This window comes from Salmo salar, chromosome ssa13 (assembly GCF_905237065.1).
Source record: "Salmo salar chromosome ssa13, Ssal_v3.1, whole genome shotgun sequence".
NCBI classification, from domain to species: domain Eukaryota; kingdom Metazoa; phylum Chordata; class Actinopteri; order Salmoniformes; family Salmonidae; genus Salmo; species Salmo salar.
The window spans coordinates 50276087-50396760 of record NC_059454.1 but is presented as its reverse complement, the minus strand read 5'-3'; the positions used below and the strand labels follow the sequence as shown (position 1 = coordinate 50396760).

The following is a 120674-nucleotide window of genomic DNA, read 5'->3' as shown; positions in this document are numbered from 1 at the left end:
TTACACCAGGAAATAAGTTATGTACTTAATCAGATTGTGATTTTAGATTCAGCTAATGGTGAGTTTTCCCCAATATACGTACAAATACATTTGACTAAAAGGAGTGCCCATTAGTTCTATAGAGAACTCTAAAACACTACTGTTTTAATAGATTTATCTTGTGGTTTCACTAAATGGTTTAGGTTAACATACAGGCATTGTTGACAGAGTAGCCTCCACAGTAAATGCAGTTAGAACACTATGTGACTTTAACACATGCGGTCATGGTGGTCCAAATAGTTGACGAAAGTGCAAACATGCTCTAGCTTTGCACACTAGCGACATCTGTTGGAGGAAAAAGCAGCATGTGTGTAAAATGTAGGAAATAAATAATCAAATCAAATGTTATTTGTCACATGCAGCGAATACAACAGGTGTAGACATTAGTGAAATGCATACTTACAAGCCTTTAACTCTTATTTTTCTGCATTGTTAGTTAAGAAAATATTTACTAAATAAACTAAAGTAAATAAAAGAGCAACAATAACATAACGGCACTATATACAGAGGGTACAGGTACCGAGTCAATATGCGGGGGGTACAGGTTAATCGAGGTAATATGTACACTACCGGTCCAAAGTTTTAGAACACCTACTCATTCAAGGGTTTTTCTTTATTTTTACTATTTTCTACATTGTAGATTAATAGTGAAGACATCAAAACTATGAAATAACACATGTGGAATCATGAGGACTGCCACAGGAATGGAAGACCCAGAGTTACCTCTGCTGCAGAGTATAAGTTATTTAGACTTACCAGACTCAAATAAATGCTTCAGAGTTCAAGTAACAGACACATCTCAACATCAACTGTTCAGAGGAGACTGCGAATCAGGCCTTCATGGCCAAATTCCTGCAAAGAAACCACTACTAAAGGACACCAATAAGAAGAGACTTGCTTGGGCCAAGAAACACGAGCAATGGACATTAGACCAGTGGAAGTGTGTCCTTTGATCTGGAGTCCAAACTTGAGATTTTTGGTTCCAACTTCCGTGTCTTTGTGAGACGCGGTATGGGTGAACGGATGATCTCCGCATGGGTATTTCCCACCGTAAAGCATGGAAGAGGAGGTGTGGGGGTGCTTTGCTGGTGACACTGTCTGTGATTTATTTAGAATTCAAGGCACACTTAACCAGCATGGCGACCAAAGCATTCTGCAGCGAAACGTCATCCCATCTGGACTGCGCTTAGTGGGACTATCAGTTGTTTTTCAACAGGACAATGACCCAACACACCTCCAGGCTGTGTGAGGGCTATTTTACCAAGAAGGAGAGTGATGGAGTGCTGCATCAGATGACCTGGCCTCCACAATCACCCGACCGCAACTAAATTGAGATGTTTGGGATGAGTCGGACCGCAGAGTGAAGAAAAAGCAGCCAACAAGTGCTCAGCATGTGGGAAATCCTTCAAGACTGTTGGAAAAGCATTCTAGGTGAAGCTGGTTGAGAGAATGCCAAGAGTGTGCAAAGCTGTCAGCAAGGCAAAGGGTGCTAAGACATACAGTACCAGTCAAAAGTTGACACACCTACTCATTCCAGAGTTTCTTTATTTTTATTATATTCTACATTGTAGAATAATGGTGAAGATATCAAAACTATGAAATAACACATATGGAATCATGCAGTAACCAAAAAAGGGTTAAATCAAAATATATTTTATGAGGTTCTTCAAAGTAGCCACCCTTTGCCTTTGCACATTCAGGCCAAAGAGTTCAAGCTTGGTTTCATCAGACCAGAGAATCTTGTTTATCATGGTCTGAGTTTTTATGTGCCTTTTGGCAAACTCCAAGCGGGCGGTCATGTGCCTTTTACTGAGGAGTGGCTTCCGTCTGGCCACTAACATAAAGGCCTGATTGGTGGAGTGCTGCAGAGATGGTTGTCCTTCTGGAAGGTTCTCCCATCGCCACAGAAGAACTCTGGAGCTCTGTCAGAGTGACCATCGGGATCTTGGTCACCTTCCTGACCAAGGCCCTTCTCCCCCGATTGCTCAGTTTGGCCAGGCAGCCAACTGTTGGAGGAGTCTTGGTGGTTCCAAACTTCTTCCATTTAAGGATGGAGACCACTGTGTTCTTGGGGACCTTCAATCCTGCAGGTACCCTTCCCCAGATCTGTGCCTCGACACAATCCTGTCTTGGAGCTCTACAGGCAATTCCTTCAACATCATGGCTTGAGTTTTGCTCTGACATGAACTGTCAACTGTGGGACCTTATATAGACAGGTGTGTGCTTTTCCAAATCATGTCCAATCAATTGAATTTACCACAGGTGGACAAGTTGTAGAGTTGTAAATAAGTTGCTTTCTTTAAAAATATTATAAAAACAGTTTTTGCTTTGTCATTATGGGTAATTGTGTGTAGATTGATTAAATACAATTGTAGAATAAAGGCTGTAATGTAACAAAATGTGGAAAAAGTCAAAAGGGTCTGAATACTTTCCCGAATGGACTGTATTGGAGAATTTCTTGTGAGCAAGAATCATTCCTATGCCTCCTGAGTGGCGCAAGGCACTGCATCGCAGTGCTAGCTGTGCCACTAGAGATCCTGGTTCGAGTCCAGGCTCTGTCGCAGCCGGCTGTGACCGGGAGACCCATGGGGCAGCGCACAATTGGCCCAGCGTTGTCCAGGTTAGGGGAGGGTTTGGCTGGCAGGGATGTTCTTTTCCCATCGCGCACTAGCGACTGTGGCGCAGTGCACACTGACACGGTCGCCAGGTGTACGGTGTTTCCTCCGGCACATTGGTGCGGCTGGCTTCCGGGTTAAGCAGGCGTTGTGTCAAGACGCACGGCTCTCGATCTCCGCTTCTCCCGAGTCCATACGGGAGTTGCAGCGATGGGACAAAACTAACTACCAACTGGATACCACGGAATTGGGGAGAAAAAGGGGTAAAAAAGAATTGGCCCAAAAAGACAACAAAATGAAGTAAAATTTATCAATACCATTTTAATAAACATTGAAACATTTGTAACTATAAGACTCCAGTACAAGGAAGAGTGTCACACAAAAAGCCAATGCATTTGATCACATTTATATATATATATATATATATATACACACACACACGGTTTCTCTCTTGAAAGAGCAAGAACAAAATACTACCCCTCCCTCCATTTGTTTAATTCATGAGTCCCTTCACTGATGATTGAAATGACATAGTTAGCACAATAACACACTGACATACAATATATTGTTTCTGCTTGTCATCAAAAACCAGCACGTGACAGAAATCAGAAATCTTGACCATAGATGCGGTAAAGAGGTCAATGGAACTTGACCAAAATCAACGGAAATGCCATGGGAACATTCCCGAATCTCATCATTACCCCCCCCCAACAAAATGACCCTACACTTAGGCTATTGTTTACATGTGTATTTCACACTGTTGAGGTAAAAATTGGAGTACAATGCTTGTATGGATGTCAAGCCCAATACATGTTCATTCATCGTCACCAATCAACTGCACTATGCATTACAGTTAAAACGACTAACACCACCGATTTCGCTCATACAAACGTGAGCTAGCATTTATCAGTCACTTCTAAACCAGAAAAGGGACTACTTCTAAATGTTATGTACCAAAAACATCCAAATATACTGCTCAAAAAAATAAAGGGAACACTTAAACAACACATCCTAGATCTGAATGAAAGAAATAATCTTATTAAATACTTTTTTCTTCATATAGTTGAATGTGCTGACAACAAAATCACACAAAAATAATCAATGGAAATCCAATTTATCAACCCATGGAGGTCTGGATTTGGAGTCACACTCAAAATTAAAGTGGAAAACTACACTACAGGCTGATCCAACTTTGATGTAATGTCCTTAAAACAAGTCAAAATGAGGCTCAGTAGTGTGTGTGGCCTCCACGTGCCTGTATGACCTCCCTACAACTCCTGGGCATGCTCCTGATGAGGTGGCGGATGGTCTCCTGAGGGATCTCCTCCCAGACCTGGACTAAAGCATCCGCCAACTCCTGGACAGTCTGTGGTGCAACGTGGCGTTGGTGGATGGAGCGAGACATGATGTCCCAGATGTGCTCAATTGGATTCAGGTCTGGGGAACGGGCGGGCCAGTCCATAGCATCAATGCCTTCCTCTTGCAGGAACTGCTGACACACTCCAGCCACAAGAGGTCTAGCATTGTCTTGCATTAGGAGGAACCCAGGGCCAACCGCACCAGCATATGTTCTCACAAGGGGTCTGAGGATCTCATCTCGGTACCTAATGGCAGTCAGGCTACCTCTGGCGAGCACATGGAGGGCTGTGCGGCCCCCCAAAGAAATGCCACCCCACACCATGACTGACCCACCGCCAAACCGGTCATGCTGGAGGATGTTGCAGGCAGCAGAACGTTCTCCACGGTGTCTCCAGACTCTGTCACGTGCTCAGTGTGAACCTGCTTTCATCTGTGAAGAGCACAGGGCGCCAGTGGCGAATTTGCCAATCTTGGTGTTCTCTGGCAAATGCCAAACGTCCTGCACGGTGATGGGCTGTAAGCACAACCCCCACCTGTGGACGTCGGGCCCTCATACCACCCTCATGGAGTCTGTTTCTGACCGTTTGAGCAGACACATGCACATTTGTGGCCTGTTGGAGGTCATTTTGCAGGGCTCTGGCAGTGCTCCTCCTGCTCCTCCTTGCACAAAGGCGGAGGTAGCGGTCATGCTGCTGGGTTGTTGCCCTCCTACAGCCTCCTCCACGTCTCCTGATGTACTGGCCTGTCTCCTGGTAGCGCCTCCATGCTCTGGACACTACGCTGACAGACACAGCAAACCTTCTTGCCACAGGTCGCATTGATGTGCCATCCTGGATGAGCTGCACTACCTGAGCCACTTGTGTGGGTTGTAGACTCCGTCTCATGCTACCACTAGAGTGAAAGCACTGCCAGCATTCAAAAGTGACCAAAACATCAGTCAGGAAGCATAGGAACTGAGAAGTGGTCTGTGGTCCCCACCTGCAGAACCACTCCTTTATTGGGGGTGTCTTGCCAATTGCCTATAATTTCCACCTGTTGTCTATTCCATTTGCACAACAGCATGTGAAATTTATTGTCAATCAGTGTTGCTTCCTAAGTGGACAGTTTGATTTCACAGAAGTGTGATTGACTTGGAGTTACATTGTTGTTTAAGTGTTCCCTTTATTTTTTTGAGCAGTGTATATCTAAATCTGACTTTAGTAACCACATTGTGGGCTTGTTACAATAAATCCATCATTACGGATTTGACGAATATCCACTTTGTTAGAACAGATTTGTTGAACATGAGGCAATCTGGCATCTGTTCCATTGATCTCTTTACCGCATTTATAACTCTTGAGTTCTTTAAAAGACATGAGCACTTTGGGTCCCGTTTTAATAATCATTCCTGTATATATTCAGTTAAATACTGATTTACATCATTCAATGGATATGATTTCAATTATGGAACTGTAGGTATACTAAAGGGATACCGAGAGAACGAGACACTGAAAAATATAAGTAGCACAGTTCAAATGCAGCTCATTTGATAATTTTGTCTGTTTATTTATTGTTTCTACTGCATTGTCCACCACACTCTTTCCCTCACTGAGCTCTTATGATTTTTTTCCCCAGAAGATAGGGGAGAGGTTAGGCCTATCAGTCCAACCATTTTCTCTACTTGATGCTACCGTATCCAGCATTGTGCAAAAACAGCTTACCCTCTCCCATCCTATGACTAGGCACCTTGGAATCATCGGTGTCCCCGTCCATTCCGATTCTTTACCCTTCTCCAAAAGTGTACACTCATTCACCCCCCATCCCCTACACATTTCAAATAACTGGATTGGTGCAAGTTAATTCCTTTTAAATCTATGAGGGGCAATGCAAGGATACGATTGCACACTTTGGGAGAATTGGAATGTAGCCAATCTGTAACCATGTGATCATTTTGAACAAGAGGACTTCATGTTATTTAGTGTCAGGCCAAATTAATATAATCCTTGACTAAAGTCACGTTATAGTAGTCTCGTTCACCAGACACACGAGTCTACTATATACTGTAAGTCCTAAATCCACATTTCACTTAATTAACTTATAACGTAGTACATTGGGTGTACCAAAGTGGTCGAAACACCTGCCAACAGGTACATTAAACTACACACATACCCATTTGACCTTTTGGTAATGCTAAAAAAGGAAATAGGGGTTATGCATTATTCTGAAATAAAAGAGGAAACAGGGACCCTGAGGGCTTCGTACCATGGAGTTACTAACGGGACAGTCCTGATGAACGCTAACACATACTTGCACACTCTCACACAGGCACAGAAGAGATAGATAAAACTGTAGACACCATAACACCACCAGTAAGGGATTGACAGGCGATACGTACATAGCATTGGCCCAGCGTCACCATTTCTTTTATGAGCACAGCGTTAAGTGGTGACATACAAAGCACAAAATAACTGCTACACCGGAAGATTTTTGTTCTTCAAACCATTGAAAGTTAAAGCAAGTAATTTTTTTTATTTAAAATCCTTAATGTCTATGTAAGGGTGCAATTCAGACCTGGGTTCAAATTCTATATAAAACTTCAGCTGTGCTTCATTGAGCATGCCTTTTGCAATGGAACCGTGCTTAAAGTGCAAGCCCCGCCCATCTGGCACTCAAGGTGGACTGAAACAAATGCTCAAAGAATTTGAATGATTTCAAAAAGCATTTGAACCGAGGTCTGGTGTAATGCGATTTCTCCTCTGACCAAATAGTCAATTCCCTCTGCAATATAAGCCTGCAACCACAAGATGGTGCTCAATTCCATACAGTTGGCATTGTTTGAGTCAGTCAAAGAGATCAGACACTTGTTAGAATGAGCATCCTTATCTGGTCTTCCCTCAAATTTCGAACTAACTTTATTTCTTGGAAGTGGCGAAAGTATCCGTCCATGGATCACTGCTGTCAGATAGGTGAGGGGTGCTACATTGAGGGACAAGGAGTTGCAATACTGTCCGGACTAACTGGCAAGATGCCAGATGTTTTTGTAGTGATGGAACAAAAATGTATCACTTTGAGTCTTGTTCATATGTATAAATAGCACTATCTTTTTCATCCACGCCCATTCCTTTCAGCTTAGTGGCAGGCGGACGTCCACTTTCAGTCTTCAGTTGAAAGAAACGAGAATAGAAGCATGAATAAAAAAATATATACTTCACCGACACTTGTAAAACTGTTGGCACTCAGAACACAGACGAGACAATGCAAACCATTCCAAAAGTGTTTTTTTTTTCTCCTCAAATGTGACCATCCAACTTGTCTACTGGCAAACGTTGACTAGTCTCTCCCTCTGTGTATGATTGTCTTCAAAGTCACTCTCGTATAAAAAGACCAAGATCATGGGATTGATATTCCTCTTCTGGAATGTCTCTTTTTTCAGGGCAGGTGGTCGTTTCCACTCTTCTCACACCCTCTCTCTATCCCTCCTTTTCTTCCTCTCTTCAGGGTGATTCTAAACGATGGCGTCCCAGTCAAAGTCGTCCTGGATGTCGTTGGTGGGCAGCCTCCTCATCTGGTAGTGCCCGGGCGGCATCATGTGCTGCTGGTTCATCTGGTCATGGTGCCCTGAGAATGGAGGTAGACGTGTAAGGCAGCTGGACGCACACACACACGCACACACAAGAGGGTCTGAGTAGTTAGCAGTAGTACCTGTCACCGTGGAGCCTGCATTGCTCATGGGGGACATGTGGGGGTAACCCGGGGGTCCCATCATTGAAGACATGTTCTGTCTGGAGTCCATGTACAGATTACCTACAGGAGATGAAGACATCCAACAGGAAGCAACAGTCATTCAGTTCTTACCTCAACTCCACTGATCTATGGACTGTGATAAGATCAGTAAAAGGAGACTTCGTTTTAAGCAATCCAACCCTTTCAGATCTATGGGACGCACGTTAGAGGTTGCCCTTAGGCATAGACCTAGGATCAGCTACTGTCCTCAACCCTAACAGTTACCATAGGGGAAAACGCAAAACTGAACTTAGATCAGTGTCTAGTGAGGCAACGCCATCCTAATGGCCACTGACCCGTGTTGATGTGCTGGCTGGGCTTGCTGGTGTCCATGGGGCTGTGGCAGGTGGGCAGGGGTGGCCCCTGTGGTGGGATGATCCCGGTGTGTGTGAAGAACTGGTTGATGGAGGAGCATAGGTCTGCCATCTGGGCCAGGTCCAGGGACCAGTTGTTCAGCTCCGCCTGCCTCATGCTCTCCTTCAGTCCTGTCATAGATACACACAGACAGGGGGTCGTTCTCATTTCACTAGTCCTTAGTGGTTTCCTCTTCTAGTCTCCTTTACCTCACCTGCACATGACAATCATGCCCATAGCATGATGCTGCCACCACAATACTTGAAAATACAAGTGTTTCATTCTGTGTTGTATTTGATCCAAACCTGTAGTTTCTAATTTAGCCCATTCACATCCTTGTACTTTGTTTAGTACAATATCAAAATGCACTTAGACAATTCACATTGAAGTTTTAAGACTGTCATTATCTATCATACTTTCAGTGTCAAAGTTGCGAAAAAACATTAACTGAACAAAAACAAACATGTAAAGTAATGTCTCATGAGCTGAAATAAAAGACCCCAGACATTTTTTTATATGCACAAAAAGCTTATTCCTCAACTTTTGTACATCCCTGTTTCTCCTTTGCCAAGATAATCCATCCACCTGATAGGTGTGGCATATCAAGAAGCTGGTCAAAAAGCATGATCATTACACAGCTGTACCTTGTGCTGGGGCAATAAAAGGGCACTCAAATGTGCAGTTTTGTCACAACATGATGCCACAGATGTCAAGTTGAGGGAGCGTGCAATTGGCATGCTGACTATAGGAATCTCCAGCTCCACCAGAGCTGTTGCCAGAAAATGTCATGTTAATTTCTCTACAATAAGCCACCTCCAACGTAGTTTTAGAGAATTTGAATGTACGTCCAACCGGCCTCACAACCGCAGACCATGTGTAACCATGCCAGCCCAGGACCTCCACATCCGGCTTGAGACCAGCCACCCAGACAGCTGATGAAACTGTTTGTTCGCACAAGCGAAGAATTTCTGCACAAACAAACCATCTAAGGGAAGCTCATCTGAGTGCTTGTCATCCTCACCAGGGTCTTGACCTGACTGCAGTTCGGCATCGTAATAGACTTCAGTGGGCAAATGCTCACCTTTGATGGCCACTGGCACGCTCGTGAAGTGTGCTCTTCATAGATGAATCCCGGTTTCAACTGTACCGGGCAGATGGCAGACAGCATGTATGGTGTTGTGTGGGCGAGCGGTTTGCTGATGTCAACATTGTGAACCTCTCCAGGGTGTTGGAAAAAGTGGTTGCCGTACAGCTCCAGGATCATCCCAATCGAAACAACCTGTTTGAGAAATTCCAGTCTGAATGAAGCGTTCAATACCACTATCCTCCTCGGACGCCTCTGGGACGATGGTCCAGCCCTGAGTTGGTTCTGCTCATACCTCTCCGTCAGAACGGAATATGCCTCGCTAGGTGGGTCCAGGTCCCAGACCCACCCTGTCAACTGCGGTGTCCCACAAGGATCCATTTTTGGACCCATCCTGTTCATTCTGTATATGCTACCCCTTGGCCGTGTCATCAGCCGGCATGGAATTTCATTCCACTGCTATGCCGATGACACTCAGCTGTATGTAAAAACTGCCCCAAGTCCATCTGCTGCGTGTGCCTGTCTGAACACCTGCCTTGAATAGGGATAGCAATTTGAAATAATTTCACTATTCAAATCATTTTCGGATACCCGGTTACTCAAATCAATGTAAAGAAGCTAGGCTAGTTGAGGCTATTTGGCTGCACTCCCCATCCTTGTCTACAGCAACTCCATTCAGATTAAACAGCCTACCTGTCGGTTGCTCATTGTAGCATACTCCTTCCATTTAGCTAACTTAATGCCATAATTTTAACTCCGTTGCATTGATTAGAGATCTCCCACTTCACGTTGCTACACATGGAACCTCTGACCAGTGCCAACAATAAGCTACTGTACATGCGGTCCAGCACTCACCCATAACCTACCTCACCATTGCAGGCCAGAACATTGATCTCATCCTCAGTCTAAAATCTGGGTGTTAAGCTCGACTCCTCTCTGACCTTCGACGAGCACATAAAACATCTGTGCAAAGCATAATTCTTTCACCTTAATAACATTGCCAAACACCGTCGCACCCTTACTCCGTCTGATGCTGAGAAGATTATCCATGTCTTTAGATGCCAGGATGGGGGCGAAGTGTTAGTGTTCATGCACTCATCAGGATCCTGGCAGCACTGTTCTGAATATACTGGAGCTTTTGGAGACTCCTGGCAGTGATCCCGATGAAGAGTGTGTTACAGTAGTCCAGCCTTTAGGAGACAAAGCATCTCTGGACTGGCTCCCCGTCTCAATTAGAATCAAGTTCAAAACCCTTCTGCTGACATTGCATAATTTATTTATTTTTTTAACCTTTATTTAACTAGGCAAGTCAGTTAAGAACTAATTCTTATTTACAATGACGTCCTATCCATGGCAATGCCCCTCCATAGCTCAAAGAATTGCTCGTATCCCATAACCCCACCTGTAATCTCAGAGCGATAGCCTGCTCCTCTATGTTCAAGCTTTGCTCCATGGGATTTTTTTTTATTTATAATAATAATAATAAAAAAATAAAAATAAAATACAAAAATAAAAATAAAAAAAATATCAAAAAAAAAAAAATCGGCTTTCTGCTCGACCGCCCCCGCCTCTGGAATGCACTCTCGGACCACCTGAAGGCATCACAGACTCCTTTAAAAACCCTCCTCGTTAGGAAGGCCTTCCATTAGATATTGCTGTGTTCCTTGTTGTCCTTGCCCCTTGTACCGTCAGCTATGTTCTTTGTGTAAGATGCCCTGCCTAGTTGTGTCCTTTGTCTATGTCTTGTTTTTATGTATTGTAATGCATTCACTGTAGGACTTTGATAGTTTTTCAATGAAAAGTGAGTTAGAAATTCAGTGCATTATTATTATTACTATGCGTGTGACAGAAGACGTTATAAGAGCATTATACACATGGTGGTCCAAAGAAAGTGTTACCACCGTTTCTTCACTTTAGGATAATGCAAGTCTGTTACCTTGGAATGGAGAGAGGTCCACGTCAGCCCAATTGTAGCTGCTGGCAATGCGACAGCTCTCCTTCAGCCAGTCCAGGTTGGGGTACCAGTTGGCGGACAGACCTGCGCAGGCAGGCAGACACACACACACCCTACAGTGATTCCTCCCGATTTCTTCTAAGACAAATTATTTCAGGTAGGGGGAGTGGGTAATAGAGCTAAACGGGCCAGGCAGGAAGACCCAACTAAGTAACGGTAGGGGAAATGTTAGTCTTGTCCACCAGCTAGCTCTCTATAACATTGTTGCAATTACCCTGGGGACAAGGTTAGGGAAATGTTGACAAGAGCACAGTGCTGTAATCAACAGAGTGACAGTCAAGGACCAACAGAAGTAATGTCATGTTTGAGTCAGATGCAGTGATGCTTTTGACCACAAGATGTTGTTTTTTCACATCACAGACATTAGTGAAGAGGAATGATTTTCTGCCTTTCATCACAAACCCAAATGGCAACACATTTGAAGCTGTGGATCAAAGACGGGGATTGCTTTTATTCATCCCAGCCACTGTGGAGGGAGAACTAACCCAGATAATGGAGCGTATATTTGTATAGGGCTTTTCTCTGAGCCGAAAGCACAGTGCAGAGGCACAGGAAAAACAAAGTCTAGGCAAATGAAAGACGTCGGCGAGGTTCAGAAACGCCTGTCTCTGAGTTTGTCAGCTTCACACAGCGTAATGCGCTTTGAGGAGTAGCAGAAAAACAAACGACATAGCTACAGTGCCTTGCAAAAGTATTCATCCCTCTTGGCGTTTTTCCTATTTTTGTTGCATTACAACCTGTAATTTAAATAGATTTTTATTTGAATTTCATGTAATGGACATACACAAAATAGTCAAAATTGGTGAAGTGAAATGGAAAAAATAACTTGTTTCATAAAATGTAAACTGAAAAGTGGTGCATGCATATGTATTCACCCCCTTTGCTATAAAGCACCTAAATAAGATCTGGTGCAACCAATTACCTTCAGAAGTCACAATTAGTTAAATAAAGTCCACCTGTGTGCAATCTAAGTGTCACATGATCTGTCACGTGGTCTCAGTATACGCATGTACGCGCACACACACCTGTTCTGAAAGGCCCCAGAGTCTGCAACACCACTACGCAAGGGGCACCACCATGAAGACCAAGGAGCTCTCTAAACAGGTATGGGACAAAGTTGTGGAGAAGTACAGATCAGGGTTGGGTTATAAAAAAATATCAGAAACTTTGAACATCCCACGGAGCACCATTAAACACATTATTAAAAAAAAAATGGAAAGAATATGGCACTACAACAAACCTGCCAAGAGAGGGTCGCCCACAAACTCATGGACCAGGCAAGGAGGGTATTAATCAGCGGCGCAACAAAGAGACCAAAGATAACCCTGAAGGAGCTGCAAAGCTTCACAGCGGGGATTGGAGTATCTGTCCATAGGACCACTTTAAGCCGTACACTCCACAGAGCTGGGCTTTATGGAAGAGTGGCCAGAAAAAAGCCATTGCTTAAAGAAAAAAATAAGCAAACACGTTTGGTGTTCGCCAAAAGGCATGTGGGAGACACCCCAAACATATGGAAGAAGGTACTCTGGTCAGATGAGACTAAAATTGAGCTTTTTGACCATCAAGGAAAACACTATGTCTGGCGCAAACCCAACACCTCTCATCACCCGAGAACACCATCCCCACAGTGAAGCATGGTGGTGACAGCATCATGCTGTGGGGATGTTTTTCCATTGGCAGGGACTGGGAAACTGGTCAGAATTGAAGCAATGATGGATGGCGCTAAATACAGGGAAATTCTTGAGGGAAACCTGTTTCAGTCTTCCAGAGATTTGAGACTAGGATGGAGGTTCACCTTCGAGCAGGACAATGGCCCTAGGCTTTCTGCTAAAGCAACACTCAAGCGGTTTAAGGGGAAACATTTAAATGTCTTGGAAAGGCATAGTCAAAGACCTCAATCCAATTGAGAATCTGTGGTATGACTTAAAATTGCTGTACACCAGCAGAACCCATCCAACGTGAAGGAGCTGGAGCAGATTTTCCTTGAAGAATGGGCAAAAATCCCAGTGGCTAGTTGTGCCAAGCTTATAGAGACATACCCCAAGAGACTTGCAGCTGTAATTGCTGCGAAAGGTGGCTCTACAAAGTATTGACTTTGAGGGGGGGGGGGGTTAATAGTTATGCACGCTCAAGTTTCCTGTTTTGTCTTATTTCTTGTCTGTTTCACAATAAAAAGGCATGTTGTGTAAATCAAATGATACAAACCCCTCCCCAAAAGCAATTTTCATTCTAGGTTGTAAGGCAACAGAATAGGAAAAATGCCAAGGGGGGTGAATACTTTCACAAGCTACTGTAATATAATCAGTGTTGGATAGTATGGAACTACATTTCGTTCAACTTATAATTAAACTACATTGTGCAGTAGCTTGATGGTAGTTCAACTAAATTCAAATCTAGGTCCTGTTTTGAGTAGTTAATTACTTTTTTTTTGACCATGTAGCGGTGTAGCTAACTACTGGAACTACACACTGCTGTTTTACCATGTAGCAGTGTAGATAACTACTAGAGCTACACTACTGTTTTTGCACAAAAAAAATGAAAATTTGGGCAATGTAGAATTTCCTTTTTCTGTATCAGACCTGCTTAATTCTCACTTTAAACAGTTTTTGTGTTTAATAGGCTAAATTACACATTCTGTTAACATATGATCCCAAAGTGATCTGTTCTTGCAATTTATAGTCTGACATTTCAGATTTTGATATGACCATTTTTCACAAAGTAGTTTGGATTTAAGTATGCTCTCTCTAATTCTCTTTCTCTCTCTGAGGACCTGAGCCCTAGGACCATGCCTCAGGACTACCTGGCATGACGACTCCTTGCTGTGCTGCTGCTCCAGTTTCAACTGTTCTGCCTGCGGCTATGGAACCCTGACCTGTTCACCGGAAGTGCTACCTGTCCCAGACCTACCGTTTTCAACTCTCTAGAGACAGCAGGAGCGGTAGAGATACTCTCCATGATCGGCTATGAAAAGCCAACTGACATTTACTCTTGAGGTGCTGACTTGTTGCACCCTCGACAACTACTGTGATTATTATTATTTGACCATGCTGGTCATTAATGAACATTTGAACATCTTGGCAATGTTCTGTTATAATCTCCACCCGGCACAGCCAGAAGAGGACTGGCCACCCCTCATAGCCTGGTTCCTCTCTAGGTTTCTTCCTAGGTTCTGGCCTTTCTAGTGAGTTTTTCCTAGCCACCGTGCTTCTACACCTGCATTGCTTGCTGTTTGGGGTTTTAGGCTGGGTTTCTGCACAGCACTGAGATATCAGCTGATGTAAGAAGGGCTATATAAATACATTTGATGTAGTGAACTACTTTTTAAAAGTAAACAATATTTTTCTTATGGGTAGCTTCAGTGTAGTTTAACTTTTTCCAGTGTGAAGTAATTGGTAGCTTGATAAACTATATTTTCAGAGTAGCTTCCCCAACACTGAATATAATGGAATCCATGCAGAGCATGTAGATATCAATGCTATATATAGTTAGGGACTATCATTTAAGGATAGTCACTGTTCCTGAGCCCTGCCTGTAACTCCAGACACACAGCAACGATGAACAGCTAAAAGTAGAGCGTGAGCGTACTATCGCTTGCTGTCGCTACGGTATGTTATAGCGACCACCTGCTGGGTGACGACAAGTGGTGGTTGTTTGTGCTGATGATTCAACATATAGAATAGGCTGGAAATTAACGGAAAACTATGGCCAATAGTCTAGTCAGAGGCACTCTGCTGTCCATCGTTTGGGCTTGTTTGCTCTCTGACAGTACAGTAGTGTGTAGTGTGCACTGTACTGTCGTGTCTTACAAGTGTTAGTGCAGGTCATCTCTGATCGCTGGCCAGTATGGTGCTGGGACTGCTGCCCACTGTTGGGGTGCTGGCTGTGTTGAGGGTGCTGCCCATGTTGAGTGTTCGGATGAGGTTGATGTTGGTCGTGCGTCACGTGGGGAGAGAGGTGCTGCGAGAGAGGCGGGTGGTGGTGGGGGTGGTTATGAACGTGACCATGGTTGTGTTGGTGGCTGTGGGCACTGCCACTGCTGCCCACACAGGGGGAGTGCTGATAGGAGCACGATGTCCGTGGCTGCTGGCTCAATTCACTGGGCATACCCGTGATACCTGCAGGGCCAACCACACACACACAGACAATTAACTAACCATTCTGCCTACCTGTAAATCATTTTGCTTATGCATTTTCCTTGACTCTCCTTTTTTTTCTTCAGTGTTTGTTGTTTGCAGTAACGTCTTTGTTGTAAAATCGCAAACAGACATGGCAGTTTCACCATTAAGGATTCCAGCTTTAAAACTATGTTCATATTTATATATATATTTTCTTGTTTGCCACAACAAAATAAATGCTACTATGCTACTACAGTGCAGCATGTGACTGACAGCTGCAGAGATGTTGTCTCTAATAAATAATACTGAAGCAAACCAGAGGGATTTCATTCGGGTGGTTTAATGGAATTTAATCTTATAATAGAATGGAACACAGAGAGACATTTTCTTCACACAAAAGTGCACAGATCGGTGCAAAAAATACCATAAACCAAATTTTAATCTGGCAGCGTGATTTAATTTGTAACATTTAAATGTATATAACATTAAGGAGGCGATTTATTTAACTCGACTAAATTTCACCAAACCGAGCAATGCATAAATAGTTGTCTCCTTAAATGAATACACATTAACGCTAGGGGTGTAACGGTACACGTATTTGTACCGTACCGGGGACCTCGGTTTGGTCAGCACTGTGAAACCCAATAAGCACATAAAAAATATATTAACAAAATTAAAACACTAGGCCTATAGGCTATGCTTACGCTGTGTTGTAGACCTATGCCGCTGGAGTAAATCTAAGCTGAAAAAAACAAACATTTCAGGCGCACTTCAAACTGCCCTTTGAGGCGCAGCCGGGAACTAGTTCTGTGCGATGGCGAGTGGTGGGGTCAATAAACCAGAATTGGAGGATCCTCCATCATTCAGATTACAACGCTGGTGGACAGAGAGTTGTGGATAAAACTTTAACAGTATGTCGCCACGCTCAATGAGAAATAGCCAATGCAGCTGTTAACACATTTACGCCGGAGCAAGACAAACGTAAAGCAACACAGCATCGTCTCCCATCTTCATTCAAGCAGCCCTTGGCAGCTGATTCTGACCGAGCCAAATAAATCACAAGAGCGATAGGTAGGCTATGTTTATATCTTTTACAGTCTTTGGTTTATAGCCACGGATATGCGCCCATTCTCGGTGGTTGAGAATAGGGTATTTCAGCATCTCGTGAAAGTGCTCAAGCCACGTTACGAACTTCCCTCGTGCACTCACTTCAGAAAACAGGTAGTATCGCTCTATATAAGCAAGCCAAAGCTGAAGTTTTCAATGAATTGACCAATGCACCCTGTGAAACACAACCAAAACAAACTGCAAATGCATCCAACAAGTGTGTAGTCACCAGCTTGATGTATAGTCATTGCGTGCTAGGAATATTGGACCAAATACTAAAAACGTTGACTACTTTAATACACATACGTGGATTTGTCCAAATACTTTGTTCCCTAAAATGGGGGGGGACTATGTACAAAAAAAGTGCTGTAATTTATAAACGAGTCACCTGATATGGATAAATATACCCTCAAATTAAGGCTGAAAGTCTGCACTTTAAAAGGTCCAATGCAGATGTTTCTATCTCAATATCAAATAATTTCTGGGTAACTATTAAGTACCTTACTGTGATTTGTTTCAAATTAAAAATGGTCAAAAAACTAAAATAGCTTCTTAGCGAAGATAAATTTCTCAAGCAAAGTTATTGCTAGTACTCTCTGGGAGTGGGTTTGAGTGGGGATGGAAAACTAGCTGTCATTGGCAGAGAGGTTTGAAACTCTCTTATTGGTCTTTTAACTAATTTAACACCAGGTGATGTCACCAGGCAGGCCAAAACTCCATCCCACCACAACAGGCTGAAATTGCAGGTGGTCTTTTCAAACAGCTCTTAGACTAAAAAAGGGCATTTTCAAAATTTCACAGTATTATTCCAACCTCAGTGTGGAAGTATATAAGACATTTTTTGACTGCACTGGGCTTTTAACCTCAGTCATTGTATCATCTAAAATCCAAAGTGCTGGAGTACTTACCTGACAACTCAAACTGAATTTATCCTCTGCTCTATCATTCGCTACATACTTCAGTCTGAGACTGCCATAATTTAAGTTATTTGTGGTTGCGTCAAAATAAGGGGTGTTGTACAAAAAAAAAGTAATCAGCGATTGGATGATCTCTAACCAATCAGAGTATCAAAGCCAATGATAAACATTCAAAATGCTGCTTTAGCCACGTGTGTTATGGCTCTGGCCCAACCCATCAGTTTCTGGGACCAATCAGATCTCGAAAGGATTTCCATTCTAGAAATCCCCTGGGAGGCATACTCATTGCGGAGAAGAAACTTATGTCCGTGTAGCGTTTGGCCCGGGCAAGGAGTTTGGGTAGCCAAGCAACTGGAGTACAGAGCCAAAACAACCTCAAAATGTGTCAACTACTTTCGGACCTCACTGTGTGTTCTTTGCATGATAAATTTGCCCATATTGTATGGTGGGATTACAGCAAACTGCCAATTCATAAAAAAAGGGGCTTGGACCTTATACACTGCAGGATGGAGCGCTATCGTTGCAGTGCCATTCCAGCCATTGGGTTTCAATGCTCCCCAGAATGTGTCAGTGTTATATATTCTCGGAGTGATGTATATTTGTTAAGTTTTGATATTTCATAATTGTATAGCTGTACACAATTCAGCTCGTTCCTGCGACTTGTACAAAACATTATTTTCAAAGGTTGATTTCAGGCAACAGTGAGAGGATCGACAGCGTGTCCATGTCTGGGGTTAAAAAGGTGGATCGTAATACAAGCAGGAGGAAGGCTGTTGACCCAATAGGAAGCAATTACAGAGAAGCTTCACAATCTAATTAGCAAGTTTCAAAGCTACTCCCACAGCCACTGCACTTCTCCACTCAAGTGTCAATACAATGTTTTGTTTTTCTCCAAATTCGCCTTGCTCGTTTGACCGAGAAACGCAACGATTGTAGCTATGTGGCACAATTTATTATTTGTATATGCAAGTACAAAAGAGGAATACACACAAATGCTTTTATTACTGTTTAACATACGTGTCCAATCTGCGGTGTAGGAGATTATTTTCTAGGTTAGCTAAAAGCACAAGGTAATCATTCCCACTAGTGTTTGCCATACTGTTTTCTCATCAACCGGGTATGACGTTAGCTGTGCACGTGCTTGTTTTCTTTCAAATGCTTTGAAGACGTTTTGATAGAGCTTGCCTTGTTGCAAAATGCACCCATCTGTCACACCAAGCAGGCTCATCTAAAACACTATTTCAACCCCTGGTCTGCTTCAGAGTACTGACCCACCTTGCTGGTTGAAGGACTGCTGAAAGACAGACTTATAGAGGTTTTGGAACGAGACACTGAGGTCCTCGAAATCAGAGAAGAGGAGCTGCTTGTCTTGCTCGGCCACACTGTACTGGGGTTGGGGAGGAGGAGAGGGAGGGGGAGGAGGCTGCTGTAGACTCAGAGACTGGGAGGGCTCCAAGTGACTACTGACCTACAGAGAGAAAGAGAGAAAGTCACTTATTTTCATTACTATAGGTTCAATCACTAAAAAGGCTGAATTCTAACTTGAGATATTCTAACTTGTCTGTTTTGGGCATGGCAATGGTAAACACGTGTTCAGTATCCCTGTCTCCTGCTGGTCATTCACCCTTCTAACCTGAGGGCCCAGGCCGATTGTACCTACAGTATAGTCATGGGCACCTGACTGTCTTAAAGTGGTGGTACAAATATATATTTTTTATTTTTAGGTTTTGCCACAAATTATATTAAACTCGAGTACCCCAAAAAAATCTAGGCCAGAAAAACAATTGCGCATTTATCTATATGACAACACTGTTGTTATCATAACCATTACAGATAACAAATCCTAATTACCGTAATTTCCGGACTACTAAGTGCACCTGAATATAAGCCGCACCCACTGAATTAAAACAAAATATTATTTTGAACATAAATAAGCCGCACATGTCTATAAGCCGCAGGTGCCTACCGGTACATTGAAACAAATGAACTTTACACAGGCTTTAACGAAAAACGGCTTGTAACAAAAATAAATAGGCTTTAACGAAACACGGCTTGTAACAAAAAATAAAAAATTTGCAGTAAGCTTTAGTTGTCTTTTGCACTGAGTCAATTCCTCACGCTGCTGTTTCCAACGTCTTATCATCGACTCATTAAGACCAAGCTCCCGTGCAGCAGCTCCATTTCCTTTTCCAACAGCCAGATCAATCGCCTTCAACTTGAAAGCTGCATCATATGCATTTCTCCGTGTCTTTGCCATGATGAGGGTGACAAAATGACTACCGTAATCAGAATGATGGGAAGTTTGAGAGCGCTCGATTTAATCTAAACAGTAAACAAAAAAAAGTTGTTTGACCTTAACCCGTTCGGCAATTTCATTGGTCTTATGAAAGCTTCATGCCGCCCAAAAACTGAGCATGGCACAGAATGTGTTTTTTGGGAAAAAAACATTTGAAAGCGTGAAAAATCCATATATTAGCCGCGTCATTGTTTAAGCCACGATGTTCAAAGCGTGGGAAAAAAGTTGCAGCTTATAGTCCGGAATTTACGGTACTAAAATGCCCCATATATAGATATATATAGATATATATAGATATACATACATACATACATACATATCTATATATATACACATACGATTGATTTATTGAAACCTTAATATCAATTGGTTATATTATATCGTGAAACACAATATAAAAAAAAGCAGTAACCTCCGCAATGGCGCATGCTTGTAGAAGCCTATGGCCGTGCAATGACATAGCCCTTTTTTGTTCATTTAGCAGACAATCTTATTTCCAGAGCCCTTATCAGTCAAGCCACACCTAATTTATAAAAAACATTATGTAATATAACAGAAAAAAATCAAATAATACTTTTCCAAATGAAAGAGTTATTCTCAAAGTTTGATCATTTGAAACGGTGCTCAATTTTGCGAGTTGAACAAATATATATCTGATTTAAAAACCTAAAATCTGTCTTTTCGATATACAGACCCTCAATTGAGTTTATTCTGCCTGTTTGGAATTTTCTAAAATGGACAATTCCACATTGAACACTGCATGGTGATTAATTACGGCCACAACATCTGTTTGATTAGTAGGCCTAATGATTCTGATGAAAATACGCTCTGTATTTATCAAACAAATGTTTTTTGCATATTTTCAGTGTGGAACCTGTCTATATTTAGGGTGGTTACATTTTACATTTACATTTTAGTCAATTAGCAGACGCTCTTATCCAGAGCGACTTACAGCAGTGAATACATACATTTCATGCATTTTTTTTTGTACTGGCCCCCCGTGGGAATCGAACCCACAACCCTGGCGTTGCACACACCATGCTCTACCAACTGAGCCACAGGGAAGACGTGGAGACATGGTTATAGCCTATCCCTAGGCTAACCAATTCTAAAATTGCACTAGCAGTTCTCAAAGTAGCCTAAGAGGAAAATAGACGGGACACAATTATTCCAAAACTGCAGCTCGTTGTTGGAACACATATTTCCCTACTTTAATCAACCAGTTAATTTTGAATTTATGATAAAACTGTCATTGGCAAGGAATGTAGCTTGTGTATCCCATCAGATACGTTTTTATAGGCATGTATTTATGTAGGCCTAATGGGAGCTTGTGTGTGCGCACTCAGGACCCATGTGTAGAGGGAGTGGTCAGAACGCAATTGAGTGAGTGAGATAAAGGGAATTCAGGGAGAACTGCATGTTTATTTTTGTTTTTTCTCCACTTTGGGAGAACAATTATTTCACAGATCATATAATATTAAGCCTAGTGATTATTTTTCACCATCTACTTGCGAGCTACTCATTGACAGCTGTGAGCTAACACAGTTTTCTGCAAAGGTGCAACCTTTTGTAGGCTGATGGAAGGCTACTCAGAGTCAGTGGGAGAATCTGAATTGCATACCACTTGCGTCCCCTCCTTCTCAAAACCCATTGGATGAGAAAGCCAGAGGTCCCTTCCCTCTGACCTTCTCCTCCAATGGGTTTTGAGAAAGAGCTGAGGAGAGAGGAAGCGAGCAATTGAGGTTCTCTCAGAGGCTTCGATACAGCGAAGCCTAATTAGACATGCTCATCATGGTTCTTACAGGCAAAGTGAAATTACAAAATTTCCTCGTGCTGCTCTCAAATGATAGGTAACAACACCCTGAGTGCATCAGGTATGAAACAATGATACAAATGTAACAGCCCAACAAAAACAGATAAAATGATTTATTTTGCAGGTGACTTCATTTTAAAACACAAGTGGTGCAACTAGTGCTTTCTAACTGCCCTGAACCAACACAGTGGAGCAACTAGTGCTTTCTAACTGCCCTGAACCAACACAGTGGAGCAACTAGTGCTTTCTAACTGCCCTGAACCAACACAGTGGAGCAACTAGTGCTTTCTAACTGCCCTGAACCAACACAGTGGAGCAACTAGTGCTTTCTAACTGCCCTGAACCAACACAGTGGAGCAACTAGTGCTTTCTAACTGCACTGAGCCAACACAGTGGAGCAACTAGTGCTTTCTAACTGCACTGAACCAAGACAGTTCCGCGCAAGAGGATAGAAAATAACTTTCCAGTGGGCAAAACCATTCATCTTGAGGCGACAGGTTTGCAAAATGCAATGTGTTAATTATTATTTATACAACGGTGGGTCTAATCCTGAATGCTGATTGGCCTTCCCTGTAGCTCAGTTGGTAGAGCATGGTGTTTGCAACACCAGGGTTGTGGGTTCGATTCCCACGGGGGGCCAGCACAAAAAAAATAAAAAATAAATAAACATGTATAAAATGTATGTATTCACTACTGTAAGTCGCTCTGGATAAGAGCGTCTGCTAAATGACTCAAATGTAAATGCAAATGTTAAAACGGCATTCCAGCCAGTGTCTATTCCACAAATTGCCACCAGCTAAATCTATGACGTTAACCTCTATGGGCTAGGTGGGACGCTTGCTACTCAACAGCCAGTGTAATCCCGTGGCGCGTTATTCAAATACCTCAAAAATGCAAAAACTTCAATTTTTCAAACATATGACTATTTTACACCATTTTAAAGACAAGACTCTCGTTAATCTAACCACACTGTCCGATTTCAAAAAGGCTTTACAACGAAAGCAAAACATTAGATTATGTCAGCAGGGTACCCAGCCAGAAATAATCAGACACCCATTTTTCAAGCTAGCATATAATGTCACATAAACCCAAACCACAGCTAAATGTAGCACTAACCTTTGATGATCTTCATCAGATGACAACCATAGGACATTATGTTATACAATACATGCATGTTTTGTTCAATCAAGTTCATATTTATATCAAAAAACTGCTTTTTACATTAGCATGTGACTAGCATTCCCACCGAACACTGCCGGTGAATTTACTAAATTACTCACGATAAACGTTCACAAAAAGCATAACAATTATTTTAAGAATTATAGATACAGAACTCCTCTATGCACTCGATATGTCCGATTTTAAAATAGCTTTTCGGTGAAAGCACATTTTGCAATATTCTCAGTAGATAGCCCGGCATCACAGGGCTAGCTATTTAGACACCCAGCAAGTTTAGCACTCACCAAAGTCAGATTTACTATAAGAAAAATGTTATTACCTTTGCTGTCTTCGTCAGAATGCACTCCCAGGACTTCTACTTCAATAACAAATGTTGGTTTGGTCCCAAATAATCCATTGTTATATCCAAATAGCGGCGTTTTGTTCGTGCGTTCAAGACACTATCCGAAAGGGTAAATAAGGGTGACGAGCATGGCGCAATTCGTGACAAAAAAATTCTAAATATTCCATTACCGTACTTCGAAGCATGTCAACCGCTGTTTAAAATCTATTTTTATGCCATTATGCCCAGATTAAATCTAGGGGGCAGTATTGACACGGCCGGATAAAAAACGTACCCGATTTAATCTTGTTACTACTCCTGCCCAGTAACTAGAATATGCATATAATTATTGGCTTTGGATAGAAAACACCCTAAAGTTTCTAAAACTGTTTGAATGGTGTCTGTGAGTATAACAGAACTCATATGGCAGGCCAAAAACTGAGAAGATTCCATGCAGGAAGTGGCCTGTCTGACAAGTTGTGTTTCATCTTGGCTCTTTTTATTGAAGACTGAGGATCTTTGCTATAACGTGACACTTCCTACGGCTCCCATAGGCTCTCAGAGCCCGGGAAAAAGCTGAACGATATCGAGGCAGCCTCTGGCTGAAACACATTATCGCGTTTGGCAAGTGGCTGATCAGAGTACTATGGGCTTAGGCGCGTGCCCGAGTCGACCCCATGCTTTATTTTCTTTCGTCTGTTTACCTAAACGCAGATTCCCGGTCGGAATATTATCGCTTTTTTATGAGAAAAATGGCATAAAAATAGATTTTAAACAGCGGTTGACATGCTTCGAAGTACGGTAATGGAATATTTAGAATTTTTTTGTCACGAATTGCGCCATGCTCGTCACCCTTATTTACCCTTTCGGATAGTGTCTTGAACGCACGAACAAAACGCCGCTATTTGGATATAACAATGGATTATTTGGGACCAAACCAACATTTGTTATTGAAGTAGAAGTCCTGGGAGTGCATTCTGACGAAGACAGCAAAGGTAATAACATTTTTCTTATAGTAAATCTGACTTTGGTGAGTGCTAAACTTGCTGGGTGTCTAAATAGCTAGCCCTGTGACGCCGGGCTATCTACTGAGAATATTGCAAAATGTGCTTTCACCGAAAAGCTATTTTAAAATCGGACATATCGAGTGCATAGAGGAGTTCTGTATCTATAATTCTTAAAATAATTGTTATGCTTTTTATGAACGTTTATCGTGAGTAATTTAGTAAATTCACCGGCAGTGTTCGGTGGGAATGCTAGTCACATGCTAATGTAAAAAGCTGTTTTTGATATAAATATGAACTTGATTGAACAAAACATGCATGTATTGTATAACATAATGTCCTAGGGTTGTCATCTGATGAAGATCATCAAAGGTTAGTGCTGCATTTAGCTGTGGTTTGGGTTTACGTGACATTATATGCTAGCTTGAAAAATGGGTGTCTGATTATTTCTGGCTGGGTACTCTGCTGACATAATCTAATGTTTTGCTTTCGTTGTAAAGCCTTTTTGAAATTGGACAGTGTGGTTAGATTAACGAGAGTCTTGTCTTTAAAATGGTGTAAAATAGTCATATGTTTGAAAAATTGAAGTTTTTGCATTTGAGGTTTTTGAATAACGCGCCACGGGATTACACTGGCTGTTACGTAGGTGGGACGATTTGGTGCCACCTACCCTAGAGAGGTTAACTAGTAGAATCAGACAAGCTAAATTAGGGTTGGACTGAAAACCTACAGGACAGTAGATCTCTCCAGGAAGAGGGTTGGGCAGCCCTGATCTAGATATTCTTACATTTCTTTTAGCCAGAGATTTGTATAAACCTTTGTCTGTCTCTCTAATATTTGCAAGATTGTTTCAATATTCAAATTCGATCTCCAGCTGTCCGATAGTAATGAACATGTCGGGAGTCAGGATGACAGGCAGGCAGCTTTTCTCAGCCCTTCGAAATCATGAATCAGCTGGCTTCATTTTTAATGGGTATACACACAAAAAAAATATATTAAAAAAAGGCAAAACAAAACGCAGCTAATTTGCAGTCTTTCCAGCTTCAGTTTGAAGTTATTGTGTTACTGTAGCTGTGTTGTTGGCTAGCTCCTCTAAACAGTGACCTGACAAGCTAGCACATTTTCTATGCCAGGCGAAATCGCGCCTCAATAGCTAGAAAACAGCTTAACTTTTTAGGGTATAGGGGGCAGTATTTTCGATTTCGGATGAAAAGCGTGCCCAGAGTAAACTGCCTAATACTCGGGCCCAGAGTCAAATATTTGCATATTATTAGTAGATTTGGATAGAAAACACTGAAGTTTCTAAAACTGTTTGAATGATGTCTGTGAGTATAACAGAACTCATATGGCAGGCGAAAACCTGAGATAAATCCAACCAGGAATGGTGGAAATCTGAGGGAGTTCTTCTTTTGAATCCCTATCGAAACTACAGTGTCTGTGGGGTCACGTTGCACTTCCTAAGGCTTCCATTGGCTGTCAACAGCATTCTGACGAAGATCAGCAAAGGTAAGAGAATATTTATAATACTCTAATTCAGAGTTTTGTTGGTGCCAGAACTTGGCGGGTAGCTGTATAGCTTGCTTCGATGGCTGAGCTATGTACTCAGAATATTGAACAATGTGCTTTCTCCGTAAAGTTATTTTGAAATCTGACAAAGCGGTTGCGTCAAGGAGTAGTGTATCTATAATTCTTTCAATAACTGTTGTAAATTTTATCAACGTTTATGATGAGTATTTTTGTAAATTGATGTGCACATTCACTGGACGTTTTGGTGGGAATACATTTTCTCAACATCACGCGCCAATGTAAAATGCTGTTTTGGATATAAATATGAACTTTATCGAACAAAACATACATGTATTGTATAACATGAAGTCCTATGAGTGCCATCTGATGAAGATCAAAGGTTAGTGAATATTTTAGCTGTACTTTTGGTTTTTGTGATGCATGTCCTTGCTTGGAAAATGGCTGTGTGGATTTTCTTGTGAAGTTTATGTCCTAACATAATCTAATTTTATGCTTTCGCCGTAAAGCCTTTTTGAAATCGGACAATGTGGTTAGATTAACGAGAGTCTTATCTTTAAAATAGTGTAAAATAGTTAATTGTTTGAGAAAATGAAATTGAGATTTTTGCTGTTTTGCATTTCGCGCCATGCTATTTCACTGGCTGTTGAATAGTGTGGTACGGTCACGTCCCACCAAGCCCAGACAAGTTAAACAAATGCAAATGCAGCTACTTTGCTGTTATTCTGGCTGCACTTTTTGACTTGACTGTAAGTTAGCCATAGTTGGCTAGCTAGCAAGCAAGTATGGCAATGGAACATTAGAATGAACGACTGGGTCGCGTCCATAGATACAGAACAAAAAGGCTGAATGACTTGGTCGTGTCTCTAGCTGGATACCGCCCAACCGTAGCTGGCAACTCCAATGGCCTCTCTTTTCCATCGTCTCCCTATTCCTCATAACTCTTGAAATCAGTAGCCTAGCACAAAGCACGTCCCAGTAGTAGCAATATAGTTTGGCCACTGATTTTGAGCAAATATAAATATATATATATATATATATATATATATATAAAAATATATATTCAAGGAAAGAAACACCTTGCTCTTGCTTGCTGGATATAAAATAGGCTACAGTGTTCACAATGAACTGACAGTGAAGTTTGAATGGCGAGAGCTTCTCTGGTGTGCTGTGATCACATTGCGTTGTCGTAAAAATGCAACAAACAGGAATCCTCTGTTCTCCCCACAACCAGTGTTAAAATGTTTCCAATCAAATGTATGAATTAAGTTAGAACGTATTCTTAGTCTAATTTGCATAAACATTGATTGGATGATGTGAGGGTTATCGAATCAGGATCAAATCCTTTGATCTCCTCGAGCTCATTAATGATAGCATTTTCAGACTAAGATTGCCAAAAGGCCAGTGTCATTGGCAAATGGCAAGACTGGCAAGGAGCGGAATATAATAGCTGAACAGAAAAGGCAACCAGGCTAAGGAGGGTGGGGGGCGCAGTGATTGGTAAACAAAAAAGGTGCACAGCTACCTCGCCCACTCAAAACAGGTCAATTTGAACAGTTTCTTCCAATGATCCTAAGCAAAGAATTCAGTCAGGTCCACATTGTGTACTCAGTCACACAGACCCAATGACCTTTTCTAAAAACAAAAAAACAGATTGGTTTCCACACTGTGGCAAAATTTGTCCCTTATGTTTTAAGTCTTTGGGGTTATTTTCTTTGGCTGACACGACAGGCAACGAGACAGTCACAGTAGACAAACACCACAATGCCACAGGAGTGCCTTAGTATAAATAAACTGCCTGTGGCAATCCTGATGGCACCACAAGAGTAGAGGTGCTGGAAGGTATACATCTGTAGAGTGGGAGGGGAAAGAGGAGACGAGCAACGGCATAAAGTTGTGTCTTAAGAAACACGTTCAAGAACAAAATACTGGGGCAGGTATTAGGGGATGGTTTCCCGGAAACCGGCCTTACTGTAAGTGCTCCGTGCCGGTAAGGCAGAAGAACATTAGGCCTACTGGGGATTCAAGTTTCCACCGGGAACACACCAGGTGCCCGGTGTAGAATAAAACACAGGCTCTCAAGAGCATTTTTTCTGTTTATTTTCTACCCCTTAATTCCCTAAATAAACGGTCTTTGCCTCAGTAGGTATTACCACACGGTGTGTGCGACCTGGAATAGATCAGGGGTTGTGTGTAGTGACTGTGTCACAATGCAGTGGCCTCAGACACAAACAATAACACAGCCTCAGACAAGCAGCATTGCCGCAATTACCACTGAGGTAGTGAGTCAGCAAACACTGATCCAAGACAAAGGTCAAGTACAGCAGTAAAGGTCTACCAATATAGTAGCACATTATGAATCATAATACCGATAAAACCTAGCGTTCAAACAAGGAAAAGGTTCCAATCGTTTTTCCATCATTCATTTTTCCCATAGGGGATTTAAGAAACACTTAAAATAAGAGCTGTGTTTCGTGACGTTTTGATAAGTGTAAATCTATCTAGGACAAGGTGACTTATCAATATATTATCCTGCATTTACCCCCCAAAATGAAATGCTAATTAGCTGCTAATGTGGCATCATAAAGAACTACAAATGCCATGATGATCTGGACGAGATTGCCGAATCGAGGCAAAGGTAAGAATCTCTGGATTAACTAACTAATATTAGCTACATTTTGTAATTAACCTCTAGGGTAGGGGGAAGTATTTTCACGGCCGGATAAAAAACGTACCCGATTTAAACTGGTTACTACTCTTTTCCAGAAACGAGAATATGCATATAATTGGTAGATTTGGATAGAAAACACTAAAGTTTATAAAACTGTTTGAATGGTGTCTGTGAGTATAACAGAACTCATATGGCAGGCCAAAACCTGAGAAGATTCCATACAGGAAGTGCCCTCTCTGACCATTTCTTGTGCTTCTGTGGCATCTCTGTCGAAAATACAGGATCTCTGCTGTAACGTGACAATTTCTAAGGCTCCCATAGGCTCTCTGAAGGCGCCAGAAAGTGGAATGAGATCTCTGCTGTCTCTGGGATATGTACAGGAGCGCTGTTTGTGAGTGGTCAGGCTGGTGGCTCAGAGACAGGAGATGCGCGGCCCCGAGAAGTGACCATGTTTTTCTTTCAGCCTTTGAACGAAAACAACGTCGCCCGGTTGGAATATTATCGCTATTTTACGAGAAAAGTAGCGATTTTAAACAGCGTTTGACATGCTTCTAAGTACGGTAATGGAATATTTTGAATTTTTTTTGTCACGACATGCGTCCGCGCATCACCCTTCGGATAGGGACCTGAACGCACAAACAAAACGGAGGATATTTGAACATAACTATGGATTATTTTGAACCAAAACAACATTTGTGGTTGAAGTAGAAGTCCTGGGAGTGCATTCTGACGAAGAACAGCAAAGGTAATCCAATTTTTCTAATAGTAATTCTGAGTTTACTGAGCCTCGATGTTGGCGAGTGTCTGTTTAGCTAGCCTTGATGGCCGTGATCTACTCAGAATATTGCAAAATGTGCTTTTGCCGAAAAGCTATTTTAAAATCTGACACCGCGATTGCATAAAGGAGTTCTGTATTTATAATTCTTTAAATAATTGTTATGTATTTTGTAAACGTTTATCAAGAGTAATTTAGTAAATTCACCGGAAGTTTTCGGTGTGTATGCTAGTTCTGAACGTCACATGCTAATGTAAAAAGATGGTTTTTGATATAAATATGAACTTGATTGAACAAAACATGCATGTATTGTATAACATAATGTCCTAGGAGTGTCATCTGATGAAGATCAAAGGTTAGTGCTGCATTTAGCTGTGTTTTGGGTATTTGTGATGCATGCTAGTTGCTTGAAAAATGGCTGTGTGATTATTTCTGGCTGGGTACTCTAACATAATCTAATGTTTTGCTTTCGCTGTAAAGCCTTTTTGAAATCGGACAATGTGGTTAGATTAACGAGAGTCTTGTCTTTAAAATGGTGTAAAATAGTCATATGTTTGAGAAATTGAAGTTATAGCATTAAGGTTTTTGTATTTCGCGCCACTTGATTCCACTGGCTGTTGACTAGGTGGGACGATTTCGTCCCACATACCCGAGAGAGGTTAATAAACTGGCAAAATGTATTTAAATTGACAATTCTGTGAACCGTCTTGTGCAAGCTAGAGATGACATGCAGGAGCTTGTAGGGATTTGTAGTCTTGCTTTGATACTAATTAGCATTTTTGAATCAGAGAGTAAATAGAGACGACTATATTGATTAAAGTTTCCTTGTCCGAGAGAGATCTACATGGTTATCAAAACATCATGCCATGGTAAGACTACATGAAACACAGCCCATATTTTTAGTGTTTCTAAAATTCCCTATGGGAAAAATGAATGGTGGAAAAAACGATTGGAAACATTTCCCTGTTTGACCGCTAGATTTTATGGGACACAACTACTGTGGATAAATAATGGATAAATAAAATAAATGAGCAGGGGGCTCTCAAAGATACAATGAACAAAAATATAAACACAACATGTAAAGTGTTGGTCCCATGTTTCATGAGCTGAAATAAAAGATCACAAAAATGTTCCATACGCACAAAAAGCTTAATTTAAAAAAAGTACACAAATTTGTTTACATCCATGCTAGTGAGCATTTCTCCTTGGCCAAGATAACTCTCAGGTGGATGGATTGTGGCATATCAAGATGCTAATCAAACAGCATGATCATTACACAGGTGCACCTTGTGCTGGGGAAAATAAAAGGCCACTCTGAAATGTGCAGTTTTGTCACACAACACCATGCCACATATGTCTCAAGTTTTGAGGGAGCATGCTGACTGCAGGAATGTCCACCAGAGCTGTTTCCAGAGAAATGAATTTTCATTTGGCAGTGCGTCCAACCGGCCTCAACCACAGACCACGTGCATGGCGTAGTGTGGTCGAGCGGTTTGCAGATGTGAACAGAGTGCCCCATGGTGACGGTGGGATTATGGTATGGGCAGGCATAAACTACAGACAATGAACACAATTGCATTTTATTGATGGCAATTTGAATGCATAGATAGCGTGACGAAATCCTGAGGCCCTTTATCGTACAATTCATCTGCCGCGATCACCTCATTTTTCAGCCCCATGTCGCAAGGACCTTCTACACAATTCCTAGAAGTGGAAAATGTCCCAGTTCTTCCATGGCCTGCACTCACCAGAAGTGTCAACCATTGAGCATGTTTGGGATGCTCTGGACCGACAGAGTGTTCCAGTTCCCGACAATATCCAGCAACTTCCCACAGCCATTGAAGAGTGGGGCAACATTCCATAAGCCACATTCCACAGCCTGATCAACTCTATGCGAAGGATGAGGCAAATGGTGGTCACACCAGATACTGACTGGTTCTCTCATACACACGCCTACTTTTTTTTTTTTAAGGTGTCTGTGACCAACAGATGTATATCTGTATTCCCAGTCATGTGATATGAATAGATTAGGGCCTAACGGATTTAATTCAATTGACTGATTTCCTTATATGAACTGTAACTCCTTAAAATCTTTGAAATTGCTGCATTTTGCATTTATACTTTTATTCAGTGTGTATATATAGGCAGTTTGGGTTACATGTTCCCTGCCTCTACAAGTTGACACAACACTTATTTTGTGTCCCAAATGGTACTCTATTCCTTAGATGGGTCCTGGTCAAAAGTAGTGCACTATGAAAGGAAGAGAGTGCCATTTGGGAGTGCCATCTTAGCATATGACGTACCGGTGTGTAGCGGTGCACGCTGTTGAGGTTGACGGAGGCAAGGCTCTGGTTTGAGAGGCTGTTGTTGAGGCTGCTCCGGGGGCTATCGCTGCCCTTATTCTCTGTCTTGTACAACGCTACCTGGAACAAAGATGGTCAACGTTAATATATCACTTGCTGGTACAAAGATGGCCAGCGTTAACATATTGACAAAGAGGGCATAGGGTTTGCATGTCATTATGACAGACAATTACCTTGTTAGTTACTGTGTTGATTGCCAGAGTGGGAGAGGCATCTCCGTACATTATACAGTCCATTCGCAGGGTCTCCGATTCTAGGCTGTACGCCTGGAGAGAAGAGGAGAGAGAGAAATGAGAGCGCGCGAGAGAGAGAGCTCTGCAGAACATTGATGGAATGGGATAGCATCTAATCTGGAGCAGGTACCAACCTCAGAGTCTGAGGCTGTGTTATACAGTAAACCATTACATATTAATATACAGTACATTTAGATACATTTGTGCATAAGGGAAAAAAAATCTGACGGACCGACAGTCAGTTGGTCTCCCAAAACTGCTAACTGAAAGAAGATTGCATTGTTGCAAACCAATCTTTATGATAAACTCTAAAAGAGAGGAGCGGGTTGCAGGTTTCCTGACAGGTGCTTATATAGAATTAAGGGAACGGCTTGATTCAAGAGTTGTATGAACATAGGAGCAATGCAGAGGGAAGGAGGAAGGAGACAGTGAGAATTAGTGCTACTGTACATTTACAAAAGAGGATGGCAGTTGGTGTTAACTCAAAATGGCAACGACAAGGTTCCAGTTTAACAACGTTTACTCCACCGTATTAGCACAATACATGGTTGCCATTGCACTCATCTACGAGACTCCTGCGCAGGCGCACAAATAACAGAAATATAGGGATACTTAAAACATGAACTTAATCTCCCACTTTTCTTTAAAGACAAATAAAACAAAAACGTAATTAAAATGTCCCAAGTATTATTTAAGTTACCCATTACAAATAGGTTGTGTGACAAAGTTTTTATTTGTATTACTCAAGCTGCTACTTTCCATTACTGAATGCCTTTAGGAGCACAAGACCGGGTGCTGTTTTTAGTCAGACAGTCAGCAAGCTGTTCCTTTGTGGCCGACCACAGAACCCGCTGGATTCTCTGTGCTTGAATAAATTCCTTGATGCTGCTAATCTCAAGACACAGTCTTTTCTCTGTGACAGACTTGGTTGACTTCACAGCATCAACTAAGGAGTAGTTGTCAGTGACAGAATGTGCCGTTTTGTCTCACCGGTGCTAAGCTCAGAACAGAGTTGCAAGACAGACAGCAATGTCAATTCCATCCGCAAGAGCAGGGGTTTCTCCAGCAAGTGTGCTTCGGACAACTCTTCTGATCCTTTTGACTGAAAACTGATAGGTGAGAATCTATTAACCTCTCTAGGATAGGTGGCACCAAATCGTCCCACCTACGTAACAGCCAGTGTAATCCCGTGGCGCGTTATTCAAAAACCTTAGAAATGCAAAAAATTCAATTTTTCAAACATATAACTATTTTACACCATTTTAAAGACAAGACTCTCGTTAATCTAACCACACTGTCCGATTTCAAAAAGGCTTTACAACGAAAGCAAAACATTAGATTATGTCAGCAGAGTACCCAGCCAGAAATAATCCGACACCCATTTTTCAAGCTAGCATATAATGTCACATAAACCCAAACCACAGCTAAATGCAGCACTAACCTTTGATGATCTTCATCAGATGACAACCCTAGGACATTATGTTATACAATACATGCATGTTTTGTTCAATCAAGTTCATATTTATATCAAAAACCAGCTTTTTACATTAGCATGTGACTAGCATGTGATTAGCATTCCCACCGAACACTGCCGGTGAATTTACTAAATTACTCACGATAAACGTTCACAAAAAGCATAACAATTATTTTAAGAATTATAGATACAGAACTCCTCTATGCACTCGATATGTCTGATTTTAAAATAGCTTTTCGGTGAAAGCACATTTTGCAATATTCTCAGTAGATAGCCCGGCATCACAGGGCTAGCTATTTAGACACCCAGCAAGTTTAGCACTCACCAAAGTCAGATTTACTATAAGAAAAATGTTATTACCTTTGCTGTCTTCGTCAGAATGCACTCCCAGGACTTCTACTTCAATAACAAATGTTGGTTTGGTCCCAAATAATCCATAGTTATATCCAAACAGCGGTGTTTTGTTTCTTGCGTTCAAGACACTATCCGAAAGGGTAAATAAGGGTGACGAGCATGGCGCAATTCGTGACAAAAAAATTCTAAATATTCCATTACCGTACTTCGAAGCATGTCAACCGCTGTTTAAAATCAATTTTTATGCCATTTTTCTCGTAAAAAAGCGATAATATTCCGACCGGGAATCTGCATTTAGGTAAACAGAGGAGAGAAAATAAAGCATTCGGTCGACTCGGGCACGCGCCTAAGCCCACAGTACTCCGAGCGGCCACTTGCCAAACGCGATAATGTGTTTCAGCCAGAGCCTGCCTCGATATCCTTCAGCTTTTTCCCGGGCTCTGAGAGCCTATGGGAACCGTAGGAAGTGTCACGTTATTGCAAAGATCCTAAATCTTCAATGAAAAGAGCCCAGATTAAACACAACTTGTCAGACAGGCCACTTCCTGCATGGAATCTTCTCAGTTTTTGGCCTGCCATATGAGTTCTGTTATACACAGACACCATTCAAACAGTTTTAGAAACTTTAGGGTGTTTTCTATCCAAAGCCAATAATTATATGCATATTCTAGTTACTGGGCAGGAGTAGTAACCAGATTAAATCGGGTACGTTTCTTATCCAGCCGTGTCAATACTGCCCCCTAGCCCTAACAGGTTAACACGATTAGATGTCCACCTCGTGTGCCTCCATCTGTAAGGTTCCCTAGGGAAGCATCACTGAAGGCAACTAATTTCAGAGAGTCACCTTTTCCAACATGCTGAAACTTTAGTCACTTGTGATTTCAGTTGACGAACAACTTTGTTTTCCTCATGAATGGTTTGTACAGTGGCGTGTTTTGTGTTGGATGCCAAGTTGCAGACATCAAACATTCTTATTTATTTTTGGTACTTTTACCCCTTTTTCTCCACAATTTCGTGGTATCCAATTGGTAGTTAGTCTTGTCTCGTCGCTGCGACTCCCGTAAGGACTCGGGAGAGGTCGAGAGCCGTGCGTCCTCCGAAACACAACCCAACCAAGCCGCGCTGCTTCTTGACAATGCCCACGGAAGCCAGCCGCACCTACACGTCCGAGGAAACACTGTGCACCTGGCGATCATGTCAGCATGCACAGCGCCCGGCCCACCACAGGAGTCGCTAGTGCGCGATGGGACAAGGACATCCCTGCTGGCCAAAACCTCGCCTAACTCGGATGACGCTGGGCCAATTGTGCGCTGCTCCATGGGTCTCCCGGTCGTGACAGAGCCTGGACTCGAAACAACAATCTCTAGTGGCACAACTAGCACTGCTCCACTCGGGAGAGCCATCAAACATTACATCAGGTCTACTCTAACAACCCATAGAATTTGACCTCCATTGATCAGCTTCAATTCCACATAGAGGGGAATTCCTTTGTATGGGTCTTGAAGAATCCATATGGATAGGTTGAAGATTATTGATATAACTCTCCTGTTGCATCAGTATTGTTCCATCAACTGTAATAAATTCTATGCCAACATAACAAAAATAATCATGCTCCTCACGGCTGACCTGGAAAACAGCTTTGAGGTGTGGAATCACAGTTGTAGCAAAGGTCTGTGAGCCACCCCAGATGAAGTCATCAACATGACAGGCAAGTACTCCAGTCCCATTGCAGTCTTGATCAAGCCAATAGAAGACTGCAGGATCCACTTGTGACATTTTTCCAACTGTACTCAGCATTGTTGCCTTGGCTTTGTTTTACCAGTAGAGTGATGCATCTCCCAGGCCATACACACACTTTTTTTAGTTTCCACAGTGTTCCTTCGCTCTTTGCTTCAGGCAGAGGTCTGATGTAAATGTCCCTTGGCAGCTCTGTTCCCTGCAAAAATGCAGATTTGATGTCTATGGAATGAAGGTTAATTTTTTTCTGGTAGATCACTGTGAGCGGCAATCTGAGTGACTGAGGCGCATGTCGGTGAATCTTTTGGGAGTTCTTTAGCAGCCAGCTCCTCAAAACCTCTAGATGTGCTTTTGGCACTATTCCAGTTAAGGATTCTTTAAGGGTGCAAATCCACCCTGTTGAGACACATTTTTGGCCAATGTCTTTGACTTCCTCAAACACTAAATTTTTCCTCCAATTACTGAGCTCATCTAGCTTAGCTGAGTCAAATGACAGGTCCTTTACTTCAAGTACATCATAATTTTGAATGTCATTCTGTTTTTCTTGATTTTCCATTGGTTCAATTCTGAAATTATCTACAAGTGACAGGTCAGCTGACCCTGTTGTACCAGAAAGTGTAGCTGGTTCAGAGTACTGCAAGTAGTACCAGTTCTGGTGTTTTCCTTTGGCTTTTCCCTGCTCGTCTAATGACGGTTGCTGTACAGTCGTGGCCAAAAGTTTTGAAAATGACACAGACATGTATGATGGCAATTTGCATACACTCCAGAATGTTATTAAGAGTGATCAGATGAATTGCAATTAATTGCAAAGTCCCTCTTTGCCATGCAAATGAACTGAATGCCAAAACATTTCCACTGCATTTCAGCACTGCCACAAAAGGACCAGCTGACATCATGTCAGTGATTCTCTCGTTAACACAGGTGTGAGTGTTGACGAGGACAAGGCTGGAGATCACTCTGTCGTGCTGATTGAGTTCGAATAACAGACTGGAAGCTTCAAAAAGGAGGGTGGTGCTTGGAATCATTGTTCTTCCTCTGTCAACCATGGTTACCTGCAAGGAAACATGTGCCGTCATCATTGCTTTGCACAAAAAGGGCTTCACAGGCAAGGATATTGCTGCCAGTAAGATTGCACCTAAATCAACCATTTATCGGATCATCAAGAACTTCACGGAGAGCGGTTTAATTGTTGTGAAGAAGGCTTCAGGGCACCCAAGAAAGTCCAGCAAGCGCCAGGACGTCTCCTAAAGTCGCTTCAGCTGCAGGATCGGGGCACCCCAGTACAGAGCTTGCTCAGGAATGGCAGCAAGCAGGTGTGAGTGCATCTGCATGCACAGTGAGGCGAAGACTTTTGGAGGATGGCCTGGTGTCAAGGGCAGCAAAGAAGCCACTTCTCTCCAGGAAAAACATCAGGGATTGGACTGCTGAGGACTGGGGTAAAGTCATTTTCTCTGATGAATCCCATTTCCGATTGTTGGGGCATCCGGAAAAAAAAAAACTTGTCCGGAGAAGACAAGGTGAGCGCTACCATCAGTCCTGTGTGATGGCAACAGCAAAGCATCCTGAGACCATTCATGTGTGGTGTTGCTTCTCAGCCAAGGGAGTGGGCTCACTCACAATTGTGCCTAAGAACACAGCCATGAATAAAGAATGGTACCAACACATCCCCTGAGAGCAACTTCTCCCAACCATCCAGGAACAGTGTGGTGATGAACAATGCCTTTTCCAGCATGATGGAGCACCTTGCCATAAGGCAAAAGTGATAACTAAGTGGCTCGGGGAACAAAACATCGATATTTTGGGTCCATGGCCAGGAAACTCCCCAGACCTTAACCCCATTGAGAACTTGTGGTCAATCCTCAAGAGGTGGGTGGACAAACAAAAACCCACAAATAATCGTTATGTATTTTGTCAATGTTTATCATGAGTAATTTAGTAAATTCACCGGAAGTTTTCGCTGGGTATGCTAGTTCTGAACATCACATGCTAATGTAAAAAGCTGGTTTTTGATATAAATATGAACTTGATTGAACAAAACATGCATGTATTGTATAACATAATGTCCTAGGAGTGTCATCTGATGAAGATCAAAGGTAGATGCTGCATTTAGCTGTGGTTTGGGTTTTTGTGACATATATGCTTGCTTTGAAAATGGGTGTGTGATTATTTTTGGCTGGGTACTCTCCTGACAATCTAATGTTTTGCTTTCGCTGTAAAGCCTTTTTGAAATCGGACAATGTGGTTAGATTAACGAGTCTTATCTTTAAAATGTTGTAAAATAGTTGATTGTTTGAGAAAATTGAATTGTGGTATTTTAGTTGGTTTTGTATTTCGCGCCGTGCGATGCCATTGGCTAGGGGTTCCGCTAGCGGAACGTCTGTCCTCAACAGGTTAACAAAGTTGACTCCATCGTATTAGCACAATACACGGAAATATAGGGATACTTAAAACATGAACTTAACAGTTGGTGCCTCACCCCCAACAACTTTTGACTTGCTGTCGGTTTTAACACTTTGAATACACCAGAAGAACAGTTAGACTTGTAACCTTATATTAAAACAATGACTAGGACATGTTACTATAGACTTGTCACCTTATATTAAAACGATGGTTAGGACATGCATGTTGTGGATATATACACTACCAGTCTCAACGTCAACAGTGAAGAGGTGACTCCGGGATGCTGGCCTTCTAGGCAGAGTTCCTTTGTCCAGTGTCTGTGTTCTTTTGCCCATCTTAATCTTTTCTTTTTATTGGCCAGTCTGACATATGGCTTTTTCTTTGCAACTCTGCCTATAAAGGCCAGCATCCCAGAGTCGTCTCTTCACTGTTGACATTGAGACTGGTGTTTTGCGGGTACCATTTAATGAAGCTGCCAGTTGAGGGCTTGTGAGGCGTCGGTTTCTCAAACTAAACACTAATGTACTTGTCCTCTAGCTCAGTTGTGCACCAGGGCCTCCCACTCCTCTTTCTATTCTGGTTAGAGCCAGTTTGCGCTGTTCTGTGAAGGGAGTAGTACACAGCGTTGTACAAGATCTTCAGTTTCTTGGCAATTTCTCGCATGGAATAGCCTTCATTTCTCAGAACAAAAATAGACTGATGAGTTTCAGAAGAAAGTTATTTGTTTCTGGCTATTTTGAGCCTGGAATCGTACCCACAAATGCTGACGCTCCAGGTACTCAACTAGTCTAAAGAAGGCCAGTTTTATTGATTATTTAAATAAGCACAACAGTTTATCTGTGCTAACATAATTGCAAAAGGGTTTTCGAATGATCAATTAGCCTTTTAAGGCTTGGATTAGCTAACACAATGTGCCATTGGAACACAGGGGTGATGGCTGCTGATAATGGGCCTCTGTACGCCTATGTAGATATTCCATTTTATTTTTTTTAAATCAGCCATTTCCAGCTACAATAGTCATTAACCTGTTGGGTCTAGGGGGCAGCATTTGCACGTCTGGATAAAAAAAATGTACCCGATTTAATCTGGTTACTAATCCTACCCAGTAACTAGAATATGCATATACTTATTATATATGGATAGAAAACACTCTAAAGTTTCCAAAACTGTTTGAATGGTGTCTGTGAGTATAACAGAACTCATTTGGCAGGCAAAACCCTGAGACATTTTCTGACAGGAAGTGGATACCTGATGTGTTGTATTGACTTTAAACCTATCCCATTGAAAAACACAGGGGTTTAGGAATATTTTGGCACTTCCTATTGCTTCCACTAGATGTCACCAGCCTTTACAAAGTGTTTTGAGTCTTCTGGAGGGAGATCTGACCGAACAAGAGCCATGGAACGGTGATGTCCCATTAGACACCTGGCGCGCTACTTCATGTTGGGTACCCTCGTTCCAATACGTTATAAAAGGCTATGCATTCGTCCACCTTGAATATTATTCATGTTCTGGTTAAAAAAGGCCCTAATGATTTATGCTATACAACGTTTGACATGTTTGAACGAACGGAAATATATTTTTTCCCCTCGTTCATGACGAGAAGTCCGGCTGGCTTACATCATGTGCTAACGAGACGGAGATTTTTGGACATAAATGATGAGCTTTTTTGAACAAAACTACATTCGTTATGGACCTGTGATACCTGGAAGTGACATCTGATGAAGAGAATCAAAGGTAATGGATTATTTACATAGTATTTTCGATTTTAGATCTCCCCAACATGACGTCTAGTCTGTATCGCAACGCGTATTTTTCTGGGCACAGTGCTCAGATTATTGCAAAGTGTGATTTCCCAGTAAGGTTATTTTTAAATCTGGCAAGTTGATTGCGTTCAAAAGATGTAAATCTATAATTCTTTAAATGACAATATAATATTTTACCAATGTTTTCTAATTTTAATTATTTAATTTGTGACGCTGACTTGACTGCCGGTTATTGGAGGGAAACGATTTCCTCAACATCAATGCCATAGTAAAACGCTGTTTTTGTATATAAATATGAACTTGATAGAACTAAAAATGCATGCATTGTCTAACATAATGTCCTAGGAGTGTCATCTGATGGAGATTGTAAAAGGTTAGTGTATCATTTTAGCTGGTTTTATGGTTTTGGTGACCCTGTCTTTGACTTGACAAAACATTACACACAACTCTTGTAAATGTACTGTCCTAACATACTCTAAATTTATGCTTTCGCCGTAAAACCTTTTTGAAATCGTAAAACGTGGTTAGATTAAGGAGATGTTTATCTTTCAAATGGTGTAACATAGTTGTATTTTTGAAAAATTTGAATTTTGACATTTATTTGGATTCAAATTTGCCGCTCTTGAAATGCACCTGCTGTTGATGGAGTGCACCACAGGTGGCACGCTAGCGTCCCACCTAGCCCCAAGAGGTTAACAATGTCTACACTGTACTTCTGATCAATTTGATGTTATCTTAATGGACAAAAACGTGTTTTTCTTTAAAAAACAAGGACATTTCTAAGTGACCTCAAACTTTTGAACGGTAGTGTACATGTATTAAATTGGAAACCAGACTAAAGGCTTTGTCTGTGGCTATTAGGTCTAGAGAAAACCAATAAGAATACACATTCTCTTGACAGTGAAAGAAAGCTATATTTCTGAGTAAAGCAAAGTACTCTTCCTGTGAGACAATGTAACAAGCAAGTCTGCCCAGAAATGCAACCAAAGCATAATAAAAGCATTGAAGGTCTTGCATGTAAAAAATAAATAAATGACAAGGCTCTGAATTAATGAATGTTTGTGATAAAAAAAATAATTCCAGAAGAAAATACTGTATGTCTAAATGGCAGCCTAGGGCCTTCTGTGGGGTAATTAACTAGAACAGAAGCCTCGGATACTCTCTCCCCCCCTTTCCTTTCGCCCTCTTCTGCTCGCTCTCCCTTCCCTTCCCTTTTCTCTCTCTCTTCCCCCCTTCTCTATACCTGCCCACCCCTCTTCCTCTTTTCGTTGGGCTGTGATGATTGTGGACTTTGCCGCTCCATGCATCCTTTGTTTCCGTGGTGATGGGTAGGGCAGAGGTAGATGCGTAAGGGGAGAATGGGTCTGCTGCTACTCAGTGCTCAGTGAGCTGCAGCACGGTGTTCAGTCAGGCGCTCAGATCACTGAACACCAGTGGTGTAGTGCTAATTCTTTAGGGGCAGGAGAGACGAGATTTTTCATGGCATGACATCATCATCTCAAAGAAGATAGGGGATGACAGTAGGCCGAATTGAGACGGCATCATGAATTGTTTAAAATTAAGCCAATAATGCAACGCTCAATGACATAGTTCAGAGCAGTCTGGCCGTGATGTGATGCTTTATTTTAGCTGACTCCCCCGGTCAATCTGGGATATTTTGTTGCCAAACCTGCTATCCCGCTACATTTGTGCACGCCGTGGGTGACCATTAATCGGAACAGTGTAAATTGTGTCGGCCCATGCTGGGAAAGTTCGGCGGTGTCGAAAGCAAGGTTTGACACCAGTCCAGTACTCACCCTTTCTCCAGAGTGTGGCCTCTTCTTTGGCCTGGTGGGAAGTGTGTCCTCTTTACGGTTGGTGTCTATAGCCCAGTAGGAACCCTGGAGACGACAACAAACCAGATATTAACACTAGGGCCATACAAATGCTATTAGTGGTTTAACAGATTCCCTGCTTGACAATCCACCCACTTGATGTTAAATAGTAAGCAGTAATAAAAATAATGTTGAAATGAAGTCATCCCACAAAAATCACTCTACTACATATAGCAAATAATACATCACTGATTTTCTACACCAGCCCAACACAGCAACAAGACATAAGTGGAGTAAATCAATTACTGTCTGCATCCCAAATGGCACTTTATTCCCCATATAGTGCACTACATTTGACCATCTTCTATAGGGCCCAAAAGTAATGCACTATGTATAGAGCATAGCGTGCCCCTATATCTTTCCCTCTGTTCTCCCTTGTTCTCTCCCAAGGAGGCCCACTGCGCCTGACAGAATGAAGTTCATATAGGAACACAAACATGGATTATCTGCTCTCGTCTCTGCAAATCTCCTCTCTCTTTCTAACTCTTTTTTTCCCCTCAGTATCACAACCCAGGGAGGTGGGCTACAGAACAAGTTGATAACGTGAGTACATGATGCATCTATCGTTATATCTCGGAGGTTCTCCACAGTGTATAACAGGATAAATGTATGGCTACCCTCATGTTGCACATTGGGTTGCACATTGGGTCTCCCCTGCAGTTTTATTGATTGGTTCGACCTGTTGTACGAGTTAAGGCTCTGGTCAGGTCCACGTAGAGCTAATCAGGCGAGAACCTCCGTGTCAAACTACAGGCCTCGGCTGCGGATTCCAGCTGAATTATTGAGTTGATTTCCTCTTAATTCATTTTTCAACGGTTCACATCCCTATGGCCATGAGAAACACTCTGGTGAAAACAAAATTGGTAAAATCTATAAAGAATGGTAGCCTGGAATTCAAACTCAAAGCGCAGCACTCGGCAGATCACGGTAATTACGAGTACAGATACAGTAAGATGTCACAGTAAAAAAATAAGAAATATGTTAACTAAAAAAAATGGGGCTTCACTAATTGTTTGTGTTTATACATTTACTCAGATCAGCAATTTCTTAAACAGCACAAACAAGGACTATAGAAACCTCTGCTACCAAACACTTTTCCTGGCACAGCAATTTCACTTTACCTTTCCAACCACTTCATAATTCATGGTGAAAAGAAGTGCCGGTTTAAACTAGAGACAATGACGAGGCAGAAGACATACTCAAGTCACACATTTATTTAACACACACAGCATTGAATCATAGAAGTACAAGTGGTAGTAGTTGAAGAACTATTTTTTTGCATTGACCCACTAGCACCATACCATGTTAGGAAAAGTGTCCAGTAAGTTTGCAGTCCAGTATGCACTACTCAGCTAAAATTGGAATCCACGTCTCTGTTGGAAGAACTCTGCACTAAAGACAGGTTAGGGTGGAACAATGTTTTTATAGTTGTCCCTGCCCATTGGCCTGGGGCCAGGTCAAAGGTGGTGATAGACAGGTCAAGAGGTCCAATGAAATATCACTGGGGAGACATGCCCTAACATGTTATTAGAGCAGAGTGCAGCTTATCCCCCCTCTAGCAGGCCTTGCACCTCAAAATAATAAACAAGTCCTGAATAGGACCATTTTCTACAGCCACCCCAAATTTTTACTTTGTCGGATTTACTGCGTTAGTCAAGTGACATGGTCAAATTCTCTCTGGAAGCGCTGCGCCGCCCCGTGAGATCGGGGTTACCACAGGCTGGTGTCCATTGCCTGGATAGCTGCCCTGTGAAAGGGAAGCAGGGTGTGTTTCATTTTCTGTTGGTCATCCATGTCTGGTGGATGCGGTCATCCGTCTTCGAGTCAGGATGCTGGTGAGCAGACAATGGAGGTGCTGGCCATCAGATGTCACAGTCTCCTTAGCATCCACCGAGCATCAGGGTGCACCCGGCCGCACCGCCAACAGTGTCTCTTGTCCTTCAGCCACTTGAGCTTCAGCTCGACAGTCATTGAGGTGAATCTCTCACACTTGCTGAGGTAGCGGTCCCTGCTTTCGCACAGGGAGCAGTAAGCCTTTGACTGTGGGCTGTGCAGGTGGTAGTTCCTGTGGAAGAGGCTCTGTTGCCCCATAGAACATGGTGGCACCAGAGCGTTTCTGCTGAAAGGCTGCAGGCTTCTCCTGTTGGGTATGGGCACTGGCTGCTCTGCAGCCACTCTGGCACGCTGCTTCCATCTTCAGCCATTGTGCTAGGTACAGAACGGTGTGGTGAGCTTGTGGTTATGTGGTGTAAATATGGCTTTTGAATTTGGCATTGATTTCTGAGGGGAGCTGAGACACTCAACGTGGGAGCCGCAGAAAAGCTTGGTTACGGCGGGAACACTGGCTGTTGAAGTGAGTATGTGTAGGCTGCGGCACTGGATAAAGCTGCTGGCCTCGGGTGCTGCCAGTCTCTGCTGGGGCTGCTGCTGGCTCAGGGGCTGTACTGGCTGCTTAGGTGGATTTGTGAAGGCCACCGCAGCTGCATCCGGCTGGTAAGAGTACACCCCTGGGTCCGGCCTTGAGTAGTACATTGAGGGCTGGTACACTGGTTACTCCTGAGCCGGATATGCCAGGGCAGGGTAACCTGTAGCTGAGTAAGCTGGAGATGAGTAGCCAGTAGCCGGGCCCAGGTAGATTGCCGACAGGGGACAAGCTGGGTAGCCAGGGCAGGGTGGCGGGGAGAAGCTTCCCCGGGAAGGGGAACCGTGTCCAGGTGTGGGTATAGAGGTCTATGGCATCTGGAGGGGTTGCTCGTACAGGTAGCTAGGCAGAGCTTTCCGTCCTGTATCCTGGGCCCTTGTGAGCTGCAAGCAATTGCCTATTGTCCATGTTGCTCAGCATATCTAGAAGATCTGGACGTTCGACTGAAGCCTGAGACTTGGGCTGTGAGCCTTCTGAGGATTGGGGGCTGAACACCTTCCATCCACCTCTTCTCACCAGTGTGTGCTTGCCTAACTCTGATCAGGACTACCCTGGTCCAAGATCAGGAGTTGATTTAGTTGACGCACATGCAGCAGCTACTCTCCCTGGGGTCTACATAAAATGTACAAATACAAGACAAAGTACAGAACAGTTATAGACAAGAACATTAGACATACATTAAAAAAAAGAAGTTATACATTGGAAAGATAACACGAGAGAACAAAAATATTAGTCATATACTATTCCTACAGTATATACAGGACAGTTAAATCAAATCTTTAGAAAGAGGAGAGGTGCTGAGATAAAATATGATTTTATCCGCTTTTGCTTTTTACCTGAGTAACCTCTGGTGGCAGAGCATTCACGATGACGTGGAAAGGGTATACCTAGCCAGTTGCACAACTGAATACTTTCAACCAAAATATATCTTCCGCATTTAACCCAACCCCTCAATCAGAGAGGTGCGGGGGCTGCCTTAATCGACGTCCACGTAGTCGGCGCCTGGAGCCCAGAGAGCAGTTGTTGGGGGGTTAACTGCCTTGCTCAAGGGCAGAATGGCAGATTTTTTACACCATGACGGCTCAGGGATTCGAACGAGCGACCTTTTGGTTACTGGCCAACGTTTTTCTACACATAACTGATAGCGAAGCAATAAATCTATTTTTGGTTTGGGTACTGTGAAGAAACTCATAGTGGCATGTCTGTTGGGGTATGGACAGTGCCTTCAGAAAGTATTCATACACTGACTTATTTCATATTTTGCTGTTACCGCCTGAATTCAAAATTGATAAAATGAATGACAAAGTGAAAACATATTTTTTTAATTTTTGCAAATGAAATACAGAAATACACTACATATACAAAAGTATGTGGACACCCCTTCAATTTAGTGGATTTGGCTAGTTCAACCACACCCGTTGCTGACAGGTGTATAACATCGAGAACACAGCCATGAAATCTCCATAGATAAACATTTGCAGTAGAGCTCAGTGACATTCAACGTGGTACCGTCATAGGATGCCACTTTTCCAAACAAGTCAGTTTGTCAAATTTATGCCCTGCTAGAGTTGCCCCAGTCAACTGTAAGTGCTGTTATTGTGAAGTGGAAACGTCTAGGAGCAACAACGGCTCAGCCGTGAAGTAGTAGGCCACACTAGCTCACAGAACAAGAGCACGTAGAGTGTCCTCGGTTGCAACACTCACTACCGAGTTCCAAACTACCTCTGGAAGCAATGTCAGCACAAAAACTGTTCGTCAGGAGCTTCATGAAATGGGTTTCCATGGCGGAGCAGCCGCATACAAGCCTAAGATCACCATGCGCAGTGACAAGCGTTGGCTGGAGTGGTGTGAAGCTCAACGCCATTGGACTCTGGAGCAGTGGAAACACGTTCTCTGGAGTGATGAATCGTACTTCACCATCTGGCAGACAGACGAATCTGGGTTTGGCGGATGCCAGGAGAACGCTACCTGGCCGAACGTGGAGGAGGAATAACGGTCTGGGACTGTTTTTCATGGTTCAGGCTAGTCCCCTTAGTTCCATTGAAGGGAATTCTTAACGCTACAGCATACAATGACATTATAGAGGATTCTTTGCTTCCAACTTTGTGGCGACAGTTTGGGGATGGCCCTTTCCTGTTTCAGCATGACAATGGCCCCATGCACAAAGCATGGTCCATTCCGAAATGGTTTGTCAAGATTGGTGTGGAAGAACTTGACTGACCCCTCAACCCCATCGAATGCCTTTGGGATGAAATGGAACGCGACTGCGTGCCAGGCCTAATCGCTCAACATCAGTGCCTGACCTCACTAATGCTCGTGGCTAAAAGGAAGCAAGTGCCCGCAGCAATGTTCCAACATCTAGTGGAAAGCCTTCCCAGAAGAGTGGAGGCTGTTATAGCAGCAAAGGTGGGACCAACTCCATATTAATGCCCATGATTTTGGAATGAGATGTTAGAGAAGTAGGTGTTCACATAAACTACATGACAAAAGGTAATCTCATTTACATAAGTATTCACACCCCTGAGTCAATACATGTTAAAAATCACCTTTGGCACCGAATACAGCTGTGAGTCTTTCTGGCTAAGTCTAAGAGCTTTGCACACCGTAATCGCTCCTCTTTCACCCCAGCTGCCAAACTAACCCTGATTCAGATGACCACCCTACCCATGCTAGATTACAGAGACATTTATAGATCGGCAGGTAAGGGTGCTCTTGAGATGTTCTTTACCATTCGGCAATCAGATTTGCCACCAATGCGCTTTGCTGAAATTATATATTATTATGTTTTAAATAATGTTCTGTTATAATATCCCCCGGATCTAGGAGAGCAAGCTTAAAGGTAAAATGATATTTGATTGATTTGATTTATCCTGTTGGGGGTAGGGGGCAGTATTTGCACGGCCGGATAAAAAACGTACCCGATCTAATCTGGTTATTACTACTGCCCAGAAACTAGAATATGCATATAATTATTGGCTTTGGGTAGAAAACACCCTAAAGTTTCTAAAACTGTTTGAATGGTGTCTGTGAGTATAACAGAACTCATATGGCAGGCAAAAACCTGAGAAGATTCCTTACAGGAAGTGGCCTGTCTGACAACTTCTTGGGCTTCTTGACTCTCTTTATTGAAAACTGAGGATCTCTGCTGTAACGTGACACTTCCTACGGCTCTTTGAACTAAAACAGGGTTTCCCGGTCGGAATATTATCGCTTTTTTACGAGAAAAATTGCATAAAAATTGATTTTAAACAGCGGTTGACATGCTTCGAAGTACGATAATGGAATATTTAGAATTTTTTTGTCACGAAACGCGTTGGGCGCGTCACCCTTCTTTACCTTTCGGATAGTGTCTTGAACGCACGAACAAAACAGAGGATATTTGAACATAACTATGGATTAATTTGAACCAAACCAACATTTGTTATTGAAGTAGAAGTCCTGGGAGTGCATTCTGACGAAGAACAGCAAAGGTAATCAAACTTTTCTAATAGTAAATCTGACTTTGGTGAGGGCTAAACTTGGTGGGTGTCTAAATAGCTAGCCCGTGATGGCTGGGCTATCTACTCAGAATATTGCAAAATGTGCTTTCACCGAAAAGCTATTTTAAAATCGGACATAGCGATTGCATAAAGGAGTTCTGTATCTATAATTCTTTAAATTATTGTTATGTTTTTTGTGAACGTTTATCATGAGTAATTTAGTAAATTCACCGGAAGTTTGCGGTGGGTATGCTAGTTCTGAACATCACATGCTAATGTAAAAAGCTGGTTTTTGATATAAATATGAACTTGATTGAACAAAACATTAATGTATTGTATAACATAATGTCCTAGGATTGTCATCTGATGAAGATCATCAAAGGTTAGTGCTGCATTTAGCTGTGGTTTTGGTTTATGTGACATTATATGCTAGCTTGAAAAATGGGTGTCTGATTATTTCTGGCTGGGTACTCTGCTGACATAATCTAATGTTTTGCTTTCGTTGTAAAGCCTTTTTGAAATCGGACAGTGTGGTTAGATAAAGGAGAGTCTTGTCTTTAAAATGGTGTAAGAGGTTTAAAGAGGTTTACAATCATAGATGGATTACCAGGGCGCGTTCTCAAAGCATGCGCAGACCAGCTGGCAGGTTTCTTCAAAGATATTTTCAATCTCTCCTTGTCCCAGTCTGTAATCCCAACATGTTTTAAGTGGACCACCATTGTCCCTGTTCCCAAGAGCTCTAAGGTAACCTGCCTAAATGGCCATCACCCTGTATAACTCACATTTGTAATTATGAAGTACTTTGAAAGGCTGGTCATGACACACATTAACACCATCATCCCAGACACCCTAGACCCACTCCAATTTGCATACCGCCCCAACAGTTCCACAGACGATGTGATCTCAATTGCACTTCACACTGCACCCTCCCACTTGGACAACAGGGGAAATAACTGTGTGAGAATACTGTTCATAGACTACAGCTCAGCATTCAACACCATTGTCCCCTCCAAGCTCATCACCAAGCTAGGGACAATGGGATTGAACCCCTCCCTCTGCAACTGGATCCTGGACTTCCTGATGGGTTGGCCCCAGGTGGTGAGGAAAGGCAACAGCTCCGCCACACTGACCCTCAACACGGGGGCCCCTCAGGGGTGTGTGCTTAGTTCCCTCCTGTATTCCCTGTTCACCCACGACTGCGTGACCGCAAACAACTCTATCATGACTCTCTCTCTTGGGTGAGGATCATAGGCGTCAGATCAGCTCGGCAAAAGGCTGACAGATAACCAGACCCCCCCCCCCGCCACAGTTTTATGACTTAACGGGATTTCATCCATAAGAAGTTAACGGGATAGATTTGACAACATCCGCCGGAAATTTCAGAGCGACAAACTAAAAATACAACATCGTAACATTAAACATTCTTGAAAATACAAGTGTCTTACACCCTTCAAAAGATTAGAATCTTGGTAATCAAACTGCGTTGTCCGATTTAAAATAGCTATTACAGAGAAAAAATGCCATGCTTTTGTTTGAGAAGAGCGATCAACAACAAACTTGACAGGTTTGACACATTCATTTGACACATTCACATCTGAAGGTAAAATTCTGATTTACATTCTGATATCTTGCTCTTATTTCTCCTCCTGAGAGTCCCAGTGATCAAATGAAGTGCCATTTTCTTTGATAAAATCCATTTTTATAGCCTAACACGAAACATTTTGTAAACCGCTTGTGTCGTGAATTCCGTCTATCAACTTTTGACGAAGCATTCGATGTAATTGAGAAGGGATCAAGCCATAAGAAGTTAACTTCACTAGGGTAGGGGGCAGCGTTTGGAATTTTGGATGAAAAGTGTGCCAAAATTAAACTGCCTGCTACTCAGGCCCAGAAGCTACATATAATTGGTAGATTTGGATAGAAAACACTCTACAGTTTCCAAAACTGTTAAAATAATGTCTGAGTATAACAGAATTGATATGGCAGGCGAAAACCGGAGGAAAATCCATCCAGGAAGTGCTATTATTTTGAAAGGCTGTTTTTCCATTGAAAGCCTATCCCCCATACAAAGACTATAGGACCCAGTTCACGATCTCTATGGCTTCTTCTACATGTGGCCAGCATTTAGGTATTGTTTCAGGCTTTTACTCTGAACAATGAGGGAGATACAGCACTTTCAATGAGTGGACAGTGGAAATTTCCAGATATGAGTCCAGCGCGTGATCGGGAGCAGCCTTTCTTGTTTCTCCTTTTCTATTGACAAAGCTTTTGTCCGGTTGAAATATTGATTATTTATGACAAAAACAACCTGAGGATTGATTTTAAACATCGTTTGATATGTTTCCACGAACTTTTATTGTACTCTTTTGACTTTTCGTCTGGATGTTGAGAGCGTGCCTTTGGATTACTGAACTAAACGCACCAACAAAATTGAGGTTTTTGGACATAAAGAGGGACATTATTGAACAAAACGAACATTTGTGTAACATGGAGTCCTGGGAGTGCCACCAGATGAAGATCAAAGGTAAGTGATTAATTTAATCGCTATTTCTGACTTTTGTCAGTCCTCTCCTTGGCTGGAAAATGTCTGTATGGTGTTTTGTGGCTAGGCGCTGTCCTAACATAATTGCATGGTGTGCTTTCGCCGTAAAGCCTTTTTGAAATCTAACACAGCGGCTGGATTAACAAGAGGTTTATCTTTAATCCTAAGTATAACACTTGTATCTTTCAGCAATGTTTATGATGAGTATTTCTGTCATTTGATTTGGCTCTCTAATTTCACCAGTTGATATTTGCGACAATGCAGTGGCTAGGCGCTGTCCTAACATAATCTCATGGTGTGCTTCCTCCGTAAAGCCTTTTTGAAATCGGACACTGTGGTTGAATTAACAAGAAGTTTATCTTTAAAATGGTGTATAATACTTGTATGTTTCAGGATTTTTAATTATGGGATTTCTGTTTGAATTTGGCGCCCTGCAATTTCACTGGCTGTTGTCGAGGTGGGACGCTAGCGTCCCAATGATACCAGATCGTAAATACCCGTCAGAAACTCTCCCTTCCGCTCTGCATTATTGAGTTAACCTGTTAGGGCTAGGGGGCAGTATTTGCACGGCTGGATAAAAAAAATGTACCCGATTTAATCTGGTTACTAATCCTACCCAGTAACTAGAATATGCATATACTTATTATATATGGATAGAAAACACTCTAAAGTTTCCAAAACTGTTTGAATGGTGTCTGTGAGTATAACAGAACTCATTTGGCAGGCAAAACCCTGAGACATTTTCTGACAGGAAGTGGATACCTGATGTGTTGTATTACCTTTAAACCTATGCCATTGAAAAACACAGGGGCTGAGGAATATTTTGGCACTTCCTATTGCTTCCACTAGATGTCACCAGCCTTTACAAAGTGTTTTGAGTCTTCTGGAGGGAGATCTGACCGAACAAGAGCCATGGAACGATGATGACCCATTAGACACCTGGCGCGCGAGTTCATGTTGGGTACCCTCGTTCCAATACGTTATAAAAGAGAATGCATTCGTCCACCTTGAATATTATTCATGTTCTGGTTAAAAAAGGCTCTAATGATTTATGCTATACAACGTTTGACATGTTTGAACGAACGTAAATATATTTTTCCCCCTCGTTCATGACGAGAAGTCCGACTGGCTTAGATCATGTGCTAACAAGACGGAGATTTTTAGACATAAATGATGAGCTTTTTTGAACAAAACTACATTCGTTATGGACCTGTGATACCTGGAAGTGACATCTGATGAAGAGAATCAAAGGTAATGGATTATTTACATAGTATTTTCGATTTTAGATCTCCCCAACATGACGTCTAGTCTGTATCGCAACGCGTATTTTTCTGGGCGCAGTGCTCAGATTATTGCAAAGTGTGATTTCCCAGTAAGGTTATTTTTAAATCTGGCAAGTTGATTGCGTTCAAGAGATGTAAATCTATAATTCTTTAAATGACAATATAATATTTTACCAATGTTTTCTAATTTTAATTATTTAATTTGTGGTACTGACTTGACTGCCGGTTATTGGAGGGAAACGATTTCCTCAACATCAATGCCATAGTAAAACGCTGTTTTTGGATATAAATATGAACTTGATAGAACAAAAATGCATGCATTGTCTAACATAATGTCCTAGGAGTGTCATCTGATGGAGATTGTAAAAGGTTAGTGCATCATTTTAGCTGGTTTTATGGTTTTGGTGACCCTGTCTTTGAATTGACAAAACATTACACACAACTCTTGTAAATGTACTGTCCTAACATACTCTAAATTTATGCTTTCGCCGTAAAACCTTTTTGAAATCGTAAAACGTGGTTAGATTAAGGAGATGTTTATCTTTCAAAGGGTGTAAAATAGTTGTATGTTTGAAAAATTTGAATTTTGACATTTATTTGGATTCAAATTTGCCGCTCTTGAAATGCACCTGCTGTTGATGGAGTGCACCACGGGTGGGACGCTTGCGTCCCACCTAGCCCATAGAGGTTAAAAACCCTTTGTATGTAGAGAGACTCTGGCCTAAAAACTAACACAAAAAGATTGGACATTGGAACATTCGTTTTGGAATCCAAACGTTGGGAAATGGTTGGTGGGGATCCAAACAATAATCATGTCATTTGTGGTTTTGTGATGTCATTAAGAATGGTATAACAAGATAACTAACTCTGCAAGTGTACACGTCCTAGTTATCAGATTTACATCTAAATGTTGGAAAGCTTATGATTAAATATGAAACAATGTGAAAAGATAGGAATGTGATTTTAGCCTTCAGTAACCGTGCTCACGTGAGCATAGACATTATGCCGATGTGATGGAACAACTCCTTTGACCAGAGTGCTTAAAAAGGACTCGTATCAAAATTTACATTAGGCCGAGCAGACGGACGATGTAAGCCGGACGTTGCGAATGGTTAGACTCTACCAGACCAGTGTGACAGATAGCGTGAGCTGAACATGACAAATGGTTTAAAACTACAATACCAGAAAATGGTAAGACCGACAAGTGAAGGTGAAGACCAGACATTCACAATCTGCAGCTGTATATGTAAACAGTCTAGGAAACTCGACCGAAGACGGACAGCAAAGTATGGTTTCCTCTCACCACCATAGGTACCTTTGAGGTATCAATTCTAACAAACAGGAGGAAGAACAGACCCCTCTCAGCACCGTGTTTTACGTCTGAAGGATCCAGGCTAAGAAACAAAAGAAGCCTTCTACCACTACAAAGGACATTGTGACCTCTGGTGGACAAACCAGACTTACATCGAACCACTTCACATAGACGGATCGGTTTCAACAGAGAAACAACAAAGACATACAAGCGTAAATACGTGTTGCATTTCTTATCTGAATGAGCGGTCGTTCATGTGCAAAGTATTCATGTCTCCATGAGCATAGCTTCCACATGTATGTAGATATGGGTCCACCCTCTGTCTCACCCGCTCTTTATCTGTCTCCACCCCATTTCCATTGTGTAACAAGCCGTCATTTCAGGTTAGTCTACAAGGGACTTTTCATTGCATTATGTTAGTAATCAATTAAACCGATACTGTGTGTTTACGTATTTCTCTGTGATTATTTAGGTAGTAAATAAATAAGCCAACTTGTGTATTCATCATTTAGGTTAGGGTTCGTGCAGATTCACAAAGTCAATGACGTTCAGAATGAGACTGATGAGGTAATAATTAATAATTGACTTATTGATGTAAGAGATGTTTATATCTTTAGAGTTTAACCTGTTAGGGCTAGGGGGCAGTATTGACACGGCCGGATAAAAAAACGTACCCGATTTAATCTGGTTACTTCTCCTGCCCAGTAACTAGAATATGCATATAATTATTGGCTTTGGATAGAAAACACTCTAAAGTTTCTAAAACTGTTTGAATGGTGTCTGAGTATAACAGAACTCATATGGCAGGCAAAAACCTGAGAAGATTCCAAACAGGAAGCGCCCTCTCTGACAAGTTGTTGTTCATCTTGGCTCTTTTTATTGAAGACTGAGGATCTTTGCCGTAACGTGACACTTCCTACGGCTCCCATAGGCTCTCAGAACCCGGGAAAAAGCTGAATGATATCGAGGCAGGCTCTGGCTGAAACACATTATCGCGTTTGGATAGTGGCTGGTCAGAGTACTCTGAGACTCACGCTCGTGCACGAGGGCACGAGATGTATTTATTTTCTCTCTCTTTGTACGTATACAGGCTTTCCCGGTCGGAATATTATTGCTTTTTTATGAGAAAAATGTCAAAAATTGATTTTAAACAGCGGTTGACATGCTTCGAAGTACGGTAATGGAATATTTAGAATTTTTTTGTCACGAATTGCGCCATGCTCGTCACCCTTATTTACCCTTTCGGATAGTGTCTTGAACGCACGAACAAAACGCCGCTGTTTGGATATAACTATGGATTATTTGGGACCAAACCAACATTTGTTATTGAAGTAGAAGTCCTGGGAGTGCATTCTGACGAAGACAGCAAAGGTAATAACATTTTTCTTATAGTAAATCTGACTTTGGTGAGTGCTAAACTTGCTGGGTGTCTAACCTGTTAGGGCTAGGGGGCAGCATTGACACGGCTGGATAAAAAACATACCCGATTTAATCTGGTTACCACTCCTACTCAGTAACTAGAATATGCATATACTTATTACATATGGATAGAAAACACCCTACATTTTCTAAAACTGTTTGAATGGTGTCTGTGAGTATAACAGAACTCAAATGGCAGGTCAAAACCTGAGAGATTCCTTTACAGGAAGTGGCCTGTCTGACCATTTCTGGAACTTCTTTGCCATCTCTATCATTTACTAAGGATCTCTGCTCTAACGTGACACTTCCCACGTCGTCCATAGGCTCTCAGAGCCCGGGAAAAAAGAGAATGTCGTCATTCCAGCCCCAGGCTGAAACACATTATCGCCTTTCTCAAGTGGCCCATCAAGAGACACTAGCTTATGCGCGTGACCCCGACCGCCCCCGCCTTTGGGATTTTTTCCTCTGTTTGCCGAAAAGGAGATTCCCTGTCGGAATTTTATCGCTTTTCTACGAGAAAAATGACGTAAAAATTGATTTTAAACAGCGGTTGACATGCTTCGACGTACGGCAATGGAATACTTTGAATTTTATTGTCAGGAATTGCGCCAGCGCGCGACACTTCTTTACTATTTCGGATAGTGTCTGGAACGCATACGAACAAAACGCCGCTATTCGGATATAACGATGGATTATTTTGGACCAAACCAACATTTGTTATTGAAGTAGACGTCCTGGGTGTGCATTCTGACGAAGACAACAAAAGGTAATGACATTTTTATAATAGTAAATATGATTATGGTGAGTGCTAAACTTGCCGGGTGTCTAAATAGCGAGCCCGTGATGCCTGGGCTATGTACTTAGAATATTGCAAAATGTGCTTTCACCAAAAAGCTATTTTAAAATCGGACATATCGAGTGCATAGAGGAGGTCTGTATCTATAATTCTTAAAATAATTGTTATGCTTTTTGTGAACGTTTATCGTGAGTAATTTAGTAAAATGTTAGCGAATTCCCCGTAAGTTTGCGGGGGTATGCTAGTTCTGAACGTCACATGCTAATGTAAAAAGCTGGTTTTTGATATAAATATGAACTTGATTGAACAAAACATGCATGTATTGTATAACATAATGTCCTAGGGTTGTCATCTGATGAAGATCATCAAAGGTGAGTGCTGCATTTAGCTGTCTTCTGGGTTTTGGTGACATTATATGCTGGCTTGAAAAATGGGTGTCTGATTATTTCTGGCTTGGTACTCTGCTGACATAATCTAATGTTTTGCTTTCGTTGTAAAGCCTTTTTGAAATCGGACAGTGTGGTTAGATTAACGAGAGTCTTATCTTTAAATGGCTGTAAAATAGTCATATGTTTGAGAAATTGAAGTAATAGGATTTTGAAGATTTTGAAAATCGCGCCACAGGCTGGCAGTGGCTGTTACGTAGGTGGGACGAATTCGTCCCGCCGGTCCCATAGAGGCTAAATAGCTAGCCCTGTGATGCCGGGCTATCTACTGAGAATATTGCAAAATGTGCTTTCACCGAAAAGCTATTTTAAAATCAGACATATCGAGTGCATAGAGGAGTTCTGTATCTATAATTCTTAAAATAATTGTTATGCTTTTTGTGAACGTTTATCGTGAGTAATTTAGTAAATTCACCGGCAGTGTTCGGTGGGAATGCTAGTCACATGCTAATGTAAAAAGCAGTTTTTTTATATAAATATGAACTTGATTGAACAAAACATGCATGTATTGTATAACATAATGTCCTAGGGTTGTCATCTGATGAAGATCATCAAAGGTTAGTGCTACATTTAGCTGTGGTTTGGGTTTATGTGACATTATATGCTAGCTTGAAAAATGGGTGTCTGATTATTTCTGGCTGGTACTCTGCTGACAATCTAATGTTTTGCTTTCCTTGTAAAGCCTTTTTGAAATCGGACAGTGTGGTTAGATTACCGAGAGTCTTGTATTTAAAATGGTGTAAAATAGTCATATGTTTGAGAAATTGAAGTAATAGCATTTCTAAGGTATTTGAATAATGCGCCACGGGATTACACTGGCTGTTGAGTAGCGTCCCACCTAGCCCATAGAAGTTAAGTCGGGAGATAGCAATCTTGGGGCACCACGGGAAAACTAATGAGTTAATTGTTACATGAGTAATTTAATCGCGGAATACTTAACTTCTTATGGGCAGGTGGGACGGTAGTGTAAAACTGTTAAAATACATCTGTGAGTATAACAGAACTGATATGGCAGGCGAAACCCCGAGGACAAACCATTCCCCCCCCAAAAAAACTCAGCCTACCACCATTTTCAATGGCTGTCACTTTTATTATAAGGCGAAGTCCTCCCAGATTGCAGTTCCTAGGGCTTCCACTAGATATCAACAGTCTTTCGAAAGAGTATCAGGCTGGTTTTTGGAAAAAATGAGCCAGAAATTGTAGTTTTTCTAGGTGGCTCCCATTTTGGCTGTAGTGTTTCCAAGCGCGTGAATGAGAGCGCGTTCTTTGGTATTTTTCTCCGGTAAAGACAATAACGGTTCTCCGTCTTAAATTTGATCATTTAAGGTTTGATTATAAACGTTGTTCGACTTGTTTGGAAAAGTTTATTAGTAACGTTTGGGATTCATTTTGTATGCGTTTTGATGGAGGGAAACTTGGTGGATTATTGACTGAAGTGCGGCAGCTAACTGAGTTTTTATGGCTATAAAGAAGGATATTATCGAACAAAAGGACCATTTGTGATGTAACTGGGACCTTTTTGAGTGCCAACAGAAGAAAAGCAAAGGTAAGGCAGTTATTATATCGCTATTTCTGACTTTCGTGTCGCACCTGCCGTGTTGAAATATGTTTTTCATGGTTTTGTATGCGGGCGCTGTCCTCAGATAATCGCATGGTGTGCTTTCGCCGTAAAGCCTTTTTGAAATCTGACACAGCGGCTGGATTAACAAGAAGTTAAGCTTTATTCTGATGTATTACACTTGTGATTTTATGAAAGTTAAATATTTATAATTCTGTAGTTTGAATTTCGCGCTCTGCAATTTCACCGGATGTTGGCCAGGTGGGACGCAACCGTCCCACCTGCCCATAAGAATTAAGATGTCTCACACATTGTGTCCACATTTCTTTGTTTGACACAGGCTTAACCTGTTGGGGGTAGGGGGCAGTATTTACACGGCCGGATAAAAAAACATACCCGATTTAATCTGGTTATTACTACTGCCCAGAAACTAGAATATGCATATAATTATTGGCTTTGGATAGAAAACACCCTAACGTTTCTAAAACTGTTTGAATTGTGTCTGTGAGTATAACATAACTCATATGGCAGGCAAAAACCTGAGAAGATTCCTTACAGGAATTGGCTGTCTGACCATTCCTTGAGCTTCTTGACTCTGTTTATTGAAGACTGAGGATCTTTGCTGTAACGTGACACTTCCTACAGCTCCCATAGGCTCTCAGAAGGCGGGAAAAAGCTGAATGATGTATTTCCAGCCACTGGCTGAAAAACATTAGCGCTTTTGGCAAGTGCTCTATCAGAGGACAATGGGCTGAGGCGCGTGCACGAGTCGACCCCATGTTTTTATTTTCTTTCGTCTTTGAACCTAAACACAGATTCCCGGTCGGAATATTATCGCTTTTTTACGAGAAAAATGGCATAAAAATTGATTTTAAACAGCGGTTGACATGCTTCGAAGTACGGTAATGGAATATTTAGATTTTTTTTTGTCACGAAACACTGATTTTGGTGAGTGCTAAACTTGGTGGGTGTCTAAATAGCTAGCCCTGTGATGCCGGGCTATCTACTGAGAATATTGCAAAATGTGCTTTCACCGAAAAGCTATTTTAAAATCGGACATAGCGAGTGCATAGAGGAGTTCTGTATCTATAATTCTTAAAATAATTGTTATGTTTTTTGTGAATGTTTATCGTGAGTAATTTAGTAAATTCACCGGAAGTTTGCGGGGGGTATGCTAGTTCTGAACGTCACATGCTAATGTAAAAAGCTGTTTTTTGATATAAATATGAACTTGATTGAACAAAACATGCATGTATTGTATAACATAATGTCCTAGGGTTGTCATCTGATGAAGATCATCAAAGGTGAGTGCTGCATTTAGCTGTGGTTTGGGTTTATGTGACATTATATGCTAGCTTGAAAAATGGGTGTCTGATTATTTCTGGCTGGGTACTCTGCTGACATAATCTAATGTTTTGCTTTCGTTGTAAAGCCTTTTTGAAATCGGACAGTGTGGTTAGATTAACAAGAGTCTTGTCTTTAAAATGGTGTAAAATAGTCATATGTTTGAGAAATTGAAGTAATAGCATTTCTAAGGTATTTGAATAACGCAACACGGGATTCAACTGGCTGTTGAGTAGGTGGGACGATTTCGTCCCGCCGACCCTTGAGGTTAAGAGTGTCTCAATTAGCAAATTACTAATCTCATGAACTTGGTTTCTGAGGCTACATATAATTACATGAGCTAACTTTAACCCTTTCCAGGGTAACTTATCTAAAACTGAACTCAATGATAATAGGCTGAATTAATTCTAGTTCTGATACTTACAAGGAATTCATGGATTTGTAGCAGATTATGTTCTACAGATTCCTTCTCTGCTTTAGGTAAGCTGCAGTAGGGTGCTCTATTCTTCGTGCCACATTCTGCATAGCTGTCTTGTGGACTGTTGGTTTTCTGATTGGGGTGTTGTCCTGTTAGCATGGGGGGTAGCGAGGTGCTGGCCACTCTGGATGGGGCCCGACGGTGTAGTGTCGAGCTGGCCTCTCTGGAAGGGGCCCGGTGGTACAAGGTGGAGCTGGCCTCTCTGGAAAGGGCCCGGTGGTACAAGGTGGAGCCGGCCTCTCTGGAAGGGGCACGGTGGTACAAGGTGGAGCCGATCTGTCTGGAAGGGGCACGGTGGTACAAGGTGGAGCTGATCTGTCTGGAAGGGGCACGGTGGTACAAGGTGGAGCTGGTCTGTCTGGAAGGGGCACGGTGGTGCAGGTCTCTCTGGAAGGGGCCCGGTGGTGCAGTTTGGAGCTGGTCTCTCTGGAAGGGGCCCGATGGTGCAGGGTGGAGCTGGCCTCTCTGGATGTGGCCCGGTGGTATAGGGTGGTCTTTCTGGGTGGGGGCTGATGGTCACGATCTTGGAGGATGTCTGGCAGAGTTCCTCTTATTTGGGTTTTGCTTTGTCCCAGAGCAGTTTCTTTCAGTTTCCTAGCAAACACCTTGACACCCGGTTTGTTGAAAGTGTACTAGGTCGTACATCAGCTGGGGGTGAATGTCATGGTGGTTTGCTAGGTAAACAGCTTGTACGCACTTCGTCAGTGTCTCATTCACAATTTGAGAAGCTCTTGATAATGCCTTGAATTTCGTGGCTGTAATTCACCCTAAAAAAATTTTTTTTTAAAAAAAATCCATGCCTTCTGCAGCACTTCTCCCTGCACGTCTCACTCACAGGCTACAAGTGAAGAGGGTCTCTCACTCACTCACTCTCACCTGCTGGAACCCTGACCTATTCACCGGACGTGCTACCTGTCCCAGACCTGCTGTTTTCAACTCTCTAGAGACAGCAGGAGCGGTAGAGATAGTCTCAAAGATCGGCTATGAAAAAGCCAACTGACACTTACTCTTGTGTTACTGACTTGTTGCACCCTCGACAACTACTATGATTATTATTATTTGACAATGCTGGTCATTTATGAACATTTGAACATCTAGGCCATGTGCTGTTATAATCTCCACCCGGCACAGCCAGAAGAGGACTGGCCACCCCTCAGCCTGGTTCCTCTCTAGGTTTCTTCCTAGGTTTTGGCCTTTCTAGGGAGTTTTTCCTAGCCACCGTGCTTCTACACCTGCATTGCTTGCTGTTTGGGGTTTTAGGCTGGGTTTCTGTACAGCACTTTGTGATATCAGCTGATGTAAGAAGGGCTATATAAATAAATTTGATTTGATCCTTATCCAATTACGAGGTGCATATTGAAGATATTGGAAGAACTGTCCACATTTACTTTTCGTCAGCCAAAAAGATGAGTAGGCCTAACGAACTGGGAAAGCACTAGCCTATGTCAATCTACTATCCCCCATAGTATGAAAGTTGACCTATTCTATTCTTTGCGAGAAATAAATATTTCAAACAGTCTGGAACAGTTGTTGGATGCGATAGATCCCAAATTAATACAACCACTAGCATAAAAAAAAAAATATCTTACGCAATGAGGCTGACGCAACAGTTCAGTACGCATAACTTAAAACATTAATAAACTATTAGGCTATTTCTTCATATTATACAGTGGCAAGAAAAAGTATGTGATCCTTTGGAATTATCTGGATTTCTACATAAATTGGTCATAAAATTAGATCGGATCTTCATCTAAGTCACAACAGACAAACACAGGTTCCCTGTTATTTAGACTGGTTTATGGAATGAGTTTGGCTGTGGATGTGTTCCGTGTGATGCATGGATGATGAAGTTTGCATTTATCTTTTACAATAAACTGTAAAATTGAGGAACAAAGTTTAAGACCTTTATTTTCCATCAGTACCAAAAAATATTTAGATGCTGTTCAGACAACAATAGTGTGTAGGCGCATTTGTTGCATCATACGTTATGTTACTACTGTTCCAATCACATATGAGATCGTACGCTGCAGGGACCACTCAACAATGATCACAAATATGTGATCGTACACATCAAAGGGTTAATGGTGAAGAGTTGATTATCAGGCTCCTTTTCATCAAATACCAAGATCTGTCGACCATTAGTGATTCCTCCCTTTCTGGCATGGCCAAAGTGCCTAAATGCGGCAGAATACCAAGCAGCAGTATGCATTGTATAGAAGAGCAGGTCAGAGATAGTATTCTTGTCTCCAATTAGGGTATAATCAGCAATTGTCTCTGGGTTTTCCCTTAGAATCAAAAACAAACGCTGCTGTTTAGAATGTTCAGCGTTCTTTTCAGCTGGTAAATCAAATGGGCCAAGCTCCTACTACTGTTGACAATATTCTTTTTACAATTTGTTTTCATTAGAGTTGATTGATTATCATTAATGCGTGCACTTATTCAAATAATGCACCAACTGTGTACACTGATTTTAAACAATGCACTTTTTAGCTATTAAATATGTATTTTAGTGTAATTAACACTGTCCACATCAGTAACAATGTCCCGAATGATTCTACCTCACCTTTATGTGCTTTTGATTTTTTTCTTTCTTATCAAGGCCTGTACTGTCTTTCCTCCAGAAATCCTCCTAAACAATTCCTCTTTCTATTGGTTTATTCTCAGTTTCTCCTCATTCTTCTCGTTGTGCAGGGAAGAGTGAGCATGTCGAAATGACGCATCATATGCAACCTCATTTGTGGGCGATTTGATAGAAAACACACTTGACTCTTGTTTTCTCCTACCAAAACATGTGGTCATTCAAGGTGAAATATGTACTCAGACTATAGTGGTCAGGGAATACTTACTTTTCCAGGGTCATCTTTAGAGCGAGGCACTTTGAGAAAACACTTGTTCAGGGACAGATTATGCCGTATTGAGTTCTAGGAGGGATGAGAGAGAAGAGAACAGGGAGGGCTGTTAGACATGTCTTCACAGCAACATTTTATTTTACCTTTATTTAACCAGGTAAGCTAGTTGAGAACAAGTTCTCATTTACAACTGCGACCTGGCCAAGATAAAGAAAAGCAGTGCGACACAAACAGAGTTACACATGGAATAAACAAGCGTACAGTCACATTATAAAAAAAAGAAAGTCTATATACAGTGTGTGCAAATGGCGTGAGGTTGTAAGGCAATAAATAGGCCATAGTAGCGAAGTAATTACAGTTTAGAAAATTAACACTGGAGTGATAGATGTGCAAGTAGATAGCTGATGATGATGTGCAAGTAGAAATAATGGTGTACAAAAGAGCTGAAAAATAAATCAAAACAATATGGGGATGAGGTAGGTAGATTGGGTGGGCTATTTACAGATGGGCTGTGTACAGCTGCAGCGATCGGTTAGCTGCTCAGATAGATGATGTTTAAAGTTAGTGAGGGAAATATAAGTCTCCAGCATCAGCGATTTTTGCAATTCGTTCCAGTCATTGGCAGCAGAGAACTGGACGAAAAGGCGGCCAAAGGAGGTGTTGGCTTTGGGGATGACCAGTGAGATATACCTGCTGGAGCGCGTGCTACGGGTGGGTGTTGTTATCGTGACCAGTGAGCTGAGATAAGGCGGAGCTTTACCTAGCATAGACTTATAGATGACCTGGAGCCAGTGGGTCTGGCAACAAATATGTAGCAAGGGCCAGCCGACTAGAGCATACAGGTCGCAGTGGTGGGTAGTATATGGGGCTTTGGCGACAAAACGGATGGCACTGTGATAGACTGCATCCAGTTTGCTGAGTAGAGTATTGGAAGCAATTTTGTAAATGACATCACCAAAGTCGAGGATCGGTAGGATAGTCAGTTTTACAAGGGTATGTTTGGCGGCGTGAGCGAAATAGGACAGCATATCATTTTTCACTCTGTATGACTAAAAGAAGTAAATACTTCCAGGGCACATTACCTGCCACACACCCTCCCAGGCACCTGTTAGTTAGGCCAACTAGATCTATTTCGCTGTGCTCTATTGTTTTCCAGGTCAAGAAAACTCAAACAGTATTAGATGGTTGATTATGCAATGGAGACAGTGCATTTGTGATGCAGTACTAAACAAAGCATGCCATGGCTAGCATCACTGAATTTAATTGGATTTTGGGTATAAAAAACAAATATAAAAAAAATACATACACAGTGTACAAAACATTAGGTACTGCTCTTTCCATGACAGACTGACCTGGTGAAATCCACTTCACCTGTTAAATCCACTTCAATCAGTTTAGAATTTTTTTATTTATTTCTCCTTTATTTAACCTCTTACATCTAGACGTTCCGCTAGCGGAACACCTGCTCCAATATCCAATGATAGGGCGTGGCGCGAATTACAAATTCCTCAAAAATACAAAAACTTCAATTTTTCAAACATATGACTATTTCACAGCATTTTAAAGATAAGACTCTCCTTTATCTAACCACACTGTCCGATTTCAAAAAGGCTTTACAACGAAAGCAAAACATTAGATTATGTCAGCAGAGTACCAAGCCAGAAATAATCAGACACCCATTTTTCAAGCTAGCATATGTCACAAAAACCCAGAAGACAGCTAAATGCAGCACTAACCTTTGATGATCTTCATCAGATGACAACCCTAGGACATTATGTTATACAATACATGCATGTTTTGTTCAATCAAGTTCATATTTATATCAAAAAACAGCTTTTTACATTAGCATGTGACGTTCAGAACTAGCATACCCCCCCCGCAAACTTCCGGCGAATTCACTAAGCATTTACTAAATTACTCACGATAAACGTTCACAAAAAGCATAACAATTATTTTAAGAATTATAGATACAGAACTCCTCTATGCACTCGATATGCTTTTTGGTGAAAGCACATTTTGCAATATTCTAAGTACATAGCCCAGCCATCACGGGCTAGCTATTTAGACACCCGGCAAGTTTAGCCTTCACCAAAATCAGATTTACTATTATAAAAGTTTGATTACCTTTTGTTGTCTTCGTCAGAATGCACTCCCAGGACTGCTACTTCAATAACAAATGTTGGTTTGGTCCAAAATAATCCATCGTTATATCCGAATAGCGGCGTTTTGTTCGTGCGTCCCAGACACTATCCGAAATGGTAAATCAGGGTCGCGCGCATGGCGCAATTCGTGACAAAAAATTCGAAATATTCCATTACCGTACTTCGAAGCATGTCAACCGCTGTTTAAAATCAATTTTTATGCAATTTATCTCGTAAAAAAGCGATAATATTCCGACCGGGAATCTTCTTTTCGGCAAACGGAGGAAAAATCACAAAGACGGGGGCGGCCAGGGCACGCGCCTAAGCCCACAGTCCCTTGATCGGCCACTTGAGAAAGGCGACATTCAGGTTTTTCCCGGGCTCTGAGCGCCCATGGAAGACGTAGGAAGTGTCACGTTAGAGCAGAGATCCTTTGTAAAAGATAGAGATGGCAAAGAAGTTCAAGAAATGGTCAGACAGGCCACTTCCTGTAAAGGAATCTCTCAGGTTTTGACCTGCCATTTGAGTTCTGTTATACTCACAGACACCATTCAAACAGTTTTAGAAACTTTGGAGTGTTTTCTATCCAAAGCCAATAATTATATGCATATTCTAGTTACTGGGCAGGAGTAGTAACCAGATTAAATCGGGTACGTTTTTTATCCAGCCGTGAAAATACTGCCCCCTAGCCATAACAGGTTAAGCATGTCCCAGTTTAGGTCACCTAGCAGCACGAGCTCTGAAGATAGATGGGGGGCAATCAGTTCACATATGGTGTCTAGAGCACAGCTGGGGGCAGAGGGTGGTCTATAGCAGGCGGCAACGGTGAGAGACTTGTTTTTAGAGGATTTTTAGATGGATTTTTAAAAGTAGAAGTTCAAATTGTTTGGGTACAGACCAGGATAGTAGGACAGATCTCTGCAGTAGATTGCAACACCGCCCCCTTTGGCCGTTCTATCTTGTCTGAAAATGTTGTAGTTAGGGATGAAGATTTCAGTTTTTGGTGGACTTCCTAAGCCAGGATTCAGACACGGCTAGGACATCCGGGTTAGCAGAGTGTGCTAAAGCATTGAATAAAACAAACTTAGGGAGAAGGCTTCTAATGTTAACATGCATGAAACCAAGGCAATTACGGTTACAGAAGTCATCAAAAGAGAGCACCTGGGGAATAGGAGTGGAGCTAGGCACTGCAGGGCCTGGATTCACCTCTACATCACCAGAGGAATAGAGGAGGACTATGGTAAGGGTACGGCTAAAAGCTATGAGAATTTGTCGACTATGACGTCCAGAATAGAGAGTAAAAGGAGCAGGTTTCTGGGGGCGATAAAATAGCTTCAAGGTATAATGTACAGACAAAGGTATGGAGAGATGGAGAAGAGACAGGTTAAAGGATTTTTAAGCCTTGAGACATGGAGTGTGTATGTGTGCCATTCAGAGGTTAAAATGGGCAAGACAATGATTTAAGTGCCTTTGAATGGGCTATGGTACTGGTTGCTAGGCGCACCGGTTTGAGTGTGTCAAGAACTGAATCACTGCTGGGTTTTTCAAGCTCAACAGTATCCCATGTGCATCAAGAATGGTCCACCACCCAAAGGACATTCAGCCAACTTGAGACAACTTTGGGAAGCATTGGAGTCAACAACTGGAGTCGACATGGGTAACGCTTGACACCTTCTAGAGCCCATACACCAATGAATTGAGACTGTTGTGGTGGCAAAAGGGGGCGCAACAATGCTAGGAAGGTGTTCCTAATGTTTTGTACACTCAGTTTGTATCAAACAAGATGTGCATTATCCAAAGGATAAGTGTTTCTCAATGGTAAAACATTCTCACTTATGGTAGTGGAAACCTATGGAGCTAGCAGCCTCTCCCATCCTGTTGGTGTGTAGCTCCTGTACCTACATTATAACACAGTAAAGCTCCAGTGCAGCTGGCCTGACATGAACGGTCTTCTCCTTCAGGGCTCCTAATAAATCCACTGGGGAGAGAAGACGACGGAGTACTGCGCTCTATTTCCCCTTTCTTCTTCTTAATATCCCTTCCGCTCTATCAGCAGTTGGGTCTGCATTCACTCCTCACCGTCTCAATCCTCTCTCCACCTCTTATGTGAGCTGAATGCCTATGGTGCAAATAGAGGAAAAGGAGTCAGAGTAGGGCCGAGTATGTAAGTATGTCCTTCACTTGAGAATGCAGCATGCTAAGACAGAGTGACTACCTGAAATACAAATTAATTTGTGTCCATGGCATCCTATGCTGGACAGTTTTCCAAAGAGATTAAACCATGATCCAAAACACACACAAATATCCCTGTATTAAAAACCACCAGGCCTCACACACACACACACACACACACCGACGACAGCTTTGTCTACTACTCCGAGCGGTGACATCATTGGTCCCCCAAAAGACAGATATAGACAGCTGAAGACTGAGCACATCTCTCCACAATGAGGCCTCTTCACCAGTTACTTTACTGTAGTAAGCCAGCCCCCCCCCCAGCGGTATCGGGGCATAAACCGTTACCACGACGAGAGACAGTGCCGCTCTCACTGAATGGGCTGATTTTGTCATAACCCGACATGATGGCATTGACAATAATGCACTGAGTGGCTACGATGGGAATAGAGATAATGTTATTCGCTGACGCATCCGCCCATTTGTGACGGAGTTGAGTGAATAAGTAGCTTATTGGGCACACCTGGGGCTTTGCTACTGCCCAGCTTCTAAATTAATCTTGGTGAAAGGCGGCATAAAGGTGGAAAAGCAGATTGTCGAATTTACATCATAGTCTACTTCCTTGTTCTCCAGTTACATTTGGGGATGTGGGGATTCGAGATTATAATAATCATTGTGACTATTATTAGTTAGAACTCTGCTTTAGTAATATCTATGATGAGTAAAGGGTTGCAGGCTGTTACGTAAGGCTTATGCTGAAGCATGACAAGAGCCAGTTTGAAAAATGTGGGGTTTTCGGATGCACAGAAAGAGAGAGAGGCTGGAGCTTTTCTGCAGATGGCTAGAGGATATAGGCCAGAATGTGACATAAGCATGCTGAAGCTATTAGCTAAGAGTGCAATGTGTGACAGTGCTTTTGGTGATTGACAGTAATAGGGCCCTATAAAATCTGTATATTTTCTTTTCCCAAATTCCGTTTAGTTTTCCCAGGTTTCCGTTGTCCCCTGTTTTTTTAGGTTCACTCAAAATAACACTTTTTAAAATAGAAAATCAAATAAAGTCGATGTTTAAGTCCACAGCAATTGGATTGATGCAAATAATCATGATACTGTATCATTCTGCCAGGTATGTATAGACTACTTTGTAGTTAACATTTCATTGACAAGGTTTAAGGGGAAGCCTTTCCATCTATTAGACAATTTTTATTAGCATCATCGCTAAGGGCTACACAAAGTGGTAGCTGCGTGCACTACACACACAGACGGGGAATTCTCATTGCCTCATCAGAAAGTTGCAAGAAATACAAATCACTGATGCATTGTGATCAACTGGGCAAATTAATACATTTACCGTAATTTCCGGACTATAAGCCACTACTTTTTTCCCACGCTTTGAATCTCGCGGCTTAAACAATGACGCGGCTAATATATGGATTTTTCCCGCTTTCAAATTAAAAAAAGAAATAAAACATTCTGTGACGTGCTCAGTTTTTTGGCGGCATGAAGCTTTCATTAGACCAATGAAATTGCCGAACGGGTTAAGGTCAAACAAATGTTTTGTTTACTGTTTAGATTAAATCGAGCGTGCTCAAACTTACCATCATTCTGATTACGCTAGTCATTTTGACACCCTCATCATGGCAAAGACACGGAGAAATGCATATGATGCATCTTTCAAGTTGAAGGCGATTGATCTGGCTGTTGGAAAAGGAAATAGAGCTGCTGCACGGGAGCTTGGTCTGGAGAAATGACTTTCTTGGTAGGCTACTGTTTACTGCTAATTTTTAATTTTTTGTTACAAGCCGTGTTTCGTTAAAGCCTACCGGTATTTATTTTTGTTACAAGCCGTGTTTCATTAAAGCCTATTTATTTTTGTTACAAGGCGTGTTTCGTTAAAGCCGTGTTTCGTTAAAGCCTATTTATTTTTGTTACAAGCCGTTTTTCGTTAAAGCCTGTGTAAAGTTCATTTGTTTCAATGTACCGGTAGGCACCTGCGGCTTATAGACATGTGCGGCTTATTTATGTTCAAAATAATAATTTTAAAACAATTCAGTGGGTGCGGCTTATATTCAGGTGCGCTCAATAGTCCGGAAATTATGGTAGTTGATTCCCTACTAAGTTCAATACATTTTTGAATATTGTTGAATTCCGTTTTGTCTGGATTCTGTGATTCCGTCCGCCTTCTGTATATCGCAGATTTTATAGGGCCCTAACACTAGTCAAAGTGAATCGGAGCGCTGGAGATTTATAGGTCTAAGAGGGTGATGTGTGGGCTATGGTGAAGATACAGGGTCTACACTGAGTGTACAAAACAATAGGAACGCCTGCTCTTTCCATGACATAGATTGACCTGGTTAATCAATGTGTTGGATTCTAACTTTAAATATATACTTATTCATGTTTCTATACTAGAACTACTTTACATGTATAATGTAATTTTTAAATTACATGGATCTTATGGAGAGGACAAAAGGGCAACAGTCTGGTTTCAGTCGCTGGTAAGGTTGGATAGCCGTGGATTAGGGAGGAGTGAGCAATGTGGGCCGAGGTCAGGTCAGATGAAGTGACAAGGAACAGTTCTATTACACACACACCACGTAAGTTCCTGCCTAGCAACAGAGATGTATTGGCTGCCTATATGTGCAAGGAGGAGACTAATAAGAGGGTATAAATACTTGTGCTGGTGGAACTATATCTTTGTCTTTTCAGCTGTTTGACCCAGTGGGTGAATAAACCTGGTTTGAGCTTTGACTAGTTGTCAGTTTTTCCACTCTGTCTGAACCAAATAGTTGGCATTGTCAGCAGGATTTTCCACGATTAACAGTCAAACCGGAGAGTCCGAATCAGTGGAGCAGGAGCGGGCACAAAAAAAACAAGGTAGGCACAGTTCCTACACTCATTCTGACATCTTGGGGAGTCATAGGATAAATACAAATTATAGGATACAAATCTAAAAGTCCCATTGTGTAACATCCGGTCGTGGATAAAGGGTAAGTCACGGACATGGTGGTTGGTCCCTGTGGAGGGCAAGAAGTCCCGGACAGGGTGGTCCCTGTGGAGGGCAAGAAGTCCCGGACAGGGTGGTCCCTGTGGAGGGCAAGAAGTCCCGGACAGGGTGGTCCCTGTGGAGGGCAAGAAGTCCCGGACCGGGTGGTCCCTGTGGGGGGCAAGAAGTCCCGGACAGGGTGGTCCCTGTGGGGGGCAAGAAGTCCCGGACAGGGTGGTCCCTGTGGGGGGCAAGAAGTCCCGGACAGGGTGGTCCCTGTGGAGGGCAAGAAGTCCCGGACAGGGTGGTCCCTGTGGAGGGCAAGAAGTCCCGGACAGGGTGGTCCCTGTGGGGGCAAGAAGTCCCGGACAGGGTGGTCCCTGTGGGGGCAAGAAGTCCCGGACAGGGTGGTCCCTGTGGGGGCAAGAAGTCCCGGACAGGGTGGTCCCTGTGGAGGGCAAGAAGTCCCGGACAGGGTGGTCCCTGTGGAGGGCAAGAAGTCCCGGACAGGGTGGTTCCTGTAGGTTGTAGAGAAGTAGTCCATGGAGAAAGTCAACAGGAGGGAACGTGGATGGTGATAAAAGGTTTCCTATAAGTTCTGGAGGAGAGCCACATTCATGGTTAGAAAAGCAAAACGATAACAATAAGGAGTAAGGTTGGTTTATGCAGATTGTGGAAATAGAGACAACTGTGAATAATTTTGGTTGTGTGTGTTGACAACAGTGATATGAGGCGTAACACTGGTATAAGACATTAGGTCACCCGTATTCACCAGTAGTAAATTAGCAGACGCTTCAGTATTGGTTCAAATACAAGATATCAGGTGCCGTGACTAATTAATACCATAACTACTCTCCGGGGAAGTGGGTATTACTATCTTCGAAAATAGTTAGTAGATGGTGTGTATTAGAGCTGTGAATGAGGAAATCCAAACACCATAAACAACGTCGAGGGAGGGGGCAGGAATAGCCACTTTTGAAATGGAATCCGTGGTTTCTGACACTCCCGAAAAGTGGGAATATAAGAGGAAAACTATAGTAAAGCCATGGATGCACTAAAATAAGTGCACAATCAAACTAGCAATTAGGCTCAAGTAATGGTTAAATTGAGCAAAGTGGATCAAATTGGTCAGCACTTTCATGCTGACGAAAAATTCCAATCTAATAATGAATTCAGAGATGCTATTGTGAGTTGGCACAATGACAAAGAAAAAATCAAAAGCGCAATAGACCAGCATGTTTGAAACCTGTTATCAAAACGTCTATTGCGGGGGTAATGGATCAACATTGTCACTGGGATGAAATAGTACAGCCGGCCTTAAGAGTGGAATCTAATTCTGCTCACTTCGCAACCGTGCGTGTGGTTAATACAGCCACTGCGAAAGTCACTAACAGTGGTTTCAATGACCAAGGTAAGACAAAGAAACAAGGAGGAAAGGGCAGTGAATCAGTCCCAAGGCGCCAGGTGTCAGAGCCCTGTTTTAGGTGTGGGACCGTTGGTCATTGGAAAAGTGAGTGTAGGGCAGCAGAGGAGCCTACTGCACCCGCTCCCTCTGGAGGGAATGCTGTGATTCAGGCATTCGCCGCATTAGCAGAAGAAAAACAGCAGACACTCGAGAGCAGCGGTGCAAGGGAGCTCGAAATAGGCAAAATTTACAACAGGAAAAAGTATTACATTCAGCAAGGTAACGGCCAGAATCGAAAGCAATAGAACTATTATCCATGTTTATACGAAATGACAGGGGAATGGATTCTAAAAAGGTAACAAGTTAAAACACTCCTTGCAAACTCAGAAAACCGTATTTATTTATTATCTCGTGAGACACTTTATTCTGTCTTATTCTGAAATAGCTTTATGGAACTGACGAAAGGGTTATGAGAAATTAGAGGAGTTAATATTGTGAGTAATTGTTTGTAGAGTTTTGAAAAAGCAATTCTGTCAAGCGACAGTATTCGGGGTTACAAAACCTAGAATTACTTTTTTTTTTAAATGTTGTAGTGCGGTGGTTACGCAAAATCATGGGGAAGAGAGAGACATATACATCATATACGGGAGTAAATTGTTAGACTCGGTGGTGAGAGGAATGTCGCCATGTCTAAGGGTAGCACAAGCTACATAAACGTTGGGATGGATTAAAACAAACAATTAATGAATGGAGGGAGGACTGTGGACTCCTGGTGAACAGAATTGCTTATGTTTTGTTTGGAATTAAAACCTGTGTGTTGCTGATTAAGATTTAGCATATTGAATACCAATGAAATTTACATTCTCTCTTCCAGGAGAGGATGGGGTGTCCCCATCTCTCTTGTTGAAATGCTTCCCGAGGCTGTTGTCTTTGGAGAGCAGTTAGTGAAATTCTGCAGTGTTATGAAGTATAAAAGTACCCGGATCCGGCCGTAAAGGGAGCTTTATTTTAACCACACCCACCAGCACACACAACCCAAAAGTTATGAAATGTAAATATTTGTTAAGTGGTGTTAACCTTTTCATACGTGAGTTCCAAATATCGCTAACGGTTGCTTCAGCATGAGTTGTTTTATGCACGTGATGTCAGAATGCACTCACTGTTCCAAAATGTGATTGTTACGCAACAGGACAGTTAACGCGCGCTGCCTGCTAATTATCTACAGGCTGTTTCAACTTGCCAATTTCTAACAAGTTGTATTTTAACAGTTTGAATTGAGAGGTGTTCCGTCTCCTCATTAATTCACATAGAAATAACCCATTTCAGAGTTGGACAATTTTATGTTTGAGGCTTTACTGAGCAGGACAAACTTCCCTCTTCGAGGAAAGCCCTTCCCCATTTTTTCCACACATCAAGTATGCAGACATTTGCAGTCTTGCGCGAACTGGCAAATTTTCTGGCTGGTGCTCGCTTTGCCTCCATTGTTGTTTTCCTTACAAATAACAACTTTGGACATGTGTGCGTTCCTTATTTTCTGTATACTGCGTTGTCATTTCTAATGTAGCGTTAATAAGTATGTATGTATGCATGCCTGCATGGAGCATAATGTATTTACAGTATAATTCACGGTTTCAAGTACTGGTGACAAATAATGCATTCCGATTATTGCACAAATTGTAATGGACACCTATGTGTGTAAAATACTTTTTTGAAGGTGGTACTGATTATAATGAGCTAATGCTAAGCTATGTGTGGTGCCATGTTTGTTGACATTATACAATGCATTATGGGTGTCACGTAAACATCTGTCAGACAAAATATGTTATAATGGAGGTGGAATGGTTCACTGATCATTCGGGTAAACTTCTGGAAGTGAATGATCGTAGACTAACCCCCCCCAACATGCATACTGCAAACAGACCAAACTCATCTGGTCTCCTCTTATCATTGGTTGACGTGAAAAACAAACATGGCGGTGCGTACAAACTACCCATCATCGGATTACTTTCAATTTCTAGAAAGTGTTTTACGCAATTATTTCCATCAATGTTGAGCTCACCCGTGTGGAATTATAAATAGCAATTACTATTCTCTAATTCATATTGTGGTTTCTGTCAGCCGAGAGTTTTCTAAATATGTGTTAAATCAATATTTCCTCAGTTAGCGCTAAGACAAAAACAGCTTACATTTTCCGGTTTGGATGACTGGGTATGCTGTTGCTACTTCTGTGAATGTCTGAACATGGCATCCAAAAATAAACTGGTCACATTCAGGGCATAACTTTGTAAGGACAGTGTTTGTGCAAAATGTTTGTGTGGCTAGCTCAAATGCTGATCGAAACTGGACGTTCTAAATAAGTGTTCTAATCAAACCGGTTTGTTTGAGCGTAAGCTGCAGGGACCACTGTAGAATGATCACACCCGTTTGTTGGTACATGTGAAAAGGTTAATACCGTGTCTGATTTAATTGTGTGGGGTCTTTTAATTTGGTTTTAGTAGGGTCTTCACAGGTTAGAAAGGATGCACCTTAAAGGGCACACACATTACATTTTCTGAAGTATCTATTGTTCGAATGTTGGTTGCACCCATGTATATTCTCCTGATAAGAAAGGTACAGTACTGAATAGCACAATGTAAACCAGGTATGCAGAATGATGGAAATGTTTGAAATGTTTTTAAATAAGTAGTCTGAAGTACAGGGAAAGAAAGGGGAAAGAAAATACTTGGTGTTAAATAACCTTTGTCCTGACTTTCTGGTGAGGCCTGATTACCCTCACTAGAAAGGATAGAGACATTGGGTGAGATTTAAGTATAATGTGAATAAGTGTATCGCTGTTGTTTTGAAGTTTTGTTTTTGTCTCAATAGATTAGGTCTGCTGTATGGACGGGATTTCTCCCTAATTGTTAGCCCTCTAACACCCTGACCATGTAACTCTATGGTGAGGTCGCCAATATGATAAGGGAGTATAAGCCAATTTGAAAAATGGTTTCAACAGTGTGTTGGTACACTGACATTTGTCTTCGGAATTTTGTATTGAGAAAATTGGGAATGTAATGTGTCATACAGTGAATAGTTGTTTGGACTTTCTGAATTTGAAATGCCTTAAACTGTTGTTTTGGTCTGTCCTCTCTCGAAGTTAAGGCGATAGTGACTCCAAATGTTATCTAGATAATAATTAGAGTGAGGACAGTGTGAGCTTCACACCCTCTAACCGGCTGAAGTAATGGCGACAAAGGTGTTCACTACAGCCTTGTCTTTCATCACTCCTACCCGAGACCAAGCCAGCAACCTATGTACAAGTGTCAGGAGTGCGGCATGTGTCCTGAGAGTGTGCTTGTGAAGTGAGCATGGAGAGAAATAAGGCCCAAACTCTTATCATGCTGCTGATGCACTGGTGGGAAAATGGACAAGACAAAATGGAGGTAGAGGCTCAGCTGAGAAATTCAGATTATTCTCCAGATTTTGAAAATCGGGATATCAAAAGGCATGAGTAACATATGTGCTATTGGGAGATGAACTGCAACGCTATCTGAGGAAGAAAATGAAGACACGGCAGAAGAATGACTCCCGGGAAGGAGGGGGGTGGTCAACTGTGCCCGTAAATTGATTTATGGTTGCCCTAAACTGTTTATTTGGGGTATCAGGTTGATTGTGTAGGTCTGCACACTGGGAAATGTGTTGTAATTTAGATAAAAATGCATTGAGATACCGATCTGTCATTAAGGTCCTGGAGTGGCCTAGCCAGTCTCCAGACCTTAATCCCATAGAAAATCTGTGGAGGGAGCTGAAGGTTCGAGTTGCCTAACGTCAGCCTCGAAACCTTAATGACTTGGAGAAGATCTGCAAAGAGGAGTGGGACAAAATCCCTCCTGAGATGTGTGCAAACCTGGTGGCCAACTACTTATACTTATACTTATTTCCCTCATTAAAATGCAAATGAATTTATAACATTTTTGACATGCGTTTTTCTTTATTTTTTTGTTATTCTGTCTCTCACTGTTCAAATAAAACCTACCATTAAAATTATAGACTGATCATTTCTTTGCCAGTGGGCAAAAGTACAAAATCAGCAGGGGATCAAATACTTTTTCCCCCCTCACTGTATGGCTTTCTGGATGATACAGTACAACGAACTACTTACAAGGCTTGTAGTCTGCGTCTTACTTTAACACCCGAGGATGAAGGAGACTGGCATGGAGACCAGCATCCCATTGGCATAGAACAGAACGGATGGATGGTCCTGGTCCCAATCTCATCAAGGGTGGTGTGAAATTACTAAACATGTATTCTCTCTTCCCTGTTCAAGTCAATATTTTTTCTAGGTGGCGTGGAACATGAGTGATCATTGTTCCAGAGGGATTGTTGGAAACTGACTAATTGACTTGAGCATGTTTATACCTATATAAGTGGCCTAGCAGTAGTTGTGGCTTGGATTGAATGATTTATGTGCAAATGTATTTGTGGCTAGAGGCAAAGTACATACGGGGCCTGTGTTTGAGACAGAATGTTGGCATAAAGTGCATTAGTTGCAGACTGGCAGGACCGACATTGGTGCATTCGATGGAGTAAAAGCAAGGTATTAACGTCACAGGGAATTGGGAAAGCGGAATTGAATATGACTGGGGCGGAGATTTGTAAGGCTCATAGATTAAGGAAGTGGGTAATAGAGGCTCTGGGGAACAATATCACTCCTCTGTGTATAGTGTTACAGGGGATAGCGCGTAGTAGATGAAGGACAGCTAACTGTGCACAATATAGAGGCTACTATGAAGTCAAGTTGAACGTCACACAGACCCAGATCATTTTGGGAGTAGCAGAGATAGAGTTGTCATTTCAGACACTAAATTGTCAATGTTCAGTGAGGGGTTGTTCGCTGTAATAATAGCGTCACATCTCCTGAAGAGTGTGATTAAGAAACATGTGACTCAGTTTTGTAAAGAAGGTTGGACACTCTTCCAACCATACTAATCTCTCCCCCATTCCTAACCACCAGCAGTGGGACCGAGTGACGGTAACAGGAAAGTATTAGAAGGTGGCTGCTTAGCAACCGTTGGGACTCAATGTTTACACTGTAACGAGGGTGTTCACAAAAGGGGTGGGGTGTAGATCACGCTTGGGATGCGAGATGTGTACCTAACCAGGGCACAAGGAAGTATTATCCAACAGATAACGACTGCAGCAGAACATAGGATGTCATTGGAGATGTTGGTGGCTAGAAAACCGGGTAGGAGTTGGGAGACAGGTAGGGAGTATCTGAAAGATCCAGTTCTAGATCTATCAGTGAAACACAAAGGCAATAGGAGATCAGGAGCAGGAGACACAATCAATGCAAAAGCTATTCTCAAGGCAGTATTTGTACGGACAGTAACTGAAGAAGCAGTAGTAGTTGTGAAGGATGCTATAGTAACAGAATGGAACAGGACTACAGCACAAATGAGGGGTATTTTGAAGTGTGCATCATGGGCAGTGTAAGTTGTAGCAGGGGTTACCTTGGTAGCATTGCTGGGATATCACCTTCTGAGGGCATTGATGTTGAAATGTACACTACCGTTCAAAAGTTTGGGGTCACTTAGAAATGTCCTTGTTTTTGAAAGAAAAGCACATTTTTTGTCCATTAAAATAACATCAAATTGATCAGAAATACAGTGTAGACATTGTTAATGTTGTAGATGATTATTGTAACTGGAAACGGCTGATTTGTAATGGAATATCTACATAGGCGTACAGAGGCCCATTATCAGCAACCATCGCTCCTGTGTTCGTGGCATGATGTGTTAGCTAATTCAATTTTAAAAGGATAATTGATCATTAGAAAACCCTTTTGCAATTATGTTAGCACAGCTGAAAAATGTCACGATTAAAGAAGCAATCGAACTGGCATTCTTTAGACAAGTTGAGTATCTGGAGCATCAGCATTTGTGGGTTCGATTACAGGCTTAAAATGGCCAGAAACAAAGGACTTTCTTCTGAAACTCGTAAAGCTATTCCATGCAAGAAATCGCCAAGAAACTGAAGATCTCGTACAACGCCTTGTACTACTCACTTCACAGAACAGTGCAAACTGGCTCTAGGCAGAGTTGCAAAGGAAAAGTCATATCTCAGACTGGCCAATAAAAAGAAAAGATGGGCAAAAGAACACAGACACTGGACAGAGGAACTCTGCCTTGAAGGACAGCATCCCGAAGTCACCTCTTCACTGTTGACGTTGAGACTGGTGTTTTGCGGGTACTATTTAATGAAGCTGCCAGTTGAGGACTTGAGGCGTCTGTTTCTCAAACAACACACGCTAATGTACTTGTCCTCTTACTCAGTTGTGCACCGGGGCCTCCCACTCTTTCTATTCTGGTTAGAGCCTGTTTGCGTTGTACAAGATATTCAGTTTCTTGACAATTACTTCATTTCTCAGAACAAGAATAGACTGACGAGTTTCAGAAGAAAGGTCTTTGTTTCTGGCCATTTTGAGCCTGTAATCAAACCCACAAATGTTGATGCTCCAGATACTCAACTAGTCTAAGGCCAGATTTCAGCTGTGCTAACATAATTGCAAAAGGGTTTTCTAATGATCAATTAGCCTTTTAAAATTATAAACTTGGATTAGCTATCATCTCCAAGATGGCATAGCAGTCAGACGTCTTTTGTCCTCGTCTTGTCCCGTGTGTGTGTGTGTGTGTGTGTGTGTGTGTGTGTGTGTGTGTGTGTGTGTGTGTGTGTGTGTGTGTGTGTGTGTTTTTAAGTTCTTTTCTTCGCATATCTTTAAATATTTTTTTTCTAAAAACTCAACTTCAAAGCACTCTCCTGCAGCTCACTTCACCAATTTAAAAAAAGTATTATTCACCTCAAATCTGAAATCCACAACAGAAGCTAGCCAGAAGCTAGCATTAGTATTCAGCTAACCACGGTTGGCGGTCATCAGCTATCCCTTAGCTTGAATAGCCATCACCAGTTTTGTACAACGCGAAGCAGACCAGAGCATACCGAACCTATTTTTCTCTCTATATCCCCGGATTTCTAGCGCAAGCTCTGGACATTTACACCTGGATCTTGCAGCTAGCTAGCTGCTATCCGAGTGACTATTGGCCAACTTCGGTCCCAGAGCAAACATCAATTATTCCGGAGCTAGCCAGCTGAAGAGTTCCATCAGCCACTCCTGGGCTACAATCACCTATCCGGACCCGTTTTACTGCCGATGCGGAGCCCCACCGGGCCTTCACGACTGGACTACCGACGATATCTGCCGAGGGAGTTATCCAACTGGCCCCTCCGTCGCGACGTACCCTGAACACCCATCTGCGGCCCGCTAATAGTTAGCTGTCTTATCGGCTGCTATCTGAATAGATCTATCGGACAATTTTCTTGGACCACTATAACTATTTTGCCAATTGGATTGGTCCCCTCTACCACACGGAATCCCAATCTACAGACGGAAACGCACGAGGTGGCTAAAAACAGAGCTCCCTCAATCTTCTGCCAGCTTGCTAGCTGTCTGAATCTCACTGGACCCTTGTGATCACTCGGCTAAGCATGCCTCTCCTTAATGTCAATATGCCTTGTCCATTGCTGTTCTGGTTAGTGTTTGGCTTATTTCAGTGTAGAGCCTCTAGCCCTGCTCATTATACCTTATCCAACCTTTCAGTTCCACCACCCACACACAATGACATCACCTGGTCTCAATTATGTTTCTAGAGACAATATCTCTCTCATCATCACTCAATGCCTAGGTTTACCTCCACTGTATTCACATCCTACCATACCTTTGTCTATACATTATACCTTGAAGCCATTTTATCGCCCCCAGAAACCTGCTCCTTTTACTCTCAATTCCGGACGTCATAGACGACCAATTCTCATAGCTTTTAGCCGTACCCTTATCCTACTCCTCCTCTGGTGATGTAGAGGTGAATCCAGGCCCTGCAGTGCCTAGCTCCCCTCCTGTTCCCCAGGCGCTCTCTTTTGATGACTTCTGTAACCGTAATAGCCTTGGTTTCATGCATGTTAACATTAGAAGCCTTCTCCATAAGTTTGTTTTATTCACTGCTTTAGCACACTCTGCCAACCCGGATGTCCTAGCCGTGTCTGAATCCTGGCTTAGGAAGACCACCAAAAACTGAAATCTTCATCCCTAACTACAACATTTTCAGACAAGATAGAATGGCCAAAGGGGGCGGTGTTGCAATCTACTGCAGAGATAACCTGCAGAGTTCTGTCCTACTATCCAGGTCTGTACCCAAACAATTTGAACTTCAACTTTTAAAAATCCACCTCTCTAAAAACAAGTCTCTCACTATTGCCGCCTGCTATAGACCACCCTCTGCCCCCAGCTGTGCTCTGGACACCATATGTGAACTGATTGCCCCCCCATCTATCATCAGAGCTCGTGCTGCTAGGTGACCTAAACTGGGACATGCTTAACCTCTTACATCTAGACGTTCCGCTAGCGGAACACATGCTCCAATATCCAATGATAGGCGTGGCGCAAATTATAAATTCCTCAAAAATACAAAAACCTCAATTTTTCAAACATATGACTATTTCACAGCATTTTAAAGACAAGACTCTCCTTTATCTAACCACACTGTCCGATTTCAAAAAGGCTTTACAGCGAAAGCAAAACATTAGATTATGTCAGCAGAGTACCAAGCCAGAAATAATCAGACACCCATTTTTCAAGCTAGCATATAATGTCACAAAAACCCAGAAGACAGCTAAATGCAGCACTAACCTTTGATGATCTTCATCAGATGACACACCTAGGACATTATGTTATACAATACATGCATGTTTTGTTCAATCAAGTTCATATTTATATCAAAAAACAGCTTTTTACATTAGCATGTGACGTTCAGAACTAGCATACCCCCCCGCAAACTTCCGGGGAATTTGCTAACAATTTACTAAATTACTCACGATAAACGTTCACAAAAAGCATAACAATTATTTTAAGAATTATAGATACAGAACTCCTCTATGCACTCGATATGTCCGATTTTAAAATAGCTTTTTGGTGAAAGCACATTTTGCAATATTCTAAGTACATAGCCCAGCCATCACGGGCTAGCTATTTAGACACCCGGCAAGTTTAGCCTTCACCAAAATCAGATTTACTATTATAAAAGTTAGATTACCTTTTGTTGTCTTCGTCAGAATGCACTCCCAGGACTGCTACTTCAATAACAAATGTTGGTTTGGTCCAAAATAATCCATCGTTATATCCGAATAGCGGCGTTTTGTTCGTGCGTCCCAGACACTATCCGAAATGGTAAATCAGGGTCGTGCGCATGGCGCAATTCGTGACAAAAAAATTCTAAATATTCCATTACCGTACTTCGAAGCATGTCAACCGCTGTTTAAAATCAATTTTTATGCAATTTATCTCGTAAAAAGCGATAATATTCCGACCGGGAATCTCCTTTTCGGCAAACAGAGGAAAAAATCACAAAGACGGGGGCGGCCAGGGCACGCGCCTAAGCCCACAGTCCCTTGATAGGCCACTTGATGACAAAGAAGTTCAAGAAATGGTCAGACAGGCCACTTCCTGTAAAGGAATCTCTCAGGTTTTGACCTGCCATTTGAGTTCTGTTATACTCACAGACACCATTCAAACAGTTTTAGAAACTTTGGAGTGTTTTCTATCCAAAGCCAATAATTATATGCATATTCTAGTTACTGGGCAGGAGTAGTAACCAGATTAAATCGGGTACGTTTTTTATCCAGCCGTGAAAATACTGCCCCCTAGCCATAACAGGTTAACACCCCAGCCATCCTACAACCTAAGCTTGACGCCCTCAATCTCACACAAATTATCAATGAACCTACCAGGTACCACCCCAAAGCCGTAAACACGGGCACCTTCATAGAGATCATCCTAACCAACTTGCCCTCTAATTACACCTCTGCTCTTTTCAATCAAGATCTCAGCGATCACTGCCTGCATCCGTAATGGGTCAGCGGTCAAACGACCTCCACTCATCACTGTCAAACGCTCCCTGAAACACTTCAGCGAGCAAGCCTTTAACCTCTCTAGGCTAGGCGGGACGAATTCGTCCCACCTACGTAACAGCCACGGCTATCCTGTGGCGCGATTTTCAAAACCTTAAAAATCCTATTACTTCAATTTCTCAAACATATGACTATTTTACAGCCATTTAAAGATAAGACTCTCGTTAATCTAACCACACTGTCCGATTTCAAAAAGGCTTTACAACGAAAGCAAAACATTAGATTATGTCAGCAGAGTACCAAGCCAGAAATAATCAGACACCCATTTTTCAAGCCAGCATATAATGTCACCAAAACCCAGAAGACAGCTAAATGCAGCACTCACCTTTGATGATCTTCATCAGATGACAACCCTAGGACATTATGTTATACAATACATGCATGTTTTGTTCAACCAAGTTCATATTTATATCAAAAAACAGCTTTTTACATTAGCATGTGACGTTCAGAACTAGCATCCCCCCCACAAACTTCCGGGGAATTCGCTAACATTTTACAAAATTACTCACGATAAACGTTCACAAAAAGCATAACAATTATTTTAAGAATTATAGATACAGACCTCCTCTATGCACTCGATATGTCCGATTTTAAAATAGCTTTTTGGTGAAAGCACATTTTGCAATATTCTAAGTACATAGCCCAGGCATCACGGGCTCGCTATTTAGACACCCGGCAAGTTTAGCACTCACCATAATCATATTTACTATTATAAAGATGTCATTACCTTTTGTTGTCTTCGTCAGAATGCACACCCAGGACAGCTACTTCAATAACAAATGTTGGTTTGGTCCAAAATAATCCATCGTTATATCCGAATAGCGGCGTTTTGTTCGTGCGTTCCAGACACTATCCGAAATAGTAAAGAAGTGTCACGCGCTTGGCGCAATTCCTGACAATAAAATTGTAAGTATTCCATTACCGTACGTCGAAGCATGTCAACCGCTGTTTAAAATCAATTTTTACGACATTTTTCTCGTAGAAAAGCGATAATATTCCAACAGGGAATCTCCTTTTCGGCAAACAGAGGAAAAAATCCCAAAGGCGGGGGCGGTCGGGGTGACGCGCATAAGCTAGTGTCTCTTGATGGGCCACTTGAGAAAGGCGATAATGTGTTTCAGCCTGGGGCTGGAATGACGACATTCTGTTTTTTCCCGGGCTCTGAGAGCCTATGGAAGACGTGGGAAGTGTCACGTTAGAGCAGAGATCCTTAGTAAATGATAGAGATGGAAAAGAAGTTCAACAAATGGTCAGACAGGCCACTTCCTGTAAAGGAATCTCTCAGGTTTTGACCTGCCATTTGAGTTCTGTTATACTCACAGACACCATTCAAACAGTTTTAGAAAATGTAGGGTGTTTTCTATCCATATGTAATAAGTATATGCATATTCTAGTTACTGAGTAGGAGTGGTAACCAGATTAAATCGGGTATGTTTTTTATCCAGCCGTGTCAATGCTGCCCCCTAGCCCTAACAGGTTAATTGACCTGGCCCAGGTATCCTGGAAGGATATTGACCTCATCCCGTCTGTAGAGGATGCCTGGTTATTTTTTTAAATGCCTTCCTCTCCATCTTAAATAAGCATGCCTCATTCAAGAAAAGTAGAACCAGGAACAGATATAGCCCTTGGCTCCCTCCAGACCTGACTGCCGTTAACCAACACAAAAACATCCGGTGGCCTTCTCCATTAGTATCGAACAGCCCCGTGATATGAAACTTTTCAGGGAAGTTAGAAACCAATATACACAGGCAGTTAGAAAAGCCAAGGCTAGCTTTTTCAAGCAGAAATTTTCTTCCTGCAACACAAACTCAAAAAAGTTTTGGGACACTAAAGTCCATGGAGAATAAGAACACCTCCTAGAAGCTGCCCACTGCACTGAGGATAGGAAACTCTGTCACCACCGATAAATCCAGTATAATAGAGAATTTCAATAAGCATTTTTCTACGGCTGGCCATGCTTTCCACTTGGCTACCCCTACCGCGGTCAACAGCACTGCACCCCCCACAGCTACTCGCCCAAGCCTTCCCCATTTCTACTTCTCCCAAATCCAGTCAGCTGATGTTCTGAAAGAGCTGCAAAATCTGGACCCCTACAAATCAGCCGGGCTAGACAATCTGGACCCTTTATTTCTAAAATTATCTGCCGAAATTGTTGCAACCCCTTTTACTAGCCTGTTCAACCTCTCGTGTCGTCTGAGATTCCCGAAGATTGGAAAGCAGCAGCGGTCATCCCCCTCTTCAAAGGAGGGGGAACTGCTATAGACCTATATCCATCCTACCCTGCCTTTCTAAAGGTCTTCGAAAGCCAAGTCAAACAGATTCCCGGCCATTTCTAATCCCATCGCACCTTCTCCGCTATGCAATCTGGTTTCAGAGCTGGTCATGGGTGCACCTCAGCCACGCTCAAGGTCCTAAACGATATCGTAACCGCCATCGATAAGAAAGAATACTGTGCAGCCGTATTCATTGACCTGGCCAAGGCTTTCGACTCTGTCAATCACCACATCCTCATCAGAATCAGTAGCCTTGGTTTCTCAAATGATTGCCTCGCCTGGTTCTCCAACTACTTCTCTGATAGAGTTCAATGTGTCAAATCGGATGGCCTGTTGTCCGGACCTCTGGCAGTCTATGGGGGTGCCACAGGGTTAAATTCTTGGGCCAATTCTTTTCTCTGTATACATCAATGACGTCACTCTTGCTGCTGGTGAGTCTCTGATCCACCTCTATGCAGACGATAGCATTCTGTATACTTCTGGCCCTTCTTTGGACACTGTGTTAACAACCCTCCAGACGAGCTTCAATGCCATACAACTATCCTTCCGTGGCCTCCAACTGCTCTTAAATACAAGTACAACTAAATGCATGCTCTTCAACCGATCGCTGCCCGCACCTGCCCGTCCAGCATCACTACTCTGGACGGTTCTGACTTTGAATATGTGGACAACTACAAATACCTAGGTGTCTGGTTAGACTGTAAACTCTCCTTCCAGACTCACATCAAACATCTCCGATCCAAAGTTAAATCTAGAATTGGCTTCCTATTTCGCCACAAAGCATCCTTCACTCATGCTGTTAAACATACCTTCGTAAAACTGACCATCCTACCAATCCTTCACTTCGGCGATGTCATTTACAAAATAGCCTCCAACACCCTACTCAATAAACTGGATGCAGTCTATCACAGTGCCATCCGTTTCGTCACCAAAGCCCCATATACACTACCCACCACTGCGACCTGTACGCTCTCATTGGCTGGCCCTCGCTTCATACTCGTTGCCAAACCCACTGGCTCCAGGTCATCTTCAAGACCCTGCTAGGTAAAGTCCCCCCATATCTCAGCTCACTGGTCACCATAGCAGCACCCACCTGTAACACGCGCTCCAGCAGGTATATCTCTCTGGTCACCCCCAAAGCCAATTCCTCCTGTGGCCGCCTCTCCTTCCAGTTCTCTGCTGCCAATGACTGGAACGAACTACAAAAATCTCTGAAACTGGAAACACTTATCTCCCTCACTAGCTTTAAGCACCAGCTGTCAGAGCAGCTCACAGATCACTGCACATAGCCCATCTATAATTTAGCCTAAACAACTACCTCTTCCCCTACTGTATTTATTTATTTAGCTCCATTGCACCCCATTATTTCTAGTTCTACTTTCTTCCACTTCAAATATACCATTCCAGTGTTTTACTTGCTATATTGTATTTACTTTGCCACCATGGCCTTTTGCCTATACCTCCCTTATCTCACCTCATTTGCTCACATTGTATATAGACTTATTTTTCTACTGTATGTTTGTTTCACTCCATGTGTAACTCTGTGTTGTTGTATGTGTCGAACTGCTTTGCTTTATCTTGGCCAGGTCGCAATTGTAAATGAGAACTTGTTCTCAACTTGCCTACCTGGTTAAATAAAGGTGAAAAAACTAACAAAATAAACAGCAAAAAAAAAACAACTTAAAACAACGTGCCATTGGAACACAGGAGTGACGGTTGCTGATTATGGGCTTCTGTACGCATTCCAATAGAAATCAGCTGTTTCGGGCTACAATAGTCATTTACAACCTTAAATGTCTACATTGTATTTTATCAATTTTATGTTATTTTAAAGGGACAAAAAAGGGCTTTTCTTTCTAAAAACAAGGACATTTCTAAGTGACCCCAAACTTTTGAACGGTAGTGTATATACACAGTGCTGATTGGTCTCAAGATGAGGTAAAGTTGATTAAGGTCACTGCACGTGTATATCGGTTGGCTAAGGAGAAAGTAGTTAGGGAGCAAAGTAAAAATGATATGGCCCTAGAACATCTTTCGTAACCTGTGGCTTAACAGGGAGGACTGGGTGAAAGCATGAGGTTTTTTAGGGCCTTCATTTTTGTGGACCCCAGCAGAAAAGTGTCCCGAAGGTATAGAGACTAAGAGAGCGGAACTTAAAGTTATCAAACTTTGATTTCTTTGCATATATAATTATTAATAGCTTTGCATAAATAATTATTAATAGCTTAACACAATATTAATACTTATTAAATTTTGTATTTCCTTTTTATGACTCTCTTAGGAACCCGAAGGAGGAAATGGAGAAAGTCAAAAGCTCCAGTTGAAATGTCACTATGAGTTGTACAATAGGAGGGGGAATAAGAGTGTGCATAGTGTGATTATAGATCAGAGCCCAAAAGTCTCAGAGGTGTAAATGTACAAATGAACTGGGAAGTTAAATCATGTTTTAGCCATTTCAAAGTTTATGAAATGTTGAACAGTATGTTCAAAAAAGGACTGTTGGATTCTAGCTTGAAATATATATTCATTCATGTTACTATACTAGAACAACTTTACATGTATAATGTAATTGTTAAATCTCATGGATCTTACGGAGAGGACAAAGGGGCAACAGTCTGGTTTCAGTCGCTGATAAGGTTGGATAGCCGTGGATTAGGGAAGAGTGAGCAATGTGGGTCGAGGTCAAGTCAGAGGGCGCGAGAGAGAGATATGGAGACCGAGACAAAGCCAGATGCAGAGAGAAAGACAGAGATTGAAAGGGAAAGAGAAACACAGTAAGATGCAAACAAAATTGTTATGAGAGAGGATGAGGATACAGGTAGAGAGAGATAAAGACAGTGTGTGGTGGAGGGGTTGGAAGAGAGTAGGGTGGGGAGTCTGGGGACGGGAGAGGCATTGTAACATCTAAATATCTCCTGGGATCTAGAGACATCACTGGGACACCTTAACTACAGGTGACAGACACCCTGTATGGCTAGGGGGTTGAATACGAGTCACTACTTCAAACGCAGCCAAATAGATTAACATTCCATTTGATGGAGCACCACCCCACCTGCTTAGTGGAGAATGGCAAGTCTGCCATTGGTGGAGCCCATTGTGTGAGTGATGGGCACAAGGAGACAGAGCTTCCACTTTCCCTGGGGACCTAGCGAGGATCCGTGTGTGTGTGTGTGAGAGAGATGTTTATAGGCCAACAAAAAAAAGACACTATAGTGCAGCAAAGCATGTGGTTGGATTTGAACGAATCGGCTGCCAGACTGGGAATGAAAGGAGACTTTGTAATTTCCAAGATGGCAGAAACTGGAGAAAGGTTGGCCATGGTGACCAGCTCCTTCCTTAGTGGATTTGTCGACCCAGTGAACATTAACGTATCAGTGGTTATACATGGAATTTGTATATTTTATTGAATCAGAGCTACCTAAGATCTTCACTGCATCAAGCATCCTTGACGTCATCTCCCTAACGTCACATCCAGACAAACATTCTTCCTCATAAAAAAAAAACGAACAGTCAGAATAATATAAACAAATACAATTTTATATCAATTTCAGTTTGTGACAAAACAAGCAATGTAGTGTAGAGAATCACTGTACAATCTAAAACGCTCTGAAATATATTTTCAATAACCAAAAATATTGTATTTTCAGCTGGTGTACAAAACCAAAAGTAAAAGACGCAAAAACAAAACTTTAGAAGGGGAAGCATAGAAGAAGCACACACAGAACAGATCTACCTCTTCTTAGACTTTTGTTACGTTCTAGATTTCTGGTACAAACTCCAGGCGGAAACCAAGAAAGCTCAAACTAGATTTATTACACCCAACTGGATGCTTCAACTGAGAACATAAAGATGCAGTCACACAGTCTTATAACTTCAATACAGTATATGAGGTAACATCACAGTAGGACGACCCAGGCTGAGCCAGAAGGTGGTTTGACTTGGTCTTCCCTTCTTGAGATAGCTGAATTGTATCTGCATCCTGTTATCCTCACTCCACTCCCCAGTTATGATCTTGAAAGTGACGACCTCACTTCTCACAGAAGCTGGACAGTAAGTAACTTAACCTCAAACGTATCATAACCCAGACAGGTGGTTTCTATTCATTTCTGCAAAACATATTCCAACCCCTGACAAATGGCTAATTTCCAACCCTTATGAAATCATTCTTACCCTCAGAGACAGGCCCTTTTCCACAAGAGCTTTCCCCAGTTGGGACCCCAAGTGGTCCCAACTTGGGATCCTCCTGGGGCAGGTGTGAGTATCCCCTCTTCATCACTTTCTGCCAAACCCTTTTTGGTGTCGATCACATGAGTTGACTGTTCCTCATGTACTGTGTCTACAGCATTAGTCAATTCCGGTGCCACAAGGAACTTCATTGACCAGACTCTTGCCTCTGCTCTCAACATCACCTCATACCCGCTCTCCTCTCCATTCCTGGTTCAAGCCCTCGATAATCAGCCATTAGGTTCCGGGACAATCACACACATAACCAAACCACTCACCATGTAGTCTAGCCATCAGGAGACCATCCTCAGCTTTCATCTCATGGTCGAGGATGATAATCACAGACTGGGCACCTGAGTGCCGGAGGACCTGCTTCCCCGTCCCATGTGGTTCCACGTCGGTTGAGAGTCCTGTGGTTGCCCTTCAGCCCAACATCCTGGAGGTATACCAGGACCTGTAGGAGGTATTTAACAAAACCCGTGCTGCGGCTCCACGCAGACACATCACCCCTCTGTCGGTGGCTGAAACCCAGGCCATGGAGTACATCCATGAGGCGCTCCAAGGTTTCATTCGCCCGTCCACTTCTCCTGCGTCGGTAGGTTTCCTCTTCGTGGCCAAGGATGGAGGGTTACACCCATGTAATGTTTTTAGGCTTTGCCAACTTCTACTGCCATTTCACCAGGAACTTCAGCTACATTGCCGCTCCTCAAGGGTGGTCCCTGTAGGCTGGTGTAGAGTCCAGCAGCTGACGAAGCCTTTAGCCTACTGAAGGAACATGTCACTCCGCCCCATTGCTCAAACCCCCACATCCCATGATATCCTTTGAGGTGGACGGTTCAGAGGTGGGCGTGGGGGCAGTTCTGTCGCAACAAGGTAATCCACAGAAATTGTATGTGTGTATTACTCTAAGAAACTGTCCCCTGCAGAGAGGAATTACGACGCCGGTGATCGAGAGCTCCTGGCGGTGAAGTTGGCATTAGAAGAGTGGAGACACTGGTTAGGGGCAAGCAGGCTGACCTGGGCGCACACAGCTGTCATTGCTGGACATCCAGGTATTTCTTGCACTACCCAATCTCTGAGAAGTATTGGTGGCCTACTTTGGCGCAGGATGTTAGTTGCTACGTCAACCCCTGTTCCGTATGTGCTCAAACCAAGTCCCCCGGCACGTTCCAGCAGGGAAACTCATTTCCCTTCTCATGCCTCAGCGTCCCTGGTCTCATCTATCCATTGACTTTGTCACTGATCTCCCCTCCTTTGACAGTTTCACCACCATTTTGGTGGTTGTGGGAAATTTCTAAATCCTGTCATTTCATTCCTCTCTGGTCTTCTTACTGCTCTCCAGGTCGCTGGAGTGAGGCTCACGTGAGACTCCGCCACCGCAGTGAGCGGACTGTTTTTCATAGACAGGATTAATATGAGATGAAAGGAGAGTTCCTAACGAGTTCAGGAAGCCAAGCTAGAGCTCTGGGAGACATTCACAGCGATTGGGGCAGACGTTTTGATCAAGAGAGACCTTTAGAAAATATGCACATTTCCTCCAACACTAAACATACAAATATGTATTTTACAGTTATAAAAAGGTTAAATCTTAATTTTATCATTTGTTTATACTATATTTAGAAAGCATATAAATCAAGACTTATTAGTACAGTTTTGTTGAATAGGAAATACAAAATATTTCATTTTCATAACATTTGTACAGTGTACTTGAGCTTGTGTCCTTAAGTGACTACACCTCAGCAATTGATAACAAGTTCACCAGAAAGGTGAGATCTTAACTTTTGTTGGAGTATGCAGCATTACCAGTTATTGTTTATAGTCCTCATGATAAATAATAATTTTGGGGATTACGTAATTATATTTGATGACTATTAGTGACATTTAACTGGTTTAAAACAGTTAGAGTTTAATGGCTGTGATGGGAGAAAACTGAGGATGGATCAACAACATTGTAGTTTCTCCACAACAGAACCCTTATTGACAGAGTAAAAAAGAGGAAGCCAGTACAGAATAAATATATTTCAAAACATGCATCCTGTTTGCAATAAGGTACTAAAGTAAAACAGCAAATATTGTGGCAAAGAAATGTACTTTATGTCCTGAATACAAAGCGTTACGTTTTGGGCAAAACCAACACAATATATCACCGAGTACCACTCTTCATATTTTCAAGCATGGTGTTGGCTGCATCATGTTATGGGTATGCTTGCCATCGGCAAGGACATTAGTTTTTTTAGGATAAAATTAAATGGATCTAAGCACCAGCAAAACCCTAGAGGAAAATCTGCTTTAAAACAGACACTGGGAGACAATATCCTAAAACACAAGGCCAAATATACACTGGAGTTGCTTACCAAGACATTGAATGTTCGAGTGGCCTAGTTACAGTTTTGTCTTAAATCAGCTTGAAAATCTATGGTAAGACTTGAATGATGGTCTAGCAATGATCAACGACAAACTTGACAGAGCTTGAAGAATATTGTACAATTCAGGTGTGCAAAGCTCTTAGAGACTTATCAAGAAAGACACAGCTGTAATTGCTGTCAAATGTGGTTCTAACATGTATTGACTCGGAGCTGTGAATACTTACATAAAATATCTAATTTAGATATTTCATTATCAATAAATGTGCAAAAATGGCTAAAAACATGTTTTCACTTTGTCATTATGGGGTATTGTGTGTAGATGGGTGGAAGAATAATTAGATTTTAGAATAATTTAGAATTCAGGCTGTAACACAACAAATGTGGAACAAGTCAAAGGGTATGAATACTTTCTGAAGGCACTATGTAACTGGCTACAGATGTCTGTGTTGCCAGACAACAGAGTAAACAAAGAATGAGCAAAACTCAATAAAAACATCCATATAGCAGGGACCCACATTTTTTTTTCTCACCAGAATCTGTGCACCCCATTTTTTTTCACCACAAATTCTGTTGACCCCACCACCCCAAATCTAACGACAACCCTAAACAAAAAAAGTACATTTTGATTTTCACATCAACAAATAATCTTCAATTCATTCAACCAATACATACATTTATTTTGTATTATCTTTCTCAATAAACATTTGTATATTGTCCCATAAAATAAGCTGTACTCTTCATTTTTGGTCCCCCCCCAAAAATATAAAACATTGTTTTATTTGGAGACCCCACTGCAATTCCCCGACCCGGACTTTGAATACCACTGATATAAAGTATTTCATACAAAATATGTATTTTAGTAAAAGGGGATATGCATCTTTAATTATTTGCGACGGACAAAGCGCTGCCTCAGTAGGGTTCCCTGTCCGCTGATGATGATGATAATAATAATAATAATAATAATAGTATAAGAAACTTATCAACCAATGAGAAGAGGGGAAATCCCTGTAGTTCGGCTGGCAGCAGAATACTGAATACGGGTTCTGGTGAAGAGGGCCTAGGGGCAGCGTGGGGTGCAAGGACACAGATGTAAAAGGGCTGCTAGAGCAAAGTAGAGGGCATGGGAAAGTAGAGGGCAAGGGACAGTAGAACCTAAAAGGAGGATATGTTATCTAGGAAGAACACCAGGGGCAAATAAGAAATTAAGCATTCTGCATGTGAGCTAGGAGTTCAGTTCATAAAATGCCACCTAATGACAACTGAATAGCAAAAACACAAGAAAGTAGTATTGCATGTAGGCTAAGACTCACTGAAACATTTCAGATTTCTCGGTTTTATTCTAAGGTGATAAAACACTGATCATATTGTAACGGTTTTGACTTGGGGTTATTGTTAGGGGTGCCAGGTAGGTTATGCCTACCAGAGAACATATTTATTTCACCTTTTCGTTTGAGAGGGAATGAGTCTCGTCCGGTCCGTGGTTTCCAGCCTCTCCTGCCTGCATATCCACATTATCATACAAAGCAAACGTGTGCTTGGGCTGGGTAGTAAACTACCCGATACCCATCTTCTCTAGCTGAGCCGGCCCACTAATCTGTAGACGGCACACGTATGCCTACCTGAGTGGGAGTCTCTTACTCACTGCGTGAGTGAGTGTGCGCGACTGTGCAACTGTGTGTGTGCTTTTTTTTGTGTGTGTAGTACAAGCTCTTTTAGCTGTACATTAACAGTATATTCTCCAAATCAAAGAACCCAGAGACTGCTTGGGCTTCATGTCTGTCTCCCACTGTGTGCAGCTGATAGTAATCACCTTGACTGTAATGAATTTGCTCACGTTCCCTTTGATGCAGATCACGGTTTCAACCACAGCGTCTCTGCACTGGGTCAGGTACATCTGGGAATAAATGTTTACAGCTTGAGGCTGAGAAGTGGGGCCTATTAGTTCATGTGCCAGATTATACTGTATATTTCATCATCTGGTCGTCTGGAGTCAACGAAATGTACATGCACAATACAGTGTGCCTGTATTCCTAGGATGTTTAGTAAGTTAGTTCCTTAAAGGGATAGTCCAATGTTAATCACACCTTTCATGAGTTCACAAAAAACTGCAGAAGTCAATCCCAAACGAACTGATTCTTAAGTGAACCATCCCTTTAACCTGTTGGGGCTAGGGGGCAGTATTGAGAATTTTGAAAAAAATATGTGCCCATTTTTAACTGCCTCCTACACCAACTCAGAAGCTAGAATATGCATATTATTGTTCAGGTTTGGATAGAAAACACTCTGAATTTTCTAAAACTGTTTGAATGGTGTCTGTAAGTATAACAGAACTCATATGGCAGTCAAAACCCTGAGACAAATTCTGACAGGAAGTGGATACCTGATGTGTTGAATTACTTTTAAGCCTATGCCATTGAAACACACAGGGGCTTATTCATTTTTGAGCACTTCCTATGGCTTCCACTAGATGTCACCAGTCTTTAGAAAGTGTTTTGAGTCTTAAACTGTGAGAACTGAACGAACAAGAGCCTTGGAACGGTGGTGGCCGATTAGACTCTGGCGTGCGAGTTCATGTTTGGTACTCTCGTTCCAAAACGTTTTAAAAGAGAATGCAAACGTCCGCCTTGAATATTATTCATGTTCTGGTTAAAAAAGGCACTAATGATTTATGCTATACAACGTTTGACATGTTTGAACGAACGTAAATATTTTTTTCCCCCTCGTTCATGACAAGAAGTCCGGCTGGCATAGATCATGTGCTAACAACACGGAGCTTTTTGGACATAAATTATGAGCTTTTTCGAACACAACTACATTTGTTATGGACCTGGGATTCCTGGAAGTGACATCTGATGAAGAGAATCAAAGGTAATGGATTATTTACATAGTATTTTCGATTTTAGATCTCTCCAACATGGCGGTTAGTCTGTATCGCAAAGCGTATTTTTCTGGGCGCAGTGCTCAGATTATTGCAAAGTGTGATTTCCCAGTAAGGTTATTTTTAAATCTGGCAATCCGGTTGCGTTCAAGAGATTTAAATCTATAATTCTTTGAATGACAATATAATATTTTACCAATGTTTTCGAATAGTAATTATTTAATTTGTTGTGCTGCTTGACTGGCGGTTATTGGAGGGAAACGATTTCCTCAACATCAACGCCATAGTAAAACGCTGTTTTTGGATATAAATATGAACTTGATAGAACAAAAAAATGCATGCATTGTCTAACAATGTCCTAGGAGTGTCATCTGATGGAGATTGTCAAAGGTTAGTGCATCATTTTAGCTGGTTTAATGCTTTTGGTGACGCCTGTCTTTGAATTGACAAAACATTACACACAGCTATTGTCAATGTACTCTCCTAACATAATCTAAATTTATGCTTTTGCCGTAAAGCCTTTTTGAAATCGGACAACGTGGTTAGATTAAGGAGATGTTTATCTTTCAAAGGGTGTAAGATAGTTGTACGTTTGAGAAATTTGAATTATGACATTTAATTGTTTTCAAATTTGCCGCTCTTGATATTTCACCTGTTGTTGATTGGGGGTACCAGGGGTGGGACGCTTGCGTCCCACATAGCCCATAGAGGTTATTAATGCACCCTCACACTTCTATTCCTCTGTTTCCACCCCTTACCTTCCAGCCGCTGCCTGCCTCCCAGTAGTAGGGGAAGTTGTCACAGATCCATTGGTAGATCTCGCTGAGGGTCATCCTCTTGTGTGGCGAGCCGTTAATGGCAAAGGTGATGAGGCTGGCGTAGCTGTAGGGTGGCTTGCCGTCCCGGTGCTGGGCCACCTCCTCCTGGTCCAGTGTTGTGCCCGGGTCCAGCAGGGAGCTCTTCTTGCCCGGCCCGTGGCCATGATGCCCGTGGGGGTGGTGCCCTGAGTCGGACTTCTGGATGGCCGCCCGCATGGTGAGCTGGGGAAGCCAGTCCATGGAGGTCAGGCTGCTCCCTAGTTCAGTGGTCATGGTGGTGAAGGGTTATGGGAGTTGGGAGGGGAGGGAGTCAGGGGCAGGCTCTCCTTTGGCTCACTGGATTGCTGTTGCACGGCGGTCCCGGCTGAATTCTGGAAGAAAAGGAGGATGTTTGCTATACAACTGCTAATTTTGATAGAACAAACTGCATAACAGATATGCAGTTTTTTTTTATCATAGCCAAAAAATAAACAGTATTGGGTGGATAATAAACATACAGATATGGTTTAAAGCTGACTGGGCTACAGATGAATAGATGTGTCAGGATATAGATTTAGTTCATTATGTTATTCTTTTCATGGAATGGTCTAGATTTCAGCACAGCAAATACTGTCTGGCATAGCTTCCCTCAAATTAAAGACGCACTATGCCAAATCGCCCTGCCATTTCCTGGTTGATACAACTAAGAGTTTGCCTAATTTCGGTTTGTGACAATACAAGCAAGTATACTGTAGAGCAGTGTAGAGGTCGACCGATTAATCGGAATGGCCGATTAATTAGGGCCGATTTCAAGTTTTCATAACAATCGGAAATCGGTATTTTTGGCGACCAATTTGCCGTTTAATTTTTTTTTATATAAATATTTTTTAACTAGGCAAGTCAGTTAACAGCACATTCTTATTTTCAATGACGGCCTAGGAACGGTGGGTTAACTGCCTTGTTCAGGGGCAGAACAACAGATTTTTACCTTGTCAGCTTGGGGATTCAATCTTGCAACCTTACGGTTAACTAGTCCAACGCTCTAACCACCTGCTTTACATTGCACTCCACGAGGAGCCTGCCCGTTACGCGAATGCAGTAAGAAGCCAAGGTAAGTTGCTAGCTAGCATTAAACTTATCTTATAAAAAACAATCAATCATAATCACTAGTTAACTACACATGGTTGATGATATTACTAGTTTATCTAGCCTGTCCTGCGTTGCATATAATCGATGCTGTGCGCATTCGCGAAAAAGGACGGTCGGTGCTCCAACTTGTACCTAACCATAAACATCAATGTCTTTCTTAAAATCAATACACAAGTATATATTTTTTAACCTGCATATTTAGTTAATATTGCCTGCTAACATGAATTTCTTTTAACTAGGGAAAATGTGTCACCTCTGCAACAGAGTCAGGGTATATGCAGCAGTTTGGGCCGCCTGGCTTGTTGCGGACTGTGTGCATACTATTTCAACCTAACAAAGACAGCCAACTTCGCCAAACGGGGGATGATTTAACCTCTAGGGTAGGTGGGACGAAATCGTGCCGCACTATTCAACAGCCAGCCAGTGACAGAGCGCCAAATTTAAAACCACAAAATGTCATAATTCAAAGTTCTCAAACATAGGACTATTTTACACCACTTGAAAGACAAGACTCTCGTTAATCTAATCACATTGTCCGATTTCAAAAAGGCTTTACAGCGAAAGCAAAACATTAGATTATGTCAGGAGAGTACATAGCCAGAAATAACCACACAGCCATTTTTCAAGCAAGCATATGTCACAAAAACCAAAAACACAGCTAAATGCAGCACTAACCTTTGATGATCTTCATCAGATGACACTCCTAGGACATTATGTTATACAATACATGCATGTTTTGTTCAATCAAGTTCATATTTATATCAAAAAACAGCTTTTTACATTAGCATGTTATCTTCAGTATTAGCAACTAGCATACACACCGCAAACTTCCAGTGAATTTACTTAATTACTCAGCATAAAACTTTCACAAAATACATAATTATTTTAAGAATTATAGATACAGAACTCCTTTATGCAATCGCGGTGTCAGATTTTAAAATAGCTTTTCGGCGAAAGCACATTTTCCAATATTCAAAGTAAATAGCCCGGCCATCACGGCTAGCTAATTTGACACCCACCAAGTTTGACCCTGCCCATACTCAGATTTACTATAAGAATAATTGGATTACCTTTGCTGTTCTTCGTCAGAATGCACTCCCAGGACTTCTACTGCAACAACAAATGTTGTTTTGGTTCCAAATAATCCATAGTTATATTGAAATAGCTCCGTTTTGTTCATGCGTTCAGGTCACAATCCGAAGGGTGACGCACGAGCGCATTTCGTGACAAAAAAAATACGAATATTCCATTACCGTACTTCGAAGCATGTCAAACGCTGTTTAAAATCTTTTTTTATGCGATTTCTCTCGTAAAATAGCGATAATATTCCAACCGGGCGACGTTGTATTCATTCAAAGACTGAAAGAACAAAATGGAGAATTCACATGAACGCGCATCTTCAGTGTCACTGTCCCCAGGCAGGCCAGTATCAAACAGAGCTGCTGTTCTTAGCCCAGAGACTGCAGACATCTCATTACACTTTCTGGCGCCTTCTGAGAGCCAATGGAAGCCTTAGAAAATCTCACGTTACAGCACAGATGCTGTATTTTCGACAGAGAGGCTACAGAAGGACAATAAATTGTCAGACAGGGCACTTCCTGTATGGAATCTTCTCAGGTTTTGGCCTGCCATATGAGTTCTGTTATACTCCCAGACACCATTCGAACAGTTTTAGAAACTTGAGAGTTTTCTATCCAAATATACTAATTATATGCATATTCTCGTTTATGGGCAAGAGTAGTAACCAGTTTCAATCTGGTACGTTTTTTTATCCGGCCGCGCAAATACTGCCCTGTACGTGATCTGTAAGCACAAACAAAACGGAGGTATTTGTAAATAAATATGGATTATTTCGAACAAAATCAACATTTCTTGTGGAAGTAGCAGTCCTGGGAGTGCATTCTGACGAAGATCAGCAAAGGTAAGAGAATATTTCTAATACTAATTCTGAGTTTAGGTTGCCCCGAACTTGGCGGGTGTCTGAATAGCTCGCCGTGATGGCTGAGCTATGTACTCAGAATATTGAAAAATGTGCTTTCTCCGTAAAGCTATTTTAAAATCTGACACAGCGGTTGCATCCAGGGGTAGTCCATCTATAATTCTTAAAATAATTGTTATATATTTTGTCAACGTTTATGATGAGTATTTTTGCAAATTGATGTGCACATTCACCGGGAGTTTTGGTGGGAATACATTTCCTGAACATCACGCGCCAATGTAAAATGCTGTTTTTGGATATAAATATTAACTTATCGAACAAAACATACATGTATTGTGTAATATAATGTCCTAGGAGTGTCATCTGATGAAGATCGTCAAAAGGTTAGTGCTTCATTTAGCTGTGTTTTGGGTTTTATTGACACGTCCTTGCTTGGAAAAATGGCTGTGTGATTATTTTTGTCTATGTACTCTAACATAATCTAATGTTTTGCTTTCGCTGTAAAGCCTTTTTGAAAATCGGACAATGTGGCTAGATTAACGAGAAGTTTATCTTTAAAATGGTGTAAAATAGTTGTATGTTTGAGAAAGTTGAATTATGACATTGTTGTTTTTGAATTTTCCGCCCTGATATTTCACTGGCTGTGTCCCGCAGGTTTAGCCCATAGAAGTTAAACATAAGAATGAGTGAGTTGTCACAACCCGGCTCGTGGGAAGTGACAAAGAGCTCTTACAGGACCAGGGCACAAATAATAATAATAAATCTTGCTCCTTATTTAGCCATCTTACATATAAAACCTTATTTGTTCAATGAAAATTGTGAATAACTCAGTACAGGTTAATGAGAACATAACTTTGCAATCTTGGGTTGTATTGGAGTCTCAGTCTTAAAACCTGTTAGGGCTAGGGGGCAGTATTGACACGGCCGGATAAAAAACGTACCCGATTTAATCTGGTTACTACTCCTGCCCAGTAACTAGAATATGCATATAATTATTGGCTTTGGATAGAAAACACTCCAAAGTTTCTAAAACTGTTTGAATGGTGTCTGTGAGTATAACAGAACTCATATAGCAGGCAAAAACCTGAGAAGATTCCAAACAGGAAGCGCCCTCTCTGACAAGTTGTTGTTCATCTTGGCTCTTTTTATTGTAGACTGAGGATCTTTGCCATAACGTGACATTTCCTACGGCTCCCATAGGCTCTCAGAACCCGGGAAAAAGCTGAATGATATCGAGGCAGCCTCTGGCTGAAACACATTATCGCGTTTGGATAGTGGCTGGTAAGAGAACTCAGACTCACGCTCGTGCACGAGGGCACGAGATGTATTTATTTTCTCTCTCTTTGTACGTATACAGGCTTTCCCGGTCGGAATAGTATCACTTTTTTCGAAAAAAATGGCATAAAAATTGATTTTAAACAGCGGTTGACATGCTTCGAAGTACGGTAATGGAATATTTAGAATTTTTTTGTCACGAAATGCGCCATGCTCGCCACCCTTATTCACCCTTTCGGATAGTGTCTTGAACGCACGAACAAAACGCCGCTGTTTGGATATAACAATGGATTATTTGGGACCAAACCAACATTTGTTATTGAAGTAGCAGTGCTGGGAGTGCATTCTGACGAAGAACACCAAAGGTAATCAAACTTTTCTAATAGTAAATCGGAGTTTGGTGAAGGCTAAACTTGCGGGGTGTCTAAATAGCTAGCCCTGTGATGCCGGGCTATCTACTGAGAATATTGCAAAATGTGCTTTCACCGAAAAGCTATTTTAAAATCGGACATATCGAGTGCATAGAGGAGTTCTGTATCTATAATTCTTAAAATAATTGTTATGCTTTTTGTGAACGTTTATCGTGAGTAATTTAGTAAATTCACCGGCAGTGTTCGGTGGGAATGCTAGTCACATGCTAATGTATAAAGCTGGTTTTTGATATAAATATGAACTTGATTGAACAAATCATGCATGTATTGTATAACATAATGTCCTAGGGTTGTCATCTGATGAAGATCAAAGGTTAGTGCTGCATTTAGCTGTGGTTTGGGTTTATGTGACATTATATGCTAGCTTGAAAAATGGGTGTCTGATTATTTCTGGCTGGTTACTCTGCTGACATAATCTAATGTTTTGCTTTCGTTGTAAAGCCTTTTTGAAATCGGACAGTGTGGTTAGATTAACGAGAGTCTTGTCTTTAAAATGGTGTAAAATAGTCATATGTTTGAAAAATTGAAGTTTTTGCATTTGAGGTATTTGAATAACGCGCCAAGGGATTACACTGGCTGTTGAGTAGGTGCTAGCCCATAGAGGTTAAATCATTTTCCACACAGTCTGTGCCTGTATTTCGTTTTCTTGCTAGTGAGGGCCGAGAATCCACTCTCACATAGGTACGTGGTTGCAAAGGGCATCAGTGTCTTAACATGATTTTCCAAGGCAGGATACAATCTAGAAATCTGGCAGTAGCTTCTGATTAAATTACATTGTCACAGAACCGCTTGATGCAATTTTGATGAAGCTCTCATTTAGATATCGGAAATATGGACTGGAGGCAGGGCATGAAAGGGATAACAAATCCAGTTGTTTGTGTCATCAGTTTCGGGAAAGTACCCACGTAATTGCACACCCAACTCACTCAGGTGCGTCGCTATAATCACATTTGACATTCTCCGTAAGCTTGAGTTCATTTGTACACAAAAAAACCATACAATGATGGAAAGACCTGTGTGTTGTCCTTGTTAATGCAGACAGAAGAGCTCCAACTTCGTAATCATAGCCTCAAATTTGTCCCGCACATTGAATCTAGTTGCGGAGAGTTCCTGTAATCTTAGATTCAGATCATTCAGGCGAGGGAAAAAAACATCACCCAGATAGGCCAACTTTAGGCTCGTCTCTCAATTCAAATTTGCCCCTTGATAAGCAGTGCAGTTCTGCAGGTTGTAAAAGCGTTACATGGTCGCTGCCTATATCATTGCACAATGCAGAAAATACAAAGTTCAGGTGCCTTGCTTTAAAGTTAACCATTTTCACTGTAGAGTCCAAAACATCTTTCAAGCTGTCAGGGATTCCCTTGACAGCAAGAGCTTCAGTGGATGCTGCAGTGTGCGTCAGGAGCAACTGCTTGCACGTGCGTTACCACTCCACTATGTTTCCTTGTCATGGCTTTTGTGCCATCGGTACAGATACCAACACATCTTGACCACCAATGTCCATTTGAGGTCACAAAGCTGTCCAGTACTTAAAAAATATCCTCTCCTGTTGTCCTGGTTTCCAGTGGTTTGCAGAAGAGGATGTCTTCCTTTATTGACCCCCTATAAACGTAACGGACATATACCAGGAGCTGTGCCAGGCCCGCCACGTCTGTTGACTCATCCAGCTGTAACGCATAGAATTCACTGGCTTGTATGCAAAGCATTAATTGTTTCAAAACATCTCCAGCCATGTCACTGATGCGGATGAGAACCTCACAAGATGAGGTTCTCATCTTTGCGCTTCTTCGATGGTTCAATGTCCCCGTCTGTCCCAACGTCCCTGTTCGGTGCTTTCCAGGGTAAGGGAGCAGTAGCTCTTCGGCTGCATCAGATTGACAACTGTCAGTGTCCATGCTGGCTTGGCTAACAAGAAATGTAGAATTACTGATGCTAGCATTGGATGTGCTCGTGGAAGCAGAGCAACTTGTGTAGTCGACAGGTGCAGGTGTAGTACTGCTGGTAGTAGCAGTACTACCAGTAGAGCTGGTATGTGTCTATGGGCTCGGGCCTTACTTTTTCTTTTTTACCATTAATCAACTTTCGAGCAAACGGAATGAGCAGCAGCTACGTTTGGCTACATACGGACCGTTGGTGGAATTCCCGCGAGAGAGTAACAGTTAATGTGATTGGATGTTTTTGGCAGTGAAACGAGACTAGTCAGGCAAGAAAAAAAAAGCTCACCCAAATATAGCCCCATTAACCTCTCTGGAACATGTGGGACGCTAGCCACCCACAGGACACACTATTCAACAGCCAGTGAAATAGCAGGGTGGCAAATTCAAAACAACAAAAATCTCAATTCAAATCTCAAACATACAAGTATTTTACACCATTTTAAAAGATAATCTTCTCGTTAATCCAACCACATTGTCCGATTTCAAAAATGCTTTACGGCGAAAGCATAACATTAGATTATGTTAGGACAGCGCCTAAACAAGAAAAACCACATCCATTTTCCAAGCAAGGAGAGGTGTCACAAAAAACAGAAATACAGCTAAAATGAATCACTAACCTTTGATGATCTTCATCAGATGACACTCCCAGGACTCAATGTTACACAATACATGTATGTTTTGTTCGATAAAGTTCATATTTATATCCATAAACCCCATTTTACATTGGCGCATGATGTTCAGAAAATGTATTGCCTCCAAAACCCCCGGTGAATGAGCACATCAATTTACAAAAATACTCATTATAAACATTGATAAAATTTACAACAGTTATTGAAAGAATTATAGATTCACTTCTCCTTAATGCAACCGCTGTGTCAGATTTCAAAATAGCTTTACGGCGAGAGCACATTGTTCAATATTCTGAGTACATAGCTCAGCCATCAAAGCAAGCTATACAGTTACCCGCCAAGTTCTGGAGTCAACAAAACTCAGAAATAGTATTATAAATCTTCACTTACCTTTGCTGATCTTCGTCGGAATGCACTCCCAGGACTCCCACAAGAAATGTTTGTTTTGTCCGATAAACTCCATATTTATATCCAAATACCTCCGTTTTGTTCACGCGTTCAGATCACTAATCCAAAGGCATAACGCGTGAGCGCAAAACCCGAGACGAAAAGTCAAATGGTTCCATTACCATTCGTAGAAACGGTAAATCCTTAGGGTCTTTTTAACATAAATCTTCGATAATATTCTAACCAGACAATAACGTATTCATTATAGGGGCCGTTCCTTCTTTTTCCTCTACGTGCCCACGCAGTAAACAACTCGTTGGTCTCAGGCTTGAGACAGCTCTTTTTCTCTTCCCAGTAACAGTAGAAGCATGAAACAAGGTTCTAAAGACTGTTGACATCTAGTGGAAGCTTTAGGAAGTGCAAAATGACCCCACAGACACTGTAGTTTGGATAGGCAATCAGTTGAAAAACTACAAACCACTTCCTGGTTGGATTTCTTTCTCAGGTTTTTGCCTGCCATATGAGTTCTGTTATACTCACAGACATCATTCAAACAGTTTTAGAAACTTCAGAGTGTTTTCTATCCAAATCTACTAATAATATGCATATCCTACCTTCTGGGCCCGAGTAGCAGGCAGTTTAATTTGGGCATGTTATTCATCTGAATTTCCGAATACTGCCCCGTCACCAAGAAGTTAAAAAATCTAAATGGACTGTTTGAAAACGTGAACAAGACATTTTTTTGCTGTACACCCAGCGGCATTGTGCGTACCCCAGATTGGTAATACCTGGTGTAGAGAATCATTGTACCATCTAAAACACTGAAATATTTTACATAATCAAAAATATTGTATTTTTCAGGTGTTTTAAGCTGGTGTAGAAAACCGAAAGTATACGAAACTTAACGGGAAGCATAGAAATAGCACACAGAACAGATCTACCTTTCTTCTTAGACTTGCTTTCAATTAGAATGACAGATCTATAAGTTACAATTATATGTATATTTGGTTGGGTCGCCCAAAAAGGTACATATTGTAGCTTTAAAAAATATTTTATATAGCCTAGCAACTGTTTCCTCTTAGTCTGAACTTCACTCAAACCTATACAATTGACCATAAAAAACAAAGATGCAGCAAACATTAACATATTAACATAAAATTCTTACTCTAGAGTAGTCCTATGGTGCATGTTCATTCAGGCTCCAATGCTGTAAAACAGAAAGCGAGAAGGTGAGTTTGTCAAGTCCTGGCTGACAACACTCAGAGACCCATAAATAAATGCCTTCGCAATATCAAAGCCACCCACCACCACAGCAAAACTATTCCTCAGAGTTCTGTCTATCCAGCTTCCCTCTGTCATTCTCCATCCAACAAAGTAGAAATTGCAACGCGATATGGAGTGACTAAAAGCTTGGGAATTGTTTTCACGACTGCCTGCCAAAATGGGGGAACAGCTCGGGAGGAATTCCAATTCTTCAGCGGAACCCGGAAGGACAGAATAGAATTGAATATTTTCCCGGTATTTTAGAGAAACAAACACACACACACACACACACCGCTCAGTTGGTAGAGCATGGCGTTTGCAACGCCAGGGTTGTGGGTTCGATTCCCACGGGGGGCCAGCACAGGGGAAGAAAAAAAAAAATGTATGAAATGTATGCATTCACTACTGTAAGTCGCTCTGGATAAGAGCATCTGCTAAATGACTAAAATGTAAATGTAATGAAGAGAAGGATATCCTTGAATAATATAGGACTGGAATTATAGGCAGAAGGCTTTCTTTTCATCATGAAGATTGATTGAATGGTTATGGTCTGAATAAATAACTGCTACAGCCTACCCCCAACAGCTTGCATCCCTCTTCAAGTAGTCCATTGGTGTAGGAAATGCAACAAAGAAATGTCCAGCAAGCTATTCTAGTCAAGCTTTTACTGCATGGGACCCCAAGAGCTAAGGAGCATTTAAGGAGGCCAGCGGAGCACAGGCGCTTGCGTATTGCGAGAGACAGGATAAGTTAAGCTTATTATGCATAACCCAAAATTAGCAAAAAACAAGGCTTGAATGTATTACCTGAAAAAAGTAGGCTAGGACATCTACAGTTGATGTCAGAAGTTTACATACACCTTAGCCAAATACATTTAAACTCAGTTTTTCACAATTCCTGACATTTAATCCTAGTATAAATTCCCTGTCTTAGGTCAGTTAGGATCACCACTTTATTTTAAGAATGTGAAATGTCAGAATAGTTGAGAGAATGATTTATTTCAGCTTTTTTTCCTTTCATCACATTCCCAGTGGGTCAGACATTTACATACACAACTAGTATTTGGTAGCATTGCCTTTAAATTGTTTTATTTGGGTCAAACATTTCAGGTAGCCTTCCAAAAGCTTCACACAATAATTTGGGTGAATTTTGGCCCATTCCTCCTGACAGAGCTGGTGTAACTGAGTCAGGTATGTAGGCCTCCTTGCTTGCAAACACTTTTTCAGTTCTGCCCACACATTTTCTATAGGATTGAGGTCAGGGCTTTTTGATTGCCAATCCAATAGCTTGACTTTGTTGTCCTTAAGCCATTTTGCCACAGCTTCGGAAGTATGCTTGGGGTCATTGTCCATTCGGAAGACCCATTTGCGATCAAGCTTTAACTTCCTGACTGATGTCTTGAGATGTTGCTTCAATATATCCACATAAATTTCCACCCTCATGATGCCTTCTATTTTGGGACGTGCACCAGTCCCTCCTGCAGCAAAGCACCCCCACAACACAATGCTGCCAACCCCGTGCTTCACGGTTGGGATGGTGTTCTTCGGCTTGCAAGCATCCCCCTTTTTCCTCCAAACATAACGATGGTCATTATGGCCAAACAGTTCCATTTTTGTTTCATCAGACCAGAGGACATTTCTCCAAAAAGTATGATCTTTGTCCCCATGTGCAGTTGCAAAACGTAGTCTGGCTTTCTATTGGCGGTTTTAGAGCAGTTGCTTCTTCCTTGCTGAGCGGCCTTCCAGGTTATGTCGATATAGGACTCGTTTTACTGTGGATAAAGATACTTTTGGACCCATTTCCTCCAGCATCTTCACAAGGTCCTTTGCTGTTGTTCTGGGATTGATTTGCACTTTTCACACCAAAGTACGCTCATCTCTAGGAGACAGAACGCGTCTCCTTCCTGAGCGGTATGACGGCTGCATTGTCCCATGGTGTTTATACTTGTGTACTATTGTTTGTACAGATGAACGTCGCACCTTCAGGCATTTGGAAATTGCTCCCGAGGATGAACCAGACTTGTGGAGGTCTACAATTTTTCTTCTGAGGTCTTGGCTGATTTCTTTAGATTTTCCCATGATGTCAAGCAAAGAGGCAATGAGTTTGAAGGTAGGCCTTGAAATACGTCCACAGGTACACCTCCAATTGACTCAAATGATGTCAATTAGCCTGTCAGAAGCTTCTAAAGCCATGACATCCTTTTCTGGAATTTTCCAAGCTGTTTGAAGGTAAAGTCAACTTAGTGCATGTAAACTTTTGTCCCACTGGAATTGTGATACAGTGAATTAAGTGAAATAATCTGTCTGAACAATTGTTGGAAAAATGACTCGTGTCATGCACAAACTAGATGTCCTAACCGACTTGCCAAAACTATAGTTTCTTAACAAGAAATTTGTGGAGTGGTTGAAAAACAAGTTAATGACTCCAACCTAAGTGTATGTAATCTTCTAAATTTCAACTGTATATACAGTATCAATCTAGAACAAGATTATCTATTTTGGATGCAATTTGAATGGAGTTGAGAGAGAGCGAGAGAGAGAAAGACTGTGAGAGAGTGCTTGTGCGCACTGATTTAAAGCAACAATACTTGAGTGACAGGCTGTTTTAAAACACTGCAGCTGCAATTTAAAAAAAACAAGGTGACCCCCGAAAGCCAGATAGAGATTAGACACGCATTCGTTCTTTAGGTTATGCTGCAGCAAATGAGGCCTACCTGTCACAAGATAAAAAGTTACCTTGAGTTAATAGGTCTACATGCGTTGTGAACTGTGCTGCATACTGAGATGGGCTGTCTGTCCCCCCCCCCCCCGAGTGTTGATTCATTATGCAGAGGCCGTAGAGAAGCCAGATTAAGACATTGCATATAATTTAGCGGTTGCATTTCATGCCAAGCTGTTCATATAAATCATTTATGATGATTTACTGGTTTCTCGCAGTTATTTATCCCGAGAAAAGGGAGTGGTTTTGATTGGTAAATCCCGGTAAACGGGTTCCCGCCATTCAATCCTAGCTCAGAACCCCCGCTGTTCTGTCAACGTGCCTCACTCTGCTGTCAAGTCAAGGCCCACCTCTCCATTTCGGACTTGAACACAGCACAGCTTGTGCTACAAAACAACCAGAGTGCTTCAGAAGAGAAGGCTCTACTGTTAATTTGTTAACAGAAAATAGGAGTTTCAGGAAGGTTTTGACAAAATTATTTGAGTAAGAAATATTGAGGAACTGTTTTCTATCATACCTCCATCAACAGTGTAAAGAAAAAAACATTTTTTTTAAATGTTAACACCATTAGAGATTAATAGAGAATACCTCTGAATCATTATAGTGATTAGGGTTGAGCAGTATCCAGATTTTCATACAGTTTCCTTTCTATACTGGGGTATACGGTATTACCAGAAGTGCACACAAGGGGCGTTATTTGTAATATATATATATTTTTTTTTTAAATAGATAATAAATAAACACCAAACAACTTAGGCAACATGGAAGCTTAATCTTGCCATCTAGCCATATAGCTGGCAAGTTAGCAAACCAAATGCATAGCTGGAGCCCTCAGCTGGATATAATTGATTTGGAACATCTTCGATAGTTAACTTAAGGTGGGGGGGAGCCCAACCCCCCAGAAAAAATAAATAGAACAAGATTTATACTGAGTATACAAAACATTAAGAACACCTACTCTTTCCAATACTTTTCAATCTAATCAAGATATATAATAATGGAAAATACTTTTCCTTCCCTTTGGCATTAAAGTATTGTGTGTAGATCGTTGACAAAAAAAGACAACTAAATCCATTTTAATCCCACTTAAGACAACAAAATCTTGAAAGTCAAGAGTGTGAATACTTTCTGAAGGCACTGTATACACAGAGTTTACGAAACATTAGGAACACCTCCTCTTTCCATGACAGACTGACCAGGTGAAAGCTATGAGCCCTTATTGAAGTCACCTGTTAAATTCACTTCAGTGTAGATGAAGGGGAGGAGACAGGTTAGTCTTTTTAAGCCTTGAGACAACTGAGACATGGATTGTGTATGTGCGCCATTCAGAGGTTAAATGGGCAAGACAAAATATTTAAGTGCCTTTGAATGTGGTATGGTAGTAGGTGCCAGGCGCAATGGTTTGAGTGTGTCAAGAACTGCAACGCTGCTGGGTTTTTCACACTCAACAGTTTCCCGTGTGTATCAGGAACGGTACACCACCCAAAAGACATCGAGACAACTGTGGGAAGCATTGGAGTCAACATGGGCCAGAATCCCTGTGGAACACTTTCGACCCATGCCCCGACGCTGTTCTGAGGTCAAAAGGGGGTGCAACGCAATATTAGGAAGGTGTTCCTAATGCTTTGTCCACTCATAACATTCACTGTCAGAACACAAGCAAGGCTAAATGTTGCTGTACACAATTAAGATCCTAAAATACCAGTAAATAATATCTCAAATATTTATTTCAGAGTGTAGGATCATTTCAGTGTGGACCAACGTCCTGCTTGAAACCTGTAAAGACAATTTCCTGACTAAACCTGGTCAGTAGTAGAGCTAAGCCTCCAAAAGATACCTGCACATCTGAGTAATTAAAACAACCTTCAAATGTCCTTAAACAGAAACACACACCAGCCCACGCAATCACACGGTATCGTCTCCTGAAACTTCAACGAGCCGATCTACCAGAAATACAAAACTCTTGGTCTCTGCGGATCCCCCTGGAGAGCAACATACAAGAGGAGAAAACAAAGATAATACTCCGCCCACAAACCAGTTTATTTTTCAGTTGAAAAAAAAAATAATTCATCTAGTCAAACACGCATGGCAAAAGAAAAAGGGAAGAGGGAAAATGCCGGGTGAGCTTTTGCACAAGTTCTTATTTTTCTCTCATTAAGAGTAGGCTTTAGCTGCAAATCAAGCTGCCACAAGCCCCGATCTGCTGTGCTGCTGCAGTTGTTGTTGCAGTTGAGAGCGTGGGCTTGAATGTTGTGGCGGCATAGCGTTAGAGTGGTGGAGGTGCTAGGATGAGTAATACTCTACAACAGAGGGGTCATAGCACTGCTTCTGGGGGGACGGACAGATTTGTGGTTACATGTTAATACCATCAGAGGTATTTAACTTCTGTAACCACAGCTCAGCCATGATGAAGCAAGCTATAAAAATCTAATCTCAATGCAACCACACCTTGAACCACAGCCATCCATAGAATAATTGCCTGTCAAGAGTGTGACTTGACACAGGAATAACAGACAAAAGTGCAAGACTAGTAGGAACCCTGAGACCTTGGATAGAAAGGGCTTGTGCCAAGTCTGCAAATGCATTCATTAAGGGTGGTCAATTAAAACGTGTTGAGGAAGCAGTTGGTGCGGTTAGCCCAACACGTCACCGGGGGCACACTGTCTGCCCTCCAGGACATCTACAGCACTCGGTGTCAGAAGAAGGCCAAGAATAATATCAAGGACCTCAGACACCCGAGCCACAGCCTGATCACCCTGCTACCATCCAGAAAGGGAAGGTCAGTACAGGTGCATGAAAGCTGGGACCGAGAGACTGAAAAACAGCTTCTACCTCAAGGCCATCAGTATGTTAAATAGACACCACTAGCCAGCCTCTACCCAGTACCCTGCCCTGAACATTAGTCACTGTCACTAGTCACCTACCACCCAGTTACTCTACCATGCACCTTAGAGGCTGCTGCCCTACATAGTCAGGAAACACTGGTCACATATACTATTCTTCAGATATACTACATATTCTATATTGTCTATACGTTCAATTATACACAGTGCATTCGGAAAGTTTTCAGACCCTTGACTTTTTCCACATTGTTATGTTACAGCATTATTCTAAAATTGATTCAATTGTTTTTTCCCCCCTTCAATGACAAAGCAAAAACAGGTTAAGAAATTGGCAAATTCATAAAAAATGTTGGGGGAAATATCACAAGTATTCAGACCGTTTCCTCAGTACTTTGTTGAAGCACTTTTGGCAGCGATTACAGACCAGTCTTCTTGGGTATAACGCTACAAGCTTGGCACACCTGTATTTGGGGAGTTTTTCCCCTATTCTTCACCTGCAGATCCACTCAAGCTCTGTCAGGTTGGATGGGGAGCATCGCTGCACAGCTATTTTCAGGTCTCCAGAGATTGGGTTCAAGTCCGGGCTCTGGCTGGGCCACTCAAGGATATCGAGACTTGTCCCGAAGTCACTCCTGCATTGTCTTGGCCGTTTGATTAGGGTTGTTGTTCTGTTGGAAGCTGAACCTTGCCCCAGTCTGAGGTCCTGAGCGCTCTGGAGCAGGTTTTCAAAAAGGATCTCTGTACTTTGCTCCGTTCATCTTTCTCTCGATCATGACTGCCACCACCAAGCTTCAATGAAGGAATAGGTGCCAAGTTTTGTCCAGACGTGACGCTTGGCACTCAGGCCAAAGAGTTCAATCTTGGTTTCATCAGACCAGAGAACGTTGTTTCTCATGGTCAGAGTCCTTTAGGTGCCTTTTGGCAAACTCCAAGCAGGCTGTCATGTACATTTTACTAAAGAGTGGCTTCCATCTGGCCACTCTACCAAAGGCCTGATTGGTGGAGCGCTGCAGAAATGGTTGTCCTTCTGGAAGGTTCTCCCATCTCCACAGTTAGCTAGCTAACTATATAGCTAGGTGTCATCATCTAAAATAACCCTAATTTATAAGACAGTTCTTATTTGATTAATGGTGGTCGGACCCATCTATGTAAAGCTAGCCACAATAAAGATTAGCCACAATAGTAGACTTTGCAGTTAGCCTTCAAAATAAAAGGCATAATTCTACTATTTGTATTCATTTGCATGACTGCCAATGACTTACTTTTACTTTGAAGGATAACCGCGAAGTCCACTATTGTGCCTAATCCTTATTGTGGCTAGCTTCACAACACATAACCCGGACCAGTCGAGCCTCACTAACCATTTTCAAAAATGAAAAATAACAAAAAGCTTGATTTCTTGCAATACATGCATTTGGAATACCGCGCAAAAACATTAGAATTAATCTAATTCGATATATTGCCCAGCCCTAGTCACACAGCAACGACACCAATATAATCACAGGACTTACATCTTTAAGACCATGCTTTAACTTATGTTCCTTGAAAATAAACAAATTATTGCCAGTCTAGCAGCCACTGCCTATGCATGACACTAAAGTATAATTATAACACTCAGGGCAGAGAGAAAGGGGGTGATCCCAAAGAGGATTAGATTAGCAGGAGTTTGGTAATTGCATTGTTTCCTATTAATCCTTATTATCCTGATGCTCATTATTTCATAATTTCCCTGAAATTGAATAAAAGTTGTGCATATATTGGTGAACGAGTTTAGATAAATCCTGAAATATGCTATTCTTTACCCCACAAAAAAAATGTAGCTAAAATCACACCTGCCATACAGGAGGGAAGAGGGAGTACCTTCAAGAGAGAATAGTGAGCAATAGAGCAGTTTTACATTTATTAGCAACTATTAACCTACATTTAAAAAACATGACCAATAAAATATGATGAGCAAGATTTTGACTGAAACTGAAAACATAATTTGAACGTTGTTCAAAAAGCCCCTTAAAGTTGCACACCCATGTGAAAAGTGTATGAGGCTTTGATAACTGGGCACATAGTCCCTTAAAAAGAGTTTGGGTCTCTGTGTGATTGAATGTATTCACCGATTAGACTTGTGTGCCTGGGATGCACGCCCTCTGCTGAATGGATTGCTAACAGCCACCCACTGATCGCCAGGCTTTTAGACAGAGCGGCTTTACACTTCTGCATTTTAATGGAGGGCAAGAGTAAGGAGGAATGCAAATATTTTCAGAAGAAGACAAAGTATTGGAAGTTATGACAAAATACACCCTCCTCCCAGAGTTTGACGAGCTGAGGGGGTTTCCCGGGGAGGACTGCGTTGTGTGGGTAACCTAATGTCTCAAAAGGAGCCTGTCGGTGTGTCAAGAACTGTCATGTCTGGGAGTAATGGGGATTGAAAAGAGGGAGAAAAGGGTCCAAAAAGCCAAATCCAACGTTGTAATTACTTTCCACCTCAACGCCAAAGCCGATGTCTTCATTTGAAGGTTCTTGCTCATCTTTCAATAAAATTGAGTTAAGCCCCTTGACTGTAATTACTGTTTGATACTTCACTAGTTACGAAAAAAATTCAAATGTATGCACTCTACTGTAAGTTGCTCTGGATAAGAGCGTCTACTAAAATGACTCAAATGTAAATGTAGTTGTCCTCTTTGGGTCGAATGCTGACTTGAGATGCATGCACCCTAACTCGATTGATCAATGGACAATTTGTGCATGGTTTGGAATAAACATCCCATGGAAGGATGGGGCCATATGCTACTGAGTTCAGCAGGGCTGACTGTAAATTCATCCAAAGAAAAGGACCTGTTGATGTTTGACCACGCCCTTTATTTCAGGCCTAGTATATTCAGTCAAATTAAGTAGTCAGCTAGCTAGTGCAAGATTTGGTTTTGGGTTCTGAGATTATGTTTGAATCCACACTGATTTAATCATTTCAAATTCATTGAATAAGTGAAATTTTAATTTCAGAGAATTAAATAAAAATGATATCAATTCACATCCCAAATCAACAGGAGAAATGGAAATGATTCACCCCAGCACTGCTTTTCAGATCTCAAACAATAGCTAATGAACTGCCAACACACTGTGGCCCTCGAGAACCAAATATCTAGCCTACACAGATACACAGTAACACCTAAAAACGGCTTACAGGATAGAATGGGTTGCAACCCATCGACAACCAGAAAAAATCCTGAGAACAGCAAAGTTAAAAAGGTGTATTTTTCCATAAACAAAATATGGGAGTGCAGCATTTGGGCACACTCCCCCTACGAGAGGTCCCAGGAGAGGGAAGTATGCTGTTTGTGAACTCGGGCTCAGCACAGTAAAGGTTACAGCACTGCAGCACAGAGAAATCAACTGTATTCCCACATCCACCCATGTTCAGTTGTCCTCTTTAAAAATGCATTGATTTACAGCAAAAATAGATTAAAGCGCCCAACTGCGCCAACCTAAAAGTTTGGCTTCTGAATCGCATTAATAATGGAACAACCCCCAAAACCTAGAGGCATTCACTTGAAGGAATGGCTTTGGTTTTGTTGCAGTTTAAAAATGGGGATAAATTTACATGTTTTAGAAGTATCACAGCTTTTTGATGGTTATTTATAATAACATTGTTTCACATGCAAATAGGCTGACAATTGTTACTCATTAAAAACATAACCAGTACAACGCAATACACTACCGTGTCAACCCAAGGTTTTAGACAAAGTTCAGAAGTGGAGCTTCGTGTTCTTCTCACTCAGTTGGATAGTTGGCAGCAATAAGAAATTTGCAAATGCCAGTTCAGTTCTCCCAAACCAGTTCTATACGAGACACTTAAAGGGTAGGTAGCATAAACATAAATCACATGTAGCATATGGATTTGCATTAGTACACACATCAAAAGTCCTAATGCAAAGTTACACCTCACTTAAACTGTTCCAAGTTATTAAATAAAACTGATCAGAATTTTAAAGAATGCTGAAGTCATGTTGGAACATTTTTCCGGGGTGTGATGCAATTTGGAGGACCCGGCAAGCCAGCCTATTCCCTATAATGTAAACTCCAAATGTATAACTTCAAATTAAACCAAATCGTTTGCACTGGTTTCTTTTTAATTTAATACATTTTTCTGCCAATTTACAAGCAAATATTTTAACATTTGCAGGCTAGTAGGGATAACATTAGCAGGCTATTTATTGAGTCAGCCAGTTGCTATCAACAGTAAACCAATGTTTTCCAAATACATTACACCATCTCACCAGTTATGAAAGAACGTTATCTTAGCCAGCAAGCTAGCCAGGCAGCTAACGTTAGCTATTTAGCCAACTAGCTATTAGCCTAGCCAGCCAAGCACCACGGTTACGGTCGGAAAGCTGGAGCCCAACTACTGAAGACCAGCTAGAACACAACCGAAACATAACCGCAGATTATAAGCAAAGGAGAGAGCAGAGACTTACAGATTGATGGTTGGGGCCCATCGATGGTAAAACCTCCCTCAAAGCAAGGGGGAGGCGGGCGCTTCACCAGGTCAAAATCCAAAATAGATAGTTTCCTGATGTCAGTCAGCTAGCGCACTAGCACTAAGCCAAGGGTGTGTGGGGGGGGGGGGATGACAAGACTACTACAGAGAACATGCCGAAATGTTAACAAAACAAAAAGGAGAACCAAAGAGGTACTACACAATTAGCAAGCAGGTATGATTTTCATTTTCAACCCACGGCAAGAAAGCACTAGAGCCTGCTCTTTGTTTACATCACACTTCCTCATCACACTTCCCGCCAACACTTGGACCTGGAATGTAATTACATGCTAGCATGGCTAATGGCTAACTTTAGCCAGCTACCGTGCTAGCATACGAACTCGGCAGCACAGAGTAAGTCCTCCATATGACATTGAGAAATTGTGCATAGTGGGTAGTTTACAAGATATCCGGAAATAAGTTAATAAATATGTAATTACCTATAAGTACACATAGTTACATTTTTGGGTTATGTAACCAGAACGTGACTACAACTGAGCTACTAAGTCTTTGACCACACATTGGCGAGTAAAAACTCATGCGTCCTACCCTTTCAATGTAATGAGTCCCACTCTGACGTCTTTCCCTAGCTTTGAAATGACAGAACACACTATTCAATGTAAATCAGAAAGGTCTTTCTAATGGTTGAAAATCTCATCATCAATTCGGGTGACGTGCAACAGTTTGAGGGCCCGGACCACAATCAGAGTACACAGCCCAGGTTCACAGAATGGATGTTCAGATTAATCTAGAAGTACCTGGTCTCAAATGCAGTGCCCACAGAGCAATAACACAAGGTACACACTGTCAGTAATATAATTTCCTCTCCATCGTGATGCACAAGAGGTAGAATGCATTTAAAAGGTGCAGCACACTAGTGGCCTGGGGTGGTGTAACGGTTACTGCCACTGCTTTCAGAACACACTTATATGCCAGTGCTGGTGTGGGTTCAAATCCAGCCTATGCCCTTCTAGCACACCATCTCTCCTCCCTTTCCTGTCTCTCTTCACAGTCTCTGTCCAACAAAATAGGCTATATTCTGAAAAAGAAGATACAGCACAGTAGGTATACTGTGAAAACGTCCAATATAAAAAAAGTTAGTTACATGTTGGGAATAGCCCAAGCAGAACGGAGACTTAAATGCACATTACTCCACCTAATGGCAGATCATTTGAATAATCACTTTAACAAGGGGGCATTAATAATGCTTTCGGGGCAAAGGAGTGGATTTCCAAATAATCAAATTGGTATGCAAAGGTGGGAATATTCCCTTGGATGAATGTCACTGGAGAGACGATTGCACAATTTCAGAGACATGTCGTCTGATTTGGAACTGTAATTTAAAAAACGCACAATTTACAGACATCTACACTCCTATGAAAATAATAGTCAGTAATAGTACAGCATTACTCTTTGACCAAAAAGGTCATCAAATGATCTATGTTATACAACGGGTGGGTCTAATCCAGGATGCTGATTGGTTAAAACCACATTCCAGCTGGTGTCTATTCCACAAGTTACCACCGGCTAAAGCTATGTTGTTGAAATGCCTATTTACTCTGTTCCATCTCACTGCGCAATCCACGGTCTCATCAGCCAGGTCAAAAAACAGGTCAAACTAAACAAAATGCAGCTAGTCTTTTCCACTTTCAGTTTGAAGTTGTGTTAGCCGTGTTGTTGGCTAGATCTTCTGAACAACAGTGTCCTGACAAGAGAGCACATTTTTTTATGACAGGCAAAATCGCAGATCATTAGCTCATTGTTATGGATGTATCCAAATAAATGTCTGTCAACCGAACCAATAGAACGAACAACCAGCCGGTGTGGGTAGCAACCTTAGATTTGTGTCGTGACTATATCTTGTGGAAGGATGAAATAGTATGAATGAAATCAAAATACAATGTTTAATGAAAATATGTCAGCAACCCGTTGTATAAAAGTGATAATGCCTTCGAAGCCGGTGTTTGGAGGATATATTGGCACCGTTTGCCGGCCCTCGACTTAGTCTCAGGCGTAACAACACCCGTGCCAATATATCCTCCAAACACCAGCTTCTCAGGATTTATCACTTAAATATGGCATGGCATTGTAATCACTAAACTGGAACTACGGCCTACAGTTTTTTTAAAGGGATAGTTTTGGATTTTGGCAATGAGGCCATTTATCTACTTCTTCATAGTCAGATAAACTTGTGAATACCATTTTTATGTATCTGCGTGCAGTTTGAAGGAAGTTGCTAACAAGCGTCAGCGCAATTGCTAACTAGCGTTAGTGTAATGACTGGAAGTCTAACTGCTAGCTGTTCCTGTAGACTTCCAGTCATTGGGCTAACGCTATGTAGCAGTGGCTCGTGAAACTACCTCTAACTACCTTCATACTGGACGCAGATAGATAAAAATTGTATGCACGAGTTAATCTGACTCTCGGGAAGTAGATATAGTGCTTCAGTGCCAAAATCCTCAACAACCCCTTAGTCTTTTTCATTTTTAATGTTGCTTAACCCAAACATTTACCTTGTATTTAACCAGGTATAATGTAGTTAGTGGTTCTTCCTTTAAAAGTTACGAGCTTATGCCGCAACCGTTAGTGGTAGATTGTGGCATTCTGTCATTGCACCACACTATCACAAAGGGGAGTTAGAATGCTGATTTATCGGTAGTCTAAACTGTGGCAATTAATGGAGGCGTTTTCAGTCTGAGAGTCTCTCTTCTCCGGCACTTGAGTCCTGCATCAGGCAAAAATATATATATAATAATAATAATAATAAAACGATCAATGGTCCTGGAGTTAAAGAGAACTTGGGTAAATACAGTGGGGGAATGTTACTTGACATGTGGACTGATGATATTGAAAAATAGGCACGGTAGGCTTTTGGTTTCTCTCCCTCTATAAAACAGAAATAAATAATTCCAAATAACAAACTGGCTTCATTTACCAATTAGTAAGAATGTCTCACCCCATGTTCAAGAATGGCCTTTTCCCCTTTATTCAGATTACAACCGCTCACTTTTGGTTATTTGAAACAAAATCATGTCCAAATAAATAAATAAATAAATAAATGTATTTTTTTACTTCTTATGGATGGTGGCAGTATTGAGTAGCTTGGATGACTGACGTGCCCAGAGTAAACTGCCTGCTACTCACTCCCAGAAACTAAGATATGCGTATTATTAGTAGATTTGGATAGAAAACACTCTGAAGTTTCTAAAACAGTTTGAATGATGTCTGTGAGTATAACAGAACTTATATGGCAGGCAAAAACCAGAGAAAAAATCCAAACAGGAAGTGGTTTCTAGTTTTTCAAGTGATTGCCTATCCAAACTACAGTGTCTGTGGGGTCATTTTGCACTTTCTAAGGCTTCCACTAGATGTCAGTCTTTAGAACCTTGTTTGAGGCTTCTACTGTGAAGTGAGGATGAATAAGAGCTCCTGGAGTCGGAACACTGCCAGCAGGGCATGAGGCTCAGCCATGCGCACTCACGTGAGAGGTAGCTCAGTTCCATTGCATTTCTGAAGACAAAGGATTTCTCTGGTTGAAACTTTATTGCAGATTTACGATAAAAACATCCTAAAGATTGATTCTATACATCGTTTGACATGTTTCTACAAACTGTAATGGGATTTTTGGAGTTTGTCTGACCTGCGCGTCGTGAATTTGGATTTGTGAACTGAAGGCGCAAACAAAAAGGAGGTATTTGGACATAAATGATGGACTTTATCCAACAAAACAAACATTTATTGTTGAACTGGCATTCCTGGGAGTGCATTCTGATGAAGATCAAAGGTAAGTGGGAATATTTATAATGCTATTTCTGACTATTGTTGACTCCAACATGGCGGATATATTGTATGGCATGTTTTTGTGCCTGAGCGCCGTACTCAGATTATTGCTTTTTCGGTAAAGCCTTTTTGAAATCTGACACAGCGGTTGCATTAAGGAGAAGTTTATCTAAAGTTCCATGTATAACACTTGTATTTTTAATCAACATTTATGATGAGTATTTCTGTAAATTGATGTGGCTCTCTGCAAAATCACAGAATGTTTTGGAGGCAAAACATTACTGAACATAACGCGCCAATGTAAACTGAGATTTTTGGATATAAATATGAACTTTATCGAACAAAACATACATGTATTGTGTAACATGAAGTCATACCAGTGTCATCTGATGAAGATCATCAAAGGTTAGTGATTCATTTTATCTCTTTCTGCTTTTTGTGACTCCTCTCTTTGGCTGGAAAATGGCTGTGTTTTTAACGTGTGTAGGCGCTGACCTAACATAATCATATGGTTTGCTTTCACCGTAAAGCCTTTTTGAAATCAGACACTGGCTGGAGTAAACCTTTAAAATGGTGTATAATACTTGTATGTTTGAGGAGTTTTAATTATGAGATTTGTTGTTTTGAATTTGGCACCCTGCACTTTCACTGGCTGTTGTCATATCGATCCCGCTAACGGAATTCAAGCCATAAGAAGTTTTTAAACAAGCCATAAAAAGTTGGTTGCAATTTCAGTTTAATCCACCAGAAAAGACAGAAGTAAGGAACTTGTCTATCGGCCCTGCATTAACTTCACTAGGGTAGGGGGCACTATTTTCACCTCCGGATGAAAAGCGTGCCCAAAGTAAACTGCCTGCCACTCAGGCCCAGAAGCTAGGATATGCATATAATTGGTAGATGTGGATAGAAAACTCTAAAGTTTCCAAAACTGTTAAAATAATGTATGTGAGTATAACAGAACTAATATGGCAGGTGAAAACCTGAGAAATCCATCCAGGGAGTGGGAGTTTTTTTTATTTTGTAGTTTTCTATTGAATGCCATTACAGTATCCATTGACTTAGGACTCAAATTGCACTTCCTACGGCTTCCACTAGATGTCAGTCTTTAGAAATTGTTTCAGGCTTGTATTCTGAAAAATGAGCGAGTAAGACCACTTTGAATGAGTGGACCATTCAGTGTCCCAGAGGTTTTTCATGCGTGCGACCGAGCACGCCTTTCTTGTTTTGTCAAAAAAAGGGAAAACTTTTGTCCGGTTGAAATGTTATTGATTATTATGACAAAAAAAAAAAAAACCTGAGGATTGATTATAAACATTATTTGACATGTTTCTACGAACTTTACTGATACTTTTCAGATTTTTCATCTGTCTGTTGTGACTGCCTTTGAGCCTGTGGATTACTGAACAAAACGCACGAACAAAGGTTTTTGGATATAAAGAGGAACGTTATCGAACAAAACTAACATTTATCGAGTAAATGGGAGTCTTGTGAGTGTAACCATACGAAGATCAAAGGTAAGTGATTAATTTATCACTATTTCTGACTTGTGTAACTCCTACTTGGCTGGTAACCGTTTGTAATGATTTGTCTGCTGGGCGCTGTTCTTAGATAAATCGCATGGTATGCTTTCGCCGTAAAGCCTTTTTGAAATCTGACACCGTGGTTGGATTAATCTTTAAACTTGTTTAGTGTTTTATGTATCGTGGACTCGTCAACAGAGATGTTAGCATGTTCCAGAGATTTCTGTAAGTCTTTAGCTGACACTCTAGGATTCTTCCTAACCTCATTGAGCAGTCTGTGCTGTGCTCTTGCAGTCACCTTTGCAGGACGGCCACTCCTAGGGAGAGTAGCAACAGTGCTGAACTTTCTCCATTTCTAGACAATTTGTCTTACCGTGGACTGAAGAACATCAAGGCTTTTAGAGATACTTTTGTAACCCTTTCCAGCTTTATGCAAGTCAACAATTCTTAATCTTAGGTCTTCTACGATCTATTTTGTTCGAGGCATGGTTCACATCAGACAATGCTTCTTGTGAACAGCAAACTCAAATGTTGAGTGTTTTTATAGGGCAAAGCAGCTCTAACCCACATCTCCAATCTCGTCTCATTGATTGGACTCCAGGTTCGCTGACTCCTGACTCCAATTATCTTTTGGAGAAGTCATTAGCCTAGGGGGCTTCACATACTTTTTCCAACCTACACTGAATGTTTAAATGATGTATTCAATATAGACAAGAAAAACACAATGTGTTATACATTTAAGCACACTTTGTCTATTGTTGTGACTTAGATGAAGATCAGATCAAATTTTATGACCAATTTATGCAGAAATCCAGGTAATTCCAGAGGGTTCACATACTTTTTCTTGCCACTGTAGATTAAAGCATCAATACATGAGGGTAAGGGGGAGTGAATTATGAGTGAATTATTGTGTGTGGTCATAGGTATTGTCTGTGCTGTTGTGTTCATAGGTACAAGGAGAAGCAATACTTTTCCCCGCAAATCGCTACAATAGTGTTGGAATGACGATGACCTGGTTTGGCTATCGGAGATGCACGTACACGAGGGACAAGCTCTCCAGTGGGTGGCTGTTCATGAGACCAAACCTCTCACCCAATGAAACTAGCTTTCTTGGAACAGTAGTAACGATCGCTGCCTTTGGTCATGGCTACCTGAGTTCGAGCCTCCTGAATCTCTACAGCATCGATGGCATTATAGAGAGTAAATAATAAACAATATTCATGAAAATATGGCACAATTTCCCAACACCTAGCAACCAAACGGAACCTCCCATTTCAATTCCTAAGTGAGTTGATGCTGAATCCCTAATTTATTAGCGATGCATTTGCTGACAATGACAGTAATTATATTGACCTCAGAGATTAAAATACAAATCAAAAAACATTAGGAGGGTTCCTTTTTATCACGTTTAATGGGAATCTGCATAATATATCTTAATGAGGCACTTAATGGTTTGAGTGATCTATTGAGAATGTCTACATGGCAATTAGCCGAGAGTGTGTGGCAGCTGTTCTACAATTAAAAAGCCAAATTACCTTCAACACCATTTAAGACTGCACGTAAACCTCAACACAAATGTAGAGAAAAATCTGTTCAGACAACTCTGACCTTGATAGGAGTAAGGGACGTATCCAAATCAGGAACCAGTGTTCTCTCTCTTTATAAAATAAACACAATTATCTTTCACCCTCTCACTTAATGGTCTGGTAAGATTAAACATCCAATTTTTCCAGTACACATAAACTGCAGTGCTGTGAAAGGAGTCATTCCCAACTCCTCTATGGCAAACCTGATTTTATGAGACTTGAATACAGGCATTAACACCAAAAATGGATAAAAGATAAAAGGCCCATAGAACAAATGCACGTCTGAAGATAGCATAATGCAACAAATCTTATTAAGGTAGTAGGTTCTGTCTGTATTCATAGGCAGACATAAAAACCATGGACTGAATATGCCAACGGTCATTATTCAAACAAAAACATTCCAATATACTGTAGGCTACAGATGTTATTTGTCATGGACATGAGTAGGCTGCCAATGAATAGCCAATCTTGTATTTCCGGTACCTTCCTTTTGACAGCCACTTAGTTTGACGCTTTCAATAAAAATGACTAATATATTAGTTCGTACATGGCTAAATTGTAGCAAGAAAATTACTTTTCTTCGACAAGATAAAAATCTGTGGAAACTTTGCAACGGACCATTTCGAAATATAAATATTGTAACTGATCGCTTCAAAAGTTCAAGCGGGTCTAAAAAGTATAACTTGTAGTGCATGTATGTGTGTAACCGATGTGAAATGGCTAGTTAGTTAGCGGTGGTGCGCGCTAGTAGCACCTACACTGTTACATATGGATGCATACATGTCCGAATGTTTGAGCATCCGTTTCAATTTGGACCAATCGAAATTCAATGTAAAAGTCATTTTACTACTTGCAAGGCAATTAAACAGCAGAATCAATCTGAGCAGCACGACCGAGAATCACCCTGAAAAAAGGTATAGGATATTGCAAACTTGAAGTTAATATCTTCAAATAACATAGGCTGTCTATCTGCATAGTATGATGACAGGGAGAGAGAACCTGTCAGGGCCTGTCCACAGCACAACCCCGGAGCTCAAGTACATTTCTTTGCCTATGTGAGATATTTTCTCCAGGCCTTGTCAGGCCTAACGTTACGACATTCCCAAATTCGCTTTACTTACCCCGGTGGATGGTTATTAACCGGTTCAAATTTGAGAGGTTCAGTTGTTCCAGTGCTGCACTTGAACATTTCCTCCGAGGACGGAGGAAACCTTCACCTTCTAGGGCTGTCACTGAAGTTGCATGCCCCATGCGATACGCGTGTCATACTGACCGGCTCTGTGGTCAGTTGCGTCCCTTAATTTGAAGACTTCCTCGCCCGGCTATTCGTATTTGCTTCTCCAACAACAGAATCCCGCCGGGTCTCCCCGCTCGGACTCAGTTCTCTTGCAAAACCACCGGAACTACTTCCAATGCAAGACGGAGCACGTTGAAGGCAAATCCATGCACCACGGTCAGACAACATAACATCACATAACTAGTTCCCATATTCAATACTTAATTCACCTTTCATAGCGAATTCATTGTCGACAATAATAATAATAATAACCATAATCATCATAATATGTTAATCATTATTTATGTATTTATATATTTATTCATTTTAACGTAACTAGGAAGCTAATTCATATCCATAGTCACTGGGCAGGTTAAAACAGACCATCAAAACATAAATACAAAAACATAGCGTCATAACAAAACAAGTAATATAAAATATATATTTTTTAAATGCATGCATCAAACCAATCATGGTTACAGCAGCTGTGGGGATCCATAATAAATACAAATACAATGTAGATTATTTTTCAGGCACTTCTTCAGTTTGTTTTTACAAAAGCCATAGTTAGAAAAACCTATTATTTCTGTAGTGTGTCCCAGTAGACTGTGGTACAAGGAAGGAAGGAAGGAAGGAAGGAAGGAAGGAAGGAAGGAAGGAAGGAAGGAAGGAAGGAAGGAAAATGTTGTCCCATAGGGAATCTGGCACACACATATCACAGGATATCACAAGACATAATCAGACAGACATACAGTACATTTGCTGTGTAGCTGCTGGGTTATAGTTTATAGTCCTTATAGTTCAGGAAACTGATGCTGGTTGGTGTGAACAACTTGTCTGCTAGGTTTGTCCAACACAGTCCCCTCTGTTGGTTTCTCTTGTTGTCCTGCTATTGCTCTCCCTTTGGTAAAGGAGCTGGCTCAGGGCCGGCCCCAGGCATAAGCGACATAGGCGGTTGCCTAGGGTACCTGGCCGCTAGGGGGCCGCCGACCAAAAATAAATAAATAAGGAACTCAGTCAGGGTCTCAACTTACTGTTGAATAGTAGATTATACTAGGTGCAATATTGAAATGTGGTTGTGCGTCAGGAGTTTT

General features: G+C 41.7%; 1 protein-coding gene across 4 annotated transcripts; it reads right to left on the bottom strand.

The window, feature by feature from the left end:
• Positions 1-5537: 5537 nt before the first annotated feature.
• Positions 5538-119704, bottom strand: LOC106567377 (forkhead box protein J3). 4 transcript variants are annotated; one of them, XM_014136545.2, is made up of 13 exons: positions 119426-119704; positions 101232-101273; positions 92281-92711; positions 61077-61151; positions 41074-41157; positions 31487-31579; positions 31254-31373; positions 18642-18834; positions 15034-15342; positions 11150-11251; positions 8072-8260; positions 7695-7796; positions 5538-7610 (listed from the first exon to the last, which is right to left on the bottom strand). In XM_014136545.2, the coding sequence occupies exons 3-13, from the start codon at positions 92611-92613 to the stop codon at positions 7498-7500; spliced, it is 1713 nt and encodes a 570-aa protein (XP_013992020.1). In that variant the 5' UTR covers positions 92614-92711; positions 101232-101273; positions 119426-119704; the 3' UTR covers positions 5538-7497. The 4 variants fall into 4 exon arrangements, with proteins under 4 accessions (XP_013992020.1, XP_013992019.1, XP_013992023.1 ...); XM_014136544.2 differs by lacking the exon at positions 101232-101273; XM_014136548.2 differs by lacking the exons at positions 15034-15342; positions 101232-101273.
• Positions 119705-120674: the final 970 nt, after the last annotated feature.

Coding starts and splice junctions, on each gene's coding strand:
- LOC106567377 (XM_014136545.2), bottom strand. CDS start 92,613: ATGACCACTGAACTAGGGAGCAGCCTGACCTCCATGGACTGGCTTCCC. Junction 18,835..31,253: donor GCGTGCACCGCTACACACCG/GTACGTCATATG, acceptor TTCTCTCTGTAG/GTCAGTAGTCACTTGGAGCC. Junction 11,252..15,033: donor GATGACCTGCACTAACACTT/GTAAGACACGAC, acceptor CTGCCTGCGCAG/GTCTGTCCGCCAACTGGTAC.